We start from the raw sequence: 129,882 nt of genomic DNA on the forward strand, positions 1-129,882 counted from the left end.
TAAAAGAAACTTGCGAGAAAGGGTGAAACCAGATACATCCAGTGTGAGAACCATCTTTGTAGAAGTGCTAGGGGAATTCATGGGTGTGGATCAACTTTCAAAAGGGAATAAGTCTTAAACCTGGGATAGAGGCTTGGAAATTACTTCACTGAGAAAGCAAGAGAAAGTAAAGGAATCAGAGAGACAGAAAGAAGTCAGAGAAGAAACACAGAAGTCAAATAAGAGAATATTATGTTACAGACATCAGCTGAGGAGTTTTGAAAAGGAAGAAGTGGTCAACTATGACAAATTCTACAGAGATGTGAAGGAAGAAGGAGACTGAAAAAAAAAAAACCCAAATTTGTTGATTAGGGAAGCATTGGTGATTTCAGTGAAGCAATATCAGTAAAGTGATTGAGATGGAAGTCAGATTGCAAGGAATGGAAGGGTGTGAATGGATAGTCAAAACAAAAAGCAGCAAAGGTACACTGTTCTTTTTAGTTAGTTTGGCAATGAAGGGGAACAGAAAGATAGTGACTTGAGGGATACCTGAGTGAAGGAAAATTTAATTTAGGGGAGATGTGAATACATTTGTAGACAAAAGGGAAAAAGTCAGTAAAGAATGAGAAATTGAAAAGATAAGTGGTTAAATGGCTTCACTTTCCTGCCAGCACAGTGTCTAAAATGAGATTCAAATGTTGATTTTTTTGACTCCAAGTCAAACTCTCTATCCACTGTGCCATAATGCCTCTCAACTGCTTCTCTACTTGAAATTCAGACCACTGAATTTAAGGAGTACAAAGCTCTATGAGATGAGGATATTAGAGGGAACATCAACATAGTTATTGAGCCCAATTACAGAGTAGAGGATAGTAAAGATAGTAAAGAAGATAGTATGTGATAGGTGCTTAAAAAAAACTGGGAGAGGATCGTAGAGATAAGTAATGACTATGAAAAGAATGGGGGGGGGGTGAAATAAACAGATGTCATGAACTTCAAAAGAGGTTACTGAATAAAGTAAACAGAGCAAAGATCTAGAATAACTATGAAGAGGAAGGATTATGTCAATCCTACCCTATCTTCTAGGCCCCAGGTTGGAAAGAGTGGTAGAAGCCTAAAAGGGATAGGAATGACCAGGTGAAAAATACTTACTAACTTCTTATTGTGTGCTAAGCAGTGTGCTAATTTCTGGGGATATAAATATAAGTAAACAAGTTAGACCCTGTCCTCCAGAAATTTATGTTCCAATATGGAAAGGCAACACATAGTTGGAGTGTAGAAGAGAGGTACAAGATCAGTGACAGTGACAGTGTGATAGGCCTCAGCTAGGGCAAGATAAATTGAAAAGTCACCAATCAGAGACCAGAATCCCACAGGTAAGGCCTTCAGTTTTAGTAAAACACTAGTTTGAGAGGAATACAGGCAAGAAGGCATGGAGATGGAAGTAGATAGCAGGCCATCAAAGGAAATGTTTTTGTTAATGTCTGGAGGCACAATGAGCACTTAGAACAGAAATTCAAAAACCTACAGGAGTTGTCACAGTAGAATGAGAGTTCCAATTGGTATGAGAGGGGTGAAGAAGAATACAGTAGGCATGGAAAGTGCTTGGTTAAACTAAATATGGATTAGAGCAGGATTTCTTAAAATTTTTTCTACTTGCAACTCCTTTTTGCCCAATAAGGTTTTATGTGACTCCAGATATATAAAATATGTATACAAATCAAACATTTACTAATAATTAATCATAATTTTGCAAACCCCCACATTCAGTTTCTCAGAATCGCAGTTTAAGAAGCTGGGGATTAGAGTTCAAGCAAAGGGGTGAGGCTTCCATTGGATAGGTGGCAGACAGCCGCAGTGGAATGTTGCATATTCTTAGACTAGGACACTGTGGTAGTTGATTTTGCTGAATTGTTTTTTCTAATAAGGAAAATGGAAAATCTGTTGGGGCATATCTGGAAATAAATGTGAAAAGCCAAAGACAATAAAATTTCTTAAAAAGGGTACAAGTTGGGATGATCAAAGAATGGTATTTGTCCAGATCTAGGTCAATAACAGAAATTAAGGAAACAGAAAGTTGGGAAATGCTAATGATGAGAGGAGAAATGCTGAATAGATAGAACCTGGTTAAAGAGGAGCTAATCAAACCCAGAACCTCAAGGTTCCAATTAGAATGTTGGTGTGATAGTGAATACTTGTATATCTTAATGCAGTTATGTATATTGGCATTCAGGATGAAGAGACAGACTTGATGCCCAATTCACAACTACCCATACTACTGTTGTCTTTGAGATAGGAGTGGAGAGACAGTGGGGAGAAAAAGAGAGCAAGGAGTAGGATCAGGCTGACTTCCTCCCTTTGCAAAGGTATACTCCCCAAACCATTACCTTGCAATGAATGCATTATAAAATGACTTGGGTCAGACGGCTAAGAAAGGAGCATGTCAAATGTTGTTGGCTCTACGTGGAGACAAGGACCCCTTTTTGTTTACTCTCTAAGACAACTGAAATTGCTAGAGAAATAAATTCTTAAATGTTCTTGAATACTTGATGCATATCTCTTTTAAATTATTCATTGAGGTATACTGGTTGTTCTTAAAATCCTAATAAAAGATTTGGATTTTTAAAAGGTTTAAATATCTTTATGCAGTATGTTTAACAAACAAAATTTTGATCTGTTTTTAAGCTAATTTTTAACTGTTCTAGGACATTTAATTTTGTTAGAATTCATTCAGTTCAATTCACAGAATCATAAGATCACAGATTTAAAGGTGGAATTAACCTCAGAAAATAAATCTCATTTTATCCAATACTCTCATTTTGCAAATGAGGAAACTGAGGTCCAGGAAGCTTAAGTGACTTGCTCAAAGTTACCCAGGTTGCATATAGAAGAATAAGAATTTGAAGTCAATTTGTCTGACTTCAGATCCAGTGTTTCAAAACAATACTTTGGTTGTTTCAATTTAATTCAACAATCATTTATTAAGCATCTACTGTGTGTGGCACAATGGATAGAGAGCTAGGCCTGGAGTCAGGAGACCTGAGTTCAAAATGTAATCTCAGACACTTGCTGTGTGACCTTGGACAAGTCATTTAACTCTGCCTCAATTTCCTCATCTGTAAAATGAACTGGAGAAGAAATGACAAACCACTCCAGTATCTCTGCCAAGAAAACCCTTAGTGGGGTTATGAAGAGTTAAACATAACTGAACAACAAAAAATTTGTAGAGAGCATACCATTCTAGTTATTCCTTAACTTCTGTCTTGCAGTCTATTGCAAATAAAACTACTCCACGACCCAATTATTAGACACATGATCCTCCGTCACATATCACAAATATACTTAACATAGCATTGATGTAATTGTGTAATACAAAAATCAGTTAAGGAGACCTGAGGTAAAAGTGGAGAACAAACTAGGTTTTGTTGAAAGAACATTAAATCGCACAAGACCCAAGCTTCCATGTGGTAAAAGAAATTAAAGAGGGTTTGCCGACAACTTGTAATTGGTGGTGAGTCAGGGAATATTTAAGCAGAATTATGAGGACTTAGAAATATAGAGATTTGGCTAAATATAAGGAAACACTCCCAAACAATTACAGCTGCCAAAAAAGTATTATAGGAAATAAAACATATAAATGGGGAAATGATTGCTAAAATAAACCAAAAAAAAAAGGGAGAAAATGTTTAAGAACACAGATCAAAATAAAGCTGAAACTTTTAAATAGTTTATTGTTTTAAAAATTAACTGGTATCTTAAAATTTGAAAATAGCAAATATTTAGTAGTTGAAATGGTATAATAGAAAGTAAACAGTCCAATGAGTAGTAAATAGAGAAATGTAACAAATTTCTCAGGTACAAAATGAACTTTAAAATGACTATAAAATGGGCATCTTGTCATGTGATATTCCCTAAGGATAGGAAGTAATCACCTAATGATTTCACAGAATGAAACATAATAAGCAAGCTAGTGTACCTCACGGAATTCCATGGGCATTAAAAGATTTCCATGTAATATGATACAGAACTTTGGAAATGAAAATTTTCCTTGTAGATTTTTATTTAGCCTTTCACAATTCAGTAAAAACAGTAATTACTTATTTCTGAAATAGGCTGGGTAATTGGGGGGAGGGAGGGAGAATAGCAGTAGCCCTGCAATCCATAATGACATGTTGAAAAAAATTAGAGAAGCTTTTCACACCTAAAAATGACTAATGTTTAAGAAGCAAGAAAAAGAATGTGAATTTTGAATAAGGATTAATTTTTTTCTTAAGGAGCACAGTGGATCACTAACTGAAAAGGACTTTTTTTGATAATTGTAAAGTCAGAATCACTGTCTTAATTTGCCTCAACTAAATCAATATTGCATATGGATTATATAGGGCGCAATGGTTTCAGGGTCTTGGAATGTTATTCGTTTCTAAGTAGAGAAACCTGAGCTTTTCAAAACGAAACCAAATATCACCATTTTAAAGGAATTTAAACAAAATGATCTTGTATTTTATTCTGAAATTTTTTTTGAACAGAAATGCTTTTTACTTTGTATTTGGGATTGGAGAAAGGGTGTCTAGAGCGGTGCAGACTTGTGATTCCCCTCATGTAAGGGGAATGATTCCTGAGTAGAGATCTGCTGCTCACTACAATCAATCCCTTTAAGAGTATTGCCTGGGGGTACTGAGAGGTCATGACCTACACATGGTCACATGGTAGTATGTGTCAAGAGCAGGATTTGATCATCTAAGAATTTAGCCAGGCTGTATCTCAGTCACTGATAAATGAAATAGCATAGGAAATATAAAAAGACAATAAGAAAAGTCAGAGGTGGGGACTTACAATATCGCGTTGTCCTATAATTAGCATTAATTATAGCTGCCTTTAGCATTTGTTACACAACACACTTTGGGATACCCTCAGTGCAAGATTTTTTGTTTCGAACACTGGGAGATGAATATAAACTGCTTGCATTTCTGTTTTTCTTCCCGGGTTATTTATACCTTCTGAATTCAATTCTCCCTGTGCAACAAGAAAACTGTTCGGTTCTGCACACATGTGTTGTATCCAGGATATACTGTAACCTATCCAACATGTAAAGGATTGCTTGCCATCTGGGGGAGGGGGTGGAGGGAGGGAGGGGAAAAATCGGAACAGAAGTGAATGCAAGGGATAATGTTGTAAAAAATTACCCTGGCATGGGTTCTGTCAATAAAAAGTTATTAAAAAAAAAAAAAAGATTTTTTGTTTCATTCAGTTTTGTCACTAATAAGCTGTGTGGCTTTGAACAAATACATTTTCCGTGCTTCATACTCATACAAATACAAAAGTAACTCAAGATTTTAAAATTACAGATGCAGAGCTTTATGGGTACTTTGAAATCACTAACCAAGTAATAGGAATGTAACAGGAAATTCATTCTCTGGCGTTCTCCCTATCATTCTCCATTTGAATGTGCTTTATGTCTCTGATTAAGGATATCCTAGAAGATCAAAGTCAGAAGTGAAGCTCCTCTCTCTGCTGGCATTTGGATGAGTGCGTTGGGTAAAGGTTGTTTCTCCTAATCAAATAAACATTTCTCAAGTACAGTGACCCAGAAGGTGAAGTGCTGGACCTGAAGTTTTCCTGAGTTTCAAATCTGATCTCAGACAATTAGCTAATGTGATCCTGTTTGCCTCAGTTCCCTCATCTGTAAAATGAGCTAGAGATTTATAAATCACTCCAGTATCTTGACCAAAAAAACTCCACATGGGATCACAAAAAGTTGTTCAGGACTAAAATGACCCAACTACAACAAAAATGCCTAAGTCATAATCTTAAGAGCTGAGGATATAAAAATAAAATAAAAACAGCTCTTCAAGGAGGTTATTATTACAGGAGATCACTGGAAGGGGAAGACATTAGCAGAGGCTTCCCAAGGGAAAGAGTACCTAAACGAACCCTGAATAAAACTATACATGGCAAAAGGCCTAGACCAGAAAGTTCATTTCAGGGATGTAAAAGCATGGAGGCAGAAACTGTAATACCAAGCTCTAAGAAGAGAAAATAGATAGCTTTAGCTGAAACGCAGAGTGGGTAATGTGCAGTTAGCCTAGAATTACAGTCTGTAACTAGGTCTTGAAGGATTTTAAATGCCATTCAAGAGGCAGTGTGACATAATGGAGAGCCAGCTGGATTGGGAATTTCCTCATCAGAGAAGTCTGTATTTCAATAAAATCATAAATCTCTTCCCTATGTCTTTAAAAGGGAAGCTGAGGAGTTTGTATTTTTGTCCCAGAGAGCCATTGAATGAATGAACTTGAGTAAGAGAATGGCATGATCAGACTTTGCTGCCATTGATAACCTTTTTATAAATCCAACAATAGAAAATACAATGTTTTTTCTACATTCATTAATGTAAAATTCCTAAGAGAATAACATTACTTTTTAAAAATTAGGCTTTGTGAGCAGTTCATGAAGGAGGTGGGAGAGAGAGATTCAGGAAAGCCAAAACATAAAGAGCCCTTTCTATTTCTCCTTTATGATCACCAATTGAAGTTTACAGAGCATCAAGTTTCCTATTTCTGGAGTTCAGAATGAACTTCAAATTATAACTATAAAACTTATCAATCTAATTTATCTTTTATTGTCATCTAATCTATGATTTATCAATCTAATCTAATCTGTTATTTATCTATTATGTGTCTGTCTCTCTAAGATCGCTTCTTCTTTAAAGGTATTGCTAGGGAGATACTTAGGAATAGATTTAATCTCCTTTTCTAGTTTCACATAAATTATTACAATACAAAAGCATAATGACTCAGTGGTTTATGCAACAAGCTGGAAACTCATGCCCTAATTTTCTGGTCTTGCTTCTGCAGTGTACTTTCTAACATTGTATAAGTCATTTCAAATCTCTGTTCTTTAGTTTCTTCACCTATGAGGGAAATTCTATCAAACTGCTTCCTAGATGCATAAGAAACAATAAAAGTAATTCATAGATTTAGAGTTATGCTATGGCAGTCACATAATGCTGTTTTATGAGATCATAGTGATATGTTCTGAAAATTAAAATTATATAAGTTTAAAACATTACCAGTGTTAATGTGAAGAAAAGTGTACTATAAACTCGACATAGGTAGATGAATCTGAAATCTCTTGGACAAATAGGTTCAACCTCTTTCTCACCTAAAATTTAGTGAGAGCTCTGGAAAAGTAGTGGAATGGCTGATTTGCCTTTATTTTTTTCTTCTTATTCCAAATAGTGGGGCTAATGAGCAATGAAATAATCAAGAATATAACCAGAAGATAGACGTAAGGAGTGAGGATATAAATCCTTGAAAGACCAGTAACTAATATCTTCAAAATTCTCTGTCCACCGAGTACTTCAAATATGTTTTTCATATTTACATAGGCCTCCCCCATCTTGTGAAAAAGAAAACAAAATAAAATTTTGACTTGATTTCTCTCCCTCTAATCTCCTTACTAGTTTTCTTTTTACTTTAGTTGATAATTTTCTCAGTATATGCTGGTTTTTCTGATTGAACTCTTCATAGTCACCAGTATCTTCTTAATTTCCAGACGTAATTGCCTTGTATTGTTCTCATATTTTTTATTATTATATCTTTTTATTTACAAAACATACGCATGGGTAATTTTTTCAACATTGACCCTTGCAAAACCTTCTGTTCCAAATTTTTCCCTCCTTCCCTCCATCCCCCTCCCCTAGATAGCAGATAGTCCAATAATTGTTAAATATGCCAAATTACATGTTAAATCCAATATATGTATACATATTTATACAGTTATCTTGCTGCACAAGAAAAATTGGATCTAGAAAGAAAAAAAAAACCCTGAAGAAAAACAAAAATGCAAGCAAACAATAAGAGAGTTTTTTCTATGTTGTAGTGCTCACTCAGTTCCCATAGTCCTCCCTCTGGGTGTAGATGGCTCTCTTCATTACTGGACAATTGGAACTGCTTTGAATCATCTCATTGTTGAAGAGAGCCATGTCCATCAGAATTGATCATTGTATAGTCCATGTACAATGATCTTCTGGTTCTGCTCATTTCACTTAGCATCAGTTCATGTAGGTCTCTCCAAGCCTTTCTGAAATCATCCTGCTCATCATTTCTTATAGAACAATACTATTTCATAATCTTCATATACCATAATTTATTCAGCCATTCTCCAATTAATGGGCATTCACTCAGTTTCCAGTTTCTGGCCACTACAAAAAGGACAGCCACAAACATTTTTGTATATGTGGGTCCCTTTCCCTCCTTTAAGATCTTTTTGGGATATAAATCCAGTAGTAACACTGCTGGATCAAAGGGTTTGTATAGTTTGATGACTTTTTGAGTATAGTTCTAAATTGCTCTCCAGAATAGTTGGATTTGTTCACAGTTCCACCAACAATGTATCAGTGTCCCACTTTTCCCACATACTCTCCAACATTTGTCATCTTTTCTAGTCATTTTAGCCAATCTGACAAGTGTGTAGTGGTATCTAAGAGTTGTGTTAATTTGCATCTCTCTGATCAATAGTGATTTGGAGCATATTTTCATATCTCATGAGGTTTTTTAAAAATAAGATTAAATATAACTGAAAACAGAACAATCATATATATATACAGGTAAAACATTTAAAGGATTCTGGAATCTTGACAAGCAAAGACAGAGGTGTCAAACTGGCTGCCTAAAGGACTACAAGTGTAGTTTATCTAGGTTAAGATATAAATGGGAAATATTTACCAAAATATATAAAATACACCATAGATAATATTAATTTCAGATCGCTTAAGTCATGGTTAAACAGTAGTTTTTCAAAAGATCTGGAAGTTTTAGTGAATTGCAAGCTTAATACGAATCAATAATATGCTGTAGTAACCAAAAAACCCAAATACAATCTTGAGCTGTATATCCATAGGTTTCAGAAATAGGATAGTGATCATCCCATCTTTGCCCTTCTCAGACATTATGGAAAGAATTGTGTTTAATTATAGATGTGGAGAATATATAGAAGGCAATCAAGATGGTAAAGGTCTTGGTTTATCTGTGACCTATGAGGACTAGTTAAAGGAGAGAGGCTTATTTAGCTTGGAGAAAACTTGGAGGTGGGAAGTGAGTAATAGAATACCTGTTTTCAAATATGTTAAGGCCTGTTACATAGAGGAGATAGCAGATTTATTCTTTTTGGCTTTACAGGATGAACCACGAACCAAATGGAACTTGTAAAGAGATTAATTCAGGCTTGGTATCAGGAAAAAAAATTCCTATAATTACAGTTATGTATAGGGATTGTCTTAGCAAGGGTCTCTCTTCAAGCAGATACATGTTTAAATTTCTTTCATGCATAGGTTGGACTAGATGAGCATTGAGGTCCCTTCTAAACCACACATACACACACTGAAAATTATATCTACTGCATAATATAAACATGTAATGTGAGTAACAACTTTTTGAACTGGACTCATAATTTCATGTGTTTAGGGAGCTCCTGATAATGCAGACTGGAACCTCTGTGTATCTTAAAGAGAGTTTGGCAGCCAAGTGTTTGGAGATTCACAGCACAGAGGGAGGTAGGATTTAGCCCCGCATTTTCTGTATCCAAGACCAGCTTTCTATCCATTACAACCAGTGCTTGTTTTCTTCAGGCTTATTTATCTTAGGGAGATCTTAGTGAGATGGTTGAGTTAAAAAATTATGATATCTAAGGATTAGTAGTTTCAATCTCCCAAGCTCTCATTTTCTTATCTCTAAAATGGGAATGAGACCGTCTCACAGAGTTTTGGTGAAGAAAACCTTTTTGCACATTTTAAAACTTTATAAATGGATTAACAGTTGATTTCAAAGTACTTTCAAGTACTTAAAATTTTTTATATCCTATGATTCAATGCACTGCTGTGGTTATTGTCTATACTGAAAGTCGACACATTCCCCAACTAAACCGAGGGAGTAGGATCATCTTTCTAATGAGTGATTGAAGGGAGCCACCTTCACCTACTGAACCCGTAAAGATCCGTGCACCGAGAAACACAAGATCCAATGGCTTAATATCTGACTACTGTTTGGGGAATGCAAATTTTGACAGAGCTACAAGAACCACAATTCCCAGCAAGCCCTACTTCTTCCAAGCTTTCTCAAAGATACTACGTCCCTAGACTTCGGCTCCCCCTCCCGCCGCGAATGTTGCATGTAGGGAATTGTAGTTCCAGTGATGAGGGAGTGGGGGAAGAGGAAGCTTAAACAGTTCGGAAATGTACTCTTCCTCAGTATCGGGAACAAGATTCTCTCGTCCCAGTTAAGGTCCTACTGGGCTTCATAAAGGCAGAGCCCTAATAGATCAGAAAAACTCTTATGCCCGCAGAGGGAGGCCTATTTTACTTCGGTGAATAAATTCTACGGATTGCCAATTCACCACCAGAATAATGAGGGGGTGGGAACCTCGGCTCCGGAAGGAGAGCGATGATCGCTCCACCAGTCAACCGACGCCTCTTCCAGCCAGTTGGAGTCCGAAAGATTGGGAGCGGGGCGTGACTTACATCGGCGATTGGAAGAGAAAAGAAGGGCCGGCAAGATTGACAGGGGGTTCCGTTTGGGGCGGGGCTGCGGTCGCGGGGCCGCGCGTCGCGTCGGGGCGGCGGCGGGGACGCGCGCCTGGGGAAAGAGGTCGGCTGTGCGGGGCGGAGGGGGCTGGGCAATCTAGGGGAGCCGCGTCCCGGGGGTGGCGGCGGCGTCGGCGTCTCCGGCGGAGGCGGAGGAGGGCGGAGAAGGAGGATGGAACCAGCTAGGGGCTGGGGTTGGTTCTGAAACACTGCGCTGCTCCCTCTTGTACAGCTCCTGGAAGTTGTGCGGGTGTGAGCTGGGAACCGGTGCCGCCCCTGCCGCTGCCGCTGCCGGCCGGGCTTGGCGGGAGAGCGGGTGGGCGGGAGGGGCTGCTGGGACAGGCGGTGGTCGGGCAGAGAGGGGGGGAAGGGAAGGGAGAGCGACCTGGGGAAGACGGAGCGCGCTTTGCGCCGGGCGGGCGGGCGGCGGCGGGGGGGCCAGCGGCCGCAGCCGCCGGGAGGACGCGAGGCGATGGAACAAGTGGAAATCCTGAGGAAATTCATCCAGAGGGTCCAGGCCATGAAGAGTCCGGACCACAATGGGGAAGACAACTTCGCCCGGGACTTCATGGTGAGTTCTGCTCCGCACTGTCCCCACCCTGCCCGGGGTCGCTTTGTGTGGGTACCTGGCCTGGGAAGGGGGTGTCAAAGCCAGGGACTGCGGGGCAAACGCCAACCTACCGGCGTGGGGGGGGGCTGGGTCTCGGGGGTGGGGCAGCCGCCGCCCCGAGCTCTTGTCCCTCTCCCAGCCCCTTCTCATGGAACGGGAGTGGCTGTGGGGCGGTGTTTCTTCCCCCCTTTTCACCCCCTCAGTCTTGTAGACCACCTATTGTTTCCCCCACCACCCCCGCCTCAGACACCCTGAGGCTCAAGACGGGGGACTGGCTAAGTGGAGGGTGACTATGGCTTTGGCACCTTCTCTCCTGCCTTGAATCCCCCTTCCTCTGCCAGCATAGCCTTTTCCTTTAGTGTCTGGAAAGGGTCAAGGGAATGTGTGCTTTTGGTTGCCGCTTTCCCCCCAATCCTGGCGTTACTGAAGTGGAGGAAGATTAGGGGTGAAAAGAGACAAATGGGTGAAATTGGTTTGTAGGGCGCTTCAAACTCGTAGGTGTCTTTCAAGCTCTTGGTGATTATTGAAGGGAAGGACTTGACTATACCTGGATTCTCGGGTTTCTCCCCCACGTTTGGAGAAGACATTTCCTTGAGAGAGAACATGTTCAGTATACAATAATTTCCATAGTTTATCCACCGAGTCCACATTTGAGAATATGTGTAACTAGGGTGTGTGTATAGTGTGTTGTGCAAGGGAAGTAAAGTGAAGGAAGCCTTTTCCTAGGGGATTTTGTTGTAGGCATTTTAGGGGATGTGAATATGTGGGGAGGGGAAGTAATGCTGAAGGAAGCCTTTTCCTAGGGGATTTTTTGTTGAAGGCAATGGAGGGGATGTGAATATCACTTCCCATCCGGGGTGGGGGTGGGGAACTTGGGAACAATAGTTCTGATGGGGCGGAGGCGATGGTACTCTGGGCTGGAGGCCTGAACTGGGAGATAACCTTCCTCACTCTTCCTCCCCTTTATTTCCCCTCCCTTTCCCTCAAACCTCTCCCTCCCCTCTCCCTTTTCTATACCGATTGAGAAGATATGATAAGGGGAGGGGGGGTCGGGCATGAAGTTGTCTGCAGGTAGATTAGTTCAGTGAGGTTATATCTAGAGAAGAAGAGTTAATAAAGACAACATGCTTCTATTTACTATTCTCCCCCCCTTTTTTTTTCTCCCCTGGACAATGACCCCTCTAGAATTATTTCCCGTCCTGGGAGGAGGCGGTGGGAGGTGGCCGGTGGCTGCTATTGCTCCTACGGATATTGCGCAAGACTCTGGGGCGTTGGAAACCCTGGAGGTCTGGGGAATGGAAGAGGAAGCGGGACTTTGGGAAGTGCTTATTCCTTCCAGTGGTTGTTTGAGGAGAGGGGGTTAAGAGCTGAGATCTGCTTGGGAAGGATTCTGCTCCTGAGGGAGCAAAATAGTCCCATAACTATATTTAGAAAATGAAAAAGATGTAATCTTGGCATCCACAGAAAAGGCCGGGGAGGAAATAATCCAAAAAGAAGAGAATAGATATATTTCTTTTGAGGTTCAGGTTATCCTTCGACTAAAGCAAAGTAGCAACATTCTTGTGGTTGAATGCTTGTAGCTTTAGAGTAGAACTTCCTACTCACATGTAGGTACAGTGTATCATAGATCTTAGAATGAATTGTGATAACTTTATAGAGCCTTGTGATTTTTCAGTTTTTCGTGTGTGTGTGTGTGTGTGTGTGAGAGAGAGAGAGAGAGAAACCAATAATATAAGATAAGGAACAAAGATATTGATGACCATAGTTTGAAATTTTTGTCGAAAATGTATATTTGGGCTTTTTAAAGTCATAATTTTGCCCAAGAGGGAAAGAAATGTGTAACAAATGGTTTAATCCTTTCAAATAGAAATGGCTATTTCTCTTTGATTTGTGTATTTAATTCCTTGTTTTCCTGTATTTTTATTAGAGAAATAAGAGCCATATTTAGGAGGAAATGAAATGTTATTCTCAATATTCTTAAAATATATATTTTGTTTCTTTTGATAAGAATTTTCAATGTGTTGAGCATTTGAATTTGGGTCATTCTTCACAGTAACTGGAATTTAAGAAAATTTCTTTTTTTCCTTCACCAGGATGAAGAGATTTACTTTAAAATATAAACTTCCAGAAATATTTTTTTTTCTCCCAGTGCTTACTAATGAAGTAGAGGAATTGTAATCTTTACTCACCATTTGTTTTCTTGTTATTCTAGCTCTCCTTGGATACTTTTATCTACTTCACTTAGATTCTTCACACTTCTTTTAAGGAAAAAGGATTATATAACTTAGTGATTTGGTACCTGTGGTTTTATGATCATTACCTTAAGGTTAGGGTCTCAGTACTAGTATCATTTTTTTGGCAGGGGGGGGATGTGAAATAGCTTTTGGAGCTTTTCTTTTAATTTTTTTAGAGGACTGAATTGTGTTGGAGGCCATTTTTCTCTTATTGCCTTGGGGAAGAAAAAATTCTACATATTTCAGACACAAACTTTCCAGGGATAATTTATTAATTAAACTATTTCATTACTAAGTACATTTGCTTAGGGAGAGAAATCCAAAAAAAAAAAATGTCAATCTCAGTTTGCTTCCATAATTGTATTGCTTGGTGACTCTCGTTTCAAAGTTTGATGATTAAGACCTATCTCATCACACCAACTCTGAAGCCAAAAAGGGAAGAATTTAGATGATACTTTATGTTCTTTTTTGACAAGGTATTTACTCTTGATCAGACATTGTGATGTGGTGTCTTCTTGAGATTCCTGAGATTGTATGGATATATATAAATAAAACCTCTAAAACTTACCTGTAGCCTTGGAAAAGCATTTATAAGCTTGTAGGACTTTAGTTTATCTTAAAAATTAGCTAGTGTAACCCATTCATTATACAGATTCGTTTAAATTATCCGAACTAAAGTAACTAAAGTTTAAAGATTATGTGCAAGCCCCAAACAAGATTATTTTTATAATAGAATCATAAATTTAGGACTCAAAGGTCATCAGGTGTTCATTTTTGTAGTTGAAAAAACTGACATTTAGAGAAGCAAAGTATCTTGCCTATGATCATAGAAATAGTGGCAGTATAGGAATTTAAACTCAACTCTTCTGACTACAAATCTAGCACTCTTTCCATTGCATCATTGTGATCTTGCACTTAATTTAGGTTACATTGTATATAGATCCAAACCCTTGTTTTCTGATTTGATCAAATGTTCTTTGTAAAATTGTAGAGATAAGGATCTATATATTCTCTACTTATTAGATCATAAGATATTCATTTTGTTACCACCAAGCCTTCTAGGTGGAAAAGATTTTATAATATATGGGGCTGGAGTTTGTGAAGGGTGTGTGTGTGTGTGTGTGTGTATGTATGTGTGTGGTGTTTGAACCATTTCTGGAAAAGTGTTGTGTCAATGAGACTTTTTTTGAAGGAAGTAGAAGGGAAGAGAGTCACATTCAGCCTTATATACTTTGGGGAAAAAGTAAAGAAGTAAGATTTTAGAACGAATTTTTATTATAGAAAGCATTATTAATCTAAATTTAAAAACACTATTTTGAAAGGGATTGTTACATGACCTTGGTTTTACCATCATTTTTTAAAAGAAACTGAAGGTGAGTAGATAATATGCACAGCTTTTTAGTGGCAGAACTAGAGCTAGAAGTTTTAATAGATGAATCTTGAAAAATGTCTAACATTTATTGATGCCTACACTACGGTGACAATAGACAAGCTTCAATTTACTTACCTGTAAAATAAAATATTTGTACTGTCACCTCACAAGGTTGTTGTAAGAAAAGCCTTTTGTAAATCTTAAAATAGAGGGAAACATCAGAAAAGTCCCTTTCAGGAATTAACTATAGGAACTGTTAGTTATATTGAGATTGCAGATGATTATCAAGTCTAAGAGAAAATAATTTCAAAACAAATTTTTATTTATGATTTAGAAGAATTTAATAAAGCCAATGCCAATATATTGTAATATTGTTTGTAGCAAGTCCTTGTTATATTAATAGGAATAATTTTTTGTTTTAATTTCTTTAGGTAGTATATAGCAATTAAAGTAATACATTTGAACAAATGAAGAGTAGTCTTGTAGATAGGTTCAGATAATTTTTGAGATTTAGTGTGCTTTGATGTTATAGCAGTGATACTATTTCATGATAAGGAAAAAGTATAGAAATAGTGTACAGGATAATTTTGTTGAATTATAACAAGGAAAAACATTTTAAAATTTATATTTTTTCCATTATTTTGGCCCATAAACTTTTACATAAATGAATAAGGGTAGGAGGAGTGTTTGAATGAAATGTTTTAGCCTGACCTAATATGCATCCAAGGTAAAAGGTTTTTCTTTTTGCTTGGAGTCTTCCATAAATATTTTAGAGTGCTTATTAGGCAAGTCTTTTGACACTTAATCTTTGGTGAATTTGGGCTAGTCACTTAATCTTTGGTGCACCAGGCAATTCCTTAAGACTATTTGGTACTGTGATGTTGTTGCCTGAGGATTTAAAAGAGATAAAAGAATTAGCCCTTTGCTTATATTTATGGGGAGAAGGAGATGCCAAGATACAGCATGTATACCCAAATACTCTAATTCCTTAGGAATCATAGGAAAGAACAAAGAGATCAAGGAATATTTGAATTAAATAAGAAAACACTTTTTAGTTGAGGAGGTAATGGCTGAGCCTTGAAGGGAATATAAGGATTCTCTTAATGGCAGAATTTTTTTCTTCCTAACATTTTGTGTTAAGGGCATAAAAGAAAGAAACTTAGGTTTACTATTTTCCTCATTTGTTAAAAGTTAAAATAAAAATTTAAATGAATTGACTCATCCCATTAAGCAAGATATGAAGAGTGTATGAATGCTAGCAATCAACATTAACTTTCTGTGAAGTGTTTGATAAGAAATTTGTGAAGGAAGTATTGGATATCTTCCTAAAGAAAAGTTGACATGAAAGGTGTAGAAGAGCTAATCTACTGAATCTGAATTTAATCAGAATTCAAAACCAAATGGCCTTCCCATTGTAATTACATAGGTATTTACAATGGGCTTTAATATATGATCTTCTCTTGATTCTGTCTTTTAAAAATATATTGAGAGGTGATTCAGGCCAATTCCAATAGATTTGTGATGGAGAGCCATCTGCATCCAGAGAAAGGAATTTATGGACTTAAAGTGGATTACAACATAGCATTTTCACGTTAGGTTTCACCTAACCACCAAGTGGTTGGTTTGCTTGTTTTTTTTTTTTTTCCCCCTTATTTTCCCCTCCTTTTGATCTAATTTTTTTGTGCAGCATGTTAAATGTGGAAATATATTTAGAAGAATTGCATATCAGATATTGGCTTGCTGTCTAGGGGAAGGGAAAGGAGGGAGGGAAGGAGAGAAATCTGGAACACAAGATTTTGCAAGGATGAATGCTGAAAATTATCTTTGTATTTTGAAAAAAAAAAGCTATCATAAAAATAAAAGTAAAAATGTTGATAGTTGAAGATTAATGTGCTTGAGCCTGGCTTCTCCAACATTTTTAAAAGAAGCTAGAGATTACTTTTTAATGAGAAGAAGCAGAATTAAAAATTAAGAATTAAAAAAAATTATTCAAGGGATTATTTGGTTCAATATTTAGAAATGCATCACCAAACATTTGGGTTTGATAGGAAATTTGCTACTATAGTATTGTATTTCATAAGATGTTTAGAGGCAGCTAGATGCATAGTAAATAGGGCTAAGAAAATCAAATTGCAAGAGTTCAAATTTGGCCTTAGACTCTTAGTAACTGGGCAAGACCTTTGAACTCTGCCTTAATTTCCTTATCTGTAATATGGTGATAACAGCACCTAATAATGTAGCACAACCCAGGGTTGTGAGGATGTACTTACATAGTCATGATAATTGGACAAAGTGTATTATTATTTTGTGGTCTTGTTTAGTTGAAACTTATAATAATTTTCTTCTAAGACAGCTATAATGGTTTTTAGAATCATTGACACTTACTAGAATTCCTCTTCCTTCAATCCCAGTCCCCACATTTCTTTAACAAAGATGTACAGGTAGTGAGCAAAGCAAATTGACACATAAACTTAGGTCTGAAAGCATCTGCCTCATTATGCATCTGTGGTCTTAGCATCTTTCAACTGAAAGGAAGTATGTTTCATCATTACTCAGACTTCTTTGATCACTACAGTTGATCTGAGTTTGGATGTTTTTTAGTATATATTGTGTGTATACTCTTTAGTTATGCCTAGTTGCATTATGCATCTAGTTTTACTGAGTTTCTGAGTTAAAATTTTAATGAACACATTTTTTTACCCAGTTTTACTGAGTTAAATTGATGTTTAAAGCTTTTAAAATTTCTCATTAAAGAGTTGTCTTTTATCCTATGTTATGGTTTTGTATTTTCTTTCTAACTATAGAAAAGAAAGATTTCTTTCTATTCTAATTTTGCTTTTATATTTAAGTTCCCTTGGAAATTATTTTGGAATATGGTATGAAATGTTCATAAAAACTTTTAATTGCTGCTTAACTGCTCGCCAGTTTGTTTTAGTTCTTGTTAAATTGGGGGCCCTTCTTGGATTTATTAGATTAGACTCTTGAATTTATTGAACAGTGACCTACTTTGTTTATTTGCCATGGTTCTTGTTTATCTACTTTGTTCCAGTGAGATATTTTTGTTTTTAACCAGAATAAAATATTTTACTACTTTGTTAAGGACCTTTCATTTTTACTTTTTATTATTATTTACTTTTTGCTTTTCTAAAGGAATTTTTAGGTTTTTTTGTCTGTTAAATTGATTTTATTTGTGCAAAGCTTTTTAATTAAAAATCAAAAATTGACTTTTTACAGAGTAAATTCCCTTGGAAGTTTGGCAGTATCACTAATTGTGTAGATTTGGTAATATATTTGTTTGGATTTTTTGGAGAGGTTGGTAGTGACCCACAGAAGATCTCCTTATTCTCCTTTACTTTTTGATCAGAAAGCAAATGGTTCGTATGTTTGATGGACCTTTAAAAAAATTATAACTCAGATATATAATTTCCATATTCTTTCTGTGTTCAGTTGTATTTCTTTGATTTTCAAGAGAAGTATTCTTGTTTGGGATTATTAATTTGTTGTGTAGTTTTTGGAATTTTGTCAATTCATTAATCTTTATTTTCAAGTTTCCTTTATTGGTTTCAATTTTTATTGTATTATCTGCAAAACATATATACAATACCTTTGGCTGTATTATTCCTTTTGGTTTTCTAAAGAAATTTTTAGGTGTTTTTTGCTAAATTGATTTTATTTGTGCAAAGCTTTTAAATTAAAACCATGATCACTTTTTGCAAAGGTGAAGACTTCAGTTGACCTTCCATTTGAATTCTTTTAAGCCTTTTATTTGTATTTCTTGTAAACACCAAATGGTTGGTTTTGCTTTTTGATCTGTTGTGCTGTCCTTCACTATTTTAAGAACATATTTGTTCCTATTAACATGCATAGCTCTGATTATTAGATTTATTTTTTTTTAACCTGTTATCTCTTTTTACAAGGTTTCTTCTTTTGGTTTTCCCATCCCTTTCCTTTTAGAAGGAAGAATAAACTAGGAAGAAAAAGCAGTGATAACTATTGTAAATATTAGTAGTTTATTTTGCTTAGCTGAGCTGTCTGGTCTCAGATCTCTTTTTCATTTTACATTTGATCTTTTTTATTTATTTTTTGTAATAAGTAAAATTGGAGCATGGATAATTGTAGTTTATCTTGTAATCACCCTTGCCCCAACTTTACCCTTGATTTTAATATTTTATTAAGCATTTTAGCAACTACTTCGTGTGTTCTGGGGAACTGTACCTAGGTATTCAGGATACAAAGAAATAATTAAAGGAGTCCCTGACTTCAGGAAGCTTACATTTTACCAAGGAAACAACATGTATCTACATAAAGAACTACATACATATTGTAAACAAAATAAATACAAGATAATTTTGCTTGGGAAAGCGAATCTCATCCAGGTGTTGGCATCTACGCTTTGAATGAAAAAAGAGATTCTAAAAGAAGGAGGAGAGGAGGGCATGTATTACAGAAATGGGAAATTGTCCTTGGAAAAAGAGGCATGGAAGCAGGAGATGAAATGTTGTGTTTGAGAATAGTAAGACCATTTTGGGCTTGTATGGAGGGTTTGATGTATGTTTAAAAAAAAAAAAAACTGATCACATTATATATGTCATCTTTGACCTTGAGGGGACTTTTTCCTGCAAAAGGATCCAGGTTTAAGGATACTTCTCCCACAAGAAAGCCTTGCTTCTGGACTAATTTTTTTGACCTTGGATTTATTCCTGGCACATCATGATCTCTAAAGAAAGGGTCAAGCTTTTCTTTGAATTCTCTGCGCGTAGTAAAGGACAATTACAGGGTAAAATAACTAAAATATTAACTTTGGTTAATGTCTGAGATCATCTTAAAAAGGATTAATAATTTAATTTAGAAGAATTAATTATTGTCTATTTTAGCTTTGTGTTAAAACTTTTTCTACTATGTTTGGCTTTCTGAGAGTCTATAAGTAGCATACACCAATTTTGTAAAGTCTACTTTCCCTCACTGTAAGTTTAATGCTCAGATTTCTAAGATAAATTGTTCCTGGTTTTGTGTCTTTACTTGTTTGTATTATATTCGAATCTTTATTTCCTCTTTTTATTTGATCTTGTGTAATTCTGACACATTCTTAATGTTTGTGTATTCCTACCAATAGTTAATTTCTCTTTAACAAAGGAACTTGGGTGTTTGGCTGGGACCTATACATTTTCACTTGCTATCTAATACCAGTTTTAGGTGAAAGAAAGCTGAGGAGAATAGATGTTGATTGATAGAATAATCAGTATCTAAAAGGATGTGCATAGATTGTAGTAATGGGTAACTATTACATCAAATAGGAATGGATTTAAAGTTGTACATTTACATTTTGAAACTCAACTGAATGCATTTATAATTTTTAGTATCTTCATGTCAATATTCATCTTATCAGACTTAAGTGTCATGGCTTTTCTAAAAGCAAAGATATTCTTAGAAAGTTTAATATCAAAAAACTAAGTTCCTTAATAACTATTTATGTAATAATTTCATGCATGAAATGAGTCATTCCCCAAACCTCTGTTAAAAATTTTTTTGTCCATTGATTCGTGATTCTTTTCCATTATTATGTTAGTGTTGGTATTTTTCTGTTATTTCTTAAAATAACGTATAATCTTTTTGTTTTTCTCATATTTTTCAGTTTTTGCATTATACTTTCCCATTACCTTACTCTGAAGCACAGTATTTTAACTATAATTTTACTGTTGAATATTTAGGTTGCTTCCCATTTTTTTATGATCGTATAATGCAGCCTTGAAAATCTTGGAGATAATTCTTTTTGTTTTTGATAATAATTCATGATGTATTCCTAGTAATGGAATTATCAGGTCAGAGGTCATGATTGTTTTTGCAATTTACTAAATTCTGCCAGAGCACTCTGCAAAAAGATCCATAAGTTGTTGTCAGTTCTTGCTAGCAATGAATGTAAGTATATTTGCATTGCTTTTTGTGTTTTTGCCAGTTAGATAGATGTGAAGTGTTGGTACTTTAGAATGATTTTTTGATTTTCATCTCTTGTTAATTTTGAGCACTTTTTCAAATAAAGTTCATGGTGTGTTTTCCTTACATGAAAATTGTTAATTAACTTCATCTGTAACAGATTAGGAATTCCCATTTTTGTTAAATGTGTTTAAGATATCAGGTTTTTTTTTTTTTATTTCATTTGCCACACATTTTCCATAATGTTATTCTTTATTTTAAATACATTGCCTTTGTTGAGAACATTTCTATTTTGATTTATTCAAACAACAATTTTGTCATACATTCCTCCCATTGACTGAAAAATATTCACCTGTACATAATCAGTAAAAATACTTTGAATTTTCTAATTTTTTTACTTTATTTTTATCTGTATGTACATTCATACACACACACACACACACACACACACACACACACCCTCTTACCCTGCTGAGTATAGTATAGTTCAATTTTTTTTGGGGTGGGGGGGTGGGGGGGGAAGTTTAACAGATCTGTCCCTTTGGACTAGGCTGGAAAGCTGTTAAATAACTTAACAGTTTCACATGATAAACCCTTGGTTATTTGGAATTTTAGTCCTAACACTATTATTTACATGAGTTAAATAGAAATATAATAGTAACTAATATAGGGTTTTTTGCTTTAACTTGAACACTTAAATATTCAGATTTTTTTAAAATTTCAAAATGATGCTGTTGGAATTTCAGAATGATATACACACAAAAAAGTTTATTTCTTTAGTGTTTTTGCAGTGTAGTTGATAAATATACATATTATTAAAGGAAGAGAAAGATGGTAGCCCAGAAAAGTAGTGCAACTTGAAACTTAATTAAGAGGCATAATGCCTTAGACTAGGAAGGGAATAGCTTTAATGTACTTGTTCAGGTCAATCTATGTTCATTATTCAGATTGTGTTCAGTAATAAATAGATATTTTCATTTGGGAAAAGACATTGATTAAATCAGAGTATCTAGGAGTGGGAAGCCAAAATAGTAAAATTATATTATCTAAAGATCACTAAAGTAATTGGGAATGTTTAGCCTGGAAAAGATAAGACTTATTAAGGACATACTATTAATATTTCAAGGTTTATCATGTGGAAGAAAGATCAGATTTATATTTCATGATCACAGAAGGCAGAACTTGGAACAATGAATGGGAATTACAAATAGACATTTACACTTGTAAGGAAAAAACTTCTCACCAAAAGTCTTTAAAAACTTGTATGATCACATGTCAGGTATGTATTGAAGTTCATGTATGAGCTGGATTAAAATGGCTTCTAAGGTTTTTTCCATTTGTGGGAATTGCTTGACTTCCTTGAGTATTTCCATCCTTTTCCCCCCTCATAGTCCAAAATGCTAAAGTAAAAACAAAATTTTCTTTGTGTGATCAAAACTCAGAGAAATTGAGTCATCATTGATAGTAAAATGAGGCCTCTGAAGAAAACTTAGCAGCTGTAAGGAAATTATTTATAGAAAGACTGAAATTATAAAGAATGGTATTAGTGGGATGTAAAGTAAAATTGAATTTGCTAAGTAGAACTAAAAAGGATAACCTAAATTACACTGCTTTCAATTCAGTAGGAGGGTCTTGGTAACAGATCCTCCTTATGGAAACAGTGCCAGTTGCTTAATTTTTATGAAATAATTGCCACAATTAAAAAAAGATAACCTGTTGTAAAAACAAAATTTGTTATATGGTTTGAGTTCCTTGTGTTAATTTCTGTGAAATATTTGAATAAAAAATTTAGTATATTGTACACCATAAAATAAAATCTAATGAATGGATTTCCAAATTGTGGGCTTTTAAAAAAGTATGTTTTAAAAACATTATTACTAGAATGTTAACAGTAGAGCTTTTCTGGGAGTGATTGTACATGCCTATAATCCCTGCTACTGGGGACACAAAGGTGGTGATAAAGGCCCTGGAATTCTAAGATATTAGAGGCTTAAAATTCATCATTGGGTGACCACAGTAAGTCTGTCTTCAGTATGAATATCAGGCCACAGAAGCAGTGTTCTACTAGGCTAATTTAGGAGTAGCAAACTGGCTCCAGTTCTAAAAGTATCAAGTTAAGAGTTTCTTTGCTTATCAGCTATCTCAATCCTGGGCCCTCTTCTTCTGTACCATTTAACTTGTCGATCTTATCATTGTTCCTCTTTTCTGATTGATTCCCTTTCCAGACCTAACTTCTCTGTTGATCTTAAATCTGTAGTTCCTATTAGATTTATCCAAGTAGATGTCTGTTAAGCATCTTAAACTCCAAAACTGAACTTATCATCTTTATGCCCCAAACTGCCCCCCCCTTCAAGCTCATCACTATGGAAGGTACCACCATTTTCACAGTCTTCCAAGCTTGTAACCTAAGTGTCATTCTCTGCTCTTCTCTCCCATCGCATCTAATATGTTGTCAAGGTGTGTCAATTTTATCTTTCCTCATCTTGCCACCCCCCTCTCCACACACCCCTTCCAAGCTCCCCTCTGATATTGTTACATTTTAACATTAAATGCCCGGACAATTGCAAGAGCCTGTTTTTGTGGCCTGCTACAACTCTTTTCCTCTTGTCAGTCCATCCTCTTTTCAACTGTTCTAAAGCACAGGCCTAACCATGTCATATCTTCCCCTTACCTCCTACTACTTGTTAGTCTCTACAGGCTCTCGGCCTTCTCCAGGATCAAGTATACAGTACTGTTTGGGGCTCACAACCCTTTATGTCAGCATCTCCTTCCTCTTTTCAGTTCTGTTACATTCTACCACTATTCTTTGATTCATTGATAGTGACCTTCTTGTTTGTCTTTACACAAAACATTCTGTCTCCTGACTTTAGGCATTTTCGATGCTATTTTCAATAATCCCCATAAAATTGGAAACTTTTAGATGAATGATTTTATTAAGCTGAATGATTGAAAAGGAGTGGAGCACTGCTATAGTTAATGGTTAACAAGTCTATGAATCTTTGACACACTAACTACTACTCATTAGTAAGAGATTTAATTCTTTAGTATCTAGATATATAAGACTGAGCTAAATTTTCATTTGAGATGGGGAAGAGGGGAACTACATCAAGTCTATTAGAACAAGCATTCTGAAGCAGAGATACATAATTTGCTTATAGTGGAGAATAGTTCCACACAGTTTGACTTAAATTTTTTCTTTTTAATTACACAGACCTATTTGTATGTCTCAATCTTTTCAATGTGTAGTTTAGAGAATACCAGACAAGGAATTTGGAATCTGTTCCAAGTCATAGATCCCATCATTTATATATTTATCTTGGATAAGTCACTTTACTTTTTGATCTTAATTTCCTTATTTTCAAAAAAGTAAAAGTTCATCTTTGCTCTACAACTTCCTTCCTATGTGAACTTGTGGACAAGTCAGTTACTTATAAAATAAAGGAGTCGAAATGAATGGCTTCTAAGGTCTCTTCCAGTTCTAACTCTATGATTCTATAACTGTCTTAAGATGTCAAATCCTTTTCATCTACAAGTCTTTAATTCTGTGAATTAAGGATTATTTTATCTTTTCTTTATAAAATATAATATTAAATGTTTAGCCATAATCACAAATTGGACAATAGTGGTAGTAAAGTGTGATATGTTTGGCAATTATTAAAAATCACATTCCTTGTTAATGTCAAAGTTGAGGAAACTGGTTTTACCCTTGTAAAGCATTTCTTTTGTTAAAGTTTGTTTTTTTACTCATTTTGAACTTAGATAAAGATCAAAAAAATTTTTTTCATGTACACAGCATAACCTAAAAAGAGAATTGACTATAAAATCAAGAATCATTTCTTTTTTAAATAGATCTTAATTACTGAGCACTTTCAAATAAACATAGGAAGTACAATCAGAGCAGCGTATTTTTTACATATATCAGAACAAAGATCACAGCTTTTAGTGACCAGAAGGAAACTAATATATTCTTTTTTCCACTCTAAATGACTCAGTAAATAGAGGATTTAGAAAGACTTTAAAAAAAAATGAGGTTTTAAAAAAATTATCATTTTGAAATAGATAATTTTGTTATTGTTCAAGGATTTGAAGGGGTGATAATACACTGATAAGCAGCTTACTGATTTTTTTTACTTGTTCAAGATTGATATTTTAAAAAAATTATGTATGTACATATTTTCAGTCAGCAAACATCTACCCTCTCTCCATCCTACCCTGCCAATCAGTGACTTCATTGTAGAAAGAAGGGGTGTGTGTCCTATAAGTCAGACAACAGATAGCAGAATATTGATTGGAATGATAGATTTGAATGGATCTGAAAGAAGGAAAGATTACTGAATGATGACTGTAGAAGTAGAATCTGGAAGTGACAGTGGGGAACCAGAAATGTTGCAAACTGTCCCACTTCAACCAGTGATCGTGAGGGACAAGAGTAAAAATTTTTGTTACAAGACACAGAGGATGATATTTAGATAGACACATTGGTGTATAATAGCAGTATATCCCAACAACTAAAGTACAATAATTCGTAGTTGTGTTTTCTTTTGTTATACTTTGACCATTTCTCCATTGGGAGTGTGTGTATTACTATTATAGATAAGAGCCAGTTTTCTTTACATATTGTGTCAGAACTTTTTATGTGATAGATTATTTTAGCTGCACATGTTTTTCTCCCTTTTGCTTTTATTTTTAGAGATTAATGCTTTATTACGCAAAGTCCTTTTATCTTTGTTTAGTTAAACTCATCAGCTTTGGTCTGCAATAATTTCCTCTTTTTGATACAAAAGGTTCCTCCTTGTTGTAGACAAATAGTTTTCTTTCTCCCCAATTTTTAAATGATGTGTATTTTTAGAGTGTATTTACTATAGTTGTGTGAGATACAGATTCAATTATTTTTTCTCTTATTTCTCAGCAGTTTTCACTAAATTTATATTTGCCGATATTCCTTAGACTTGGACTTTTTGCCTCATTTGTATCAGGACTTTGTTTTCTTCTATTATTCATTCTTTCTCCCTCTTTCCCCTTTCTCTTCCATACCTCTCCCTCCCCCTTTTTCTCTCTCTCCCTCTTTCTTTCTCTCTCCCCCTTTATCTCTCTCTTTCTCTGTCTGTCTCTGTGTCTCTTTCTCTCCAGTTCCAGAAAGTTTTTATGATTACTTTGTTAAAATGCAAATGAAGTTAGTGCAAATCCTATTTTATTCTTTTTTCTTTGTAATTTTTGATATTCTTTCCCTCTATTTTCCTTGAGAACTTTGTGCCTATGTTTGTTGTATTTTGGTTATTTATTACATTGAGTCTGTAAATCAGTTTGGGAGGTATTGGCATTGATATTATTTTTTCCTTACCTGACATTCAGGAGAGAGTTATTTCTCTATTTGTCTAAAGTTGTTCCTTGTTTTTTTGTCCAGAAACAATTTTGAAATAGTGTTCATGTAGATTTATAGAGGTTTTTTAATTGCTTAATTTGTAAGCATTTAATGCCTTTCATGTGCTTATTATGTATTTGTGGGCTTAAGAATTTGTATTTCATAACTCTGGATTTCCATACTTCAGTCTTTTAAAAAATTGTTTTTTGTGGCCTCTGTCCACTAAAGATGCATTTGGAATCACTGACTTGTATCTGATAGAAATCGTAGGCTTGAAAAGGCTAAATCTAACTCTGGTGGTTGGATTTTCAAACTGTTCATTTGGCTGCAGTGAAACCAACTTCTGTGGATAGATATGGTACATTTGTTCCATTTTAAAGAAAAGGTGTAGAGAAAAGAAAATAATTTCCTTCTAAGTCTCTCTCCTTGTGCCCCTTTAGTTTCTCTTATTTTTATATATTCTCAGTTATGAAGACTGGAAATACAGACATTTGAGTAACCATTGTGCAGTAATAACTAAGAGGCTGTTGTAAATGCAAGCTCCTGCTACATGCTACATACTATATGCTAGGTACTGAGGATATATAAAGACAAGAAAATGAAGCCTTCTTTTCATTGAAATCTTATTCTTTTAGGAGAGACATATACATATGTAAATATATGAAAATTAAACTTTTTACAGTCATATTATCAGCTATAGGGAATCAGTAAAGGCTTCACATACTTGAACTGAACTTTGAAGGAAACTAAGGATTCTCAGAGGTGCACATGAGGAGTAGTACATAGGATACAGCCAGTGCATAGATGTTGGAAGTGGTAGATAGATTGCGTGTAAGGAATAATAATGTCAGTTTGACTGGATCACATTGTTCATAAAAGGGAGTAATGATCTTATAAAGTATAAATCTTATAAAGATGGGAAATTTAGGTTGGAAGCAGGTTGTAAAGGGTTTAAAATGTCAATAATAGATTATTTGCATGTGATGTGTGTGTGTGTGTGTGTGTGTGTATGTATGTGTGTGTAAATCCTCAAGATAAGAAGGGCCCAGTGGAATTGGTGTAGAAAGAGTAGTATGGTCACTACAATGTTTTAGGAAAATTACTTTAGTTGTTGTATGGAGGATAGAATGAATGGAAGGGAGACAACCAAAAAAAAAAAAAAACCCACTTAGGAAGCTGTTGCAGTAGTACATATAAGATGTGTGTTGAGGATCTGAAATAGTAAATTGGAAATGGAGAAGTTGTGATGGACTTGATAGATTTCCATTTAAGAAAGAGAGGGAAGTTATCTTTTTTAAAATGTTATTTTTACATATATTCTGTATTTACAAGGAATTTGACTTTAAAATATTGTTATTTTTTTCAATTGGCCTTTTTCATTTATCCTATTGGGAACTGATCTTATGTTTGAGACAGACTTCCTGTAATTTGAGATGATTAAACCATATATAAATAGTAAAATAATCCCAGATAAAACTATATAATTCTGAAATATTAATTGAAGCAGAGATAAGTGACTTTCTCTAATCCACCTTTTCATTTTGTAAATGAGGAAATTGAGACCTAATAAAGTTAAATGACCTGCCCAGAATAGCATATCAAATTGACAACTGAAATAATGGTAGAGTTGGAACTAGAATTCAAGTTTCAGGATCAGGTTTTTCTTCCTGAAGATACCATCTTATCTCCTGTCTATAAATGATTACTCAAAATTAGTATATTGTATAGACAGCTTTAAAATTTTTTCTTATGTTTGTTACTCTTTTTTTCTATGAGGCAACAGATTTAAAAATATATCCAAAGAATTCAAGTGTATATCTTGAAGAGAATTAGATATTTGTGTGGTTAAATCACATGAAAATGTAACTAAGTAGATTCTTGAGCTTTTTCTGTAGTCCTAGCCTCTTTAACTCATTAAATTTTGATGGCTGCTTCTGGTTCCTTATCATTGGGATTTCATTTCATGTGGCATGACATTTTAATCATAAACTTTGACCATACAACTGTACTTTTCTTGTTTAATACTTAGCTATATATTCCTAATCTAAATTGATGGATAATATCCATTGGTAGATAAGAAGGAAGTCCTGGTGGCAGCAATATGTGTGTATATGTGCCTGTATTGCACACATATATATATAATATATATATATTTATGAGACAGAACTTGAATCCAGATCTTCCTGACTTCAAGGCTTTTTCAGTAGACCAAGCTTCCCTTTGTTTTAGCTAATAAGCACTTAACAAAATGAATTATCAATAAAGTCATCTTTGGGATAGTGGCTAATTGGCTCCTGAACTAGCCCTAGGTTCAAGTCCTGATTCTAATACCTGATAATGTGGCCCTAGGCCAAAGCATTTAACCTCTCAGTGTGATTTAAGATTATAAATTGCTAAAAAGAGGAAGTCCTGCATTAATAGAGGTAATTCTTTACCAGATGTTGCCCTGTCCTAATTAGATTATAGATTCAGCTCCTGTCCCCAAGTCAAATTGAATTGAAGTACATTCTCAGTGAACCAGATTTTTAGAGTTGACAGTTAAGTTATGAATTATATATAATTACCTGGTTCTGGCTATTTCAAAACTTCTCTTTCCCCCTTCATCTCCCACCACCCTCCCCCTTTTTTTTTTTCCTTTTCTGTTAGGCATTTGGGCTTGTGACTTGCCCAGGATCACACAGCTTATAAGTGTTTTTGGTCCTCCTGACTTAAAGGCTGGTATTCTGTGAACTGCCTGCTCTACTCCTTTCCTGTTCCACAGATTTTAACCAGCATTACAAGGTTAAAAGTTAGTGATGGTTCGTATATTAATGAATAGCAAAATCATAGATCTGTTGCTAAAGGTATTTCCTCCTGAATAGTTTAAATTCTTTAATTTAAAAAAATGGTTGGGTTTTCAATGATTAGTGGTCAGGAAGAAAGTAGTAGTTTCTGTTGTTATTGTATATTTACTACTTCTTTTGTATTTAATAATAATTAATATTTATATATTTTATATTTATATAAGTTTGCAAAGCACTTCATATGTTATCTCATCTGAAGTTCACAATAGCCTCATGAAGGCAGATGCCATTATTTATATTCTACAGATGAGGAAATTGGCACTCAGAGGTTAAGTGATTTGTCCTGGTTCACACAGCCAAGGGAGTATCTGAGCAGAATACAAACTCTTGTCTTTCTCATTCTGAGTCCAATGCTATATCTGTTTAAGTATTCTTTATCTTTCCTCAAAACCCTGCCTCAGTGGGTTTTTATTTTTTCAAATACACGTAAAGATAGTTTCCAACATTCATTTTTGTAAAACTGTGTTCCAAATCAATGTTAATTTTGAAGTCAGCATTAGATATTAAGCTACTTATGTTTTGAATTTACTCAGATTTCCAGTCCACATACATATGTATACCTTCACTTTAAATTGCTGGGGCCTAGGAATCCCTAGTTCTTCTATATAATGCTCCAGTAATCGATTCCCTATCTTATTTCCTGCAGAAGTTTTTCTCCTTTTGATTTCCCTACACATTTCTCCTTCTCTCCTCAACTGAGAGGCTCATTTATTTGAGGAAATTGAGGCAATTCAACATGTCTTTCCCTTGTCTCCCTGCTCTTAATCTCAAAACCCCTTGTTATTATGCTCCACTCTTTTTCTTTTCTTTTTTTCCCCCCTTCCTTTACCCTAATTTATGACAGTGCAATGAGTCCTTAATCTAGCTACTGCATTTGACACTGCTGACAACTTTTTCAGCTATCATCATAACAATTCTGATCACTTCTTTACTATCTCCTTTCTTGGTTAGTCATCCAAATCCCACACTCTACAGAAGTATTTCCTAAATGTTTCTGTCTTTACCTGCCTTTTTAAAGTGACTTTATTAGTTCCTATGCATTTAGTTGCATTTCTCCACCAGTGACTCTCGGATATCTATGTCCATTCCTCTCCCCATCTCTCAATCTCTCAAGATTCATGCATTTCTTATTTGGCATTTCAAATTGTGTGTCCTGGAGATAGCTCAAATCCAGCAGACCTAAAACATAACTTATTATTCTTCCACAAAAACCCACCTACCCACCCACCCCTCTTCCAAATTTTTGTAAGTCTGAATTATGGTCTTGAATAATTATGGTCTTCCAAGTTTTTGTAACCTTAATGTTATTTTCAACTTCTCACTTTACCTTATCCCCACATAGCCTTCAAACTGAAATCTTGAGGGGGTATTACCCTACTCAGAGTGTACACTGACTCCCTATTTCCTCTAGGATGAAATACAAACTCTTCTGTTTGCCTTTTAAAGCTTTTCACAATTCAGCTCCAGCTGGACCTTCTAGGTTTATACATATTACATTCCTTCATATATTCTATAGTCTAGCCAAACTGGCCTACTCGTTTCCCCTCACACATAGTATTCCATCTCCTTGCCTTTTTGTAGAGTCTCTTCGTCCCTAAAATATACTCCTCGTTTTCTAGATCACCAATTTCTTTCAGAGCTCAGATCAAGCACCACCTCCTAATGGACAGACCTTTGCTGATCTCTCCTCCACTTGTTAGTAATCCAACCTTTTCCCCCAATATCTCTTACTTAACCTATATGTTTACTTTGTATTTTGTATCTTCCTGTGTGTCTATATTACTCAAAATTGGTACTCCAAATAGAATGTAAACTTTCTGAGGGATAAGAACTAATTCATTTTTGTATCTCTGTCCACAGTACTTAGTACATGGTAGGTATTTCATAAATTCTTACTCATTGATTTTGTGTGTGTGTGTGTGTGTGTGTGTGTGTGTGTGTGTATTTCACATAACTATGGGATCATAGATTTGGAGAAGTAAAGAACCACAGAGATTGACTACTCCAATCTTATCCTTTACAAATGAGAAAATTGAGGCCCATAGAGATTAATAAATGAGACCAGCTCAAGGCCACATAGATACTGAAACTGGCCAAATCTTCAACACATTGCTCTGGAGAATTAACTCATATTTGATGACTAGTAAGTAGTCTTCTCTGCCTTTTTACATTCACACAAATAGTTCATGTGCCCAGAATGCATTCTTTCCTCTTCTCTTTCTTTTAGATTGTACTTCTTTCTCCAGGGTTCAAATTGGTATTCTTCTATTTAACCTTATTATCCTTTCATTAAATATTCTTTTTTTTTTTTTGGTGCTGAGGCAATTGGGGTTAAGTGACTTGTCCAGGGTCACAGAGCTAGGAAGTGTTAAGTATCTGAGGTCAGATTTGAACTCAGATCCTCCTGACTTCAGGGCTAGTGCTCTATCTACTTCGCCACCTAGCTGCCCCCTTATTAAATATTCTTAAAGCAGAAATTCTTAATTTTATGTAACAGAACCTCTTGAAGGTCTGGTAAAACGTATGGATTCCTTCTGAGACTAATGTTTTTTATATGTATAAAGCAAAGTACAAAGGATTTTAAAGGAAATTATATTGAAATTAACTTATCAAAAAGTTATAAAAATAACTTCACAGATCCTAATATAAGTGTCATTCTTCTAGAGAATTTTGTCTGCTCTCCCCTTTGCTTTAAGTACATTTTAACTTTGTATTATGCTTAATTGTGTACACATATCTTTGTTTCCTCAAAACATCCATCCCAGTAAAATATAAATTTCTGGAGGTCAATTGGCATTTCATTATTGTCATTGTGTTCCTTATTGTTTATGTGATATCTTGTACGTAACTGGTGGAAAAGTCCTTATTAGCATATGCTTTTTAAATGAACTAGCCAGGTCAGCAATTGTTTATTATTTCAGCAAAATTTATTGTTTCATAAGGTTGGCATACAGCAGGTCTGCAAAAGTGATCTTTGGGCAACAATATCAAGATGATAATGTATATTCAGAAGCAGAGATAGAAATTTTGATTATCTTCTATACAGTTGAAGAGCCTGAGGCCAAATCTCTAATGTACATTGTCTTTAATATCCATGAATGTCATCATCAGTATTACATCTTTTAATATAAAGGATAATTGTTTTTAAGCTTTCAAATTAGCTAATTAAATGTGTTAGACATTGTTAGTAGAAAATATTATCACACATTTTTATTTTGGCATGACAGTCTCATATTGTATATCTCATAACAATCGATTTTGATCTGTTTTCTTCCATTTTTGATTGTCTTGCTCATGGAAGTTATGTAGAATAGTTGCAAGTATTAATTTCTCATACATTGATAAATTGGATTTTTTTTTAAGTTATGAATCTGTGGTAGCTTTTCTTTTTAGGATAAGGGAATTTCAGGAGGAGTAAGATTTTTGTGCTTTGTGATTGTAAATGTTTTTCCACAGATATGTGTCTTCCTTAGTTCTAGTACTTAAATAACTTCATAGACTGACTTTATAAAACACATCCTTAAGCTTGATGCATAATACTTTCATATATTCTAAATGTGTCTTTTGAGTGATATGAGGAAGATAAAATTCCACTTTTCTATCAGGTTACATATATATATATATATAGAGTGAGTTAGTTAGTTGGGTAGTAATTCAACTGAACTTGAAGTAACAGGTCATGAGTTTAAAATGCCAGCTCTGTTGCTAACCTGTGTGATCTTAGAAAAGGGGCTTAACTTTTGGGGGGCTTAGTTTATTCATTTCTGAAATGTGAAGGGATTTGGCCAGTTGACCTCTCAGATCACTTAGAGTTTTCTACTTATGATGCTAATATTATTGCAATTGTTTGATTTAAAAAAAAGAACACTCATATTCTTTCAGGGAGAAATTCTAAGAATTTAGAAGTTTCCTAAAGGCAAGCTAGCCTATCTTCCTTCAGTTTTGGGCCTAACTGATAATTCATTTGCAATCTTGTTTGTCCCATTTCCTGAAGTATACTGTTGAAGGCAATCTTTGAGTGGTCCTCCAAACTAAATCTTATTATCTAAACAATTCTTTATTTGCTTGATTTCTTTCCCCCTCCCTTTCCCTCCCCAATATGGTTAAGCCAAATCCTATCAGTTGATAACAAATTGCATTTAGGAGAGTAATAAAGTTGATAGTGTCAGCACTCTATCAACTACAAATAGGAACCTTTAGGATCTGAAGGGCTTCAATACTTAAACTTCTTTTAAACTCATATTTACATTTTTTTTCTAAAGGCTAAGATTCTATAACATTTTCATGAACTAAGTTTTAGTAGTTCTAAATATTAGATATGACATTAATTTACATTGTGTTTTAAACATCCCTATCCTCACCCCAGATATTTGGGTAAATTAAGCATATTTTATATTTTTAGTAGATCGTATTTAAATTCTCTTTGTCTAGAATCAATCTCAGATTTTGAGATTCTATCATAAGGAGATTATTTACATGTATGTTAGACAGTATTGCTGTTTTTCAGTTGCTAAAATTTGCCTCTTCAAAAATCAGAATAGTAAAGTATATTGGCAAGGGAACATGCTATTAGTAAGATTTGTATTTAAGGTTATTTCCTTTTTTAAAGGAATTTTAAAATTTTATATAGTTTAAATATATAAATAGAAGAAGAGAATAAAAAAGTGAGATAAAGCTTGAGTTAAAATCTATGTAGTCTTAGAGGAAGATGTACTGATTTAGAGATGTAATCACAAAATTGTTTTTATTTTGCTTTTTAAACATATTGCATAACAGTTCTGCCATAAGTCTATGAAGTTTAATAAGTCTAAGGATTATTAACTTAGTTTTAAGGATTTGATTTTTGCAAAACAAAGTTCTGAAAGTGATTTGCTCGTAATTTCACAATTAAGTACATTTTAGAGGCAGGATCGGAATCCAGGTCTCTAGAGCTTTTTTTATGTCCTCTCTCCCAGTATGATTTTATATTTGCTTCATACTAAAACTTTCCAGGACTTAAGCAATAAAGGATAATTGTAAATGATCCTTGTTGTAGGGTAACAGTACTAAAGGTGATTCTGTAGTTAAAATATTATTTTAGCCAATCTTCTCTGAATATTAAGAATGCATTAGGTCCAGAGATAATACTGATTTAATCATATCAATTCATCAGTAATTTATTAATTGGATATGATCTGCAGGGTACTATGGTTTTTGGCTGTCCAAGATCAAAGAGAAGAAATTAATTGTTCTCTTTAGGGAACTTACATTATATTGGAATAAGAAAAATAGCAAAGTAAGATGGTAAAAGTATATTGAAGCCAGATTTTAGAGGCCTATGAATATACAGAAAAGAACTCATTCATTCAACTAAACAGGCCATAAGAATCTTTTGAATGACTTGAGTTGTATTAAAAAGATTGTGCACAATATGTGAAGTGTAAATTGCATAGGAGAGATTGGCTTTGGGAATATCAATTAGGAACCATCTAATAATAGATATAAGAGTAGTAAAGACCTGACGTGTGCTTACACTGAAAAGAAAAAAAAAAGGAACAGTTTTCCATCTGAGTTGAGAAATTCTCATTGTAAAAATAGTTTTAGGATAAAATACCAGGACTTAATAACTGAATTAAGTGTGGTTTGAAGTGGTATAGAATAAGCATGAATTAGATTTTTAGCCTGTGAGATTTAAAAAGTGGTGATGTTATTGATAGAACTTAGGAATTAGAAAAGGAAGGAGTTATAGGGAAAAAGAAATTTAGGAAGTGAAATGGAGTTTTAGCATTCTGTTTAATGAATATATAAAAAATCAGTTTGAGATTTGATAATACAGCTGTGAGGAAATAAGAAGTACTTGGTGGTCATCTGCCTATTAGTGATAGATAAAGCCATGGGAGTGTATGAGATTGTTAAGAGTAAAGAATGTATAATATAAAGAAAAGATAAGCAGAACAAAGTGAGAACCCAAGTTTTAAGGGGTAAGTGGAAGATTAGACTTGTAAAGGAGATGAAATGACCACATGATTATAAGGAGAATCTGGTGAAGAAAATGCTGTTATAAAGGAAAATGATGTTACAGTTGTCATTCACAGAAGGGCCAAGGAAAATGAGAACTGAAAAAAACATTTGATAAAAAGAGAGTCATGTTTCCTTTTGAGGCTGGATAGGGTGAAAGGAGAGTAGGATGACCAGGGGGAAAATAAGATGCAAAGAAATAAACAGTAATTATAACTGAAAAAGGTTTTCACCAGTTTCTCTGATAACTCATTTCTCAAACATAAGGAGAATTGAATCAAATTTATAAAAATAGGAGCTATTCTTTAGTTGATAGTCAGAAGATATGAACAGATTTGAGCAAAGTAATCAAATCTATAGCAATATTTTTTAAAGTTCTAAATTACTATTGATTTTTAAAATGCAAATTAAAACAAATTGAGGTACCACCCCAAACCTATCAGATTGGCTACTATACAGAAAAAGAAAATGGCAGATATTGAAGGGGATATAGAAAATTGAGACATTAAGGCAATTATAATTGTATCCCAGAGATAAAAATTTAAAAAGAAAAAGGACCTATATGTACAAAAATATTTATAGCAACTCTTTTAGGAATGACAAAGAATTGAAAATTGAAGGGATGTTCATTATTTGGGGAATGGCTGAACAAGTTGTACTATATATCTATAGTAGAGTACTATTTACTATAAAAAATTATGAACAGAGGTTTTTTTTGGGGGGGGGAACTGAGGCATTTGGGATTAAGTGACTTGCCCAAGGTCACACAGCAAGTGTTAAGTGTCTGAGGTCAGATTTGAACTCAGGTCCTCCTGACTTCAGGGCTGAAACTAATCACTGTGCTACCAGCTGCCCCCACTATGAGCAGTTTTTTCAGAAAAATCTAGAAAGAGTTACATGAACTGATACAAAATGAAATGATCAGAACCAAGTGAACATTATAGATAATAAGGGCAGTGTTGTACACAATAATCTGTTTTGAAAATGTCTTAGCTGTTCTAATCAATACATTGATCCAAGACAGTTCTCAAGGACTTATGATGAAAAGTGTTGTCAACCTCTAGAGAAAGAACGGTAGAGTCTGAATACAGATGGAAGTATACTTTTAACCTTGTCTCCCTCCCCCTACCCCCAGCACAATCATTTCTTTTTGTACTTTTTTTTGGTCTGTTTTCTTTCATAGTGGGATTAATATGGAAATATGGTTTTCATGACTGTATAATGTATCAAATTGCTTGCCTTCTCAATGGGGGGAGAAAAGAGGAGAATGTGAAACTCAGAAAAAGAAGAATGTTAAATGTATTTAAATGTAATTAGGGAAAATAAAATATCAAATTATATATATGTATATAAAAGAGCCATGTTTCAATAAAATGGATTCAATTAGGAAAGTCACTTAACTTCTGTGCCTGATTATCGTCGTCTGTGCAATGTGGGGTTTGTACTACATGACTTGTACAAGTATTTTTCCAGCTATGGTTCTATAATCTTGTCAAAAATAGATTGCAAGGAATTGGAAAGTTTGAGTGGCAAGGCAAGTAAAAACCTTTTCAGTCAGGAGAAATTTGACTTGACTTCTGCTTCTGCTTTTGCTTTTTGGTCATTGGCTAGTTATTTAACATCTTTTTGAAGAAGATAATGCTACCTGGAATTGTTACTCTTAGAGGGTTGTTAGGATTAAAAGCAGTTGGAATACCAGAAGGCAGCAGTATTAATGAAGATGCAGTATTGACTCAAGAAAATACAGAAAATGGAAAAATGTCAATGTAAGTGTTTATATTATTTGGGATATGAAATTCAGGTACCAAAGAAGACAGAATGATAATATTTATTGAATACCTTATCCTCCAGGAAATATATCACAGTGTAGTTGAGTTATTTTGCCAAGTAGACTTTCCTGAGGCTGTCATTATTTGCAACATATAACCCACATAGACAACTGGGACCACAGCTCTAAGACTTATCATACTCTTGCTGATTAAGAAAAAATACCACATTTTTGAATGAACCTTCCCCCCCTTTTAATTAAAAAAAAAATTGAAAAAAAAGCTTTATTTTCAAAACATATGGATGGATAATTTTTTTAACATTGACTCTTGCAAAACCCTGTGTTTTAAATTTTTTCCTCCTTTCCCCCAACTCCTCTCCCAGATGCAAGTAATTCATTATATGTTATACATGTTAAAATATGTTAAATCCAATATATGTAAACATTTATACAATTATCTTGCTGCACAAAAATCCAATCCAGAAAAAAAAGTAAGGGCAGCTAGGTGGTGCAGTGGATAGAGTACCAGCCTTGAAGTCAGGAGAACCTGAATTCAAATCTGGCCTCAGACACTTAACCCTTACTAGCTATGTGACCCTGGGCAAGTCACTTAACCCAATTGCCTCAGCAAAAACAAAACAAACAAACAAAAACCAAAAAAGTAACAAACAAAATGCAAATGAACGAGTGAAAATGCTATATTGTTGTCCACACTCAGTTCCCTTACCTCTCTCTGGGTGTAGATGACTCTCTGCATCATAAGATCATTGGAACTGGCCCCAACCATCTATTGTTGGAAAGAGTCATGTCCATCAGAATTGATCCTCACATAATCTTCTTGCTACCATGTATAATGATCTCCTGGTTCTGCTCATTTTACTTAGAATCCGTCCGTGTAAATCTCTCCAGGCCTCATTGAAATCATCCTGCTGATCGTTTCTTGTAGAAAAATAATATTCCATCATTCATATACCATAATTTATTCAGCCATTCTCCAATTGATGGGCATCCACTCAATTTCCGGTTTCTTGCCACTCTAAAAAGGGCTGCCACAAACATTTGTGCACATGTGGGTCCCTTTCCCTCTTTTAAGAACTCTTTGGGATATAAGCCCAGTAGAAACATTGCTGGCTCAAAGGGTATACACAGTTTGATAGCTTTTTGAGCTGCACAGTTTGATAACTTTTTGAGCATAGTTCTAAATTGCTCTCCAGAATGGTTGGATATGTTCACAATTCCACCAACAATGTATCAGTGTCCCAGTTTTCCCACATCCCCTCCAACATTCCTCATTATCTTTTCCTGTCATCTTAGCCAATTTGACAGGTGTATAGTTTTCAAAAACTTACAAAAGATGTCATGAAGATTTTTTTTTTAATCTACCTCTTTTTTTACTACAAAGCCACAATTTTAGTTAATTGATTTAGTTAATTTTGCTTATACTATAGTTAAATTATATATAAATTAATTTAGTTAATTTAATTTTGCTGTACTCTTCCATGCAATAATTCTCCTTGCCTTTAATCTTTCAGTAATCCAATCCTTTTTACACACTGTTGCCAAACTGATTTGCTTTATTTAAAGATCTATTTTCTTACTAGGATTGGATATAAATTCTTATTTAGCTTTTGCTGCTCTTTACAGTTTTGTCCTCATCTTTTCTTATAGTCTCATTGCACATTATCCTTCCAGTGAGCACTCAAATCAGCCAAAATAGTGCTCTGTGCCCATACGCAAAGCATCAATTTTCATATGCATAACTTTGCATTGACTGTTTTTCCTACTCTCTATAGTATGCCCTCCCTCTTCACAGGATCCCTTCCAAAACTTAGCTCAAGTACCAGCTTTAACATAAAACCTTTCCTATCCTCTTCCCCCAAGATACTAGTTTCCTCCCTTCCAAAATTGCCTTATATATATTTAGCACATATTTATACATGTACATTCCTTCCCCAACCCATAAAATATAATCACCTAAAGGAAAAAGAGACTTGTTTTATTTTTGCCTTTATTATTCTCAGTGCCCATTATAATGTCATTGTGTATATGTTTTTAAAAGAAAAATTCAATAAATTTTTAGGTACCTACAGTTTTCCAGGCACTGTGCTAGGTGCTAGTAATATAAATATTAGCTAGATTATATTCTAGCAGAGCATATGAATTTACTATTTAAGATTCATAATATACCATTGTGTACATTAATCTCATTTGCAAGGGATTTCAGAATTTAAAAAATTCAGTGTTGGAAGGGGCTAAGGCGCTTAATAAAATTTTGTTGACTGATGAATTAAAGATATTTCTTAAAACAGTTGAAGATAGGTAGAATAAGTATTAGCTTTCCCATTATACACATGAAACAATTGAATTTCTGAGAACTTTTGCTTTTCCCATGAAGTATATCTGTATTAGGCAAGTTTGTGGGGGGAGAGGGGGAGAAGAGGCATGATAGAATATTTTGGGCATTTTCCCCACTTTAAGTAATACATGAAATTGCTAGGTTTCTCTTTTCTTCTTTGGAGAATAAAAACTATTCTTATTTAAAATTCCAGATCATGTTGACTCTATAAGAAATTTTAGAAATAATACATATTTTGGTAAGAAGACTTAAGAAGGTATAGAAATTATAATTCAATGTATAGAAACCCTGTTAATATTCTTGAATTAAATCATGAATTAGTGTCTTAGTGGTTTTCATTTTTCTTTTTGGACATATTTTCTATTAATGTATTCATTAGGGTGTTTAGAGAACTGTGGTACTATAGGAAATCACAAATGTAGGAAATTTCATATTGGTCCTATTCAGTTCATGATTCTAGTTAGAGTTTTCAATTACTATTATTATTAATTTCAAAAATATGATTCTGTTCTTTGTAGAGGGAATGAGGGAGAAGGGCAAGTGCAGAAAAATCTCTCAACAGCTTAGCAGATGGCATTCATCTCACATCTTATATTATGCATCTGTTGACTTTTTTCTCCATTCATATGGTGTATTAAAGGAAAGCAAATCAGTAAAGAAATGTTTCTTTCCTTGTAACAGTTTTTGAGTAGGTAAACTCTAATTTTAAACAGTTAACCATCCTGCAATTTTGGGAAATGAAAAGAACTAATCTGCTTCCTACAGCAGCAGCAACATTTTTCCCCCCTGTTTGTCCAATGTAGACCCTTTCTCAGGCAAATGGCAGGTTGCAAAGCAGTGAAGGTCATGTCAGTACAATGAAAGATATGTAAAGTAAAATATAGTAAGTTGCTGTGGTAGACAAATAACCAATTAACTTGCCTTTTTTTTAGGGCCTGAGACATTTGGGTTAAATGACTTGCCCAAGGTCGCACAGCCAGGATATGTTAAGTGACTCAGGTCCCCCTAACTTCAGGGCTAGTGCTCTATCCACTGCGCCATCTAACTGCTCCAATTAACTTGCTTTTTTGTGTGAAATTATTGCATAGTCTCTTTTATATACCAAAGAGAAAAGAATATTTAAATTATATCTTGACTTGGCATCAACTAAATAATTTTGATATAAGTACTTTCAATATGTCTTTAAATATTTTTTAAAAACAGGAATTGAATGGAATTTAATTTCAGTGCTATAGTTGTAGAATTTCAACAACTTAGAATGCTAACTTTTCAGTGCTTCTGAAAGCAGGAAGTTTTATTAGTGACAGAAGTATTCTAACTCAAAGAATATCCCTATTGCCATATGTGGTAAGAGTTTGTCACTAACCCACAAGCTGCTTCTGTAGTAACAGTGAATAAGCAGAATTGGTCTTTGATAGGCCTTCATGTAGATTCATGTAGAGGATGTAGATTTTTAGCTATAAATTTTGAGCTCTCCTATTTGAACAAGTCCTAATTTACCTGTAATTCCCCAAGTTTTGTTGTCTATATATAAAATAAATAATGTGTGCACAATAGTCTTACAAAAATATTGAGGAAAATACATTTTAAATCTGAAATATACTGAGTTTGAAAAGTGCTCCAACTCTTGCTGATTATAAAAAATGACATACTGTTTCATTTGTATGCCATTCCCCAACTTCTGTACACTGTCATACTTTGGAAAAATGGAATCATAAGTCATTCAGCATCTCTTTAAGTGTGTGATATATACTAATACTATGTGGAATAGGAAATATTTTGTTGCTTTGGATCCATAATCTCTTGGATAGGAGAATTTTTTTTTCCCCAATGGAACCTTATGCTATCTCATTTTGTTAGTACCTTTCCATAAAAATCTTTCATGTATTCCAATACAGGAGAGACTTTCTATAGGATAGTGTCCTGAGTTCATTTTAAAGCTCTTTGATGTACAGAGCACTGTACTAGGTACAAAGACAAGGATGGTAATAATTCTTGCACCTTTCAGTGGCTTACATTATTACAAAGATGGTAACCTGTTCTTACACAAGAAGACAGTAATTTCTAGAGAGGAAGAGAGATTGCTTCCATCTTAAAGGGGTCACAAAAGACTTTCTAAGGGAAGTAATGAAACTGTCTTTTAAATGTAGTAGGATTCTAAGAAATAGAGATCTATTTAAGTGCATTCTAGATAGAGGGCAAAAGGCATGGAAGTGTAAAATGAGCCATACTTTAGAGTCTACTTTGACAAATATTGATGGTGTAAGTATAGGTAAATAATACCAAAAAATGGGAGGTGAAGCACGGAAAACTTGAAATGGTAGGTTGAAAAGATATAACCACTAGAAAAAAATTTTTTTTAGAAGGGTAGTAACAGATTCATCTATTTGAAGAACATATATTAGCATAGTAGTTGTGATTAAATACGGGAGAGACAGGAAATAGGAAGACCCAGTTAGATGAGGTGATAGATGATGAGAGAAGGGGACAGATTCAAGATATGTGAAAGTATCAAACAGCAAGACTGATGGCAAATGGGAGGTGACTTGCCTGGGATACTGATCAATTATGAAGCCCCATAGAAAAGTCAAGGAATACTTTTCATGTTTTTATGAATGTCAACGTGTCCCTCTCTGTCCATTTGTAATCCTTCACCCTAATTATACAACCAGCCAGTTGCCTTTTCTGCTTTTACATCTCTGTATATCTTGTTCAGGAAGACTTCAGATCTGATGATATATTTTTTAATGTCTTACCTCATTTTAGAGTAAAATCCTATTCCCTTGTTTAGTTATAAAATTAGATTTGCTTTGAAAACTATCACCTCTTTGAGGGTGGGAAAGGGTGAAAAGAATACTTTGAATCTATAAACATTTTGGGAAAATGTTGTAGATCCAGATTTTTTTTTAGCACCCAACTCTGTAGGGCTAAAGTTAAATTTTTAAAATGCATTAAATACTTTTATGTATGAAGATATTTGACAAAATGTTTTCTTTTCTTCCTAGCGATTAAGACGATTATCTACCAAATATAGAACAGAAAAAATTTACCCAACAGCTACTGGAGAAAAAGAAGAAAATGTTAAAAAGAACAGATACAAAGACATATTACCGTGTAAGTTTGAATTATCTTTCACCAAAACAAATAAGAAATGCTAATTATTTTTGTGGCCTCACCAGTTCCTTTTTTTGTTGCTTTAGATGACTAGATTAGATATTTATGGTTTTGTCTTAAAAGTTCACTCTTATGACAATTACATCCAAATTGAAGTATTGCTTAAATTTGTAAATTTGCTTTTAAAACTTTTTTAGAATTTTTCTTACAAAATAATTTTAAAAGTTTATATACTTCTATCAATTTCTTAATTTTAATTTCTAAATTCTCTTCCATATCATCCCCTCTCACATTGATAAGGCAAATGATAAATCAATTATATGTGTGATGAAGTTATGCAACACATTTTTCTGTATTAGCCATGTTGCCAAAAAAAATCAAAAACCAAAACAAAACCAAAAAATAAATTATCAGGAGACCTCAAGAAAATGAAAAAAACATTATGCTCTAATCTGCAATCAGAGTTCATCAGTTATCTCTTTGGAGGTAGATAGCATTTTTTCATCATAGATCCTTTAAAATTGTCTTGGATCATTATCTTCATTAGAGTAGCTAAATCTTTCACAGCTGATTAACATTACAATACTGCTAGTATTGTTCCTCAGTTCTGTTTGCTTTACTTTGTATCAGTTCATATAAGTCTTTCAAGTTTTTTTGAAACCATTCTGCTCATCGTTTTTTATAGCACAATAATATACATTACAGTTATATACAATAACATGATTAGTCCTTGATGAGTGATGCCGATTGATGAACATTTTTAAAATTTCCTATTCTTTGCCATCACAAAAGAGCTGGTATGAACATTTTTGAACATATAGATAGATCCTTTCCCCATTTCTTTGACCTGGTAATAATTTAAAATAAAGTTCTAATGGGAAAACTTTTTTTTTTGTGACCCTTTAGAGGCTCTTCAGTTAGGGAAGCAAGGTGTATGTTAAATTTTTCAGAAGTAAACTTTGGAGATATACAGAGCATATAGGTACATGGTATCTCCATAATTGCTACTCTTCATATTACCAATTGTATCTTAGTCCTTATTTTACGTTGAAGTAGTAAGAGGTTGAGAATAGAAACATTACTAAATAAAATTCACAGTGGATCTTTGAACCTGTCTTCCAAAACTAAAAGGAAAAGATTTCCAAATTATTTTCTATTATCTCTTTGTAGGCTTGAATAATGGAGTGGAGACTATGTACCATAGCCATAATCTGGTATAATCTAGATGGTATTGCAGTTCTTGATTTATTAGCTGGACTCAAGCATAGAATCGTTCTCAAAAATTAGGAAATAAATTACCTAACTTACAGTTTGATATGGATAATAAGGATTGATTTCTTGGCCAGGAAAGTGGTTACAAGCCGTACATCAAATACATGCTAGCTGTGTGACCATTGGCATCTCACTTAATTGATCAGTATCCCAGGCAAGTCACTAAGAAGATAAATTGCAGGGCAGTTGCCTATCTGCTTAGAGGCAGATTGCTTACATGGGAGTTTCTTATGCCAAAGCCAACAGTTCTTGTAAAAGAAACTTCTCTTTTTCAGTTTTTTAATCATCCAGTACCATATTTTGGGATCAGGGAGTTTGAAGTATTTGAATAATTTATCTTTTTTTCTTTTAAACTAGTATACATATATCTTAGACCAAAAGCAAAGTGGGGGGAAATAGCTGAAATACAGAGGTATAGTGCTACCTTTGGATTAGCCCCATCTGTATGTATATCTAGTTTTTCTAGACAATTTTGTTTAATTTTCATTTATAAGGTACTATCTTCCATTGGGATAGAATGCTTGTGTTTTTAAGCATTCTGGAAAAATCTCATTGTTTTTAAAAGCTTAATTGTTAATAATACAATTTTGTCGTTCATGCCAAGGATCTATTATCCAATATTGTCTAGTTTTTATGTAACTTAATTACTTTTTTTTTTTTAAACTAACAATCTTTTAGACAGGATTAGGCACTAATGATTGGAACACCAATGAACTTTCTGTAGGTCAGGGATTCTTAAACCTTTTTGAGTCTCAGATCCCTTTTGCAGTCTGATGAAATCTATATGGGCACTTTCCCAGAATAATGTTAAGTGTGTTAAGTAAAATGCATAGAATTATAAAGAGAAGCAGTTATATTGAAATAGTTAACAGAATACCAGAATTTTTTAAAATTAAAGTTTAAGAATCCCTTATTAAGAATTGTTACTCAGGTAGTTGTTGGAAGGTGGGTTTTTAGTACAAATGGTCTACAGAGAAATTGATTTTTTTTACTTTTTCTTAAAATTATGTCTCTATCTAAATTTTCCCATTTCTGTTCATGGCAGCACCTTGATTGGATTATTTGTAGTAGCCTCATTTCTTTTTCTTTCTCCTTTCTAGTTCGTACTTCCAATCATTGTTAAGATGTCATCTATGTCTGTCACTCAAAATCTTTCATTGGCTTCTTCTCGCCTAATAATTTCCAAATTCCTTTGCCTGGAACCCAAAACTTTCCAAAATCTGGTGCCATTCTACTTTTATAACTAACTTTACACTACTCTCCTTAAATACAGTAAAATATTGAGTTTCTTTAATTTGTATCCCCCAGTCTGATTGTATCCATTTGTTCATACCTAATTCAAGAAATACCATTCTTCATCATCACAATTGAAATTCTTGGGAAATTATGGGGGAATAGATAAAGTGCTGACCTTCTTTGAGAGATTCAAGTTTGAATCCTGTTTCACTTGTTGACTAGTTCTCTATCTCTGAAAATGGGGATTGCTTTTAGGATTTTAGAATCAAATGAGATAAAATTTGAAAAGTACTGTATAAAGTTTAGCTATTGTTTATATTACACTTAATTGTCTGCTGTACTTTTCAATCTGAAGTCTTAAAAGTTTGTGTATCATTTGTATCTCTTTTGTTTATTATGTATATTTTATATTCACAGTTGTTTTGTATACTCATCTTTGGTGTGGAGTTCCTTTAGAGCTGGAACTGTCTTATCTATATCTCCTCAGCACCCAGCACACATTTTGCTCTTAAAATATTTGATTTGATATCATCAGTGTGGGTACTTGTGTAATGATGAGGATAGACATCTTACTCATACCTGTTTCATTCTATTCCACTTTTGTTCATGGCCTCTTGTAAAAACCTCCATAAAGGTATTGTCCATTTTGCTGGGTATGTGTCTCTAGATCCCTTAACACTAAGGAAATAGTGGTGTAGCACACAAACTGTTGGTAATAAGCTTCTCTTTTCCCACATACCTTTATATTGGGTAACCCTCAACTGGAATTATTCAGAGATTGTCAATCATAATATCACCAAAAAAATTGACATTTTTTTAAAAGGAGATTTATAAAAAAGGAAGCTTGCTTATAGTTTTCCAAAGTTTTCAGTAAACTGTATTGAACAAAGTTAACTTATTGATTTTTGGACTCAGTTCATCATCAAATAATGAGTGTTGATTGATTACTGATGGATTGATTAAATTGATTTTAAACTTTCACCTGTCCTTAGAACTTTATATCAATTTGTACGCTAAACATTCTTCATCTATTTTGTCTTTACTACTTGTATGTCTCGTTTAGGAATCTTTTGGATAAAATTTGTTGCAGTTAGCAAGAAAATAGCATATCATTATAATGAAGTGAAAAGAATTATTGGACTTGCAGTCAAGGATCTTCATTCAAATTCCATCTGCCATTTATCTGTATAAATTTGGACAAGTCTTTTTGATCTCTGGATATCATATGGCTCAACTATATAATTATGGGGCTTGATTAGACATCTTCAAAATTTTATTCTAAATTCAGCTCTAATCTATATATTTTTATGATTTAGAGGCCCTTTCCATTTTTAAGGAATTTTTCGTTGATTTGAATTTTGCTTCTAAATTTGTCTAACATGGTTCACACTTGTTTAATGTGAATTTTGTTTTTGTTTTTTGTTGTTCTGCAAGGCATTTGGGGTTAAATGACTTGTTAAGCGATTTATCACACAGCTAAGAAGCGCCAAGTGTGTGAGGCCGAATTTGAACTTGGGTCCTTCTTAATCCAGGGCTGATGCTCTATCCATTACAACACCTTGCTGTCCCTCAAGTTTTGATGTTTAGAAAAAAATATATGATTTGGAAGAGCATAACGTTTAAAGGTTGGCCTTTTAAAAAGAGCCTCCTGTGCATGTATCATAAATATGTAAGGTTCTTTAAAAGATTAAACAATAGAGAGAACTTTGAATGAAATCACAAAAAAAAATTCAGTTAACATTGATTAAACTCCTACTGTATTCCTGTATACTGGGTTTCAGTAAGTGCTATAATTTCAACCCACATCTTCTTGATTTCAGTTTCAATGCTTTGTCCACTATGCTGTATCAGCCTCAGTTTGGTTTTTTGATTATGATATCTTCCATATGTTTAATACAACTACAGAGGCAAATATTTATTCTTATGTTCAGAGTGAAAAAAGAAGTAGGTGTTGGACTAGATCTAAAATAAATTGTGGGGTAAGGAATTAAAGAAATGTGTAATTCTTTTTATATTTTCTGTTGTCTCTTTTTTGTTAGGATTTTCTGTTTGCCAGATAGTGTTGTTATCCATAGTATTGTTTTTTCATGGTTTGATGATATGTACCTTTTTAGTAATCTGAATGGAATTCGGTATTTATGGAGATAAAGTTTATTATTTTATAAAATATATAGAAGTTGATTCCTCTCACACTATATGACTCATAAGCCAAAACTTTTTGAATCTACCTTATATACTATAGCTCCAGACTTCCTTTCCCACAGAAATAACTTATGCAAAGCAGTGAATAGTTAAAAACCATATTTAATTTCCATCATTCTTTTGTTGCTAAATTTGGGAATGTCAATACTTAATCTCGCAATATTCTGGATGTTAGTGATCCCACCCTAATCAGGACTTCCTTTTCCTTAGATAGGATACAGCCCTTTGTTCAGAGTTTTGTTCCCTTTTTCCTTTAACAACTGGAAATTTGAGAGGAAATTCGTTTAGATTTACATATTCTGTGAATAGGAGAACACTTTTTGCAGTTGTCTGCATCTTTTTATGGGATTTGGGGGAGATACAGGATGGGGATGGAGTAGAGGTGGGGTGAAACCTAATAAGAGATTACTAGTCACAAATCTGAATATCTGGCATCAGAGAGTCTTTTTATATTGGTTGTAGGTCTATAAAGTTTAATTTGTAAAAGAGAGATAATCTCTTCCCATATTATTTGATATATTTAATGACAGATACCTTTGTGATGAATAGATACCTGTGATAGAACAGATAAAAACAATAATGCTTCAGTAATATTTATGTCACATTCTTCCCCTCTCCCTATTTTAATCTTTTAACTCAAATTCTTATTCTTATTTGTAGATTGGTTCTCCCAGAAAGTAACTGTTCCTAAAATTCAAAAAGTACTTTATAAGGATCTATTCAAAGAATACTTTAAGGGTCCATACTTCTTTGATCCTCATGGTTTTGCTTATTTTAACAGTTAGCTAATAGACACAAGTTTGAAGTAAAGATGTATATAGTTGGTTACTTTTTTGTCATTGCACATTTTTCAAATCTTGACCAGGACTGTCTGATACTGTATTTGATGTATTTTCCTACAGGTCCCAGAAAATAATAAATAGAATTAACTTTTTGCCTTACCAACAATATATTATTGCCATCTAGTGGAGAAGATAATTATGGCAGGTTTTCTAGGAAGTTTGAAAAACAATATTTGAGAACTAGGTTTTCCATTTAGGCAAGTAAGTGTTGCAGTGGAGAAAGTTATGTATATTTATTATGTGCCTAAGATGTAGTCAGCGCTCTGGAATATAAAAAAAGTACAAGGAGTAACTAAATGAGTGGATAGAGCATTGTGCCTGAAGTTGGAAGACTGTTCTTCGTGAATTCAAATCTGACCAATCTGGACATTTACTAGATGTGTGATTCTAGGCAAGTCTCTTAACTTTGTTCCTCATCTGTCAAATGAGCTGAAAAAGAGAATGGCAATCTATTTCAGTATCTCTGTCAAGAAAAACTCAAATATGGTCATTAAGAATTGAACATGACCTAACAACTTCTTTTTTTCATATGTAGTTTGTAGGAATATGTTACTTGTGCACATACTTGTTTTTCCTGAGGTCCAATCTGATGTTATGAACTGTCCTCTATAATTTAAAAAAAAATGTTATTTAGTGTTATTTGGGGAGGTTTTTTTTGTTAATTAAAAAAAAATGCACTCCCTCGTTTCACCCTCTTACAATTGAGAATATGATTCTCATTTATTTTTCATTTGTGTCCAACTCTTCATAATCCTGTTTGTGATTTAATAAGTAAAGATACTGGAGTGGTTTGCCATTTTCTTGTTCATTTTGCAAATGAGAAAACTTAGGCAAACAGGTTACACAGCTAGTAAGCATCTGAGATCAAATTTGAACTCAGACCTAGATGTGCTGCCTAGCTGCTACATTACACATATATGAAGTCATACAAGTCTTATTTCTAGAGTAGTCGTGTTGGAGGAGAGGGAAGAAAGAAAGAGACATAAGACAGTTCCAAGAGTTTAACATTTTTGTCTCTGGAGGTTGGTAGCATTTTTCATCAGAGATCCTTTAGAATTGTTGTGTATCAGTATATTAAAATAGCTAATATGTCTTTCATACTTCATAGCATAATTCATTGCAATATTGCTCTTACTGTCAACAATTTTTTTCTTGTTTTGCTCACTTCACTTTACATCAGCTTATGATTTTTCCTGAATTTTCTGATACTATCTTCATCTCTTCTTAATACCACAACAGTATGCTATGTCAGTCATATAATATAGCTTATTTACCCATTCCCTAATTGATGAGCATCCCCTCAATTTGATTTTTTTTTTTTTGCTACCTCAAAGAGCTATTGTGAATATTTCATTTTGAGTTCTTTTTCTTTTTCTTTGATCTCTTTGAGGTACAAATCTAATAAAAGTATTTTAAAGGGAAATGCCGTTTTATAGCCCTTTTGGTACAGTTCTAAATTGTTTTCCAGCTCTATCAGTTGTGCATTAATGCAGCTATTTGCCAATATCCCCTCTAGCATTTGTCATTTATCTTTTCTGACATATTAGGCAAGCTGATGGGTGTGTGGGGTAACACAGAGTTTTAATTTGCTTTTCTCCAATCAGTAGTTATTTAGAACATTTTTTCATATGACTAGATAGGTTTGGTTTATTTTGAAATCTCCCTGTTCATATCTTTTGACCATTTATCATTTGGGCAATGGCTCTTATTTTTACAAATTTAGTTTAGCTACCTGTATATTTGAGAAATGAGACCTTTATCCGAGAAACTTGTTATAAAATTCTATCCTTCCCTAATTTTATTTACTTTGGCTGCAATAGTTTTGTTTGTAGAAACCCTTTTTAATTTCAAGTAATCAAAATTACTCTTTTTTCCTTCTTTCATCCTTTTTCATGGCTATGAACTCTTTATCCATAGATTTGATTTTTTTAAAGCTTCCCTAATTTATTTTTGAAATGACCTTTTATATCTAAGTCATGTATTCATTTTGACCTTATCTTGGAATATGGAATGAGATATTGGTCTTTGCCTAGTTTCTGCCAGAATACTTTCCAATTTTTCCAGCAGTTTTTGTTGAATAGTAAGTTGTTTCCCCAATAATTTATTTAGGTTTTTGTTTTTTTCATACATTAATTAACTGTGGTTTTTTTGTTTCTGCATAATGTGTATATAATCTGTTTCATTAATCATACTCTGTTTCTTATCTTTAGATTGTTTTGATGATTGCTTTTTTGTAATATGAAATCTCCAGTTAAAAAACTTGATTCCCTCGAGATTCTTGATCTTTTGTTTTTCTAGATGGGATTTTTTTTTTTTTAGGCCTATAAAATGATTTTTGGTTTGATGGGTGTGTCACTGAATAAAAGCAAATTTATTTAGGTGGTATTACCATTTTTACTATATGTTGGCTCTATATGAGCAATTAATATTTCTCCAATTGTTTAGATTTGTCTTTGTTTTTGTAAAGAGTTTTATAATTATGTTTACATAGTTCCTTTGTATTTTGGTAGGTAAATTCCCAAGTATTTTATATTTTGAAGTTATTTTCATTGGAATTTTTCTTTTTATTGCTTCCTCCTGGGTTTAGATATTACTTCTTGTAATAGATAGAAATACTTTGTTAATCACAGATAAGTAGGTTTGTGTTTACATCCTGTAGCTTTGCTAAAAGTTAATTATTTTGATTAGTTTTTAAATCTGCTTCTCTACAGTTCTCATTGTATATTGTCATATGTAATCTACAAAGAATGGTAGTTTTCCTCATTGTCTTTTTTTACATTTCTTCCTTTCCTTCCTTTCCTTCCTTCCTTCCTTCCTTCCTTCCTTTCTTCCTTCCTTTTTCTTTCTCTTTCTCTGTAGCCAGCATTTCTAGTATAATATAGAAATAATGGTGGTGATGATAATGGGCATCTTTGCTTCATTTCTAATCTATAAATTTATCTTCATTACAGGTAATGCTGGTTCTTGATTTTAGATAGATATTGTTCAACATTTTAAGAAAGCCTCTTTCTAGTATTCTTAATAATAATAGGTGCTTTTATGTTTAAGTTTTTTTTTAAACTTCTGTTGATGTGAGTTTAATTTGGTTGGGTTTTTAATAGTTTTTCCTAATATTGAACCAGCTCTGTATTCCTGATATAGACTTCGCCAGATGTGTGATCTTTGTGATCTATTGCTGGTTCTGGGGTTTTATTCTTTGGGAGGTAATTGATGGTTTATTCAATTTCTTTTCAAGTTTTTGAGTTCCAAATTCTTTTATTTCCTTCTTCCCTGATAAGCAATGCATTATAGGTTATATATATTCACTCAAAAATGTTTCATTTAAGTTGGCAATTTTATGGTATGTAATTGAGCAAAATACCTCCTAATAATTGCTTTAATTTCATCTTCACCCTTTTCATTTTTATTACTGGCCATTTGGTTTTCTTTCTTTTTGAATAAAACAGATCGGTAGTGGTTTTTTTTTTTTTTTTTAACCTCTTCTCTCCCCCTCCAATAAAAGAGCAGTTAGTTATGTTAGGTGGTTTTTTAAAAAAAACTTTGAGCTTTATTAATTTCTCTTTTGATTTTCAGTATTTCTGTTTGGGTTTTTATTGGGATTTTTTATTTTTTTCATTTATATGCCCAATTCAGTGGTTTCTTTCTCTTTCTTGGAATAAAGTGCTTATCTTAACTTAAGAATTAGGTTTTGAGGTTTGATTTTTCCTCAAAGATTTTTTTGAGTTCTTGGTTTTCGTTATTTTCAGAGTTTAAATTTTCAAATAGCTTTGTGCATGGGATTGGACTTGGAGTCAAGAAAACGCAGGTTTGAAACCCCCTCAAAGACTTAACATTAACTTAACGGTTACTAGTCCCTAAACAGATATTTTAACCTTTCTAAGCTTAGTTTCCTCCTGTTAAATGAGAAGGCTAAATTTTAACCTCTAAGGATCACTTTCAGCTTTGAGTCTGATCAAATGTCTTTATGTAAAAAATTGAGTTCTGCTGGATTGATCAGTCCGGGATGATAGTATCTTCTTTTAAATTTTGATCATATTACATACCAATCTCCCGTTTTTCTTTTAGAAGTCCACTTGTTTCCACAAGGTGTCTTGATAAATAATTTGGTCTGACATTTCAGGATATCTTGTCCATATTTTATGGGTTTTTTCCCATAAAGTTTCTGATATTTGGTCATCTGTCTTCTATATGTTAATTCTATATTTTCTCAATTTCGGGTGATTCAAGGTTTTTTTCTTCTTCTGGTTGACTTAGGTTGACTTTTTTGCTGTCAGTGTCTCCATCTTCATTTTTCTTTTAGTTCTGATTTTTGTCATCTATCTAGCTTGACTTCATCTGTGATGAAAAAATCCACCCCCCCCCAATATTCTTTTGATTTATAATTTTCTTGCAAAATTGTTAAAATTGGTTTATCAACTAGCATTTCCTAGGTGCTCTGGATCATAAAGTTGTTTTTTTGCCATGAACTGTATTTCTACAAGTGTATTATTTGTGATGTCTCAGGTTATCTGATACTTAGAGCTGTTTCAGTTGCCTCATATAAAGTTTTAAAAAATTTTGATTTTTATTTCTGTATTTTTTTAGTACTTTTCTCCCTCCCTCACTCCCCTTTTTAGTGTCTCAGTTAGTAGTTTATTGTGGTAGATGTGAAGACCTTCATCACCAGATATTCTTTAAGTGCCTACTCTGTGCTAGTTGCTTTATTAAGTGTTGAAGACACAATGGCAACAAATAAAACAATCCATGCTGTCAAAGAGGAAGATGGTATTTTTACATGTATAAATGCATATACATACACACACAATATATGTATATTATATAAATGCACATATACACACTCAGAATAAATATAGTATAGATATAGTTAAGGAGGGAGGGCACTCAGAGTTGGAGATAGGGATATATGTAGAACATGTTTTTTAAACTTTGAAAAAGTGAAGAATCTTTTGAGGTGAAAAGGAAGTGTGTTCTACTTCTGGGAGAGGGTCAGGGAAAAGGCTCAAAGGAGTCAGGTGAAGGATTTGGGTGAGAAAGAGCAGTTTGGATTGTAAAGAGTAGATTTGGATTTCATGAAGTTGAAAAGATATGTTGATTACAGGTTTATAGAGAGCTTTAATGGCCAAACCTGAAGTGTTTATTTTGGCCTAGAATCAGCACCACAGGATTTTCAGGAGGGAAGTGATACACAAGGACACTTATTTTGACATCTCTGTGAAGGGTAGACCAAAGTAGAAAGAAACTTGATAAAAGAAGACCAATTTGGAGATTGTTGCATTAATATATCTTAGGGATTTGCAAACTGGGGAGGTAGGGGAAGGTAGAATTGGGAGTGTTGGTATTTATTCTATGGCCCATGAGCTAAGAATTTTTAAGTAAAATTTTGATGTATTTTAAAATGTAAAAACTATTCTTAGCTATAAAAAGTCACTGGACCATACTTTATCACATAATTATGGTTTTAGGTGTGGGAATGAATGTCATCAAGAGATTGTAAGGGAATCAACAGCTTCTGTATCTCCTCCAAAAAAAAAAAAAAAAGAAAAAAAGAATACAAATGCCAAGAAGGATAGAGGTTAGAAATCCTCAAAAGGACGAAAAAGTAAATCAGTTATACAAAGAATCAACAGAAGAAAATCATTCATACAATGAAACATTATGGAATTCAAGATAAAAATATTTTGTGAAACATAGCAGCAGAAACAAAACTAGAATTGATTTCATATCATAAGAATGCTAGCCCTGAAGTCAAGAGGACCTGAGCTCTAGTTTGGCCACAGACACTTCACCCAAATGCACTGAAGGGATTAGACAAATGAGAATAGTGAAAATATCATAAAATGAAAACAAGAAACTGAAATCAGAATTTCTATATCTCATTTATGGAATTTAAGCAATATCCTCCCAGTCACCTAACTTCGGGATCATCTTTGACTCCTCCCTTCCATGTCCAATCAATTATCATATTTTATCAATTTTACTTTGTATAATATCTTTATACTACTTCTCTAGTTCAGGCCACCATCATCTCTAACATGGATTATTGTAATAGCGTTATAATTAGTCTCTTTATAGACTCTTCAGTTCTTAATACAGTCTCTTAATAGCTGACAAAATAATCTTTACAAAGAGAGATCATGTCGTTTTAGTATTAAAAACTGTTATTAGTTTTCTGATTGTCTATAGGGTGATTGATACTCTTTCTTTGGAGTGCAGCCAGCATAGTTTTTCCCCTCTGTATGTGCCCTGCTTTGACATTGGAACACAGCTAGAATAGTGCATCCTTTTTTATGTGATTGATTTAGTTTCTCCACTTTTCTTAGATAATGATGCATACTTGTAAAACTTCTGTGTAGTTTTATCAGTGTTTTGACTCTTTGATTCCTTATTTCTAAACCATGTTTCCAGCTTCTTTCTTTGCCTTCCTCTTCTTTACTTTGAAGTCAATTTATTTGAAGTTTGTGTTTTAGTTTGGAGGGCTCTATTGGATTCATAAATTTTCTCTTATTTCCTTACCTTTTATAAGTGATTCAGGCATATTTAAAACATATATAACACCCTGGTGGAATTTCATAAGTACTAATCATGAAGATTGAAATATGCAGGGACCAAGTACAAGTGATATTTCAGTAGCCTTTTAAGGTTTCCTTGGTTTCAGTCACTATTCAGTCATCTTTTCTCCTGAATTGTTTGCAGGCTTTTTTTTTTTTTTTTTTTTTTTTTTGCTATCCATATCATTTCATTTAAGGCAAACAAATATATCTAGTTACTATATTAATATAGCAAATAAGATATATATCTATTATATTATTGCTGTTTCCTCCATTAGATTGAAAATTAAAGGGCAGAGACTGGCAGGGACTCATTTCTTTTTGTATCCACAATGCTTAACACAGGGCCTGACACATAGTAGGTGCCTAATAATTTTTTATTAATTAATTATCTCCCCAAGTCTAATACACTTTCCCGCCAATACATATAGATCATATGGGAAATTGGGCTCAGGCTTGCAGAACCCCTGTGGCAAAGGAGTTACTCTCAGCTGGGCTAGAAGTCCTTTTCACATCTTTGTGGAGAATTGCAGATCTAATGTAGTGTATAATGAAGAAAAGAATTACTAATTAGGGCCCATACAGCAGGCACACTGAATTTGTAAAGAGTGAATTCTAAAGTAACTGAATAATTTCATTGCTAAACTCAAAACATTTTGCAGTTTCCATACTTAGTGGATTAAGTGTGGTTATCGTTTTTGAAGGGGGAAATAATGGAAAGATATTAAAATATTCATTTGATAAAATGATTTAAATAGAAATGGTAAAGCAATATAGGAAAACACTATCATCTTCCTAAGAAGAGTGGAGGAGTTGAAGTGATTGAAAAGATCTGCAAAGAGATATCTTTTATTTTCCTTTTCCAGAAATCACAAGATAAGAATCTTTAGTGAATATTTCACAATGAAATTATACTTTCTTAATTGCGCTCACAGAAGTTTTTGCCATATGTGATGATTTTTCCATTCCCCCCCCCACACCCTTAATCATATTGTAGAATTCTAATTTTTTCCCCCTCCCTTACTTCCTCTATCCCTAAGATAGCAAGCAATCTGATATAGGTTTTACACACATATTTAATTAAATTTTTTTTTAAATTTTATTTATTTATTTTATTGGAGCTTTTTATTTACAAAACATATGAATGGGTAATTTTCAACATTAATCCTTGCAAAACTTTGTTCCAAATTTTTCCCTCCTTACCTCACTCCCTCCCCTACATGGCATAGTCCAATACATCATAAATATGTTAAAATATATGTTAAATCTAATATATGTATACATATTTATACAGTTATCTATACATAAACATTTTAAACATTTCCATATTAGGATGACATATATTATTCATTGCTAACTTCTAACCAGATTATTAAGTTATCATTGTGGAGCTGCAATTTGTGTAGCCAAGGAGGGTCATCTTTATTTTCTGTTTACCACATCCTATTCACCACCATGGAGAAATTGAAGTAATAATTAGAAATTATATTTTCTCCATCTCGAACTACCTATTAGGCTTAGAGCACCAAAGTAGATGTTACTATGTCATTACCTTAAGCTGAAATAAAGCAAGCATATCCTGACAGTCAACTTTAATTTACATAATAATAGTAAGTGTTTCTACTGGTGTGGTTTATCTATTGTTTATTGACCCTATTTGTAGTGATGCTGGAATGGTTTGCCACTTCCTTCTCCACTTCATTTTATAGCTTTACCGTCACTTAGTTGCTTCTTAGTTTATAGAAATTTTTTATATTTTATTAGACTTTTGGTTCCATTAATTAAAATAGGAAAAAATTAATTGGCTTGTTATAAAAACAGGATCATTTAGTTTAAGTTACTTAGTTTTTCTTTACCAATAAGCATTTTGGTAAGATGAATTCAGGATTCAGGATTCCCATTTTTATGCCTCCATTATTCTGGGAACAGCTACATTATTGTTTGACTGTTTTTAATGTAATTGTTTCATTTGTTTTGTTCAAATTGTGTTTGCATTTTAAAATACTGCCACATAAAATGGGGTGTCATTTACTGGAATCTTTTCTTTTATAGTTGATCACAGCCGAGTTAAACTGACTCTAAAGACTCCTTCCCAAGATTCAGACTACATCAATGCGAATTTTATTAAGGTATATTTTAACACATAATAATGTTTAGTATTTACATTTCACTTTGAGGTTTGCAAAGCAATTTTACGTATATTTTTGTTTGATTTTCTGAACCCTGTGAGATAACGAAACCAATTAAATCATCTTTGAAATATTGACTACTTAGTATATAATCAGATACACATACTTGAAAATCAATTTATTTTGGTTTATGGTGACAATCTGAACTTCAGGCATAGCAAAAAATTTATCTTGGTGCTCTTTTGAATAGCAAGTGTTGCACAGTAGATGAAAGAGCTAGGCTTAGTCAGAAAAATTCCAAAGATAAGTTTAAATCTCACTTCTGATACATACTCTCTAAGATGTGACCCAGAACCAAATCTCTTAACCTCTGGAGGAAGAATCCTAAATTTCAGTCTGGGCAAAATGCTTTTCATTTATTAATAAATGAGATTTCTATTTCTTAATAACTTTAAGGACCCTTATTTTATTTGACTAATTTTGCTATAGCCTGCTATTTTGAATTATGTTAACAATAGTAACATTTGTTATGGGATTTTTTAAAGGTGAATATTATGAGTTAACTTGGAAACCTTAATTTAAAATTATAATTAAAAAAACTTTAATGATGGGTTGGATTCTGTTTTGATTTAGAAACTTTGTTTTCATTACATGTTCTTGTTACCAATACATATAAAATTAGTTTCTAAAATCACTTGTGGCATATTTTTTTAAAAGTCCATTCAGGATTGAACACAGCATAAAAGTATTGTTTGTCAGTTGTTCCATTTTTGCTTGTGTTCATCGTATTTTTTGGTTATTTCCTCTAGCCTTATAAGAGATGGAAATAAGTGAGTTGTATGTAGATATGGAGAAGCTCTTTAGAGGCCATCTAGTGGACCATTCATATTATACAAGTTGCTTTACCATTGAACCTCAGGTCTCATAAAATAAAGGTGATATCTACATGGACTTAAAAGTTTTGTTACCCTTATATATACGCATGTTAAAGAACATGTTTTAGAAGGTTGATATGCTATCATCATGAGAAAACATTTTGGAAATATAATAGAAGTGGGAGTCACGTTTGAGATGCTTATAAATGACTTCATTAATATTCCTTTGCATATGAATTTTGCTTTTTACTTTTTTTAGGGAGTCTATGGGCCAAAAGCATATGTTGCAACCCAAGGACCATTAGCAAATACAGTTATAGATTTTTGGAGGATGATATGGGAATACAATGTTGTAGTAAGTAATTTGTTTCCAAATCTCTTTTATAAGGATTAGTAGTGAGATTTATGTGAAACTAAAAGATGAAAAATAACTTTTTGTGATTATCATGTTTCCCCAAATATATTTATATTTAACATGATTGATTTTTCCCATTGTTTCAGTGAAGTTTATATTGCATCAAAATTTGATTTTAAATTATGGGTTTATTAAGACATTTCAAACTTCAGTTATTTTCCTAATACCTGTTGAGATTTCCAGTCATTACTGTTGTTTTTTTTTTTTTTTCATGTTCTTCACAGGAAAGAATTTAATAATGTAAGAAATAAAACTATAATTTTAGAAAATTCTGTGCAAGTTGCTTAAAATGTTTAATATTTCTAATCTAAAAGCACTAAAGTATAGTTTAAACAATAAGAAATATTTCTAAAATAAGCACATAAATTCCATTAAAATTAGATGACTGCAGTTTATTGCTCTTTTGATCTATAAACTAAATTTATATTTATATTATAGTTATTCTTCATACATATCTTTGTATTTGTATATTTGTTTCTAGTATACTTTTAGATATAAATAGCAGTTTAAAACTTAATAAAATAGTTTCTTCTATCTTAATTTGTTCAAAATAATTCAAAGAAATGGAATTATTAAGATGTGATTTTGATGATATATTAACTTTTATAAATAAACTAAGTGAATACAGAGTAGAGAAAAATTGTCGCAGATTTACGTCTTTTTAAAAGTATGTGTAAATTTGTGCTTTAAATTGATATGTGTGTGTGTGTGTGTGTGTATATATATATATATATATATGTATATTCTTTTTTTTTTTTTTAAGATCATTGTAATGGCATGTCGAGAATTTGAAATGGGAAGGGTATGTAAACAAATTATTACTTCCTACAGGGTGTTCTATTTATCACAGTATTAAAGGTGGATATATTTAAATTTCAGTGTATCATGATTCAGCTATTATGCAGAATTAGCCCTTTGAATATAATAGTCATATTATATAATTCCTAAGATAGTTTTATTCCTAAAAGTGGCAGGATGACTCTAGCATAATATTATTTTATCTACACTATAGTCTAACACCTTGGACTTCAGGCCCACTTTACAGTGGGCTATTTTCAGAGAGTAGGAATGTGTCATTTTTTAGCATAATATAGAAAAAGTGTTATATGATAGGCAAATTATAGAGTAAAGCTTTACTTTATTGTAAAGATTAAGTGGAAAGGCATTACACATACAACAGGAAGACTACTTGGCACCAAAGGCAACCATGGCCAGACAAAAGTTTCTTAAATTGTGGGTTATGACCCCATATGGGGTTGCCTAACTGAAATCAGGGGCTTCAAAATTATGGTTTTATTATCAGTTACTGTTTTTGTGTACCTTTTTTTTATATACCTATATCCCAAGGTCATGTAAAAATTTCTCAGGTAAAAAGGGCATACCTGCTAATCTAATAAACCTCCGCTCCTCAAAAAAAAGTTTAACAAGTCCTGGCCTAAGTTGTTAAATTAATACTAAAAAGTCCCAAGGATAGATTTGCTTGGGCCTGATTTCTAGACTGTGGCTAAGGAATGAAGAAAAATGAAAGATTTTTATTTGGTTTTAAAAAATTTTTCCCAGTAACCCTTTGGTAGAGATGTTAATTTGTACTATGTATACTGAAAATGGGGCTACAAGAGGGTTATAAAAAGAATTGTGTGAATAAAAAAAATTTGATAATTGAAGTGAAGATACTAAACTATAAATCACTCTAGTTAGAGGCTTACTGGGAGGGACTGGTACATCTGGCTTTATCAAGGAATCTTATGTCAGGAAAGTTAGAGGGAAAGGTTTTGGCAGTGGGATAAATCACCTAGCAGTTGCATACTTTTATGTGCGGTGTAGTCATGTCCTATATATATATATACTCCTTTCTGTGTCCTCTGACACGGCATGCCATCACTTCAAGCCTAGACCTTTGACTGGTCTCTCTACTTCAAGCATCTTCTACTCCAGGCCTTCTTCCCCCTTGCTGTCACATTGGTCTTTCTACAGCATATGCTCCTAATCAGGCTACTTGACCTGATTCATACTTTGTAGTTGACTCCAGTGACTCCATATTATCTTCAAAATCAATTATAAAACCTTGTATTTGACTTTTAAAGCTCTTTCCAGGTTTTCCAGTTTTCTCACAACTTACTCTCTCCAACTCTTTTGTGGTCCAGTAATATTGGTCTTCTTGATGTTCCTTGGACAGAACATTCTATTTCCTGGCTATATATTTTTACTGATTCATTCTTCTGAATTCTCTGACTTCCTATAGAGCATAGCTAGAATGCCACCTTCTTTAAGAAGCCATGTCTGATCTCCCTAAATGCTAGTGTCTCGTATCTGAATCTCCTGTTTGTATCTCACCAATTAAACTGTAATTCTTTTGATAGCAGGGATTTGTTGTTGTTGTTGTTGTTGTTGTTTTTGCCATTCTTTCTATCTCTGTGCTTAGCACCACGCCTGGCATATAGTTGACACTTAATTCTTGTTTATGTGACTTTCCCTTCAGATTTTCTACTGCCATTTGCCCATTTGAATAATTTTATTAGAATTGAATTCAAAGGAAGGTCATAAGAAAACAGACTGTTCTGTTTTTGCTCAGGTTCATAGTGGTTCTTTTTAAACTGTATGGTCACTGAAGAGTTTAAAAACAGAAATGTGCCGTTTCTCCTTCTATTGCTTTTTAAAATGAAACTCCCACTTTCAGTGATATGACATTAGAAATTCTGTGCTCTCTGAGATGATTGTAGTTGACTGGCTCATATTTCTAAGAGCACATATATCAATTGTGTGCTTTAATTTTTATAACTGAATTAATTTATAAATCCCTCTATTTAAAATGAATTTTCTAAAAATATTAAATGTTCATTAAATGTTCTTACCATCATGGCAAGACCTGGGAATAAAAATACATAAAATGGGTTCTCCATGCTCTTAATTAAGCATACATTCTATTGGCTAAGCAAGACTCTAATACTATTGATTTTCTTCATATTGCATTGTTGAATCATTGCTCTTGTGACTCACCAGAGCTACAAATCTTCCTCAGAAGAACTCTTGCATAGCTGTACCTTCCCCATCTTGCATTTTGTGAAGTTTTTAACTCCCAAGTATAAATCTTTACATTTGTCTCTAAGTTTGTCTTAATTTGCAATAACATTCTAAATGTGTCAGTCTTTTTAGATCCTGACTGTTTTCAGCATGTTATCTATTTCTATCAGCTTTGTATCCATAGATTTGATAAACATGGTCTGCTTCTTCTAAGGTATAAACATGTGTTTAACCTACAGTTGTTCAATAGAATACAATCAAGAATAGGTCCACAAGACCTATTAGTTAGAGACTTTCATGTTACTATTAACCCATTAGTTTTGATTAGTGCTGTACTCTAGTTCATTTCTTTATGTCTTATCCACTAAGATAGCATGATTTTAGTTGATCTAAATTTCACCACAGCATTTGACAGCGTCTGCAGCATACTGTCATTTGCTAGTCTAATAAACTACTTCTCTTCAAAAAAACAAAGCAAAAGACAAATGTGGTTTGTCTGATAGGAATTAATTCTTGGATGCCACGCTAAGTTTTTGTGATTGCCATTTTATTATTTAGATACTTATTAATTATCTCTTTTAGTATGTCCTAGAATTTTTCAGGATTCAATTAAACTGGGGCTTGAACCAAATTCTCCTGTTATTCATTACTCCTTGCTATGTTTTTTAAAATCAGAATAGTGTAGAGAACTATAAATAACCTAGCTCCTGTTATGTGGCAGGCATTATGCTAACTCAGTAGTAGATGTTAATTTAGCCTAAGGAAATAACATTATAATGAACAATCTTTAATTCTGCATTGGTGAGGATTTCCTTTCCTTTCTTCCTCCCTCTCTCCTTTCCTTCCTTCCTGCCTGCTTTCTTGACCTTCCTCCCCTCCCATCCCATTCTCTTCCTTTCTTCCTTTTTTTGTTGGATTGTTTGGCTTCTTTTTTGGAGGAAATCAAGGTTGAAGGACTTGACTACGTTCACACAGCTAGTGAGTGTCTCAGGCTACGTTTGAACTTGAATCTTCCTGACACTAGGCCTTGTACTCTCTTTCAAATGTATTACCTATCTGTCCGTAGTGACTAAAAAAATTTTGAAATGTGTTTTGAATATCAAATAGATTCTATAAAACTAGAAGTAGAAAAGTAGAAAAAAGAGTTTTCTTCCACATACCTCTATCCCTTCATAGTCCCTTTATTCCTTTCTGGTTTTCCAGATTTCTGTAGAAAGGAAAATCGTTGTCTCACAAGACTGAGGAATATATTTTGGGAAATTGGAGAATATGGATTTTTTTTTGAGGAGTATTATGAATAGAGTATTAGAATTAGGATAATTGGTTGTATAGCTTACTTTTTTCTGCCTATGTAAAATAATAGGACAAGTATGTTCTTATCTATATAAATAAGGACAATACTTGTGCCATCTATTTTAGAGAACTATTGGAAGGAAACATCTTCACAAGTCTTAAGCCTTACATAAAAATGATTTATGTAAGTCTGGATAAAAGATAGAACAGGAAAAGCATGAGTGTCTGTCACCTGATCTCCTTTGAGTTAATGAATTGAAATTCTAACTAATAACTCTGTACTACCAGATAATATGATAGAATAGGACCAGCTGTGCCCAGACCTTGGGATCATGGAGATAATAGCATTAGTCATATTGATACACTTGAATGAGGACTAGAAGCTGAGTAAAAAGTTGGAAATTGATGGTATTTTTATGAGTAGTAAGCAAGCTGTTAAGAGAACTTAGATGTTTAAGAAAAGCTATATCTATAAGTAACTTAATTTGAATAATTTTCTTTGGCTAACAGAAAAAATGTGAACGTTACTGGCCTTTATATGGGGAAGATTCTCTTACATTTGCACCATTTCAAATTTCTTGTGTAAGTATCTACATTAACAATAACTCTTCTTACTCTTTAAGGCTGGGTTTTGTGATTTCACTAGTGTATAGGGAATTTTTGGTGGGGAGATGTCTTCCACTAATGAACTTTAGCATATATATAATCTTGGAGAACTGCCCAGGAAGACTGAGGAATTTAAGTGATTTTGCCCAGAATCTTACAACCAATGTGTTAAAGTGGTCGAACTTGAATCCCAATCGTCCTGACTCTCAAGCCTGCTCTGAAGAATGGAACAGTCTTTAGTTATAAAACCAGTGTTGTAAATTATTCAGTACATGTACTCCTCATGCTATTACGAGTCTTTTTTTATCTTGCCTTAGGTTCTGTCATATTGCTTTAATAGGTGCTTGGTGTGAAATACAGTTTGTAAATACTAATATAAACAGCTTTTTTTTTTTTTTTTTTTTTTTTTTTTTTTTTTTTTACATATAGGATCCTAGAGTTTAAAACTTTATGGGGATTTTAGGGGTCATCTAGTCCAACCTCCTAATTTTACAGATGAGGATATAAGTGATTCTCTCTCCTCTCTTTCTCTCCCCCTCCATCCCCCCCAGGTTTCACAGGTAATAAGTTACATTTTAGTGGTAAATAAACTCCTCCTGTAATGATAAAAACATTATATTTTTATGTAGTGTTTTTAAAATCAAAAAACATTAGGAATTCCTTTTCTGATGAACACTTTCATGATACTGAATTGATGTATGAACCTTATTAACTGAAAACAAGGCATCATAGCATTATTTAGTATACCACATGAAAAGAATTAAGTGTATCAGTTACAGAAATAAAAGGAAAATGGATACTGATTATACAAGGTCCTAGAAAATTGTGCATTGTGGATATTTAATTGAAGGAAGGTTTATCTTATTAACTGAAATTTAGAGATTTCTTTTCTCATCCGTTTATACTGCCTTAGAGATGTTATGGGATCCTTATAAATTTTGGGATGGTTGTAAAACAATTGGCATACTTGGCAAAAAATGTTGGGGCTAGATTTTTCTTACTTTGCTTGATGTTGATGTAATTGCTCTTTTAGAGCCTGAAAACCCTGTCCATAGATAGATTTCTAATACAATTACACAACTATTCTAAGTAATCTCCATTGTTTGATCTAAATTTCAAATTGTCAAACAGTGTCCTCTCTTTTCCTTTCCCCATCTTCCTTTTCTTTTGTGTCTACTGTAGTTCAGTGGTTATGGTATCTCACAGTTGTTTCTTTTCATTTAGGAAGCTGAACAAGCTAGGACAGACTACTATATTAGAACATTGTTACTTGAATTTCAAAACGTAAGTACTTTAAGCTTAGAGTTCTACCTTCAGGGTGTGATTCAGAGGGGTAGGGTGTGTGTGTGTGTGTGTATCTATATGTATCTTAAGTATTTTTAGATGATTTATGAACTTTTTATAGTTATGTAAAAATTGAAAAAAATCAGTGACTAAAAATTTGACTTTCTTTAATTCAATACTGACTTTAACTATTTCTAGTTAGAATTCATCTATGTATATTGTTTTCAAAACCATAGCATCATTTACTTTAAAGGTCAACAGTTATTTCTTAGTATATGCCAAGTATACTTAATATAGCAACACTCAGTATATGCCAAGCAGTGTACTCTTTGTTTGTAATTATAAGCAAGTAAAGTTCTTGAGCTTAGTTTTTCTTGATGGAAGACAGTATATAAAAGGAAATTTCACACATAAAAAAGGTACCCGTGAGAAAAAAAAAAAAGTCCTGAGAATAATGAATGATTGAGTGAATGGGGCTAGGTTAGGGTTTTCCATTAAATGGAGGTTCAGGGAAAAACTATTTAGTCAGAACAAAGGGCTCCACAGTCAGAGTGGTCTGACTGGATCATGGTAGAGAAAGGAGTTAAAAGTAGAGACCTGAGAGCAGTGTTCATTATTTTCTACATAAAATAAAAACATTTCCCCTCCCCCTCCCCCATTTTGAGAAATGGTTGAGATATTTTTTGTTTTCTTCACCAATCAAGTAGCAGAATTTATTTTTAAATTAGTATGTGAAATTTTAAGTAATTGAAAAGTTTTTGGTTAATTTGTTTCCAGTAATTGTAGGTACTTCAAGTTATCTCTTGTATATAGTTGTTGAGATTGGTGATTGTCATTACTTTTAGCATTGATACTACAGCTGAAAGATAGTAATTCCTTGTAATGTCTACTACTTACTAATAATGAGTTTGCAGTCCACTAAAATACACTGATCTTTTAAATGGGGAGGGAAGAAGCACTTGAAACGTAGGGATTTAATTGGAATTTTGTGCCAAATTCAGCAATTCACCCAAGTATCATTACTATCATATTACCATTCTTTAAAAAAAAAATTTTAAGCTGATGTTTTGCTGCTGCTTTGTGTAGAAATTATTTTATATGTTAATGTTTAAGAGCTTATTTGTAGATTTCATTGTGAAGTTTTAGATTCAAATTCCTTAAATATATCTAATTTTAATTTGAGTCAACAAATGTTAATTGAAATATGTGATATGCTAGTCAACTGAATTTAAATTTCCTGATTAATAATAATTTCATTTAATCAGAGAACTTTTAGTAACTGAATACAAACATTTGAAAAACTGGCGGATAAGAATATTATTTTAGTACAAGGGCTATAATTTTTCTAAGACATTAAAGTTTAACTTAGTTTTTAAAAAAAAAAAAACATTAGTTTAGAAACTGAGGTGGAAGGAAGATTGATGTTAATCCTTAGGATTCAGCATTGAGTTATAATTTTGAGAATTGTAACCTCTTTCTCACTTTTCCTGGAGATTTTATATTCTGGATCTTAGCTCATCATAAATTGGTTTCTAATTTTCTAATAGAACTTATTTATAAGTATATATAGGATCAGTAGTAATAAAACTATGTGTGTGTGTGTGTGTGTGTATGTGTGTATATATATATATATAATAGTGACAGTTATAGCTTGCATTCGCAGAGTGTCTATATGTGCCAGGCACTGTACTTAACCACCTTAAAAGTGCCTTATTTGATCTTAACAGCTCTGGAAGGTACATGAAATTATATTTTCGTTTTAATGAGGGATGAGGGAACCGAGGAAGTCAGAGGTTAAGTGCCTTGCCCAGAATAGCCTAGCTATTTGAAATTAGATCTTCTTGATTATTAAAATGTAACAAATATAGTTATAGTATACTGTATATTTTTTTTTCAAATAATTACCTCCTGCCTTTCTCCCCATTGATCCCAGTATTTTCATATCATCATTAAACTGTTCTCCCATAATAGCTCCTTATTTGAAACCTGAGGGACCAGGAAATCTCTCCTAAGTAGGAAAAAAAAGAGAAAAAATGGATCAGTATTATTGTTATTCCCACTTAATCTTATCGGTAAATTTAAAGTGCTTTCATGTACTTTTTATTTCTAACTCTCCACTATGACTTTATGTTTTTTCGTTTTAATTGGGTCAGGATAAAATCGTATGTAAAACTTTATATAGTTTTCACAGCACCTCTATAGCTATATTTATATATATGTATAAAATCTGATTTAATCTGAACAAACAAGTGAAGTAGGTACTAGTATTTTTATTTTACAGATGATTATATTAAGGTTACAGGAGATATATTTACTGTCCAAGGCTCTTAAATTAATAAAGGTGCAGACTTTTTTTTGAAACCTTCTTGATTCAAAATCTAATACTCTCTTCACTTTATTAGTTAGCTTTCTTATTCCTAATACCTTCCTCATCTAAAACAACTATTATTATCAAATCAAAAATTAGAAATGGATTTCTGTAAGGCTCCATGTTGCTGTCCCTAGCATGAGACCCACTCACACCCTTTTTGGACAAGAGAATCTCGGAAATGTGGATTCTTACTCTGATTCTGCTACTAACTGCCTCTCAACTCAAGTCTTTTCACCTAGCCTCTCTGGGCCTCTGTTGTTTAAATGTAAAATAAAAATTTTGAACTTAACTCCAAAAGGCTCTCACATTCTGTGCAACTATTATTTATTGCAGTGTAAAAGATTCTTATGCCATTCTTTTTCCCCTTTCCCAAAGTAGAGCTTGGGAGTATAGTATTAAAGAAGGGAATACTTTATACTTTATTTCAGATTGTTTTATACACAAAAAGTTTTTATGAAAATCTAAACTTTTGTAGATTAAACTATTCCTTATTTTTCCTTATAGCATCTATCACAGTTGTAGGAACATAATAATTTATCAATAAATAGTGCCTTTTAAAAACAATAGCTAATAAGCAGTGCAAATGTCTTAGAAAAATGGGCAAAAAAGTCCCTCACATCTGAAAATGTTATATAGTATCAAATTTCAAAGAGGATTTTCATAGTTGTTGAATTTCTTAATTTCTTCAAGGAATCTCGTAGACTGTATCAGTTTCATTATGTGAACTGGCCAGATCATGATGTTCCTTCATCATTTGATTCTATTCTGGACATGATCAGCCTTATGAGGGAATACCAAGAACATGAAGATGTGCCTATTTGTATACACTGCAGGTACAAAATAGTTTTCAAATATATTGTTGTAATTTTTTTTTGTGCTCAAAATTTAAAGTTGTAGTTATTTCTGATATTTGAATATGGTAAAGCTTAATTTTTTGCTAGTATTGAGTGGCAATATTTTAGGCATGGTAATTATTTGTATTAACTCACATGTTTTTGTGATGTTTTTTCACAGAAATGTTCAGTGAATTAAAGGAATTTTTTTTCCTGCAAAATGTTAACATGAAAACAGCTTAAAACATGGCATCAATTGTATTAATAAATGTTTAGTATAAATGTTAAAAAGTTGGGAGGGAGGGCACTAGACTAAACTTCCTGTTATCTTTGAGAAAACAGAAATCCCTTTTGAGTTGAATTAATAGGGGCACCAATGGCTAGTCACACTTAAGAAAACTATTTTGTCATTAGTGTGTTAAGATAACTAGAAAGGAAGCAGGAAACAAATTAGGAGGTTATTACAATAACCTAGGCAGAGAGGGAAAATGTTAAAAACTTGAACTAAACCAGCAATTGGGTGAATGAAAAGAAGGGGTCAACTGCTGGAAATGTTGTGAATAAAGACAAGATTTGGCAATGATATTGTGTATGTAGTTTGGGGGAAATGAAGGATTAGAATTATAATTATAATAATAACTTGGGAGATTAGAAGGATGGTGGTGGCTCTTAAGGGAAGGAATTGAGTTTGAAAGTAAATATAATGAGTTTAGTTTTGAACATGTGTTTAAAATAGCTCTTGGGACCTTCATTTTGCAAATGTCTTAAGGGAAAGTTAGTGATTATGGGACTGAATTCAGGTCAGAGATTTTTTTTTTTTTTTGGTTGAATATATAGTACTGAATATATAAATTCGTTGTAGTTAAAACCCCTGTGAATTGATGAAGTTACCAAAAGGAGGAAAAAAGAGGAAAGTAAATTCCAGGTTGAACTTTAGGGAACACTCAAAACCAGGATTGTGATTTGGATGAACAGTCAACAAAGGAGACTATCAGATAGAAGGTGAATCAGAAGAGAATAGCAACATGGAAACCCATAAAAGAGAGAATATTCAGGAGAAGAGTATGTAGTCAGCAATGTATGGTGCAACAGAGAAAGATGAGTACTGAGAAAAGATCATTGCATTTGACAGTTGAGATCCTGATAAATTTGGATAGAACCTTTTCAGTTGATTGAGGTTGAAAGCCAGATTAATTGAGTGATTGAGAGGAGAGGAAGTAGATGCAGAGAGTATATCCAGTTTTTTCAAAGAATTTAACTAAAAGGGAGGATAATTACTTTAGAAGATGGTAGTCTTTGATGAAGATTTTTGAAAGGTGGGTAGACTGTTTTTAGGCAGTTGGGCAGTAATCATTTGATATGAAAGAGTATAGAGGAGGCAGTAGTTGAGTTAAGTCTGTTGCAGAACAGGTGGTATGATATTCATTTATATAGTGATCAGCCTTGCCAAGGAGAAGAGCTGTGTCTTGTCAGACAAGGAAAAGAAGAGAATGAGAGATGCTGTTGAAGGGATTTGAGATAAAGAGAATAGGAGAAAAAGGAACTCACTTTTAATAGCCTCAGATTAAAAAATAAATCAAGAGTCAAGGTCCTCTCCTGTGAAATAGGGGCCTTCGGAGTAGAGAAGATTTGAAACAATGTGGGGAAGGAAAGATGAAATCAGTATCAGGCAGGAATACTAGAATTGCCTTGTTGCAATAGGGACACATTTGAGGTTGAATCACATGAATTTTCGGTGTGTTTTACTCATAACATTTCTTCTAGCTTTGCTTAGTGGCTTGTGAGTAGAAGTAGAAGCAGTAGATGGTGGGGAATAGTCCACTAAAGTCAAAGTCAGAACAGGGTTATTGACTGAAGTACTGAGGATTAGTAGGCTTAAGGATAATTGATGAAGTTTGGTGAAGCTTGCAATATTAGGAGATTATGATCAAGTAGAGAGGTTATCAATTTTTTAATTATAGGATAGTGGCATCCTTGTACCCATTAATCATGTCTATTGAATGAAAACCCCCTATGTAGTTGGTATGGAATAAAGAAGTAGGGCATGGGACTTTTGGAATTTGAGGAATTGGGAGGTTAGAAAGTTTGGGGGAACATTTCCTTGGTTATTATCTCAGTAGAAGAACACAAGTTGGGGAGATGGAGAAGATGGTGTGCTGAACTCCTTTAGAAAAAAGAAAAAATTTACTTATTTGAAAGTCAGTATTCTATAGCTGTTATAATTTTGGATGAAAAATTTTGATTGAGTGGATTTCAAAGGAGTAAAAGGTTACTGTGTTACATATTTGCAATATTGTCCCTTGCCCATTGTTTGCCATCCATTTTGGCTTGTTATTAAACAAATGTGTAGACAAAAAATTTTGTTCTACCTGAAGCACGCCTTCCTGATGTTGATAGATCAACTTGTTTATATAGTATTGCTTCATCATCCCTTCTCCCTGGTTTCTGTCCTTTTCTAGCTACTGTTCAGCTATTCCTAATTTCCCAAGAACTATTTTAGGACCATCTTTTATATCCTTATGTCCTTTCTGGATAGTTTAATTTACTGATGGATCAGATTTTTCTTTTTCCTGATTCTCTTGTCAGAATCCATCTTTCAGATTTTGTCTATAATCTCTTCTGAATTAATTTTCTCCTTTCTCTTTTCATTAGATAAGGCCCTCATTATTATCTCCATACACTCTTTAATATTTTAACTAAGTTGACTGCAGCTTTCTTTTGTGCTACTGTTAATCTTTCTTTAATCCAAATATGAAGTTATTTCTTTGTTGAAAATACTTCATTGGCTCCCTTTTGCCTATCAAAAGAAGTCTAAATACCTTAGCCTTTTAGCTAAAGTCCCTCTAAAACCCAATGTATTCTGTATATTTCCAGCCTTAGGGCAGTCAGCCAAACCAGATTAAGCACTACCCTTGTGGTTATACCACTATTTCTTTTGCTTATGAAGACAGTGTCTGCTTTCTAACCCATATCTTCAGAAATCCCCTTCCCACCACAAAGTCTTCACTGAATCCTCTTCTTCCTCACCAAGATGGAAAATCTTTTTGCTCTGATCTTATACTTTTTTCAGAACTTAGGTCATTACTTTATTTAGTAGGCACTTAAGAAAGAGTAGAATATGTGATTGATTTAAAGAACCAGTCATATATTTCATTTCATTTTGCTTGGGTTTTTAAATTTTAATATTTTTCTATACAGAAGTCATATATGATGTGTATATTTTTCCTCCCTAAAAAAAAAAAATTGTGGCAAAAAACAAATTTAAAAGAAGATCAAAATCTTGGAGTGGATGTGATCAGGATGAAAAGGAAAGACTCTGAAGGCTTGGTTTTTTGTGTGTTTTATTAGTTAAAAGCTTTTGTCTTCCCAAAAAAACTCCTAATTCCTTGAAAGATATTTTTGCAAATTCAGATTTTTGAGCACAAATTTACTTTGCATTTTCCCAAACTTTTCTTTAACTTCATTCCTAATACAAGAATTTTTAAAAGCCATCAATTTATTGATTGATCATTTCGGTGAATTACATATTTTTTCAGTTGATTACAAATTATAAATGATATTCAACAGACGTATAGGATTTTTAATTAGTTAAAAAAAAGAGAGAGAATTTTAGTTGAAGTGTAGTTAAAAATCATCTTGGAGTCTGTGGTGATGAAATTGTTTAGGTTTTTTTTTTTTTCCCCCTGTAGTTGAGAAGTTATATATATTTTCCTCCCTAAAGGAAAATTTTAATTAGAGTGAAAAATAAAACCAAGTGAATTTAAAAGAATATTAAAATCTTAGAGTGAGAATGATCATATGAAACTATTGATCTAAAAAATGGGAATTATTTTCATTAAGGTTACTTAAAGAGTCAGTATATTTTAATTTTAACTACTCAACTAGTTAAAACTAGTTATATAGTTCAAAAGTAATACCCAGGTAATTAGTTACAAGGTAAAAGCAGAACCAGTATAGGAATGTACAAATCATGACTACAAAAATGTGAATAGAAGAAAACATGAAAAAATTTTTTTCTAATTCAGCAGGCCCAGCCTTGGCCATCTGGAAAAAAGATAAGAAAGTAACTTTTCTATTTTTTTCAGAGGTGAGGAATTATGGGTGTGCCAATATTTCATATACTGTCAGAATTCATTTGGTGTTGCTCAACTGCTTTACTTTTTAATTTCTTTATTAAGAGGAATGGGATCACTTGGTAGCAGGAGTGAGAAGAAGCATTTATTTGGACACGAGGAATAGTGTAAAAACAAAATGTAAATTAAAATAAGAGGATGAGACTAGAAGACTTTTGAGATCTAGCTGTATGGTCTTTGATCCTGTGACATTGTGACATAGTGTACAGTATACTTAAAATTTTCATCTCTACAAAACTTTTGAGTCTGACCTGCATATGTATGGGTAGGTACCATTGATGCAGAAAGATAAAGGAAGGGGCAAACTTTTATAACAGATTTCTTGTAATGACCGCGGTAGCACCCAGGACACCCCAGAATCAGCCAGAGTCAGGATAAGCATAAGTCCTTCTTTATTCTTGGTTCCCAGACACAGGATTGAACAAGATGGAAGCAGAATCTCCGCTACCGCCTTCTCCTCGGTGTAGCGCGGTCGTTAAAATTTCTAGAGAAGACTAGACTAGCTACACAGTTGACTTAAACATTTAGCGGAATGTATTTATTAAGATATTACTTTAAATGTCCCTTTTAACAAGAATTTCTCCTTATATTAAATCTATCAGATTATTTGAAATAATAGCAACCATAGCCATAAGATACTCATTATTGAGTATCTTAATTATAGGACAAAACAGAAAATAAGCTTCTTCTAAAGTGTTCATTGACATACAGGGTGGTCTTTATATTGAAAGAAAAGAATTGTTTGTATAGAGAAGTCCTAAAAATACTTCTGTTTCAGGATGACCTATGATCACATCAAGCCTTTCAGTTCTTTTTGCAACAAGATCTACTATGTCAAGAAAACAATTCTTAAAGGAAAAATCAAATAGATGAAGAATTACTTTTACTCATAATATGTCTAATAATTATGTCTAGTAACATAGTGAGATATAGATGGCCTTTTGAATTACACAAATCTTGGATAGACACTGAAGATAAATGATGAACTGAGGCTAGTGATGACTAGGAGAAAGTATATTGGGTTGCATTTGGGAAATTGTATGGTGCTATACGGATCTCAAATTGCTCATTCACAACCACCAGTCTTCTCCTATTGATGCTATAATGAATCATAAATCACTTTCCAGTGGATCAGAATTTTTGGTGACCACAGGGCAAGGCAGGTCAATGGAAAGAGATGTTGTGTGTGTGTGTGTGTGTGTGTGTGTGTGTGTGTGTGTGTGTGTGTGTGTGTGTGTATAATGTGAAAGAATAGTGGAGAGGAATCATATATACTTGCCTTCATTATTGGAGGGCACAGCCATTTCACTGAGATTACTGGGCTTAACTGATTCAGAATAGTATTTGTATAGTTAATAAAATAAAAATGGCATTACTAGGATAAAATATGTTTAATGTGAATACTGTATTTTAATTGAAAAGTAAATGTACTTGAAATAATTTAGCAATTTTAATTTTCTGAGTGAAAATAGTCATTACATTACTATGTTAACTTTTAAATAAGTTATCAAATAGTATTTTAAAAAATTTTGTATCCATAGTGCAGGTTGTGGACGAACAGGAGCCATTTGTGCCATAGATTATACATGGAATTTGCTAAAAGCTGGGGTAAGGATTAAAAATTTTAATTAAGTATTATGGCTTGCTTTTTTTGGGGGGAGGGGATGCTTTTCTTATTCACAATTGAGAAAATAACTTATATTTATGTCAGTATTGGTATACAATATACACAAATAACTGTACTATCTGGATATATAAGCAGTTATGAATGATATACATACTGATAATAATCATTAGGGTGTAGGGTTTAGAGGATGATGAAGATGCCACTTTTTTGATTTGAGTAAGTGGATACTCTTAAAATATCTCTTGACTAAAAAGGTTTTTTCTTATTAAGCTAATATAATTTTAAAAATTTTAATTACATACTTATGTAACACAGCTTTGTTACAGGCCAAACTTTTTTTAATTAAAAAAAAAATATGAAGGGTAATCATTTGTCATCTATGAAACATGTTTAGTCCTAGTTTTCTTTATCTTGTATAGCTTTTTCTTTCTTTTTTTTTTTTTTCATGATATGTGATTTTAAAGGGGGGGGGGGGAGACAAAGAATTCAGCATTGAGGCTTACCATTTTGTTTTAAATATAAGCATTTCATTGAGTTGAGACTTCCTTGAGCCAAAGGCAAAAGAAAGAAGGGGAAGAGAAGGAGAACCCCATTCCTTCTGTGACCTGTTTAGCCTCTTTTTATTCCCTAATTGAATAGAAAAACAACAAAGAAATAGAAATAGGAAAGAAGAGTAAGCCTCTTCCTTTTACTGTTGTCAAACTAGAAACAGACCTGTCTTGTAGAATCTAGTTTCTTTCTACTATCAATAGCCCTATCTTGTAGAATCTAGTTTTTCCCTATGCCCTTTCCTCAATCTGTTTTCTTCTATTCTTATTCAGATTTAGCTAACTTAGAAAGCTGCTTGCATACTCGGACAAATCAAAATAAAACAAATGTGTTTGTTTTTTTAAAAAATTGTTGCAAGTTAAGGTCTTATAGTTACTGTATTATACTAGGAAATAAAAAGAAACATTTGATGTAGCTACATGTGATGTAGCTCTTTTGTTAAATTTTTAATAGCTTTTTATTTTCAAAATACATGCAAAGATAGTTCTCCACATTCATTCCTGCAAAACCCCATGTTCCATATCTCTCTTCCTCCCTTAGACATTCAATACATGTGCACTTCTTCCAAACATAACTCCACATTCACCATGTTGCACAAGAAAAATTAAATCAAAAGGGAAAAGAAGGGAAAAGGGAAAGGGGGTGGGAGGAAAGCAAGCAAACAACAAAAAAAGTGAAAATATTATGTTGTGAACCTGCCCTCAGTTCCTACAGGCTTCTCTCTAGGTGTGGATGGCTCTCTTGATCACAATTGGAACTGGCCTAAATCACCTCACTGTTGAAAAGAGCCGCATCCATCGAAATTGATGCATAATTTTCTTGATTGCTAATTTTCTTGTTGCTGTGTACAATGTTCTCTTGGTTCTGCTCACATCACTTAGCGTTTTGCTCACTTCACTTAGCATCAGTTCATGTCATTTTCTCCAGGTCTTTTTGAAATCATGGTGCTTATCATTTCTTATCAAATAACAATATTCCATGACATTCATATACCATAGCAATCAGACATTCTCCAACTTATGGCCATCCACTCAGTTTCCCATTCCTTGCCACTACAAAAAGGAAGGACTGCTGCAAATATTTTTGCCCATATGGGTTCTTCCCCTCTTTTTTGATTTCTTTGAGATACAGACCCAGTAATGGCACTGCTAGGTCAAAGGGTATTCACAGTTTGATACCCTTTGAGCATAGTTTCAAACCTCCAGAATTGTTGGATCAATTCACAACTCCACCAACATCTATTAATGGGACACTATCCCCTCCAACATTTATCATTATCTTTTCCTGTCATCTTAGCTAATCTGAGAGGTGTCTAGTGATACTTCAAAGTTGCCTTAATTTACATTTTTTTAATCAGTAATGATTTTGAACATTTTTTGGGGGGAGGGCATGGTAATCCTTTTTAAGAGATTATATTTAAATAAAAGTACAAAATTACATGTGATAAATGCTAAGTGTGTTAACTCATTTTTTTATCTCTATGGTTGTTACAATTGAGTTTTTATTCATAATCAAACCAAAAATCTAGTTATGTCCAATATATGAAAATTGAATTCAACAAATTCTTTGTGGAAAAAAGTATTTTCCACAAAGAAAATTTAAATAAAATAAAAATGCTCCTTTTGTTTTAAAAGTTTTAACAATATATTGACATATCTATAATAATTTTTTCAAATGTCTTAAGTAGTGTTTTTCTCATAGTTAATTTTTGCTAAAAATACTTAATTGATATTGCTAAGGATATTTTATATACATCCCTTCTTTTCCATGTCAAGGAAATGAGAAGCTTGAAAGTGAAAGATGCTATCCATGGTGATACGAAGATAGAATTTTCCCTACAAGTAGGACAGGAAACAGCAAGAGGAGAATTTTGGAGACTGCTTGGCATGATTAGGAAAGAGTAGGAAAGGAAATTCCTATGGCTGTTTGCTAAGGGGAATGAATGGTTACCAGTAGGTGAAGGACATGGGTAAATGAGACATAAGACACAAATTATATTTAGTTTTTTTACAGTTATTTCTCAGAATTCATGCAATAAATTATTTGTTCTAGAAAATACCTGAGGAGTTTAATGTATTCAACTTAATACAAGAAATGAGAACACAAAGGCATTCTGCAGTACAAACAAAGGTATATTTTTGTTCCTTTGCAACTCTGTTATTACATTAGTAAGAATTCCATGGTTATTTTAAAATAATGTATTTTGTTTATTATTCTTTTATTGGTCTACAATAGGAACAATATGAACTTGTTCATCGAGCTATAGCCCAGTTGTTTGAAAAGCAACTTCAAAAGTATGAAAAATACACAGACTGGAAAATTTCTGATGTAGTGGTAAGTTATTGGGACTTAACTTTCCAGTAAATTTATTTCTTACTAATACAAACAAGGTATCTCAGCTTTCAGTTATCCATTTAAGTATGAACTTTTAAGAATTCTCTTATTCACAGCAGTATTTAAATATGGTGGTAGCAGCTTTATGCTTCTTGACTGTGGCTCTTCTGTGGTCAGTATTCAGGGAATGAAAATTATCAAAACCAAATGGAAATTGGAAATGAAGGGTTTTGTCCTTAAAATCATGCAATACAGATAGTGCCAAATATAATTTTTAGATTGCCAGTGGCATTCCTGTCTCTGATTTTGACACTGAATTTTTAATCTTATTTCTCCTATTCTTTGTGTATTGTTTTGCATTAATTTCCCTTCTACTTCCTGATCTGAAATTGTCTTTGTTTAGTCATTGAATTATCAACATTAAGTTTAATTATTAAGTTAATTAAAAAGAAATAAGACGTATTTTTGACATTTATATTAACATACTTAGCAGAAATTTTGGTTTCAAGTCAATTTTTTTTTTTTAAAGATATCTGGGACTTAAGTTAGTACTAAAAATTATTTCTATACATAAAAGAACTTTTTATAGGTTTAGATTTCAAATTCTGAGTAACAGAAGTAACCTTTTACTCTGTTCTTTTCCTTTTCCATTAGAATCCCATTGTGAGGTCTGTGTGTGTATGTGATTGTGTCTCTGTGTGTGTCACCCATTCTCGTATGAATTTCCTATGTCTCATTGCTTCTGCAAAGTGACAGGATTATATGTTTAAAGTAGGAAATGCCTGTGAGCTAGCACTAAACAATTATTGTGATCTGATGATCCAGCCAGCCCGAATAATAGTAGTTTTGAAAGTTCCTCTTTTTTTTCTTTATGGTATATCAATTTGTTTATTTGTTATGAATGAGGAAATAAAACTTAGAGAAGAGGTGATTTCTCTAAGGTCCACTGAGCTAATTGTAATAGAATTAGGATTAAAAAAAAAACAAAACCCTTTCTCAGTTGCCAGATTGGGATCTTATACCACCACAATCTTTGTATTTGAGAGTAGAATTGGAAAATTATGGGTAATTGTAAAGCTTAGGAAAGTAAAGTTCTAAGGACCTAGAATTTAGGAATTGTTGAATCTTGTCAAATATGTCCTAATGTAACAAACCCTGAAAATGAATTTTTAGAATAAATTCCTATTGGTAGATTACCTGTCACTTTCTCTCTTCAGGTAGTATCGAAAATAGAAATTCTGGTCTTTTGGATTTCAGATAAACAAAGATTTTTCAATGTATTGGTCATTTTTGTTCATTTTTCTTCTCCCCCTTTTTTGTAAAAATAAAATATTTTAAACATACTTTTCTTCTTTTGAGTTTCAAATTTCTCTTCAATGCTTCCCTTCTCAGTGGATGAGGGAAGTGTAAGATACTAGCTATAGATGTGAAATCATGCAAAACATTTAAAAATATTATAAAATATGATTGTTCCTAATGGTATTAACATAAATCACTAAAAAAAAATTGCCTTTTTAAAATTAAAACTTTTTGTTTTCAAAACATAGCCATGGATAAGTTTTCAACATTAACCCTTGTAAATCCTTGTGTTACAATCTCCCCCTCCCTTTTTCTCCCACTTCCTCCCCCAGATGGCAAGTAATCCAATATATGTTAAACATGGTTAAAAAAAAAAAAAGTTAAATCCAACATATGATACTTATTTATACAATTATTTTGCTGCACAAGAAAAATCAAAAATGAAAAAATGAGGAAGAAAATAAAATGCAAGCAAACTGCAACAAATAGAATGGAAATGCTATGTTGTGATCCCCACAGTTCCCACAGCCCTCTCTCTGGGTGTAGATGGCTCTCTTCATCACAAGATCATTCGATATGGCCTGAATCATCTCATTGTTGAAAACAGCCACAACTATCAGAATAGATCATCATATAATCTTGTTGCTAGAAATTTATTTAAAAAACAAAACAAAACAGGAAGAGACATAAGTATCAGACCTATGTTTTCCTGGGTATAGGGGATTCTGCAGAGAATAATTTTTTTTTTTTTAATGACTGCACAAAAGCACCTTCTCTGAAAACGATTTGTATTTCAAGATGAAGGGATGTGAATTGTCCTAATAGCTCCAAGGCCAACTTTATCCTCTAGGCCAAAGGTTCTTAAACTGTGAGTCATGAAGTGGAAGTCATGAAATTATTTGATGATGTATATATATCATCTAATTATTGAGGTTATCCTTGATGAAAAGGAGTAGATTTTTATATAGAGAAGGTAACATTTTCACAGTCAGAGATATTGGAGGCAAGATCCTGGTAGATGTAATGAAACGAAATATAAATTCTTACACTGGGATTTTAAATTAAGTAAAATATAAGGCAGAGGAAGCATTTTCAGAAAGCAATTTATTTTAAAAAGATCAGTATATTTTAGTGGACTGAAAATTATGACATCACAAGGATTGTTAACAGTTTTGGGTCACATTGTGAGACATAAGGCATATAATAGTCCTCTTGTACTTAGCCCTTGTCAAACAATATGTATAATAATGTATTCTTGAAATATACAATGATAAGTTGGGCATTGTCCAAAGAAAGGAAGCAAGGATGGTAAAGCTGAGTTTATTCCATGTTAAGATTTGAAGAAGAAACAAGTAATAGCTGTTAAGGATTTTTCAGGTTTGTCCCATGGATAAACATAAAAAGAAGGAAAAATATAAATTTTTTTTCATAACTGTTGAACATCAAGAACAGCAAAGCCATAACATTTGGACCTAATAGCCATTTTCAGAGTCCTTGGTGTGTGCTTCTCTGATAAATTGGAGATAGCATTGGTGGGAAAAAGATGGGAAAAGTGAATGGATTATATCAGTTATGTATTGTTGTAGATCATACTGGATGTTACAAAAGTTAGTTCAGGAACTAATTTTCAAGGTATTTGGAAGGGAAGACAACACAGATACAAAAAAAAAATCTTCAGATGCTGTTACCCAGAAAGGGCAACCCAAAAGAAACCAACTTCAAAAAACCTAATAGATAATTTATATGACAGAGATTTTAATATGTATATATATGTGGAGAGCAAGGATAGTTCTTCACAGGCAGTATTCCATGGTAGACCAAGTTGTTTGTTTGTTTTTTTTTTTTGCCTGAGATAGAAAACACCCAAACCCATTTTGGTGATAGTTCAATTGATAAAATAAAATGGAACATTACTTGACTCACCAGGTATCTGTTTCTCTCCCTTATATGCTGAAAATTAAGCAAGACTTTATAATTTGCTGGTCCTTCTGTTTTATCTTTAAATCTTAAGAGTAGTTGCCCTCCCTTAAATTGTCGCAAACCAAAAACTTTAGAAAATAATTATTTTCGGGACAAAAAACAAATACAATTCAATTTGGAAGACAAAAGGCCATACCTAACCCTACATATGTTAAAAATTTTGAAGAATGTTGGAAACAAAACAAAGAATTCTCTCAAATGTCCCTTCCTTTTAACATCCTAGAATATAAACAAGCTTACCAACTTGGGATTTAGGGTCCATTGTGGAACTTTGTTTCCCTTTCACTCACACAAAGCCAATAAGTCTATCCAATGGAGAGGTGGTGCACATTAGCTACTAGCCACAAATGACAGGGAAGGAAGTGGATGGGGTAGAAAATGCTATGGTCTATACTCAGAGCCAAAAGCTAGAAAGAGAAAGAGCATTGAGTTTGAGGGAAATGGAAAACCAGCCCAAGTTGCCTTTCCATAGATAGAGTAAAGGAACCTGGCAAGCTCACTGCTGGGAATATGATTGATTTGGGGTTTTTATGTTACCATAAGCATCCAGGTCTTCTCTTTGAGTTGGAAGTTCCCACACATTTTATATTAGCTAACATATAAATTCATATATGTTTATTCCTATTGAATTTAACTAATCTATTAAAAGTAGAAAGACAACAGTAGTATTAGCAATTTATTCTGGTGATGGACACATCACACTTCCTTTTTGCCACCCTTACCATTTGGAATAAATTCACTGTTATTTTTATTAAATAGTTTTAAGCAAAAGTAATGTTTAAAAGCAAAAATGTTTTCAAAAAAAGGAGGTGAAATATTTTATATGGTAGTTGTACATGGAAATAACCATTAATTTTGTTCTTTGAATTGTTCCTCCCCACACTGAGAAGTCAGGTTAGGCCCATTTGGAAAGAATTGCCTAACAGAAAGTGTACAAGAACCTTTTCTTTTCAAGGTTTGTTTTTGGTGATCTTGATTCACTGATTTGACAATACTAATGTTAAAAGGGATTTTCAAGAACAGACTCTTGCCTTGTTTAACCATTTAAGATTTTGTTGAACTTAAATATATGTTTTGGTGCTGTGACTAAGAGTACCGGCGTTTAGGTACTTACCATTCTAAATGTAATTGAACCTCAGTGTTTTTACTAAGACTACTTTTTTTTTTTTTTTAAATCTGGGATGATTGACTTGTATTGTGCATGGTATATGCCAGGAGCACCCAATAAGATTGAGAATTAAAAAATAATTTTGTTTTCTTTTTTTCCTTTGCCAGGATGAAATTAGCACAGAAAAGATTGTCAGCTCTCTGAACCTTGAAAAATCAGATTCTCCACCTCCAAAACCTCCACGTACCCGCAGGTACCACATTACTGTATTTTCCTTTTTGGTCTGAAGGAATTCTTTCTCATGATAGCATATAGAGTTAATAAAGTTGTTGTACATTTTAACCACAAATTAGGAATACTTTATTAGGGTTCTTTTTGTTAGCCTATAGTCTCTGATAGACTTCTTAATTTTAAGTACAGACCATTGAGTAAATGTTTTATAAAAATAAGATTTAAGTACAAGAAAGTTTTTTGATCAGGAAAGGCTTCACACAGACACTTGAGATAATGTAAAAGAAGAGCAGAATTCTGTGAGGAAGAAGGAGGAATTTGAGGGACTAAGAGGATGGCATTGTTCCCTAGAGTAAAAGAAAATGTAGGAAGGGGGAAGTATTTAGGGGGAATTTAGGCCACAGAAGCAAGGGAAGGAAGCCATAGAGTATGGCAAGGACCATAGGAGGGCAGATGAGGTGATACCAGGGTCAAGTGAAAGTGCTAGAATGACAAGGGAGTGGAGAAGGGCAAGAAGAAAGAAAGGAGAGAGGAGGGAAGGAGAGGGTAGAAAGGGACAGAACATGAGAGTGAGCTAGTTCTAGTGGTCAGAATATGTATTGAAAAGAGCACTGAGTAAATCTTGAAGTCAGATGATTTAAGTTTTAAATTTCAGTTATGATACTAGCTTAACAGGTTTCTGTTCTGGAAAATGGAATAAACAATACATGTAATATCACTTTTTTTTTCTTTTTCACGCTTTATTTTTCCTGAGCTTACAACTAGATAGGGTTCAAGAAGTGCTGGGAGTCTTTCTTTATCTCAGCTATTTTATTTATTTATTTATTTATTCATTTATTCATTCATTCATTCATTCATTCATTCATTCATTCATTTATTTATTTTTAAACTTTTTATTGACAGAACCCATGCCTGGGTAATTTTTTTACAATATTATCCCTTGCACTCACTTCTGTTCCAACTTTTCCCTTCTCTCCCTTTACCCCTTCCCCCAGATGGTAAGCAGTCCTATACATGTTGAATATGTCACCATATATCTTAGATACAATATATGTGTGCAGAACCGAACAGTTCTCTTGTTGCACAGGAATTGGATTTAGAAGGTAAAAAATAACCTGGGAAGAAAAACAAAAATGCAAACAGTTTACATTCGTTTCCCAGTGTTTTTTCTTTGGGTGGCCGCTTCTGTCCATCCTTGATCAATTGAAACTGAGTTAGGTCTCTCTGTCAAAGAATTCCACTTCCATCAGAACACATCCTCATACAATATTGTTGTTGAGGTATATAATCTCCTGGTTCTGCTCATTTCACTTAGCATCAGTTCATTTAAGTCTCTCCAAGCCTCTCTGTATTCATTCTGCTGCTCATTTCTTACAGAACAATAATATTCCATAACATTCATATACCACAATTTACCCAACCATTCTCCAATTATGGGTATCCATTCATTTTCCAGCCTCTAGCCACTACAAACAGGGCTGCCACAAACATTTTGGCACATACAGGTCCCTTCTTTTTTTCCCTTCTTTATTATCTCTTTGGGGTATAAGCCCAGTAGAAACACTGCTGGATCAAAGGGTATGCACAGTTTGATAACTTTTTGAGCATAGTTCCAAATCGGTCTCCAGAATGGCTAGATATATTCACAATTCCACCAACAATGTATTAGTGTCCTTGTTTTCCCACATCCCCTCCAACATTCTGCATTATCTTTCCCTGTCATTCTAGCCAATCTGACAGGTGTGTAGTGGTATCTCAGAGTTGTCTTAATTTGCATTTCTCTGATCAATAGGGATTTGGAACACTCTTTGATATGAGTGGAAATAGTTTCTATTTCATCATCTGAAAATTGTTCATATCCTTTGACCATTTATCAACTGGAGAATGGCTTGATTTCTTATAGAGTCAATTCTCTATATATTTTGGAAATGAGGCCTTTATCAGAACCTTTGACTATAAAAATGTTTTCCCAGTTTATTGTTTCCCTTCTAATCTTGTCTGCATTAGTTTTGTTTGTACAAAAACTTTTTAATTTGATATAATCAAAATTTTCTATTTTGTAATCAATAATGATCTCTAGTTCTTCTTTGGTCATAAATTCCTTCTTCTTCCACAGATCTGAGAGGTAAACTAGCCTATGCTCTTCCAATTTATTTATAATCTCTTTCTTTATGCCTAGGTCATGAATCCATTTTGACCTTATGTGTATGGTGTTAAGTGGGGGTCAGTGCCTTGTTTCTGCCATACTAATTTCCAATATAATATCAAATTTAAACCAGGTTAGTTAGTAGAATCAGATGAGACATAATGGCCATGAAAAAGTATATTATGAACTCAAACCGCTATTATGCAAATATGTTACTATTGGTAAGGAAATTATATCATTACAAATTTAACTCACTCATACTTATTAAATTTTTTAATGTCGTCCATTTTTTTCTCAGTTGCCTTGTTGAAGGGGATGCTAAAGAAGAAATATTACAGCCTCCAGAACCTCACCCTGTACCACCCATCTTGACACCTTCTCCTCCTTCAGCCTATCCAACAGTTACCACAGTATGGCAAGACAATGACAGATACCATCCAAAGCCCGTGTTGCATATAGTTTCTTCAGAACAGCAGTCAACAGACCTCAATAAAAATTATAATAAATCAACAGAACTTCCAGGAAAGAATGAATCAATAGTTGAACATATAGAGAAGAAACTGGAACGAAACTTGAGTTTTGAAATTAAAAAGGTTCCCTTACAGGAGGGACCAAAAAGTTTTGATGGAAATTCTCTCTTGAATAGAGGACATGCAATCAAGATTAAATCTGTTTCACCTTGTACAACTGAAAAACTCTCAAAGTCACAGGAGCCAAGTTCAGGGGATTCAATTGAAGATGTTTCTCAAAACTCTTGTGTGGACTGTGATGTATCACCATCTAGCAAAGTCTCAGTAACTACACAAGAAAGAATGCAGAGAAGTTTTGATACACCTCCAAGACCAGATTGTTTGCCTCTTAAAGAGAAAGGACATGCTATATGGCCATTACATGGTCCTGAAAATGCATTGCCTATTCCTGTTGAGTCTGAGAGCAAACCCTCAGATAATCAATGTCAGGCTACTAAAACTATTTCTCTAACACCAAGCCCCACGTTACAAGTAGAAGCCAACAATCTTGTGGATAGTAATACACCTTTAGTTACAGCACCCCTCAGTTTTACTAACCCTCTTCATTCTGATGATTCTGACAGTGATGAAGGGAACTGTGATGGAGCCATGCCTAAGAATGTGACTAATATTTCGACAGCAAGTGCTACAGTTTCTGCTGCCACTAGCACTGAAAACATTTCTACTAGAAAAGTATTACCAATGTCCATTGCTAGACATGATATACCAGTTACAATGTGTTCAGGGTCTGAAAAAGGTAGGTTTTATTCAGTTTCGCCCAATAGATCTCAAAATATGATTGGCCTGTGAGTTGTTAAAATGTTTTTTTCTTCTAAATTTCATAACCTAAATGATAAGGTATTTTTAGCCCATAGGTTTTAAAATGATTGAAAATGAATTTTGTTGTCATAACATAAGTCACAAATAATGGTAGATAACAAAGTTACAGATATTGTATGTATCATAGCCTGCAATGTAGGGGGAGGGACATTGCTATTCAAAATGTTGTTGAAACCCATTGGAATAATTTGGGCCACTTCATATCACTATTATTTCTAATGACTATCCATTAAATAATCTTTTTATTTAGATGAGTAACTTTCCTCTTTGCTTGTAAACAACTTCATGAAATCAACTTAGAATTAAAACCAATTTTGAATTAAAAACTAAACAAAATTTCATCAAGTCAACCTAGAATTAAAGCATTTTCAGTGTCTCTGAGATTTGTAGTTAAACTGAAGGATGGGCGCATTTATCTGGACCTATGCACAGAGATTGCTAGTTGTTGCAACCACATATAATTTGAAGGGTGATGATATAGACCACATTGGAACAAAACAATCAATCATAGACTAGAACAAAGCTTTATAAATAAGGCTGTTTCTCTAAAATGAAATTTTACTTAAGAAAATGGTAATAAAAATTTACACCAATTCGTAGCTTCAGAACTAAAGTTCTTTGTAAGCTAAATTAGGGGAGAAATGAAGCCTACATTCTTTGGTGGACTAATACAGTTATATTTCCATGTGTATGTGCACACATACATGATGTGCATGTGCACAGATATATATAGATTAGATTATGTCTTTAATACTTATACAATTTAATGATCTTTTTTTTCTTTTTTGGTAATTACCACCATGATTAAAATATTTGAAGAAAAATAGTAATTTTTTAATTTTTAAAATGCCCCCTTTTGTTGTAGTAAATGGTAATAGAAGTAATTGTTTACCTTCAGGCAACAGAAAGGAATGTAAACACAAGTAATGTATTGGTAGTTTATCAGTAACTAAGCAGTGCTACACATATATGAAAAATATGAATGTCATAAAACACATCTGTTTGCAATTACTATATAAGGGATGATTCCCCCCTTTTTTAAGGTACACGATAATTGTACATATACATATATATTTGTATATGTATGTTTGTATACATGTTTGAAAAACTATGAAAAAGAAAAGCATATATTGTTTAAATTTAAAATGTTTAATGCATGCGTACATATATACATACATAATAATTTAAATGGTGCCTTTATTTTTCAAACATTTTATCTTCTCTATAATTGTGGATGATATTCTATAGGTTGAGAGATTTGGGCACAGTGATGTTTGTCCAAGTTCTGTGAGAATTACTGTTGTGTCTTTTTTAGGGAAAACTTTTTGTTTTGTTGGAATTCTTATGTTATTTAAAATTTTTATTGTCTGTAGAAAGCAGTTAATGGTAGTTACCATGCTATCAACTTACTATTTCTTTTCTTTTCTTTCTTTTTTTTTTTTTTTTTTACAAGTTATATGCATGGGTAATTTTACAGCATTGACAATTGCCAAACCTTTTGTTCCAATTTTTCCCCTCCTTCCCTCCACCCCCTCCCCTAGATGGCAGGATGACCAATACATGTTAAATATATTTAAATTACAAATTTAATACAAATTAAGTATACATGTCCAAACCATTATTTTGCTGTACAAAAAGAATCGGATTCTGAAATATTGTACAATTAGCCTGTGAAGGAAATAAAAAAAATGCAAGCAGGCAAAAATATAGGGATTGGGAATTCAATGTAATGGTTCTTAGTCATCTCCCAGAGTTCTTTTGCTGGGTATAGCTGGTTCAGTTCATTACTGCTCCATTGGAACTGATTTGGTTCACCTCATTGCTGAAGATGGCTAGATCCATCAAAATTTATAGTATTGTTTCAACTTAGTATTTCATATTTTCATCATATAGTATTGTTTCAACTTACTATTTCATATTTTAAATGTTCTCTTCTCATTTATTAGAATTTTTTAAAAAAATTATCAAATTGACTACATAGTATGTTTATGTAAAAGCTGGATAACATGTCATGTGTTTTATACTTGAGGAAATATTTTACTCATATTTTTGCCCCTGTTTGGTGGGGGGTGGGGGAGAAGGGTTTTGAGGAGGAGAATGCCTGAATTGTTGTTAGCCACACTATCACTTAAGGAATGGTTTGCCTTTGAAAAGTTCTTGTTTTAAAAGGATGTGTGAAATTACATGTTGTTTCTTAAGCCTTGTTCTTTTTTGACCAGTTTACTTTCTAATGTTATTTTTATATTATTAACTAGACGAAAAGGGACTATTAAATAAGTATGACATTACCAAAGCTTTTAAAAGGAACATACTTTTGAGTTCAAAAAATCTTTTTATTGCCTTGGCCTTGGATTAGTCAAGACATTGATAGAACTCTTGTTTTCCTTAAGAAGCTATAAATATATTCAACATTGAGTATATGTAGAACATTGGTTATGGATTGTTAGGGAGTCCTGACTTCACTTGTTAGCTATTTGACCCTGGGCAAATCATCTACTTTGGCTCCCTTAAGTTTGCTCATCTACAAGATGGGGTAATAATAGCATACTCTCAGGATTGTTATAAGGGATAAGATCTTTTGCAGATCTTATATATGTACAATCTTAAATATAAATATTTTTATCATTTTTAGCCATCTTTGACAGTGGCAGTTATTAAAGGATCCTTTTTAGAGGAGACTTGTCTAATCAGTATTAGAAATTCAGGTGTTTTGCTTTTTTTTTTTTCTTTTTTAAATTAAAATCATTGAATAATTTCAATGCTATTTGTCTTTGGAAAATATTTTTTTAACTAATTTTTCATTTTGATTTAATTTAGAATAGTGACTTTTAATCAGATTTTCTCAAAGCTATATTCTAGTGGACAATATAGTGAACATTATTTGAAAATATGTATGGAGATTGCACAAACTGTTAACTGACAAATCTTAATCCTAAGAGAATGTTGATAAAGAATTTTAACTTAAATTTTGGGGTTATTTTAACAGCAAAAGTTGTCAAAAGAGTAAGTTTCTAGGAAGCTAGTTTACAAACTCTATATGCAATGTAATAGATGGTGAGTTGGTCCTTTTTGGCTAGAACACATTCTGCTAAGATAAAAATCTTGGGTTGATGGTTACATAGCCAGAGGCTATCTCCTCTAATCTGGGTTATGTTCCAAATATCACAAAGGCAGTCAGGATCTTAGAATCAAAAGCAGGAAAAAACATCAAAAACTATTTATTCCAGTCCCTCTCATTTTACAGTGGAACTGAAGGTGAGAGAAGTTAGTGACCCACTCAAGGAAAATTAAATGACAGGATTTGGACCTACATCTTGTGACTCCCATCTGGTCTTCCTCCAGAGTATGTGTAGATGGCTCGACTATAAACCAGACCTATCAGTAACACAACCCACAATACTCCCTATTAGGGCTGGGACCCTATTAAAATGTAATTAATAAATATTAAAGAAAATAAACACATTTAAACATAATGTTAATTTATGTGGATTTTGAAGTCAATTAGGGATCCTTAATGTATCATTCTACTTGAGTCTGATACCACTATATAGGAAAATTGTGGCTGATCCAAGGCAAAATAACTGTGAAATAAGAAAAATTTTGGGGTCTTTCAGCTTCTCATTTTTCTTCACTTTGTCCTTTCTTCTGCTTCTTTTTATCTCCTTTTATCTCCTGAGGTTTTTGGCCTTTCCTGTCACACTCACAGAAAAAGGTTATGGCTAATATTTACTCTTTTTGATAAATTTTGTTACCTCACAGATATTCTTAAATCAAAGTATGAATTATAAAGTTATAAGAGAAACCTTTCTAGAATTCCCTGAAAGCCCAGCAAATAGGTTACCTATTTTCCTTACTAAGGAAAATCCTGAGGGCCAATCCTAATTATTACAAAGTAGACTACTTCAGGCTTCATCTCTTGAGCATTAGGAAAAACCTCTGGGAGAACTGTCTTGTTAAAAATACATTTTTACATGCAGTTCATATTTTCATTTTAGTGTTTGATTTCCTCAGAATGGATAGTAGAAAGATGTTAAGGAATAAAAATCGATTATACTATTTTTGCTATTTTGCTTTTTCTTTGAGAAACTATTAAATATGTTGCCATTCTTGAAATGAATATAAGACTGCTTTCATTCTGTTTAAATGACATTTAATTTCATTCTTAATCATGTGTCATGTGTATTTAATTTAGATGTTGATGTTAGCGAAGATTCGCCTCCCCCACTACCTGAAAGAACTCCTGAATCTTTTGTATTAGCAAGTGATCATAGTGAGTTTCTTTTATATTGTTTGATACTGTTACATTTTTTAGTCTTTGATGAAATATTTCACTTCATATGTAGAAATTTCCTCATTGCATTATGTAAACTGATTAAGGACTAGAATTTGAAAGCATTTTGTATAACAAAGTTAAGAATAAAATTTTTTAATTGATACTGGCAAATATTAGACTAAAATTTTGACAAATTGGTCTTATAAAAAGACCAATTTAAGTGTTTTCCTGTGTTGTAACTGATTGATGACTTTATATTTAACTAACTTAAGCGTTTCACTTTTTATGTCTAACTAAATTAAGCTTCTCACTTTGAGATCTGCAATAACTGTTTACAAATGCACATTGTTTCCACCTTAAACTAAGCAAAGTACCACTACTACAGTACAACTGCATATTTGTATTGGCTTCCTTAATTACTGTATTTTTCATTTTAAATTACTATGTTGTCAATATTTTAGAGAATTTGCTTTTCTAACTTGTTTTCTCCAGTATTTCACTAACATTTGGTATTTTATTGCGTTTTTAAGTATGTTTCATTCTAAACATTTTTTTTTGGCCACACACTGTATACATGCATATACATTTGGTACACACACACTGTTTACATGTATATACATATATGCACATGTACATACATATATATGTATAAATTGAAAATTGTTTAACTTAATAATAATGTGCAATTTATAGTTAGCATTTTTAAAAGTTTATATCTTGAATGTTCCTGTTTTGATAAATATTACTGAAATATAAAGGAATTTCATGATTAAAGAATTTAGATTTTGATCACAGAAATCTATTTTTCTCAGATACACCTGTAAGATCAGTTGAGTGGAATGAATTTCATACCCAAGAGCAGTGTGAACAAAAGAAATCTGAAGTAAGAGTTTTATTTTATTTTTGAAATGCAAGAATCTTAGAAAATTTTGCTCTTTTGTTTTTATTTTTAGAGATGATTTTTGGTGTTACTTAAATATAGATTTGCAGATTGTAATTTATAAATTAGTATCATTAGTATTGTTTTAAACAAGCTTAAAAAACCCAAAGATTTATATTTCTAAATTTTCAGCTGAATATAAGATTTGTTCTCTGAAGTGAAAATGAAACATGAATTACAGATAAGAAGTCATGGCATTTTACCTTGCAATCATGGCATTTTACCTTGCACATACATGTATCATTATCAGAAATTAGATTTGATGGCTACAAAATTTGCATAATAGTTAATAAGCATAATATGTCAGAGTCAGTTGGGAGCAAGTATGGGTAGGGATTCAATTCAAACAGTGACCTGAATTTGGAACTTCCACTAGGCAGCCAAGAAAAGAGAATGAAGATGAAATTCCAGGTTTCAGGACTGTCAGAAGGATGGAGAGGGGAGAGAAAGAGAAGAGAAAGGGAGGGAGAGAAAAGAGGGGGGTGGAGAGAGAGAGTGAGTGTGAATGTGAGTGTGTGTGTGTGTGTGTGTGTGTGTGTGTGTGTGTGTGGTTAAGTAAAACATATTTCATGATTTTTATTTAAACTGCACTGGAAGCACTATTTTCTCAGTTATCACTTGGAAAATTCTGACATCTTAAAGGATTTAAGGTTTCATAGATGCATATTAATTTTTTTGTGTAAAATTAAGTTTTCCAAATTATTTATGTAAAATTAAGTTTTCCAAATAATTATTTAACAGGGCTTGATATCTACTGACAATAAAACATTTGGTAAGTGATTAAGCTTTCTTTCCATTTTGTTTTGTACATAAATGAAAAAATGTTTTATCATTTCATCATTCAAAAAAGAATTCCATTTCTTAGAACTTTGAGTTACATTTTGTGGTTCACTTCAAGAACACATGATTTCATCTATCAAGGCCATTTTATTTGGTTCAACTCTTGTTCATATTCTCTTATAAATCTATAAATCTGTCAGGAGATCTACTTGACATATTGGGGCCCATCTTCATTTCTGATCATACATCTCTTTGAAAATATCTTTTTGATCTTTTTTACACATAGTTTATCTTAAGGTAATGGCTGCCAGATTAGATAATTGCATTTGGCAAAAGCTTAGAAAATTCTTGGAATATTTTCTCCTATTTTTCTTTGAAATATGACTGAAATTCAAACCAATACAACAGGATCAAATTAGAAAATTTCTTAATCAAGTGACTGTCATAATTATCTAATATAGTTTACACATTGTCCTGATTTAGTTATTCGTAAATATATCACTGAACTGTAACTATAATTTCACTATTATGCCAAAAATGATTATTACACATAATGTAATCAAGAGTTTCATTTAAGCTTTTTATTTTTCAAAACATATGCATGGACAGACAATTCTTCAAAATTAGCCCTTGCAAAACCTTGTGTTCCAATTTCCCTCCTTCCCCCACGCCCTCCCCTAGATGGTAAGTAGTCTAATACATTTTAGAAATATATGTTAAATCCAATATATGCATACATTATAATCAAGTGTTTCAATGCTTGATATATTGCAGCTTAATAACATGCTTTATTTACTGTTTAATTTAAAATTATGCTAATCAGTTTTCTAAAATTGACCTTTTGGGTGATAAGTCCTCATATTTAACATATTTATTTTTAGGTATAAAGGCTAGCATGTCAATTCATTACTAATTCACTTTTAAGATGAAAAATATTGCTAAAAAACTGATTTTTCTAAAAGGTAAAATTGTTAAAAAAGAAAAAATTTAATTCCCAAATTCATATTCCCTGGATATTACAATTTAGCTTTTAAGCACATTCTGCATATAAGTCAAAGAACAGTATAGAAATCTTATTTATATTATGGTATAATGAAGAACAAACTTGCCCAAAATCTTTTGCATCAAATATAATTCGAGTAGGGTTTACACTTATCATCCCATAGACACTTTGTAGTCTGGAATGTCTGTAACCAGCACCAGAATTGCCTCTGGAAGAAGAGTACCATCCTCCTGGATATTAATTCTGTAACATCCATTTATCAAACACCAATCTCAACACAAAATCTAGGAGGACAAAACACAAGGCATTAGACTTTAAATTAAACATTTAGCATTAGACTCAGTATATTTGTAGGTTTTAGTTTTTATTTGTTTTGGTGGTGTGAACTATTGTGTTAAATTAAAAAAGTATATAAAGAAAACGTTTGGCATAGTGTATAGAAACTTGGACTAAAACCAGGAAGTTCTGGTTGTTTTAAGTACCTCTGAAACAGACTGTGACACATCTTAAGTCATTTAACCCTGTCTCAGACTTAAAGATAAGGTGCAGACTTTCACTGATAAGGGTTTTCTTACCTGACAGTTAACTCTACCAATTAAATCATAGGTCCAGGACTTATTTGCTTCCCTTTAAGTAGTTAGGATCACAAATTTAGTGTTGAAGACTTTAGAAATTTTCTTCACTTATATAAGTTGTAACTTGTTCAAGGTCATGTATAATAAGGAACAAAACTGGAACATAAACCCAGGTATTTAGATTCAACTTCATCAGTATATCCATGTTTACTACACTTTCATAAACTGAATAGATGATTACAAAGAAAATGCTCTTGAAATAACATGGTTTAAGCATCCAGCTACAGAAACCTAAAACTCCTCTTAAATTTAGCCGTTTTATTTTCCATGTTGCTGTGGGTATAACCATAGTTGTATCCCTATCCCCACTTTAAGAAAAATTTCAAAAAATGAAAACCATACCATATAATGTTGGAAAATTTAAGGCTAATACAACTGGCTCACATCAAGATATATAGTCACCTAATGCTCACATGACCTTCAAAAACACATCGTTAGTGTTGTTCAGAGTATACTTACGCTTACCTAGGTATTTCAGTAATAATCTCCTTTGTTATCTATATTACAGCTCTAAATTCAGAATGTTAAAAATGATTATAGCTAATAATTTTTTATTCTGTTTTGTCTTTTAGATCATCTTATAGCGAATGATGAGATGGAGACTAATCCAGAATGTTTACTCCCTACTTTAGGTAACAAAGATTGTATTTCAGAAAATCCAGCTGAAGCCACAGATATTGGTAATAATTCCATTAAACAATTTGCTGTTTTTACCTTTTATTATTGTCCTCCCCAAATTTATAACTAAGTAGCAGATGGTTATATTAGAAAGAAGAGAAGGCCAAACTCTCCTGTAGTTCTTGGATTTCCTTAAGATAAAATCAGTGGTGTATCAAACTTTGTAGTGTTTTATGTGAGTTCTAATATACTAACTAATAATAAGTATTTGCTACATTGATCAAGGAATAAATTAAAGTATACTTAAATGAATATATCCCATCAGAATGAATGAAAAAAAGAAAAATATTAATTATTGTTGAAATGGTTTTACTTTAGTTTGGAAGCAGTATCAAATGTATTATTTGTTCATTTGGTTTTTTTCCTCAAGTTGTATTTTGATTGAATAAAATATTTTTGTTAGGTCAGACACAGAGGATTTTTTTTTAATGTAAAATTTCTTTATAGAAAATTGTGTTCCTAAAGATAAAGGCAGAGTGAGACGGTTGTAAATAACATATTTCAAAACTTTGAAAATTTATTCTCTCTATATTTTGACTGTAGGTTTTGGTAATCGTTGTGGAAAACCTAAAGGACCAAGAGATCCACCATCAGAATGGACATGATGCAGGGAAACAAAGGACACACAGAATTATACTGGAAAATTCAAGTGCCACTGAAAACCAGATTGATGTATTTCACTTCCCCCCAAAATAGAGAAAAGATAGGGTTATTGTGGGTGGGAGCAGTTTTGAGCGGTTTCTAAGAGAGCAGTGTTGATTGTAACCTACAAAGGATATAAAGGATTTTAAACTTAAACATTCACAACAGTGGATTCCAGTATTACATTCTAATTTTTTGGGGGGAGGGAGGGAATGGGACCATCTACTCTGCCTTATTGTACACTTAGGAAAAAGTATTACATATGGTTTATTTTGTAACTTCAAGTATTATTGCCTTAATGTCTCTTAACCCTGTTACACGCTGCTTGTAGACATATGTTAATACAGTAATACTTTTATGAGAAATTGAGTTTATGGACTATTCTTTTGCTAATGTTTTATCATGTATGCATTATTTTGTATATGTACAGGGCAAGTAGGTATATAATTTGATAAAGTTGGAATCATAAGATATTAACAGAAGATGTAAGGAATCTCTGCATGGTCTAAATCTTTGTCTACCTTATTTGTAAATTATTTGCCCTGATGTTTTAGAAAATAGTTTCAGGTTTTTAAAATTGCTGGACACATGCTGTCAGCATTACAGGTTAGCAGAGATAAAAAAAAGATTGTAATAATTTTGTAAATTGTATGCAAAAGGTTATTTTTATATTATATACTGTTTGTTGATCCTAATTTGTCCTGGTTTTCATCTAGTTATAGAGATTCAGTAAGTGCCTTGGAACAATATTGAATTCTCTTAGCTCATGTGTGTTACTTTATATTGAGTTCAACTGGGATTAGAAGACTATCAAAATTGTCTTATGTTTAGGATATTTCATCTGCCAGTAAAAAAAAAAACAAAAACAACAAATTCTACAAATTGTCTCTTTTGGTTATCATTTTAGCTTTCTTAGGAAACTTGAACTTATATGGGGATTTTATTTTGTTTCTTTTCTTTTCTTTTTTTTTTTTTTTTGGATTGAAGTTCTGTTTTAATTATTCTTCCTAATTACCTTTCATGTCATAAATTATTCTTCCTAATTACCCTTCATGTCATAAGGACTAACTGAAATATCTTCAAAGTTAGGGCAAAAGCTACAATCCAAGAGATTTCTTTTCTTTTGATTTACAGTTAAATAGGCTTTTTAGATGTTCCCTTATTATCAAACAATTTGGAGAGATACAGAATGTAGAGAGAAGCTTTGAAGAAGGAAAGTGTGATCACTGTGAAAGGAAAAGGCTAATGGCTTTTTTTTTTTTTTTTAATTTTTTATTAAAGCTTTTTATTTACAAAACAGTGCATGGGTAATTTTTCAACATTGACCCTTGCAAAACCTTCTGTTTCAAATTTTCCTTTTCTTCCTCTCACACCCTCCCCCTAGATGGCAGATAGTTCAATACATTAAATATGTTGAAATACATGTTAAATCCACATGTATACATATTTATACAGTTATCTTGCTGCACAAGAAAAATCAGATCAAAAAGAAAGGGAAAAAAAACTGCAAAAGAAAACAAAATGCAGGCAAACAACAACAGAGAGAGTAAGAATGCTGTGTTGTGGTCCATACTCTGTTCCCACGATTCTCTCTCTGGATGTAGATGGCTTTCCCCATCACTGAGCAAGTGGAATTGGTTTGAATCATCTCATTGTTGAAGAGAGCCATGTTGTTGATGGTTTTTCTATGGTAGAAAAATTTTAAATCAATTCTCCTTCCATATTTATCCTCAATTTGATTTTTGCTGTTTACTCAGGAATTTTTATATTGAATCAACAAAAATTTACTCAGTTCATCCTGTCACCATGCTAGTTGTTAGCAACATTTACAAAGACACACACACACACACACACACAAATCTCTTCTCCCAAGCTTACATGTTATCAGAGATGATAAGTATTTATAAAAGTAGATACAGAATAAATAAAATGTAGTTAGGAAGGGAAAGGGCACCTAGTAATTGTTGGAATTCAGTGAAGTTGGTACTTGAACTGAGCATTGAAGGAAGCAGAGAACTGGAGAAAGTACATTAAGGAGTCAACTTAGTAGAAAGGCATGGAAATAATGAAGATGAACATGTGATGAACAGAGAACACCAGTTTGGCTGGATAAGACTTCAGAAAGATCCCATATGAGGTTAGAATAATGTCTCTCCAATATTTCAAATTTTGAGCAGAAATGGTAAGCCAGCAAACAAGACAGTTGAAGACTTAAATTCTAATGAGGAAATTCAACACTTAAGAAGGGAAGATGACAAGCATGTTTTTGTACAAAAATGGGTTTCAAGAAGGAAGGAGATGTAATACTTTTTTCTATTTCTGTAAAAAATTTTCTTCTCAACTTCTAGTTCATATTTGGAAATTAAGGCAAGGCATTTTGCTATTTTTGGTAATTGAAATGCTATTGGAAAGAATCTTGCACTTAAAATGAATCTTAAATGGGCTGTTAAATAAGCAATTGAATTATGAAGGCTCAGCTTGATTAAATGATTTGCCCAAAGCCCAACATAGTGACGCAGTGGCAGTGGGAGAAATACCAAACTGAGTGAATGAGTGATTTACTTTTAAAATGAATTTGGTAATATCATGGATTTTGGATTGGAGACACCATTAGTTAATAGTTTAAGTCAAAAATAATATTTACTAAGCATGTATTTTTGCAAAAATGTACACACAGTTCTTCACATATTTTGCTTTTTTTGCCCAAAGGTGTCTATCTGTGTGCTTTTAAGAAGTAATAATAGAATAGAATAATAATTGGATTCATGGATGAAATTATTAGCATATCTGGGAATTAAGAAAAAATGAGTTAATCTGTTTTCTTTTAAAAATATTTTAGATCATTTGTCACAAATGAACATTTCAAAATAATATAAAATCCATGTATTCGTTTATTTTAGGATTCATTGCAGGGGTCTTTAATTCATGTTCCTGAGTTTCAGGACACTTGTCTTTTCCATTTTTGACCCAAGTGTTTCCTCCAATTCTTTATATAGATAATATGTATATATATATATATATATATATATATATATATATATATATATACACACACACATACATACATACGCATATGTGTGTGTATGTATGTATGCACATACCTCATAGATTAAAAATTAAATTTTGTTATAATAAAATGCAACAGAAATCTACATATTTTAAAAATAGCTCCATCTTGATTTTCCAATTTTCTAATTTTATTTACTTTTTTGTTATATAATCCTGAAAAGCTGAAATCTCATTTTTTGGGTAAATGCAAAAGTTCTAACAAAGACTTTTAGCATAATCTCAGGAATCTTTTTTTTTTTTTTTTGCATTATACTGAATAATGCCTCGATGAGCTGTTTTAAAGTATTGCCTCTCGATGAGCTGTTTTATAGTATTTGTTGTAACTTATTGCTTGTAAGCACACAGAAAATTAAAAATTTTAAGACTTGTCATTTAAAAACAGCATTTGGATTGTTGTATATGATTCCAAGTATTCAGAAAGTTGATAACAATAATGATGGTAACAATAATCATGATAATAACAATAATGATGATAACAACTAATATTTTTACAGAGTTTACATTATATGCCAGACACTATGCTTCTAAATGCATCTTAATTCTTATTTCATTTCATCATCACATCTGGGATATAAGTGCTTTTCCTACTCCCATCTTACATTTTATCCCTGAGGCATAGGGGTTAAATAACTTGCCCAAGGCCAAACATGCAGAAAGTGTTTGAGATCATATTTGAACTTGGGTCTTAGGCTGTATCCATTGTGCCAATTGGATTTATTGAATTATACTTATTTTATGACTCCTCTCCACAAACTGCATTCAAGCCAAACAGGATTATTCAATTCAAATACATTCTATGCTTACCTTTCATAGCCATGCTAACTGTTCTTTGTATTTCAAACCTGCTAGCTCTTCCCCTTCAGTTTCTCCTCAAGCATAAAAGTGTAGCTTAAATATAATTTTTACTATGAAGAGGATCACTTCCTTGAGGGTCTCAACATGTAACATATTTTATTTGCCCCCTCTCTGAATGTAAGCGTTCCTGAGATTATAGTATCATAGGTAGAGATCTGAAAGGAACCTCAGAATTCATCTAGTCCAGCCCTCATTTTATAGATGAGGAAACTAAGGTCTAAGAAAGGTAAATGATATGCCCTGATATAAATAATAATATAAATATATATATTTGTTCTGGTATAAAGTAACTATATAAATAACTTAAGGTATGGATGTATCTGATAATTTATTGCTATGAGATATAATTCTTCTGTTTTTAAGCATACTTCCATTTCTTTTTTATACCTGTGCAATTTGTAGCTATCCAGAATAGTCAAATGCTTTAACCAATCTGTATTTCTGATTTTATGACATGCTTCTGACTTCAAAGATGATGTTAAAATACATTTTACATCTAATTCAATTGAATTCAGATTTCTCTTTAGTTCAGCTTCTGGCAAACACACAAATATAACAGGAGCTGCCTTAAGAGCACTTTTGTTCTTAAATGGGGGAGGAAGTTCTCTACAAAAATAAAAAAGTGTGGTAAATACAAAGGAGAATCCAGAAATGTTATCAGAAATTGAAGAACTGAGATAATTTTCTCCTGGCTTGATCACTAGAGGAGACTTCAGTAAATTGAAGTCTCATTAGCTTGAAGGTTGAAGCCTGAGTGGAGCCTTGAAGGAATGAAGCTTAAAACATAAACTCTTCCCTCGAGTGTATATTCCTTTAAGTAAGGCAGAGAGAAATAAGAGAAGATGAATTACAGAAGTAGCCTACTTTGGCTAGGATATAGAATATGTGAAGGTGTGAGAAGACAGTACTGTGGAAAAGATGATATACTAACCTAAAGAGTTTGCCTTCTGTTTGTTGAATATTAATGGGGAATCATTAAAGGTTTATGAACAAAACATGAAAAGCATGTTTATTAGAAAAAGTTCCTGGGCAGCAGTGTAATGATGGATTGAAAAAGGTAGAAGCAAGGAAAGGAGATTAATTTGATTATTAGAGTACTCTAGGCAACAAGCTATGAGAATCTGAGCCATGTTGATTGGTTGATAGCCATGCAAGATATTTTATTAAGAGAATAAGGCTTAAAACCTGTATATGGGAGATGAGAAAAAAAAATTAGAACACAACTTATGTTTGTGAACCTACTTAACTGTTTCCCAGAGGGAAATGGACATGAATTCAGATATATGCAATTTTAAATTTGTTCTTAAGAAACCAGTAAATTGGAAGATTAGGGAAGAGAGCCAAGGATAAAACCAGTGCTTAGGATAACTAGAGGGAGAAAGGAAACCATAGGACTGACATAAAAAAATTAGTAAGGTATATAACAAATAGTTTGAGATCTGCATCGCTAGAAGAACCAAGGAACTAACCATTTGATTAAGTCAAAGGTTAAGTTAAAGTAAGAGATTTGGAGTACTAATCTCCAGTACTAGCTAATATATTTAAACATTTGTTCTTCTAAACGTAATTTCCTGACACTGGAAACAAAAAAATGAAACACTATGGAAAATATAACCTGTGTGTGTAAGTAAATATAAGGTAAATGAATCAGGGAAGATTTCAAGACAAGTTACTAAAGTGAATTTTTTAATGAAAGATAAAAATTCTAAAAAATAGTGATGAGAAAGGGAAATAAATTCAAGGCTTGGGGTATGAAAAGAGATACAGAATATGAAATTTAGGAAGAACCCAGTAGCAACTGGATTGGAAAGGCTATGTATGAACACTAGTAATAAATCTGTCAAGGTTGGAATCAAAAATTGAAAGATGGCTTTTAAGTCAGAGTATGGTAGAGTCTGCTAACATTAATATGATTTCATTACCTAATGTCTTGTTTGTGAGTGTGCCTCTTCCCAACATTTATATATTTTTTTGACTAAGAAGTTTTAAGTTCAGTTCTTCCATTGTAGTCTTGGCAGTGCCCTTGGTGGGGCACTCTCTTAATCCAGTGATTGAGAGAACTTTCTGGTATGTATGTGCCTATGCCAATTGATTATTTTTCTGATTCCTTTGTTGTTTTAGTTCCCAGTATTTTAACAACCCATCTCTAAACCAAAAAAAGTTTCCTCCAAACACATTTCAAAAATGAATTTTCTGGATAAAATGGCTATTTTGAACCAAAGGGAATACTCTTCATTGGTCCTGAAATTATATAACTGACTAGATTGAAGGTAATAGTGACATTCAGTATCAAGAAATATCAAACAAAAGACTTGAAAAATAAAAATATGAAATTGAAAATTATGATCCCAAAAAAACTTTTTATGTCCCCTTTTCAAGGATTCTCAGTAGTTATTAGGAAAATGAACATTTCATTTTTGTGATCACATCTCCTTACATTCAGCTCTTTACATTGCTCACAAGATACAAGCAAAGGTAACAGATTAAGCAATATTTTTTTACCAGTCATTGTTTTAGAATTTTTATTAAGAAAGAAAAACTAATGTGAGACTAATAGGGCATTTTTTTGTTTATTTTAGAAAACCAACTACCCACTATCCCTTCAATCATCTGATCTGATACTTATATCATCGAATGGCTGGCAAGAGGTCATACCTTGAAATGTAGACCTACAGATTTTCCTGTTCCCAATTTTTCTGAAGTCCTTAGTTGTAAATAATACCATATAATAAATATATTTGGATACTTAATTTTTTTTGTGGTATGTATTTGCTGTCTTTCCTCCACTATGAGTTATAATTTGCTATTACTATTGTCTCCTCACCCTCCTCAAAAAAAAACAAAAAACCTCATTTTGAAGAGATTTTTAAAATTTGATCTTTCATACGTTTTTAAGAAAAAAACAGTGAATATAGAGAATCATGTGCAGGTAAAGAATTTATATTTTTATTATCTTTTCATTTGTTTATTTTTATATATTACTATGTTATTTATATCAATTATATTTGTAATGTTATATCAGAGAAGTAATAGATTTTTTTTTTTTTCCCAGCAAAAAGATTAGATCTGTTCCTTAGGAAAAATGTTTTGGTAGCTGTTTAAGGATAAATTGGGAAAGGAGACTGGAAGCAGAAATTAAATTACTAAACTATTACAAATATCCATGAGAGAAGTAACGAAAGTGAAAACTCCATGATAGCTTTGTAGGTAGGTAGAAGGCTATGCATATGAAAGATAATCGAGGAAATTTATTAGACTTGACAAGTGACTGGAGAGGTTTTTTAAAAAAAGGTCACATGTCAAATTTTCTACTCAACTCTGGTCTTCACATAAGGAATGTTTGGAAGTCCTCATTTTTAAAGGTTCTTACTACCATCCCCCTCCCCCTCAGGATTATGTTCATTTTTGCTGGTTAGCTCATTCTAGGTTATAAGCCCATATGCTTTGCCTTCTGGAATATTTTGTTCCAGGCTTTCTACTCTTTGCCATAATGACTTGCTACATTTTGTGTAATACTGATTGTGGCTCATTATTTTCTAGTTGTTTGTATTTTTTTCCTGAACCTGTGAGCTCTAAATTTTGGTTAAATTCCTGGAAGTTTTCATTTTAAAACTTTCAATGAGGGATGAATTGTTTCTCCCAATTTCTACTTTTCCTTTTAGTTCTATCATCTGGAGAGTTTTTTTTTTTTATCATAATTTTCAGGTAGTTGAATCTTAAATGATTACTCTTTCTTTTCTAGACCAGTTTTTCCTTCTCAGGCTTTTGATTTTGATCATTTCTTGATGTCTCAATGAGTTATCTTCAATTTGGTCAGTTCTAAATTTCAAGGATTTTTTTTTAAAATCTTTTTTCCATATACTTATATTTTTCTTTCTTTGCTAACTTTTGCTTCTTAGCTTATCCACCTCCCCCACCCCCCACTACTCTCATTTTTAAAGTAATTGTTTTTAGCTCTAACTTTTTAAAGTCTTTAACTGGTTCTAGGGATTCTTTTTACTTGTGGGAAACTTGCATTTTTCCTTGCGATTTCCTTGTAGATTTTTTTCCTTGGAAGAGGTGGGAGGTTGTTCTCCTGTTAAATCTTGAGCTTCTTTGTTGCCGTAATAGCTCTTTATGCCAGGGATGGGTGGTAGGAGCGGTGCTATATAGGGGATTATACTTTTTTTTTTTTGTTTACTCTTCCAAGTACTTCTTGGCTTTGTAATTTTAGGTTAGTGCTAAATGCTACAAATTTCTAGAAAGTATTTTTGGCCTGAGCTTCTGTCCTCATGTTCTGTTGCTGCTTAGTGCTTCTCAAGTGATATGATCTGGAAGTAGGTCTACTTACTTGCCTTCCTGATCTGATTTCTTCAAGTTTCTGGCCTGGCTTTGGTTGTCAGAATTGTCAGTTTGCGCTTGATTCAGTAGACTGCTGCTAGACTCATCCCTCTCTAACATTCTCCAAGTTCAAAGCAAGTACCAGTTTCTCTTTAGTGTGAGAATACAGATACTTCTGTAATCAGCATTACGGAGCTACTGTAAGGTTCCAGTGCTTATTCATTACACCAGTACAATGGCTCTCTGGCCTGGATCTGTGACCTAGAACTGGGTAGGGACAATAGCTTTTCATGGGCCTAATGCTACAGAGGATCCCTTGGCATTTCTTTCTATTATACCTTTTTTATGTCAGCTTTTAGTCCAGAGATGGTGGCATCCTCTCCCCTTTTCCCTAACATGAGTACTAGATTTGACCCTATCTCTAAACTGTCCGTCCCAACGTCTCTGTCTCCTTAAGCCACTCTGTATTAAAATAAATAAATAAATAAAATGACTCATTACTTATATTCACTTTGCTGATTAAAACTCAGTTTTCAGAGATGTTTGAGATTCATAGGAAGACATTTCACAGGATATGTCTAGCATGCAACTGTTAATGTGGATTAAGAAGAGCCGTAGAATACACAGAATTAGAGTTGGGACATAGACTTGAGGTTCACAAGATAACGAACTGTTAGAAATTGATAAGATCACCAAGGGTATAGAGACAGAAGGGGAAAGGGCCCAGTAGGGGGCTTTGAGTGATACTCAGATTTAGAGGACATGATATAGATGATAGGATCTGACAAATCAATTCAGAGATAAAAGCAAGATAAGCCAAAAGGAGATAGCATCCAACAAAAGAAGATGCTACACAGTGTTAAGATAACTGGAAAAGCTATCTATTGTGCTGCTGAGATTAGAGCAATTTGGATCAGGTCAAAAGTCAGAACAAGAAGTTGAAAAAACACCAGCCCTGAAATCAGGAAGACCTGAGTTCAAATCTGGTCTCAGACACTTAACATGTCCTAGCTGTGTGATCCTAGGCAAGTCATTTAACCCCAATTGCCTCAGCAAAACAAACAAAAAAAAAAGCAAGAAAAAGAAGATAAAAGTGCTTACTAGAGCAGGAAATGAGTCTGAGTAAAGAATTTTAGAGTGAGACTGATGTTTGTAGAAAGCAGGCAAGGAGCCAGAGAAAGAATGCTCCAGAGATGGTAAGAGAAAAGGTCAAAAGTGCAAGTGGTAGAATAGGCCTCAGCCAGAAAAAAATGTACCTCTTTGTTTAAAGCAAAATATGAGATAAGTGAACACATAGAAGGCAAACTTAACTAGTGTCACTTTTCTCAAAATAAGTTATCTGGTCAGTTTCGTTGATGTGCTAGGCTTTATGTTCTAGAAACTGGGGCTACAAAGATAAATTTCGAAACAACTCCCACCTCATAAGGCAAATCAAAACAACTCTGAGGTGCCACCTTATGAAGGGATGCCCATCATTTGGGGAATGGCTAGTCAAATTATGATATTTGTGATTGGATTGTGGTATATGATTGTGATGGAGAACTATTATGTTATAATAAATGATGAAAGGGATATTTCCGAAAACCAGAAAAAATTTGTAAATGAGCTGATAGTGAAGTGAATAGAACCAGGAGAATGATTTGTATAACAAGAGTAATGTTATGAAACATAATAAATATGATTCTAAAGGATGCGTGTGATACATTTTCGTATTTCAACTGATAATCTACGGAATGAAGCATTTTTTTCTTTGCCTTTAAAAAAACATGCCTAGTTTATTTTGCAAGATAATATGTATTGGTAATGGATTTTCTTATTATTGCCTTCTTAGTGAGTGGCAGGGGAAGGGAAAGAATTTGGAACTTGGGGGGAAAAAACCCAAAAAGATAAAACTAGGGAACCCAACTTGATTTCAAATTGAAGGAGTGCTACACATAGGTTAAGTTGGTGCTGAAGTTTTTCTTCTATTTATGTTCTACAAATTATTTTGGGAGAAAGATAAAATAAAAAGATAAAGTAAAGAAAAGATAAAGTATATATGTAATGCTATATACAATCAATTTTATATTTTAACTCTTTTACAAAATTCTTTCTCTCCTGCCTTCCTGCCATCCAGGTATAAAGCAAAGTATGTATTGCTGGAGTCTCTAAAGGATTTTACAAAATGAAACATTCAGAGTTGGGGATCTCCTTTATAGAACACTGTCACTTAGTTGCTAAAATTTTGTCCTCTCGCCACTTTCAACTATAACAGGTTCATAGGAAAGATATGTGGAACTGACCACAGAATGGAATTAAGTCTCTTTCATTGCTGGCAGTATGATTTTGCTTGTCATTCTAAAAATAATATTTAACTATTCTTTAATGCCACTTGAACTCAAGTGGGCTGCAAACAGCTATTTAATGAATATTGAATAAATAATGTTTTATAAAATGTTTCCCCTTAACTAGTACATTACCTAATAAAAAAAAGTTTTCTTACTTTTTGGGAAAGACCTTAGCTCATAAAGGACATGGCCTCTTGCTTTATCTGGGGCCATTTCCATTTGCCCTGATTATGTGGACCCAGATGGCTCCATAGAGAGTAAGATGATTTTGCACAGCCTGCCTCACTTAAATTCACTTGCCATTGAATTTTCTCTTTCCTCATGTCATAGATCTCTTTAAGAATGAAGTGACAAACATTTTTCTTATCTTTCTTGAAAGAGGTTCTGGATCTCAAAGTATACTGTACAAGGAGAAGATGGCAGTCTTATGTAACATTTATGCTCCCAAGGGAAGGAGTCCAAAGGAGGTATTGTTAGGGTAGGCTCTTAGTAACATCTCTGGTGTTTGAGGTAGTTCCTAACTTTGGGGCTTAGGGCTCCCATTGCACTCTCTGTGCCTTAAGTCATGGTTTGTGAAGTTTGGGCAGCTGCCAAGACCATTCCTTCTACGCCTTGGCAACAGTTAATGATTCTACAGAGATAAAAAAATGTAAAAAAAGCATCATTAAGATAGAAAATAACACAAGAAAGGAGCCAGCAAGCAGTCCTGGAAAAATTTAAGAGGAGAATGTCAGCGAAAAAAGAATTTGCTCAGGAATTCTGAAATATCTGATGTAAGGGGGTTCTAACCAGTAAACCAGTAAAAAGATTTTTTTTGTGTGTTTTTTTTTTTTGCTGAGGCAATTAGGGTTAAGTGACTTGCCCAGGGTCACACAGCTAGGAAGTGTCAAAGTGTCTGAGACCAGATTTGAACTCAGGTCCTCCTGAATCCAGGGCTGGTGTTCTATCCACTGCGCCATCTAGCTGCCCCTGTTTTTTTGTTTTTTTTTAAAGAATTCTTATGTAGTCAAGTAGGACCGGAAATTGGGGTATGAAGCTGGGATCCTGGTTGAAGAAAGCATTTGTGCTGGCGAAAGCACCTTGGTAATCATTGAGCTAGTTGCTATTCAAACTTTCCATCAAAAGAACAGGGTACTTAGAACTGTTCCCTGGTAGTGTAAGACTCAGAGGACTTGATCTTTCCTATGGCATGAGGAACCTATTTGAGATTCTTAAAACTAAATGTTTATTCAGCTTCAACAAAGACATGTCGGCATGTCTTTGTCCAGCACTTAGCAATTTATAAAGCCTTTCACATTGTCATTTCTTTAGGTCTTCATAGCAATCATGAGGAAAATAGTAATAACTATTATTCTCATTCAATGTCTTGCCTAGTGTCACACAGCTCTTGATACAATCAAGAATCAAATCCAGGTCTTCTGACATAAAATCTAATGATTTTTTTCCATACTACCTTAGTGTCTTAAGGCAAAATCAGTACCTTATCACATAATTGAGTTGCCTTTATTTTAGCTCAAAAAAGTGATCTGAGTTACCTTTGTTATGTCTTTTACTATTTTAAAAATTAATCCTTTTTATAAAGAAAACATTTATAATGTTAATTTTTTTCACAAATAAAATCAATGTAGATAGAATAAATGAAGTAAGTGGGTTAAATATTGGTACTAAATATCTGATAAAAATTCTAAAACATTTAAAATTTTAAAACATTCTGAATTTATAGAAATAACATATCTCTAAGATTGAGAGAAATCCTACAATAGATCTAAGAATTTGACCTCAAAAGAAGACAAATTCTGAAAAATTGTATGAAAAATGTTTTAAAATACTAGAAATCAGAATAACAACAAATGAAAACAGGTACCCGTGTTTCCCCGATAATAAGACACTGTCTTTTTTTTTTTTTTTTTTTTGGACAGAAAAAAAAAAAAACACCAGAGGGCTTATTTTCAGAGGAGGGCTTATTTTAATGAACATTGACAGCAATTTTAATAAACAGGTAAATATGAACAAAAAAAAAAGTACCTTTATTCAATAATGATCATGTCATCTTCTTCAACAACATTGTCATAAGTGTCCATACCCTAAATTCCGTCCTGGATGTCTTGCGCCTCTATTTCCTTCAGAAGAAGTGGACCCAATCCAGCAATATAGCTCTCTTTAAATGAACATGTCTTGTCCAGGTAACCTACTCGTAATGCCTTGGCGACACAGCTGTCAATAATTTTATCCCATGACTTCTTCACCCAAGTCACGACTTCTTGCAGACAGGGCTTCACAAAGTTTCCACGCTGATTTCTTTCCATTTTATTTTCAATGTAGTCACTGACTTCCATGCGCAAATGGTCCTTGAATGGCTTGTTTATTGCAATATCAAGGGTCTGGAGATAGGCAGTCATTCCTGCAGGAATCATTACTTGATCTATTCTTCTCTCTGCAAGGAAGTTCTTCATTTCTTTAGTGCGGTGAGTACTGGCTGAGTTCTTCTTTTATCCTCTATCATGCCCCCTGAATTCTTCTTTTATCCTCCATCATGCCCCTTTTATCCTCCATCATGCCCCCTCACTCCCACTTACATACCGGGTTTTTATGTTGTCCTGCCTCAGCTCTCCTCCGCAGCACTGCTCTCAATGGCGCCAGCAAGCAAATCACTGGGGAAGAACAGTACGCTTTGATCTAGCAGTTTCTACTGGGCTTATATCCCAAAGAGATACTAAAGAAGGGAAAAGGATCTGTATGTGCCACAATGTTTATGGCAGCCCTGTTTGTAGTGGCTAGAATCTGGAAAACGAAAGGATGCCCATCAATTGGAAAATGGTTGAGTAAATTGTGGTATATGAATGTTATGGAATATTATTGTTCTGTAAGGAATGACCAGCGGGATGAATACAGAGAGGACTGGCAAGACTTAAATGAACTGATGCTAAGTGAAATGAGCAGAACCAGGAGATCATTATATACCTCAACAATGATACTATTGGAGGATGTATTCTGATGGAAGTGCATCTCTTTGATAAAGAGAGCTAATTCAGTTTCAATTGATCAAAGATAGACAGAAGCAGCTAAACCCAAAGAAAGAACACTGGGAAACGAATATAAACTGCTTGCATTTTGTTTTTCTTCCCGGGTTATTTATACCTTCTGAATTCAATTCTCCCTGTGCAACAAGAAAACTGTTCGGTTCTGCACACATATATTGTATCTAGGATATACTGTAACCTATTCAACATGTAAAGGACTGTTTGCCATCTGGGGGAAGGGGTGGAGGGAGGGAGGGGAAAAATCAGAACAGAAGTGAATGCAAGGGATAATGCTGTAAAAAATTACCCTGGCATGGGTTCTATCAATAAAAAGTTATTTAAAAAAAAAAAAAAAAAAGGAAGAACAGGATGACGCACTCACTGCTGCAACTCTGATTGGATGCAGCTCGGAGCACAGCATGCGTTTCACCGGGGTGGGGGACAGGGACAGGGACGGTGCATACAGAGGGTACCGTAATGTAGCGTGTAGCGCAGGGGATCACCTTCACTACAGTAGCAATCTCAATAGGGCTTATTTTCAGGGGAAGGCTTATTTTAGAGGAATCTTACACAGTAAGAGGAGGGCTTATTTTCAGGATAGGTCTTATTATCGGGGAAACACAGTATAATTTATGACTTAACCACTTAATCTCAGTAAGTATTACTGAATCAAAAAAGCACCTTGTATTCTTCCAACTCTTCAGCAAAGAGGTTTGCAATTATCTCAGTGGAAAAAATCATCCTTCGTTAACATTTTTAGAGGTCTAGTTCTTTAATTTCAACATAACCTGATTACTTCTGGTAATGCCACCTAAATTAGCAAGGACAGAGGGTTTTGTTTTTAACAAAAATTTTTTTTAAAGCAACTATGAATCAATTCAATAAATCCTAGCAAACAATGTTGCTTTTAGTTTTGAAAGAAATAGGAGTTCAAATTGAAGAAGCAATAAAGCCCTGAACCAAAGGGGAGGTTGATTGAGATTAAGACTATGATTTGGGAAGTATACTACAATAGTCAAGCTGCTTCTACTTGAATTATTGTACTATGAGAAAATGGAGAACCAGTGAAACTTCCTCTTTCCCCTATGCTTCTGCCTCCATCTATAGATAACATTTATTTCTAACTTGTTCTATTACTTATAATGTGTAACTGAGTTGTCTTTGAACATGTTTTTCCTTGGCATGAAACTTCAGATTTGTGATGACTATGTGGATATTAATTGCATGCAAAATAAAAGATGCTAGTGACTAGTTTTAACAAGGCAGAAGGCTGAACCTTGATCTAGAATTGATGGATCTCTAATTTGGGTAAGACATGTTAGGCTTTTGGTTATCAATCTTTATAAGTTTCTAAAATAGAGAGATGACCCACATAAAATACAAAGCTAGGCTAAATAAATCATTTTAATTTAAGCCTGATTCATAGGAAGAAAAAAAACAAAACAGCCTTAGTTTCCTACATAAAGAAGGTGGAGAGAAGGACATGGACCAAATGAAGATCATTCTTCTAAGGTCACCTAGTGGAAGAGAGGTATGATATGAAACACTGGCCACTTCTGGGGAAGGCCACTCTATGACAGGGAAAACCCACTCACACACAGCCAAACCTTCCTTCACAGAAACCCCTTCTGATTTTAGTTGAACAGAATATTACTGAATTGTGATGAATAATATAAAGAATTTGAAGAAACATGGAAAAAAGAAATTAATTAAATTTTAAAAATTAAAAGCTAGAAGAACTGTATGCACAATGAGTAAAATGAGGTCATTGCTAAAAGATGACAAAACAGAGGTCAAAATAAAACAGCACTGGACCAAGAGTATAAAAATTAAAGCATGTCTTTTGTTTCTGTTAAAAATACATAAACTACAGAAGTAGAGAGGGGTATGTATTATCAGTTACAAGATGTTATGTTATGTGATTTTGCTTAATTGTTTTCTGGAAATTTTACAGTTAAATTGTTTAGGTTTTTAGAAGTAATACTATTTCAATACCCTTTGATCCAGCAGTGCTATTACTGGGCTTATACCCCAAAGAGATACTAAAGAAGGGAAAGGGACCTGTATGTGCCAAAATGTTTGTGGCAGCCCTGTTTGTAGTGGCTAGAAACTGGAAAACGAATGGATGCCCATCAATTGGAGAATGGCTGGGTAAATTGTGGAATATGAATGTTATGGAATATTATTGTTCTGTAAGGAATGACCAGCAGGATGAATACAGAGAGGCTTGGAGTGACCTACATGAACTGATGCTAAGTGAAATGAGCAGAACCAGGAGATCATTATACACTTCGACAACGATATTCTATGAGGATGTATTCTGATGGAAGTAGATTTCTTTGACAAAGAGACCTAATTGAGTTTCAATGGATAAATGATGGACAGAAGCAGCTACACCCAAAGAAAGAATACTGGGAAACGAATATGAACTATTTGCATTTTTGATTTTCTTCCCAAGTTATTTTTACCTTCTGAATCCAATTCTCCCTGTGCAACAAGAGAACTGTTTGGTTCTGCAAACATATCATTGTATCTAGAATATACTGCAACATATCTAACATATATAGGACTGCTTTCCATCTAGGGGAGGGGGTGGTGGGAGGAAGGGGAAAAATCGAAACAGAAGCGAGTGCAAGGGACAATGTTGTAAAAAAAAATTACCCTGGCATGGATTCTGTCAATATAAAGTTATTATTAAATAAAATAAAATAAAAAAACAAAACTTTTATGGTTTGCCAAGGAAAAAAAAAAAAAAGAAAAAAGGACAAAAAAAAAAAAGAAGTATATTATTTCAAATCAACAGTTATAACTAATGTTTGTTGCTAGGGCTAAAGTTTTTAAAATTGAAATAGTTGGTATTTAAACCTAACCTTTTCCATCTTTTCTAGTCCTCTTGTATTTACTCTTTTCCCCATACTCTAATCCATGGACCCTGGTCTTTCTTGCTGTTCCTCATCTCTTCACTCTGTCATGTTGCTGTCCATCCTTGCTTTCTGAAATGCTCTGTCTTCTAACTTCTTATAAGATTGTAGCAAGCCTCTCCTATCCTTCCCAGGCTTTTCCCTCTTAAGATTATTTTCATTTAGATTGTGTGTGTATAGGTCTGTATACATGAACAGACACACAAATGCTGTCTCTCTCACTGTAATGTGAGCTCCCTGAAGGCAGGGAATACATTTTCCCCCTTTCTTTGTATTCTCAGGGCTTAGTACAGCCCCCCTGGCATGTAGTAAGTACTAAATAAGTGCTTGTTGACTGACATTGTTGGCCAATTTTGCTTTGTAACAGTCCTTCTGATGAATATAAGGCAGACAGTGGTAAAATGGAAAGAGCCCTGATTCAAGACAAGATGATATTGGTCCAAAAACCACTTCTGAAGATTACTGTGTTTTCTTTGGCAAGTAATGATTATGATTAGATGGCCTCCAATTTCCTTTTCAAATCTAGAGTTATGATACTCTAATTCTTTTTATGCAGTAACTGAAAAAACTTTGGACTGGGAAGGTCCCAGGGACCTTCTTTCAGAAGTTTTCAGTACTGTTGTTTCATAAAATCACAATTTCAGACTTGGAAGAAAATTTAAAATCCATCTAGTTGAAACTTCTCAAATTGTACTGATTAGAAAACTTTGTACTAAGAAAATTGAGTAACCTAATGTGCCTTATATTTTAAATAAAGTGATTGTATCTGGATGCTATCCAAGAACATTTTCACTTCTAAAATTTTATAATTCTATAAAATTCTAATTTTACAATGTTTACTTGATTGGAAATATTAATTTAATGGTGTCCATAAAACAAAACTATTACCATTTTTTTTAATATTCTTTTGGCCACTGGAGGGCTTTCAAATGCAATAGAATTGACTGTGGCACTTAAATATTTCTAATGCTTTTCCTTCAAGGATATGAGGATATAATCCAGGAAGAACTAGTGAGTAAAGTATAGATAGCATGTGGGAGATACTAGTAGGCTGAGGGAACTTGGACTTTTTTTGAAATTCAATATAATGCCAGTAACAACTAGATTTAGCCATATGATCACACACTTTTATTGATTTAAAAAAAAAAAAGGTAAAGCTGAAGGAAATGGTAAAGGCTATCTATAAGGATGCATAAAGGAGAACATTTTTCTAGGTTAGTGAAACCAACAACTCCCATTTTCCTGACTGTTTGTCCATTATATATTAAGCTGTTTCCACAAAGGAAAGTTTCTGGAAGCTTCATAGGAATAATTGATAAGTACAAAACTGTGAAGTACAGCATATTATTTCCAAAATAATTTTCACTGAGTTTAACTTAATATCCCCATTCAAAACAACACAAAATTATTGAAAAGTGAGAGGGGAAAATTAGTATTCACAATCATCAAACAAGTCCTGCTTCCAAATACAACTCTTGTGCTATATAGATTGAAACTGTCCTATCTGACGCCAAATCTAGCAACTTTCGTGTATTAAAAACACTCCTAGGCTAAGCCACAGAATTTGATAGATGTCTCTGTAGTTGGTTGTGTTTGCTTAGTTAACTCTGCTATCCCATATGGGATTTCTTGGCAAAGATATTGGAATGATTTGCTATTTCCTTCTACAACTATTATTTTTTTTTAAATGAAGCAAACAACATTCAGTGATTTGGTTAGAGTCACACAACTAGTGTCTGAAGCCAGATTTGAACTCAAAAAAATGGCTAGCACTCTATCAACTATACCACCTAGCTATCCTGTCTCAATAGTACTAAAGTTAAAAAAAAATTAAAGCTAAGTCATTCCTTCAAATACAGGAACAAAAAAATATGTAATTGAAAAATAAAAACCACTTATGGAATTCCTACTTTATAGAAATCTTTTCTTCTCATGCTCTGTCTTCTAGCCCTATTTGTTGTCTTTCCATGTACCTGGAAAACATATCTGCAGTTCTCATTTCCAGTACCAACTTTTCTAATATTCCTACCACTCCTTTACTGCCTCTCCTTTGCCCCCTTACTCCCACCCTACTGATTCTGGGGGAGCAGAACTTAAAAACTACCTTGTTCCCTACTGCAACTTTCAGATATTCCCTGTTAACATTACTTCCTTCCTATTCAAATGTCATCAAATATAGAATTTGGTCACAGCTATTTATTGGTCTATTCTTTTCTCAAGGAATTCAGTACCTAGTTGTATCTTCCAGTCTACCTGAAACTCTGCCCTTATATTAGAGGATTTAAATACACACTAATGTTTAATCAAACATCCTTGGCCTTCCTATTCCTTATATTTTTCTTCTTTCAAAATTCTTGTTTTTAACCTTACCAAATTCCAAACCTGATTTATTTCCATTGTCTCCCTTTTCTGATCCTGTTTTGCTATTTAATCTTGAATCTTTGCCATATGTAATCAGGCTTTCTTTTTATTACTAAAATCATTCTTTATTCCATTCCATCTAGGAGAGGAATGATAATTACTAAGTAGAGGACTGTAAGGGGTCAAAAAAGAAATGACATTTTCTTTTTCCTTTTATTTTAAACAAGAAAGTTATTTAAACAACAAGATGCTTGACTTGAAGGGAAAACTAGGATCATTTTTTTAAATAGTAACTTATTCCTTCCAAGAGTCAGATTGCCCTACATGTAACAGCTATGTACAAAAAAGTTACAAAATTATCCTTGGCTTTACAATGATAAATGATAAAACACTGAATATTATCCAAAATATGCAAGCATTTTTTGGGGGTGTTTTTGTTGTTGCTGTTGTAAACTGACAGCAAAATAACTTACTAGAATATATAGATAAAAGTTGAATAAGCATGATACTAATGGAAAAAAGGAATATTTTCATTGAACCAGTTTGTTTTTTTTCCCTCCCCATCTCCATTTGATGTTGATCAATTTAGTTTTTAAAAAATGCATTTACTTTATGTACAGAAAAGGGAATCAAAGAGAGAAAACTATACTGCAGTAGTTAGGATGTAGATGAACTAAATCTTGGTTTTCTAATTGTGAATATATTATTTTCCTTATCGTTTAGAGTTGTAAGCAATTATATCTTCATCTTCCATTTCCAGTTGTGCAGGTGTGTTTCATTAATTGTCCATCAAATTGGAATCTGGTCTGCCTCATTAACAAATTCTTGTCACCCACAATAGGCTTTCTTTAGTTTACTAAGTGATATGTGGCTCTTAATTTTAATGTGCACCACTGAACCATCTCTCCTTGCCAGCTTCAAATTAATGTAGTCATTGTTTTCAGTCTTGACTCCTTTGGCTTTTTGTTGGCCATAGCCAAGTCCAGGGATCTTCTTAGCACTACTTCACAAGAGAAGCTGAAGGATGGTCTGCTCCAAGGGAAGGAGGGTAACAGCAGCTGAAGTAGGAGCAGGAGGTTGATAGGGAGGGGGATGAAGAAGAGTGAGAACTTTTCATTATAAAATCCATCTTTCATTATTCAATCTGTGGATCATCCAATGTTGAATTCATCTGTTTGAGTCACCTCATTTTACTGGCGCAAAAACTGAAGCCCAGAGGTGAATTGTCTGAATCATACAGGTAGTAAAAAAAGTTGGTATTTGGACCCATGTCCTTTGACAACAAATACACATAAATGTTAAATCTGTTTTTGAAGCAGAGCCTGCCTGTCAAGTCTAATGTAAAATATCAAAATATAGATATCCTAACGTAACCACAGATTAATTATGATTTAAGGCTACATGTCACCCAGTTCTTTTGGGGAGTATGAGACTATATTAGTAGGTTTTTTGTCAGCACAAACAAAACATGTCTTATAGATTTTATTAAGATAGAGGTGTAAAAAATATTGTTTTAGCTGGCATTGGGCAGGTCTCTGTTTAAACCACATTTAATTTTAAATATCATGCTTAAAGAAGAATAAGCTGGAAATAGTTCAGAGAAATGCATAACTAAAGATTTAGAAAATTAGACCCATGAGAAATTTTAAAAGATTTGTACATGTTCAGTCTAATGCAGGAATGTCAGACGCACTAACTATATATATGTAAAGAAATTTTATACAAGTTTGGAATTTAAATTATTTTCAGAAATAATGGCAGAAAATGAAAGAATAAGATAGTTATTTGACAATAAGAATGTACTTTTAATTATGATAAAAAATTAAAAACTTTAAAGAAATCACTATCTTGAAATACATTATTGATGACAATTCTTTGAATGCTGTGGAAATTATGAGGGGAATATGGATCAGAAAAAAGAAGAAATGGGAAAAATGAAATAAAATGAAGGCAAAGAAATACCTTTGGAAAACAGCGATTGTAATTAAAAAAAATTTTTTAATGAACTCAAACATAAAAAAAAAGATTTAAAAAATAACACAAAGAGAATTATCTATAATACCAATAATCTCCATTACATGCATTTTGTTTTTTTAAGTAATTATCAAATGTATTTTCTTCTGAACTTCTGCTTGCTTCTGTTTTTTTGAAATATTTTATTTATATGCTTTTCTTTTTGTTTTGCTCTCATTTCATTTCCTCATATCCCTCTCATTCCCAAAAAGCTCTTTTATAACAAATATAGTCAATCAAGAAAATCTTTATGTTTCTATTTCTTTTTCTTTTTAGTTTATTTTTAATACATAATGCTTTATGAAATATGTTGGGAGAGAAAAATCAGAGGAAAAGGGAAAACCATGGGAGAGGAAAACAAAACAAAACAAAAAATAAATGAACATAACGTGTTGATTTACATTCAGTCTCCTTAGTTCTTTTTCTGGATGCAGATGGTATTTTCTGTTTAATAGACATTTCAAATGAAAACAAGACATTCTTCACCTCCACCCTATCATCTCTGCCAGGAAATGGTAAGTATAAAATCAATGCAAGTCTTTTCAATTTATTATGAAATTCAATTTATTTTCCTTGTCAATCCTATAGTTAGCATTTCTAGAAGTACACCAATTATTAATGACAATGGACATCCTTGTATTACTTCTAATTTTATCCCTATGCTTCTAGCTTGCTCTTGGTTTTAGAGAGATTTATCATGTTAAAGACCATTTATTTTTATGCTTTTTAATACTTTAGTATACTAAATGTATGTGTTCTATTTTGTCAAAAAAAATTTCTACATACGCTACTTCTCTGTACTGCAATTATGTAAAAAGTACTGAGTTTCTCCTCCATCCTCATTCTCCTCTGGTGTACTCCTTTCTCCCTTCCTTAAAATCAGAAAAAAAAAAAAATCAGCTCTTGTATTATTTGATTCCATTTAAAATACTTGAAGACAGTAGGATTCTGAAGAAATGCTTTTTTTTTTTTTCCCTACTAGAACAAGCATGACAATTATTTAGCATCCTTCTAATTACTCAAATATATTTATCTTTATAGGTTTCTCTGTGTTTGTGTTTTAAAAATTTGTTCAGGAACACCTGAAAGTCTTCTATTCCATTTAAAAACCGTTTTTTCCATTTTTAGGATTACAGTCAATTTTACCATATAAATTATTTTTGTTCATTTTTCTTTTGCCTTGTGAAAACATTATATTTCAGTTTTTCTTCATCCTTATAGTAGTTGCAACAGATTTGTATAATCTTGATTACAGTTCTTACTAATTCTTTCCTTCTAGCTGATCCCAATTTTTTTTTTTTTTTTGCATTGAAAGCTCTAAATTTATGGGATGACATTCCCAATTGTATTCAATTTAGGTTTTTTCAATGGATTTTATTTTCATTTTTTGAACCTCTTGTTCTTAAAGACATATATGGCCAATTTTCTTTTATGATTTCTTGAAATATCATGTCCAAGTTTCTTCTTTGTTCATGGTTTTCAGGAAGTCCTAATTCTTCTTAAATTCTCTTCAACTTATTTTTCAGGTTAATTGTCTTCAGAATAGATCATTTTTTTCTCCTAGTAGTTTGCTTCACTTTGTTGGAATATTTTTTGCTGTATCATGAAGTCATTGAGTTCTGATAATTTCATTCAAAATAGAATGGAAATCTATGTAGATAAAGGTTTTGTATTTTCCATTTTAAGTTTTTTATTCTTCCAATTTTTCCTCTAGCACTCATTTCAATTAGAATTTCATTTTTCTCTTATTTCTTTCAGCCATGCTTATAATTCTTTTGGCCACAGTTATTTTCTATAAGGATAGGGAGCTTTTACATGAATTTATAGAGAGAGTTTATGAGAGAGGGGGGTGGGGAAGAAAAGAGGAGGGAGGAAGGAGTTAGGATAAGGAGGATGACAACAGCAACTGCCCTACTAATGGACTGTATATTCCTCGTTTTACATGACTACCTGGGTCCTGTGATCATGTGATGTTCTTACAATTAATTCTATTGGCTGTCTTCTGGCATTTTTTCTTCTTCATAGTTTTCTAGTTTCTGTATATTTTTCTCCTGGCTCTTTTCCCCATTCTATTAATTCATCACAATCTTGCTATGTTCCTCTGACTTCCTTAATTGATGGGCATCCACTTTGTTTCCAGCTTTTTGCTACTACCAAAAAAGTATAAATGTTTTATTTTTTGGTCTTCCTAGGACAAATGCTCAATACTGGGATCAAAGGGGGGTATGAAGGATATTATTAATTTTAGTGACCTGAGAGCAGAATATTTCACCTTGATACAAAAATCAAATTAGTTTTTTTTTTTAATACTTGCACTTCATAAAAAGTAAAAAGCCTTAAAAATTATTTGCTTTTGGAAATAACATCTATTAGCAAGACTAGCTACAGCAATGTTTACATTCACTTTAATAGTTCAGTTTATTGAGTCTCTCTATATATATAGCAACAGGTGTTAAAAATTTTATGTTATAAATAGGCAGTGCAAAGGTCTCAGGTGGATCCTATTACATTGGGTAATAACATTTTCTTGTTTTTCTTTTAAGTTCTCTAAAATATCTTACATCTACAATTCTGGGTATCAAATCTTGTCCAGTTTAAGCCTTAACAGTTTTCACAGGAGTGAATGGAAATTGAGGTAATTACATTGTAATTAAATATAGCACTTCTATACACAATGTATTCAAGGAAAATTTCCTTGCTGCCTTTATATTTGCATGCCATATGCATGTTTGAGGTCTTAAGAGAAAAAAGTGTATTTCCTTTTTAGTCTAAGAATTCAATTTTGCTAAAAATTATCAATAATAACTATCATTATGATTCTGCTGCTTTACTAAAACAATTGGCTCCTTTTATTTTCTGTAAAAGTACTCTTAGAAAATATAATTTATGGGTTGACAGATTAGTCACTTTACTTTTCAGTGTTGCTGTACTTAATGGATTAACACATCCCCAAGTTTAAAAAGTAATAATTCTACAAGTAGAAAAAAGAAAAAACTTGGATCAGCAATAATGAAAACGAATACATGCACACATTTTAAAACATGGTCAATATGGGAATTTGTTTTCCTTGACTATGTATACTGATTACAAAGATTTTGTTTTTTCTCTTCTCTCTCCACACACTCCCCACCCTCACCACCCCCCAGGATGGAAGGTGGGGAGAAAAAATACTTATTGGAAATTATTTTTTAAATATTTTAAAAACAAAAAGGAAATTCATGGAGAATGTAGAAAAAGGAGTAAAAAATCTCACCTTATTGTGATATATATATATATATTTAGATGCATTGGGAGAGGAGAGGGATATGACCTGGAGACAAAAAAGACTTTGTGCTTAAGTTGCCAAACAGGTTTTTTGAGTCTATAAAAGTCCAAGGCAGAAGAGGTGTAGTTAAATTAGCGTAACAAAAACAAAAGAATTAAAGGAAGATGGTAGGCATCTAAAAATATTCAAAGCATAGAAACATCAGAAGAACTTATATTTAGAAAATTAACAGAAGCCAACTTTGATTTTAATCCTTGTTAATTTATTACTTTTGTTCAGATGCCAAAATCTGTGCCCTGTTGGTCAGGAACAAAGAAAATCAGAAAAATGATGGCTAGGATAGGGGAAAACAAGATAGGATAGGATAAAGACAGGCTAGAGGCAAAAGTTTTAAGTATCAAAATTTGAAAATTCCTTATTTTGCATATAAGGAAGGTTAAAAAAAAAAAAGAAATATTTTCACAATTCCTTTGCCATCACTAGAAAGCAAATTCACACAGTTAATAAGTATTAAATGTCTAAGAATTGTCTGTCCATTGTACCATCCAGCTGCCCCATTTCTAAGGTATTTTTTAATACCTGAGATCTATCAAAAAATAGATCTCAATGTTTTTAAAAATTATTCCTGAAAATAACTCAAGGTCAGTAGAGCTAAATAATTCTTGGCCCACAAGAGATCATTAATTCTTGAAAGAAAAGTAGAATTACCTATAGTACTAATTATAGCATAATTCTAAAGATCTCTATCTAGAGCAAGAAAGTTATGCTAGTCCTGAAGATTTTTTCTGTCATCAGTTTTAGGAACCTAAGGTCCAGTATGAATATTAAGTATCTTAAAAGTCAATCTAGTTTTAATATTTTTAAGAGCTTAAAACTGAGCCTGGACTTTGGAAACATCCTATATTGGAATAAGAGCTAACTGTCTCTAATATTTGAAGATGTTATAGTTTTAAAAATCATTGTGCATTATTAATAATTCTTTCCACTTGACACATTATTTCTTGTTATATAGCTATGTCCACAACTTATAGGATCCATTATTCTTTCAGGTCCATTTCTGTCTTGTTATTTTAAAATGTCAATACTTTTCAAATTACATATGCTTCACTGAGGTCCTGGGTTACTAGGTGAGGTTGGCAGAGAGTACTAATAAAATTACTCCCTAAGGCAAGCAGAGAAGGACATTGATGGGGATCAGTTCAACCTTTTGTTTCATTCTCCGTGGAAGTTTTGTAAAGCCCTACCTTGCTGTGTCCAGTCAGTCCAATCTGTTAAATTCAAGCCATGTCAATTCTCTGAGGTTAAATTTCTTCTTTGAGTCTGTCCATGGCTCATAGCATCTCTGCTGAATCCCTTTTGGGTTAAGCCCACCACAACACTCTGCCTCAAGGTGTCTTTCTCCTCCCTTCTACCCCATGCCTCATGTTGTCTTTCAGCTCCCACTATGTCTCATGGTTTCTCCTTACAGCTCACTCTTTTAGGGTGTTAAATCCTTGTTAGGATTTACCTGACAGTCAATGATATGTTCCACCTCAAGAAGTATTTCCCTTCTTCTGGTTAATTTTGAGTTCCACTAGGGGAAATAGCTTTTCCATTGTTAATGGTTAAAACCCCTTTCCTTGCTAACTATATATACTTTTCCAACTCTTTCATATTCACCTTCCTAGTGTTTACTGTATCTCTTCATTTCCTCTGTCTCTTCTCCTTAATAAACCTATTTTTTTTGCCAAAGGGAATAACCATTGTGAATTCCTCACATGACCAAACCTTTGGTGCCTTTTGTCTGAACATCATTCTCAATATTTGGTGTGCTGAACCCCCAAACACACCACTCAAATTTAATTAGTTCATGCCAGCATCATCTGTTTTTGAGTAAAGGCAATACACATCCCTCAAACAATTTATCTTTCCTTTGAATAGAAATGGCTTGGTTTTGCTTTATTTTTTTAAACATTATATCCAAATTTGGATAAATTGTGTCTCTAAGCAATGTCTTCTAATAGATATTAGAAAATTACTAGGAAGCCAAAAATCTGTTTTAATACAGATTTATGGATACCATAAAAATACTAACAAACCATTTGGGCTTCAATTTTCATGCTAGGAAGAGCATATTAAGAAGATAGGTAACTTGTAGACAATAATTTAGACCATATAAGACATTTTTAGTTTGAAAATGTTTAATACCATTGACCAGAATCTTTCATATTTTCCTTTTCAAATATGTATTATACAGTCACTTAAAGTCACTCTTAACTCTGTTATTAAAAATAAATTTTTAAGGAAGATATTTCTTCCACTTAATTTGTTGTATCCTCAAGGAATTTATCTAATCCTAAAATGAGTAATATAAATACATATATAACTCATATCTCTTCTAACTCATGCCTCAGAAAGTAGATAGTATGTTTCCTATCATGGGAAGTTTTTACAGAGAGTTTTGGTAATGTTGTAGACAGAATTTTTAGGCAGTTTTGGGTTAAAATAGATGCTTCTTCATTCTCTGAGATTCTAAGAGGCAGCATGGTATCTAATGCTGTGAGGGTTCTTTGGATTTTTCCTCTTTGAGTTTATTAATCTTATCATCTGATTATTTACAGGGGAAAGGTGGACCCCAAAGAATCTTAAAGTCCTTTCTATTTAAAAGAGGCACTTGGGAGGGAAGGGAAATAGAAATGGATACTCTAAGTCAATTCTGGGTAAGTTTGAATGACAAGTAATTTTCAGCAATAAATGAGATAAAATAATAAATATCTCATTTGATCTTACAATTCTGGGAGGTAGGTGCTATTATCCCCATTTTACAATTGAGGAAACTTAAGCAAAGGATAAATGACTTGCCCCAAGGTCACAAAGCTGGTAAATGTATGAGGGTTAATAAGATAAAAACAGTTATTAAATGAAAATCAAACTAGAACTATTTGTAGCTAAATAAATCCCTATGTGGTTTCAGGGTAAATTTGGGCTGCACTTTCTAAATTTTCACAATAAAGGGGTAATAATTATGATTCTAAGGCAAATAAAGGAGGGCCAAAAACTGATTTGCTCCTCTTAAAACATTCAGGTAGCATGAAAAATCTATGATAGTTAAAAGCTTATAAGAGTGAAGAAAGGGGAAAAAAGGATGCCTTTCCTTATGAGGAAATAGGGAAAGTGAAGGGATAGGGAATCAGAGATTTGGACATGCAGATAGTGCCTTTTTTTCCTTCCCAAGTAATTTATTTTATTAATTTAATATATTCAAGTAGAGAATGAATGGGAAAGAAACAAAAAATGAGTTTTAGTAGTATAGGCAATAGCCTATACCTCTCCTGAGGTATCTCAGATTAGTTTGATTAAAGATTGCTCTAAAAATTTCAGTATTTGTTTGACTTTGCTTTTGTATGACTGCTTTAGTTTTATTCTTTTAATATTAGAAAAATTAATGATTAAAGATTTATAAGGTTGTAGGCAGGGAGTCACATGTCAAATTTTAGCTTAGACATGCCTTATTTATCCATGGAATAGTATTGCCACTCTGTGGCAGCATATCTGTTTCAGAGGGCCAGTTGCTTTTAAAAATATAGTCCAAAAATTTTCCTTTGGACTAATGAAAAAGTAATAGATCATAAATGCCATAATAGAGCAGTAATTAAAAAATTAAGATCAAGCTCAACTTTTAAATTATGTAATTTTTCTTTCACATGATCAATTTTTCCCTCTATAAACTTTACCCTTGATCATAAAGTTGCCTCACCATTTATGAAAGACTTCATACTATATCCAATGACTTATCAATCTGTTATCTGGAAATCATCTTTTACTTCTGCCTCTGAAGTCAAAAGGATGGTGCAGAGTTAGGGCACAGTAGACAGAGCTTAAAAATATACTGTAACATGTGAACTTAATATATGTACATGTGGAACCTACACTTCTACATTTTGATTTCCTCCCACTTAAGGCCAGAGATGAGCTTCTTGGAAGTTAATCTTATTTTTTTCTCATCAAACATTGTAACATTTTTCTGTAGTCCTTGTGGGGCTAATTAGAGCCCAAGAAATTCAGGGGTACTCATGGCACATTCTTGTCCAGTACTACTAAGTATGTACTTATAATCTGCTTTGTAGATTAGATGAACTTTTAGAGTAACTGACTTGATTGTATCTTTCTCTGAGGGTAGCCTCTTGGTGTCTCCTGGTAGATAGATCTCAGTGATTGAAGATGAATTGTTCGATTAATTCTAGGAAAACAAACTCTTGTGGGAACTATTATCATCTAAGAGCCAACATCTTACAACTAGCCCTTTTTGCTTTTCACTGAACCATTAATGTCTGCTTTTGAGCAAGGAACATAGGAGTCAAATCATCTCTATCATGTGGCATCAATGGAAAAAGGAACCATATGATCAAATGGTATAAAGATGGCAGTCGCTTGAACCGATACATAAGTAATAGCTAGGAAAACAATAGAATGTTAAGAGTGCCTGCATCTAGTCCTAGAGCTTTCTCTAGGAGAGCGCCAAGATATACATGACCTCAACCCTGAAAGAGGGAAACACAATCTGAGTGGTAAGAACCTCAACTTCCAAAGGACTACTAAAGAATCTTCCTTGGAAATTGAGGTTTTAGTAACTAGTAATTCAAGAGTCCCAAAATCCATCCTTTTATCAGAGAGAGGGGAGTTTCTAAATGTCTTTGATCCAAGAATCTAGCTTCATTGGAGAGAAGAGGATTGCATGTATGAAACCTAAAGCAGGAAGAGTTACAAGGAATTAAGCTCATGATAGAATAGGTCTTCAGATGGCAAATCAGTGTATTTGCTGACCTTAAGAGTTGGGAAGGTTTCTCAGTGGGAACTATAAGTACTAATGAAAATACAGGTCTAAACCCATCCCTTTTACCTGCTCCCCCACTCCAATCAGATGACATATGGCCAGATGACATATGGAGGAAGGAGGTTCTCCTATCTAACACCTCCAAATGTATTCTTTTTCCTCAAGAGAAATCTAAACCCTCAGATCTGTACTAAAAAGCTGGATGCCTGTATGATTATGAACTAGAAGTGGTACTTATTGGAATCTTGAGATTTTTGTTTATCTAGAACCTTTCTTAGGAGAATCCAAAGCATAGGGTAAATAAAGGAATATATATATCCCTCACTAGAATAAAGGGAAGATGGCGGGGAGGGATAGGGAACAAGAAGAGAGGTCCTGCTAGTAATTTGTTTCCCTTCCTAGAGGTATATAAACCACAAGGTGGTGCTATGAGTCTGGAGGACTCTTCCAGACATGATTGATAATTTGTGTTGTGCAGTTTTCCACTGATATGGACTGATAATTTGGGTTAGAAACCGTGGGGATGACAGTATGAATCCAGAATGAGAGAGATATCAAAAATGTCGTAGAAGTAAAATCAAGAGGACTAGACAATTTAATCTGAGAAGGAAAGGCGTTTGTTGTATAGAAAAGTCTCTTAATTAACCTAGTGTTAATTAGTGATGGAAGATGTTTAATCCTCAATCAACGTCTATGTGTTACAACAGGAAAATAGTGTGCTCCTATCAAGTGGTATGAGTTCAGCAAATGCAACTGATCTGAATTTAAGTCTCAGATAAATATGGTTAGAAGATAAACCCATTATGAAAATTACATAAAATACATTCATTCCAAAGCCAAGAAAAATATTACCTACTATGTTAGATAACGTGGACCACATATCCTCTTTAGTGAATGAAATGAAGGTGGAAAAATATTTTTAGACCTTCTAGGTCCTCTTTGTGAAAGTAAAGTGGGAGTGGCCTCCCATATTTGAATTTAGTCAGAAGTTGACATCAGAAGACATTCAAAGATGGTTCAAATTTATTGGGGTTTTGGGGGCACTTTTCCCACCTTTTTCTAAATGTAACATTCAAATAATTGCCAAAATCTCCAATAATACAATTTTTTGTGGATGATGCTACTGTTTATAATTATATAGCAAGATAGAACTATGTCAGCGTTCTATCTTGCTATAATTATAATGAGTAGCATTATCCACAAAAAATTGTATCACTGGAGATATTAAGAAAACTTTAAAAAATTGAAAAATGCTTCCTTAATGATATGCAAACAAGTATGTACACAGAATATAAAGTATAAATGGAAGGTAATCTCAGAAGTTAGGTATTTAGAAGTGTGGCTGTAAAGAGATTCCCCTTGCAGGAGACTTTCCAGTAGTATCTTAACTTCCTGTCTTAACAAAAACAAAACAATATAAGGTCAAAGTAGAAATAAAACTATGTATTTTTTTTTAAAGCAAGTGCAAGGACATATTTAACATATATAGGACTGCTTGCCATCTTGGGGGGGGGAGAAGGGAGGGAGGGGAAAAAACGAAACATAAGTGATTGCAAGGGATAATGTTGTGTAAAAATTATCCTGGCATGGATTCTGTCAATACAAAGTTATTATTAAATAAAATTAAATAAAAAAAATAAAGCAAGTGCAAGGAATTATAGGTTTAGGGTTGGAAGGCACCTTAGAGATCATCAAAAGTAACTTCATATTATAGATGAAGAAACTAAAGCTCAGAAAGGTTAAGAGACTTACCTAGCATTTCATAGCTAAAAACCTTCAGTCTATCCACTACATTATATTATAGTGAAATCTCGTAAAGGATTATGTGGTGAGGAGTTACTGATCATCTAAAAATTTTTAAAGAATTTAAAATGTACTGTAACCTTTTGAAAAATAGACATGTACTGATACCTTTACAGGTTTTCTTGGTTGGCTACTTTTCTAACTGGCTTCCTCCTTCTTCCCTCCCCACTCTTTATCCTAACTAAATGTTAACTTGAATTTTTTTCTCCCTACAATTTGAAAAAGGATAATTTTAAAAACAACATTGAGTTAGGAATACTCATATTAGTTTTTACTACTTTTTTTTACTACTCAAAGCAAATATTGCTTTCAAATTTTATGACAATTACTTTGCTTCATTATTTGCTTTGTTTATTATCTATCTTTGGAATTTATTCCAGCTCAATTACTTATCCTATTAATTTCTTAGCTCTCTTTTTTGTAAAGCATTTTTTCAAGAAATTTTTTTGAAATCCAGTATTTAAAGTAAAGACCTACCTAACTTTAGGGAAAGTTTGAAAGAAGTCATCTGGTCAGGCATTTCTGAGAAACATGGAAAAAATAGAAGCTCACATTTATATTAAAACTTTAAAATGCTTTTTAAAAAAGAATTCTGTGAGATGGGTCATTCACTGGGATCTACCTAAAAAGACAGGTCATTATTATTTTCTTTGAAGTGTATTCCTATATTCTCATTTTATAAAGAGTCAAGTTTTACAAGAAGTTAATTTAGACAAGGGAATCTCATACTTCATGAGTTATTCAGCTGAGAGAACAGCTTAGAACAGTACAGATACTTAAAGTATAACATTTCATTTTGAGGCCTAATCTTAAAAGTAGGATCCATAACAAGAGTGTCAAGAGTGTGAATGATCTCTTCACAAAAGGGCTACTGCCTTATAACCTTGTCCATGGTCCTGCTATTTCAGAGGCTTTTCCCCAACAAGTATCAACAGAATTACAGAATTGAGTAATCCTCCCTCTAGTGGTAAACACCTTGACAAAAGGCATGGAAAAAAAAATGTAATGTCACACCTAGCATGTGCTCAAAGATTTATAGTTGAAAGAAACTCTAGGGCAAGCTAGTCCAACACTTTAGAGATAAGAAATTTGAGGGCTAGAGAGGCTAAATGAAAGGGACAGAGAAGGAATATTCAGAGACATAAAGGTTCCCATAGCTCACAATAAACCAGAACACTGTTTTGTAAGAGATGAGATTTGGCACAAAGAAAGCAAGACAGCCTTGAAGTTTCCACCACTCCCTTCAAGGCTCAATTGCTTCCTGTTTTATGAAGATTTCTCTTAATTTTCCCAGTTAGAAGCAACCATTTCTTTCTCAAATTTCTTAAGAGAATGAATGATTATAGGAGAAAAGTGGGGAAAAACATTGTGCTTCGCTCTGGAGAACCCAGGTGGGAAGCTCATCTCTTTGATCTCCTAACTGCCAGACTTTGGGGAAGACACAACTTCCATGGGCCTCTTTCTACTTCTGCAAAATGAAGCCCTCTAAAGTCCCTTCCAGTTTTCAACCTAAGAACCTTCTATCTATATTGCCTTAAAATCATGATTATTTGTATCCTATCTTATACCTAATTCACATATTTTCTCAATATACTTTCTCTTGAAGGATGATGTTATATCTAACTTCATTAAAAAAAAAAAAAAAACAAACTGCCAACACAGTTTCTTGACCAGTCATTACAAAATGTTTGTTGCATTGGACTGAATTAGTTTATGAGTAAGTTGAGAGACAGAGACAAAAGATAGAAAGAGAACTGGTGACCTGAAGAGTGCAAATATGAATGTATATTGCTGCATTTTCTTGCTATGCATATGTATTCTTAGATTAACAAATTTCCTTATCTGTACAACTACAGGGCTAATTTCACCCTTCTAGGTAAAATGACCTTGGATTAGCAATCTCATATATTGAAGGCTATGGTAACTCAGGCATTCAATTATGTTTTTCATCTAGTAGGGATCAGGAGAGGAACTTAGAAGTAGGATTTCATTAGTAAAGATTATGACCCAGGTTAGGAACTCCCTCTACCAATGCAAGTTGGTACCTTCTCTGTAAAATCCACTTGAGTTGGACTAATTGAAAAATTTTAATTATAGATAATACAGTCTTTTTCTTTGTAATATAGAACTATAGAATCAAGGTTGGAAAAAAAATCTTAAAAGTTATTTAGTCCAACCACCACTTGAATCATGCATGCCTTTTATAGCAATTCCAACAAGTAACTGGTCATTCATTTAGAAGACTTCTATTGAATGAGAATTCATTAGATCTTAGGGTAGTCAATTCCATTTTTTTTTAATATTGAGATTCCATCTATGTGGCCTCTTGGGTCAAGCAGAATAAATCTTTTTCACATGACAATTTTTCATATATTTGAAGATAGTAATACCCTGGCCTCCCTCAAATCCTCTCTTCTCCAAGTGAAACATTTCAAATCTATCAATTATTTTACCATCTTGATTCCCTTTTTCTCAGAAAATCCAGCTTTTTCCTAATTTACACAACAGAGCCTAGGGCTCAACATAATAATCCATATGCAGTATAACTAAAGCTAAATATAATGGAACTTTCTCACTTCCCTCATTCTAAACAGAAACTGCCCCAGAAAACAAAACAGTGACTTTGTATCTGTTAGATCCTTATATCTTTTTCATATGAACTGCTAAGGAAGATAAGGCTAAACATATACCAGTAGAGTTGGTATTTACTGTTTTTAAACTATTTTGTTTTTACATTATTACTATTTCCCCATTATATTCCTTCACCTCTGAGTCATTCCTTCTAACAAAGAATAAAAATAAATAAATTACTTAAGTAATTAATAAGTAAAAGTAAATATATCAACCAAGCCCAACATTGTTTGTTAATGTTTCAACACCTCTCCCCTCCCCTATCAGGGTTTATTCAATTAATTTTTTGAACTTAAATGTGAACCCAAATTGACATTTTTTTATATCTTTATTAAGGTCAATTTAGCTTAAAAGCATACTTGTTTATGAATTCAAATTTTGTCATGTAATATGTCAGAATCGGAAGAGGAAATGTTCAGTTCAGGGAGAAATGACTTGGAGGAAAGAGAGGAATTTTTTTAGGATCCTAAGATAACAGAAAACCTTGAGGAATAGGGTGGAGGTATTTATTGGTAAAGTCAGTAATATATGGTCTGAAATGGAGAAGAATCAGAAAGAAATTAAAATTTGGGAGTAGATGGGAAATGCCTTACCCAGTATGCCAGGGCCCAGGCTGAAGCTCAAGACAGCCAATAAAAATATAGCCTATTCTAACATTCTTGGAGGGTCAAATCTGGAAATGACAATGCCAGCAGGTTTTGGAGGTTTGAAGATGAGAATAGTGGTGTTAATCCTAAATAATTTTGGGATGGAAATGACAGTATATTTGTCTAACAAAAATTATAATGCAATCTAGAAAATTTTGATTTGAGAGGAAAGGACTGGAAACTGGATACCACATAATCAGCAGTACCTAAGATTTTTTTTGTTAAATCAGTTAGGATTATTAATCTACATTTTAAAAAAGTTTTTTTTTTTTTTAAAGGTTTTTGGTTGTTAGGTTTTTTTTTTTTTTCTAGTGGGATAAGGAGTAAGGGAATGTTACTTACTTTCCATTAAGTTTTCTCATAAAAATTCATTTTGAAATGTTCCAACCTTGTCTCAAATGAAACCAAGAAAAAAAAGATTTTTATATAGGGTAGTTATGGAAACTAGTTTCTCCCAGTGGTCAGATGTAATGGTGATGGCAGCAGCACTGAACTGTTTAAAAAAAAAAAAAACTCAGGAAAACATTCAGAGAAACTTTGAAATACAGGTACTTCTAATGTGGCTTATTCAACAGACATTTACTTTCGAAAGAATGCAGGAGTAAAACAAGAATGTCATATAGTTATGTGGAAGAAACTTTGGGAGAATTGTTAGTTTAAAAGTTTTAGATTTTCCTTAATTGGAAAGATTTCAAAACAAAACCAATAAATGTTTTGCAGTTGAATAAAGATTTCAGAATTTAAAATTCTTAAATTTATTACAAAATGTATTTTCTACTCATTTAGTTGTTAAATAATTACATTGGAAAGATGAAAATCACCTTTATTATCTTTCATTTTAAGGAATCATATTGATGTTTTAAGGCAAATCCCAGATCACAAATTAAAATTAATTAAAAACTATTTTCAATTAATTTTAGTAGAGGAGAGTGTTCATAGCTATCCTAAATGTGAATTGTACATACCTCTACTATTAGTTTACATTTACATATTGGAATATGTTTTATATGTGGTTTCCCCAGAATTAAAGTTATTTCCTATTGTGCTAAATGGCACAGTATGATGGACATGGAGTTATCAAGCTCTGAAATCAAATGTAGCCTTAGAACTAGCTGCATGTCAAGTCATTTAATCTCTGTATGCCTTAGTTTACTTATCTGGCAAATGAGGATAATTACAGCACCTATCTTCCAGAGGTTTGAAGATTAAATGAGGTAATATTTGTAAAGTGGATTATCTAAAAACAATTTTTGCTAATTATATCTACTATTTTAAACAGCATTCATAAAAATTTGTACAGCCTTTAAATCTATCTATCTATATGTATATGTATGTTAATTTATGTGATCCTCACAAGAAACCTAGGATTAGTTTCTATTACTCCTCTCATTTTACAGTTGAAAAAACTGAGGCAGAGAGCTGAAGGGCCTACCATATTACCTAGCTGCCTCTATCCATCAGTCACTCAGCCAGCCACTCAGTCAACAAGCATTTATTATGTGCTTATAATATGCTAGGGTAGCACTGCAAAACACTGGCAATACAAAGAAAGGGAAAGTAACTCCCTGAGGTAGGAAGTATATCCTCAGCTCCATTTACAGATAAGAAAACTAGCTCAGAGAGGTCAAATAACTTACCCATAGTAGAAGAGCTATGACTCAAACTTAAGGTTTTTATTTCAAGTTTAGGCTTTCCAAGTCATGTAGGATCATGGGATTTAGAACCAGATTTTTTTTTTTTTTTAACTTATTGCAAATTGCAACTTCATTTTATAGATGAGAAAACAGATACTGAGAAGTAACTTGTCCAAGATCACAGTGGTAGTAAAGCAACAGAGACAGAATTTGAACTCTGTTCAACTGACTTCAAATCCAGTGATAATTATATTATATTATGTTCATTCCTAGATATTTCAAAATTTTTCAAAGATATTTTTAATAATAAAAAGAAACCGTAATATCTCCACTTTTTGAGGTTATATATATCCAAACATTTAAGACTAAAGGTTGATTTCAAAGACCCTCAAAAATGTACATGTTCAAAGATTTTAAACACATGGAATATTTTTTTGTAATAGTTAAGTGTCTCTATTCATTATCTCACCTTGAATAATACAATTTTATAATCTTATCTTATTGACATTTTCCCTACTTATATCTTAAATCAATTCTAATGGTTAATGTTTAAAAATCACTCTATTCACTAGTTTAAAAGTACAACTTTACAATCTACACCTCAGATTCCTTAATTCTGACATTAAGTCAGTTTCAAAAGCTAATGGTAAACAAGTCACCTTTAGCATTACTGGTTATTACAAATTATTTTTTAAAAAAACTTCTCAAATCCCTTTCCCTTTAAGTAGACAGTGTACAAAAACAGTTAGGATACTTAATAAAGTACTCAAAAATACAGTAATCTTAAAATAACAGTTTTGCTCAAAACTCTTAGATTTTTTTATATGAATGAATAGATAGGCTTTTTTTTTTTTTTTTTTTTTTTAATGCCAACGACTTTTCTGTTGGCTTCGGCCGGAATTAGCTATTTGACTTTTTAAAAAATTGACAGATATAACTCAAATTAAGAAAAAAAACTTTTTAATTGAAAAAAGTTAATATTTTAAAGTGGAATATTTGTGAGTGAAAATGTCTTGGTGAATTCTAATGGGTAATGTTAAACCAGCACCCAATCATGATAGGTGAGAACGACCCAAAAGTCCAGACATATAGTAGGCGCTTAAAAAAGGCTAGCTGACCAGAGACTGACTGACCCCAGCTTTCGACTCTCAAGACGAGCAGGAAAATAATGTCGAAAGGCAGACCGTAGAGACAACAACGACAATAACAATAGCAGCACCACCAGCATTTTGTCAGAAACACTAACTTTAGGTCCCTTCCTCCAACCCGGATACGAACTTAAACCGAAAAAACGACTTACTCTCCTCTCCGCTTGCAGCTTCCCTCCTCTGAACATCCCTGAAATTAAGTCGTCAGAGATCAGTGAGCCAGGAAGGGGGCCCAGTGAACAGGAAGAGAAGGTAATGAAGCGTAAAAGAAAAGAGAAG

General features: G+C 33.1%; 1 protein-coding gene across 5 annotated transcripts; it reads left to right on the top strand.

The window, feature by feature from the left end:
* The first annotated feature begins 10,938 nt into the window (after positions 1-10,938).
* Positions 10,939-94,073, top strand: PTPN12 (protein tyrosine phosphatase non-receptor type 12). Of its 5 annotated transcripts, none has more exons than XM_051962024.1 (18): positions 10,939-11,126; positions 42,034-42,142; positions 56,295-56,371; positions 57,506-57,601; positions 58,425-58,463; positions 62,486-62,557; positions 63,806-63,865; positions 66,927-67,069; positions 72,744-72,810; positions 75,431-75,508; positions 75,614-75,712; positions 80,267-80,352; positions 82,775-83,742; positions 88,018-88,095; positions 88,911-88,981; positions 89,780-89,810; positions 92,029-92,136; positions 92,678-94,073. In XM_051962024.1, the coding sequence occupies exons 1-18, from the start codon at positions 11,028-11,030 to the stop codon at positions 92,737-92,739; spliced, it is 2,343 nt and encodes a 780-aa protein (XP_051817984.1). In that variant the 5' UTR covers positions 10,939-11,027; the 3' UTR covers positions 92,740-94,073. The 5 variants fall into 5 exon arrangements, with proteins under 5 accessions (XP_051817984.1, XP_051817981.1, XP_051817982.1 ...); XM_051962021.1 differs by having other exon boundaries at positions 10,940-11,126; positions 92,029-92,088; XM_051962022.1 differs by having other exon boundaries at positions 10,941-11,126; positions 92,089-92,136.
* The last annotated feature ends 35,809 nt before the right edge of the window (positions 94,074-129,882 follow it).

The sequence above is a fragment of the Antechinus flavipes genome, chromosome 5, assembly GCF_016432865.1.
Source record: "Antechinus flavipes isolate AdamAnt ecotype Samford, QLD, Australia chromosome 5, AdamAnt_v2, whole genome shotgun sequence".
In the NCBI taxonomy this organism is placed as follows: Eukaryota; Metazoa; Chordata; class Mammalia; order Dasyuromorphia; family Dasyuridae; genus Antechinus; species Antechinus flavipes.

Coding starts and splice junctions, on each gene's coding strand:
- PTPN12 (XM_051962024.1), top strand. CDS start 11,028: ATGGAACAAGTGGAAATCCTGAGGAAATTCATCCAGAGGGTCCAGGCC. Junction 67,070..72,743: donor CCTATTTGTATACACTGCAG/GTACAAAATAGT, acceptor TTGTATCCATAG/TGCAGGTTGTGGACGAACAG. Junction 92,137..92,677: donor AGCTGAAGCCACAGATATTG/GTAATAATTCCA, acceptor TTTTGACTGTAG/GTTTTGGTAATCGTTGTGGA.